This window comes from Galleria mellonella, unplaced genomic scaffold (genome assembly GCF_026898425.1).
Source record: "Galleria mellonella isolate WM207_F2 unplaced genomic scaffold, CSIRO_AGI_GalMel_v1 utg38, whole genome shotgun sequence".
In the NCBI taxonomy this organism is placed as follows: Eukaryota; Metazoa; Arthropoda; class Insecta; order Lepidoptera; family Pyralidae; genus Galleria; species Galleria mellonella.
The window spans coordinates 2,818,442-2,940,337 of NW_026442090.1; the positions used below are offsets into that span (position 1 = coordinate 2,818,442).

The 121,896-nt window shown below is 32.4% G+C and overlaps 5 protein-coding genes across 8 annotated transcripts; 3 read left to right on the top strand and 2 right to left on the bottom strand.

Moving 5' to 3' along the window:
• Window positions 1–24,282: 24,282 nt before the first annotated feature.
• Window positions 24,283–35,452, bottom strand: LOC113522525 (putative beta-carotene-binding protein). The gene is made up of 6 exons (XM_026908231.3): window positions 35,294–35,452; window positions 29,085–29,227; window positions 28,138–28,226; window positions 26,601–26,734; window positions 26,183–26,332; window positions 24,283–25,502 (listed from the first exon to the last, which is right to left on the bottom strand). The coding sequence occupies exons 1-6, from the start codon at window positions 35,358–35,360 to the stop codon at window positions 25,348–25,350; spliced, it is 738 nt and encodes a 245-aa protein (XP_026764032.3). The 5' UTR covers window positions 35,361–35,452; the 3' UTR covers window positions 24,283–25,347.
• Window positions 35,453–45,116: 9,664 nt separating this feature from the next.
• Window positions 45,117–48,806, top strand: LOC113522675 (uncharacterized). Of its 2 annotated transcripts, none has more exons than XM_026908438.3 (3): window positions 45,117–45,273; window positions 46,485–46,768; window positions 46,985–48,806. In XM_026908438.3, the coding sequence occupies exons 1-3, from the start codon at window positions 45,135–45,137 to the stop codon at window positions 48,038–48,040; spliced, it is 1,479 nt and encodes a 492-aa protein (XP_026764239.2). In that variant the 5' UTR covers window positions 45,117–45,134; the 3' UTR covers window positions 48,041–48,806. The 2 variants fall into 2 exon arrangements, with proteins under 2 accessions (XP_026764239.2, XP_026764240.2); XM_026908439.3 differs by having other exon boundaries at window positions 45,119–45,273; window positions 46,506–46,768.
• Window positions 48,807–51,710: 2,904 nt separating this feature from the next.
• Window positions 51,711–70,096, top strand: LOC113522647 (protein takeout). Its single transcript, XM_026908403.3, has 6 exons — window positions 51,711–51,970; window positions 63,779–63,897; window positions 64,577–64,698; window positions 68,200–68,333; window positions 68,774–68,923; window positions 69,762–70,096. The coding sequence occupies exons 1-6, from the start codon at window positions 51,898–51,900 to the stop codon at window positions 69,911–69,913; spliced, it is 750 nt and encodes a 249-aa protein (XP_026764204.2). The 5' UTR covers window positions 51,711–51,897; the 3' UTR covers window positions 69,914–70,096.
• A 3,811-nt stretch (window positions 70,097–73,907) lies between these two features.
• LOC113522960 (uncharacterized) lies at window positions 73,908–84,101 on the top strand. Its single transcript, XM_026908815.3, has 6 exons — window positions 73,908–74,263; window positions 79,619–79,711; window positions 80,888–81,035; window positions 82,044–82,122; window positions 82,599–82,779; window positions 83,491–84,101. The coding sequence occupies exons 1-6, from the start codon at window positions 74,176–74,178 to the stop codon at window positions 83,640–83,642; spliced, it is 741 nt and encodes a 246-aa protein (XP_026764616.2). The 5' UTR covers window positions 73,908–74,175; the 3' UTR covers window positions 83,643–84,101.
• A 3,128-nt stretch (window positions 84,102–87,229) lies between these two features.
• On the bottom strand, window positions 87,230–121,468 carry LOC113523063 (transcription factor E2F2). 3 transcript variants are annotated; one of them, XM_026908929.3, is made up of 10 exons: window positions 121,068–121,468; window positions 120,499–120,704; window positions 104,741–104,904; window positions 103,883–104,079; window positions 101,783–102,054; window positions 98,636–98,741; window positions 98,287–98,398; window positions 97,522–97,712; window positions 96,895–97,002; window positions 87,230–92,021 (listed from the first exon to the last, which is right to left on the bottom strand). In XM_026908929.3, exons 2-10 carry the CDS (start codon window positions 120,700–120,702, stop codon window positions 91,909–91,911), a joined length of 1,467 nt encoding a protein of 488 aa, XP_026764730.1. In that variant the 5' UTR covers window positions 120,703–120,704; window positions 121,068–121,468; the 3' UTR covers window positions 87,230–91,908. The 3 variants fall into 3 exon arrangements, with proteins under 3 accessions (XP_026764730.1, XP_026764731.1, XP_026764732.1); XM_026908930.3 differs by lacking the exons at window positions 120,499–120,704; window positions 121,068–121,468 and adding an exon at window positions 107,946–108,223; XM_026908931.3 differs by lacking the exons at window positions 120,499–120,704; window positions 121,068–121,468 and adding an exon at window positions 107,879–107,962.
• Between the last annotated feature and the right edge of the window lie 428 nt (window positions 121,469–121,896).

The following is a 121,896-nucleotide window of genomic DNA, read 5'->3' on the forward strand; positions in this document are numbered from 1 at the left end:
CGCACAATTTTCCGAACTAACAAAGACGTCAGACGATCCTCTAGATATTACTGACACTAGAAATATCGTTGTTTCAAACAGTTCTTATTCTGGATCGTCATCTAGTGCAGATGCGCATTCTTATCACGAAACTGTACCTACACAAACTGGAAATGAAACCAAAAGTTATGCAACGGCAGAAGCTGTAGCAGAAAGTTTTACCGAAACTAAGAAAGTTACACATGAAGACGATATCATAAGTGGAGCGGCTGTGGTGCCAGATTTATTGTTTTATAATAAAACTTTACCAGGCTATAACGGAATAATGAACATCACGGAAAATGGAGCGTCAGGTGTCTCTTTCACGGAATTGAGGAACATTACTATTGAAGAAGAGAACGTTTCCGGTTCAGTATCAAGCGCACGCGCCTTTGCATTTGACGACGTTGAACCCGATTCAGATAAAAACAAAACGAAAAATGAAACACAAGTGGAAGAAACCGAATCAGCAGTGGTTAACTTTAATGAGACAAGAACGATTACTACTGAAAATGATATTATAATTATGGCAATACCGGATGCCACCGAAACATCTAATGCTACATCCTCTTTTTCGAATAAAACCGGTAACGTGACAGATACTTTGGTGGCCTCTCCGGCAGAGTACATTGTGGAGGTGCGAAAATTAATAACAATAAATGACACCATAAATGAATCGGCTGAAAGTGCGACTGCGCTCTCGTATCGTAACACCGGATTAAATGGAACCGATGTAGATAAAAACGTCACTATATCCGCTGCATCGGATGGCAATGTTACTATAACCATTACTAGAGTCATTGAAGAGGATACATACAGAAAAGTGTCAGCTGACGAGATTGCAAAATATGAAGGCAATTCTTCAAGTATAAATAATACAAAATCTTTTGATCTAGCTGCAGCAGAGACGGTCGGAACTATTATTGCAACTGTTTATCATAATAGCACAAAGGAAACAGTAAGTGGATCCGAAATACTCGCCACTGCTACAACAAACGGCACAAATACCACATCGTATACTACAGTAATGAATACGGAATCGCCAATTATCATAGAAGATATCTCTAGTGAATCTGTTGACATTGTTCCCGAAAATAGAGACGTTAACGCATTAAATAATACAAGCGGGGAAGATTTTATTCCTGAATCTTCTGAATCAGCCAACACAGATACTGGTCCAAGAGGAGAAGATCAAACTCATGAATCAACAAATCCTCTGATGCTTAATAAAAATTCAAATAATGAAACAGAAATAAGTGAAAAAGAAAATCCTAACAGTACAACTACAATAAACAGTGAATTAGGGAATGTAGACGAGCCGTCAACTACCAATCACAAAATATTTACGCCGCTTTCCCTTGACAACGCGGAGTCGTCGAACACTACTATTCCTTCTTTGAATTTATTGAAAATCAATGAACATAATCACTTACAAAACTCATCAAATTCCACCCACAGTATTCCGAATAGTGATTTACAAAAAACAATATTAAACAAAGACATTGATTCATCTAATACAACAATTCCAAGTGATAATGAAAATATTAACAACAAGACAATGTCGCCTGATAAATCTGTCGATACAAATGAATCTACCGTATCTTTTTCATTGAACGCTCCCGATTTACCGTCGAATTCAAATTCTACTTCAAATATTACTAACATTAACACAAATCCAGATATTGAGAACCTAAACCATCAATATAACAAAACTTCAGAGAACATTCCGTCTGAAGAAAATGAAACAATTGTTCCAAAGAACGCCACCGATTCGCAAAATTACACGACTACAGAGACCGCACAATTTTCCGAACTAACAAAGACGTCAGACGATCCTCTAGATATTACTGACACTAGAAATATCGTTGTTTCAAACAGTTCTTATTCTGGATCGTCATCTAGTGCAGATGCGCATTCTTATCACGAAACTGTACCTACACAAACTGGAAATGAAACCAAAAGTTATGCAACGGCAGAAGCTGTAGCAGAAAGTTTTACCGAAACTAAGAAAGTTACACATGAAGACGATATCATAAGTGGAGCGGCTGTGGTGCCAGATTTATTGTTTTATAATAAAACTTTACCAGGCTATAACGGAATAATGAACATCACGGAAAATGGAGCGTCAGGTGTCTCTTTCACGGAATTGAGGAACATTACTATTGAAGAAGAGAACGTTTCCGGTTCAGTATCAAGCGCACGCGCCTTTGCATTTGACGACGTTGAACCCGATTCAGATAAAAACAAAACGAAAAATGAAACACAAGTGGAAGAAACCGAATCAGCAGTGGTTAACTTTAATGAGACAAGAACGATTACTACTGAAAATGATATTATAATTATGGCAATACCGGATGCCGCCGAAACATCTAATGCTACATCCTCTTTTTCGAATAAAACCGGTAACGTGACAGATACTTTGGTGGCCTCTCCGGCAGAGTACATTGTGGAGGTGCGAAAATTAATAACAATAAATGACACCATAAATGAATCGGCTGAAAGTGCGACTGCGCTCTCGTATCGTAACACCGGATTAAATGGAACCGATGTAGATAAAAACGTCACTATATCCGCTGCATCGGATGGCAATGTTACTATAACCATTACTAGAGTCATTGAAGAGGATACATACAGAAAAGTGTCAGCTGACGAGATTGCAAAATATGAAGGCAATTCTTCAAGTATAAATAATACAAAATCTTTTGATCTAGCTGCAGCAGAGACGGTCGGAACTATTATTGCAACTGTTTATCATAATAGCACAAAGGAAACAGTAAGTGGATCCGAAATACTCGCCACTGCTACAACAAACGGCACAAATACCACATCGTATACTACAGTAATGAATACGGAATCACCAATTATCATAGAAGATATCTCTAGTGAATCTGTTGACATTGTTCCCGAAAATAGAGACGTTAACGCATTAAATAATACAAGCGGGGAAGATTTTATTCCTGAATCTTCTGAATCAGCCAACACAGATACTGCTCCAAGAGAAGAAGATCAAATATCTAAATAGACAAACCTTTTACTACTTAATAACAATAGAGAGAGGCTTTGTATAAAAGTTATTTGCTTGAGCAAATGTTTTTGCATAGCTATGTTTCGGTTTAAAGGGTGGAATATGACAGTGAATTTACATGGTACAGAGGAATAACACCTGAGTCCTCAGGAATGGCAACGCATGGGAGGTATCATGGACGAAACAGTTTACTATGTTATGTCCATGGGTTACCACTTTCCATCAGGTGGGCCGTCAGCTTGTTTGCCATTCTAAGTTGTATAAAAAAAATTATTGAACACACAGTTTAATTAAAATGAAGCAATAATACAGTCAAGTTTAGCAATAATGACTGAAAGAATTTAGAAGAGGAAATTGTTTCAAATGATGAAATGTATATAAAATAACTCATATAAAAACTCAGCACCATCTAATTCCATCATCAATTATCTTTTTGTTCTATTCAACGAAATATTGAATACAAGAAATAATACTATTGTTTATAATTTTAATGGTTCTCTTGTCTAAATAGAAATAATTATGTCAATATAACAAGTTATTATTTTCATTCAACAATTAAGATATAACATCAAAACATTTACGTGAAATAAAAAGTGATGTAAATACTCGGGGATGATTCTTACTTGTTCAAGCATATAAACTAACTAACGGCCCGTCTCGGCTTCGCACGGGTAGACATTTTTACATTTTAAAAAGTGGTTATTGTGACATAACGATAATAGTTGGGCATATAGTATTGCGAAGTTTTTTATAGTTATTGATATTTTCTACAATATTGTAGAACATACTTTTGTGTTTGTCACCAATAGTTTCCGCAACGCACGCGACGAAAAATATTTTATAGCATTTTTTTATACCTTGAGTTACGTTACTAAAGTTTTAGTAAGGATACCTAATCTTTTCTAGCAATAAATATAGCCTATGTTACTAAGGGTGAATGTAGCTTTCTAATGGTGAATTAATTATTGAAATCGGTAAAGTTGTTATTAAGTTTATTCATTACAAACATACGCACAAAAATATAAATCTTTCCTCTTTATAATATTAATGTAGATTTAGTTTTTTTAATTTATTATGATTAATACTTATCGTATTCAAAAAAATGAGATTTGAAGTCTCAAATTAATATTTCTAATACCGTTTTGAGATCCGCGTAATTAAAATAATAAAATTACTTGGTATTTACCATTATTTAAATACTAGCAGCATCGCCGGTGTGGTACATTATAATAATAAATCTTTCACTACACTAACACTTTCATTGCTCAGTTAATCAAAATAAAGATGTTTTTTGTCTAAAATTTATTTGTCTTATAATGATGTCAGTGGTATAACTATAGGTACCATCTGAAACCCGTGTTAAATTTATCGTATAAGGCCCTCCCTTATTTAAAAAATCGATATTGTAATTTCATTTTTATATAAAACATCAGTAAATAGGTATGCATACTTACCAACATTAGTAATATGACTATTTTTGTTTTTATTTGAGTATAACTTGTTGAATGCTTGATAATTATTTTTTTATAATATATGTGTTTTCTTGAATTAATACTCTAATTCTTAAATTGATTAAATTCAATTTTATTTTCAAATTGTGCAATAGATGTTAATAGATTCTTCGTGTGCACGGCCACTCGAACCAGGGTCTCCTTCGGACTGGGGACCCATGCCATTTTCCTCACTCAACCACCCTATCGTTACGCAACTAAATAGCGCATTTAAGCTTGGTTATATTGATAAATGGTGCATATTTTCCTCGCGTGTGTGAGTGCCTTCAATGAATAATCCTATTCTTTTTGGGTTAATTGTTTGATGCGAGTGTCAATTAGTGAAAACCTTTAATTGGCTTATTGTCATTATTTTTATGCAAATAAGCCTTGCTTTCCCTATTACAAATACATAAATAAAGTATTACTATACTTATTACACAACATAGGTTGCCTGTACTCCCAATATAAAACGTGTAGTGAAGTAAAACCCTTTATTTAAATGTAACCATTACATTTTCATCTTTTTATAGTTTTAACCTTATAGAGTAAAATTAGAATTGGTTTATGTGAGATTGGAAAATAATCCTTACTTATATTATAGTTCGTTTTTTTGTTACCTCTTGGCGTCGTAACGGCTTAACCGATCACTATAAAGTTTGATATATAGCTACTAAATGGGACGGAGAAATACATAGACTACCATTCTTTTATCACTGTCACTGAACATAATATTTCCTAACTAGCTTAATAAAATAAAAAAAAAAATCAAGTCATTTAAGTACTTTGTAATTAAAATAAAAGTAATACATTATCAAGTACTTAAAGCAAATGTAAAAATTATTTCTCTAATTTATTCATTTCAGTAGGCGTTAATTCAATCACCGAAAGAAAGAATGTCAATGACATATCGATTAATAATGTCACAACGGTTGCAAGTGCTAGTTCTACTTCTATGTGTGAAACAACAAATAGTTTTGAGGAAACTACGAATGTACCACGTGAAGAAGTTATAACTGAAGCGATATCAGTAACAGGTAAGCTGTTTTATAATGAAGCATTGCTAAATTGCAACAGAACGCTTAATATTACAGAAGCTGAATCTACTAGCGAATGTGGACTTATTTCAGACAATAGTTCAATTAGTATCTTAAACACTCATGGGTCTTCAAATGATGTGAACTCGAATAATGAAATTGCCGCTGAAAATTCTATAGTTTATCCTTTGTCAAATAATATAGAAATTTATCCTACAATCAAGTCAAATAAAAACAAAAATGTAACAGATGAGTTGCCAATACTAAAAGCAACAGAAATAATTGAGACTCGTGGAACCGTGATTGAATATGATACAACTGAAGCTATCGCAAATGCAACTACAATTTCAAGTCATAATACTGAATCTAATGAAACTGATATACGAGGTTTGTCCGGAAAGTACGTATAAAAGTTTGTTAAAAATTTTATTTTACAATATCAGGTAAATCAATTTTACAGACATAATGCACTTGTGCCAACGCCGTTTCCACTGTGAGAAGGCTCCTTGAAAGTCCTCTGGTTGTAGGTTTCTCATCGTAGCTTTTTTTATCTCATTTATGTCCCTCAAATGCCGCCCCCGAAGTACAATTTGGTTTTTGGGAACTTTAAGTCACACGGGGCCAAATCCGGCGAATAGGGGGTGTTCGGTCACCGTAATGGAATTTTTATCAAAAATCACGGAACGATCTTGGCGCAAACATTTGAAGTTCGTTTCTTAGAATTTCGTGGACCATGCCCAAATTAAGCTCTTGCCATATATATAACACAGTTGAATTCTTTCCACGTTTTCGTCATGTGTGGAAGGACGTCCTGAACGTGGGTCATCTTGAATGAATCTTTTTAGCCACTTGTACGGTTGGTTCCTTCACAGCAAATAATGTTTGAGACAAAAATATTCTTGCCGACGAGAGAAAACGACGCGCTGCTCTTCAACGGAAGCGGGCTCCATGCCGATAACTTCACAGATGGCGTATCGCACCGCACGGCGGTCATACCAGAACTGAAGCATTGTTAGGGACATAAGGAAGGGGTCCTGCGCTTACCTGGCCTCCCCACTCCTCTTTCTCGCATTCCAGAACACTTTTATACGAACTTTCCGGACAGACCTCGTATATAACAGTAGTGCATTGACTGACATAATTGCTTTAAATATTACAAAAATAACAGAAAAGGATATATTTATAGAGAACACAGCTGATGCCACTGCAGAATATAAAAATAATGTTAAAAACAATACTGACGAAAATAATGTTATTCTATCAAAAACAGAAGATGATATTACAACTATGAACCAGAACAGCACAAAAGAAATTGTAAGTCAACCCACTGATACAACTGCAAACAAGACAGACACGACAACTGCAGAAGCAACTGATACATCATTACCAATTATCAAAATGGATACTTATGGTGAATCAGTTGATAATGGTTCTAGTGGACCCTCTGAGACTGAGTGACAGGGACAAATAATTTAAACAGGTTAAAGTAAATTAATTTTTTCACTTTAGTTTATAGTAACAGAAACAATAGAAATAGGAACAAGGTCTGATAAGATCAGCATACCTAAATATTTTAATAATACCAAATTTACGTTACTTCTATACTACCTTCTACCGTATGAGTAAAGATAGGTACTTAAAATAATAAATATATCATAATAATAGAAAAATAAATTATTTATTGCATTAATACTAGTACCCAGGCAAAGCTTTAATTTTTATTCCTTTTTTTTTAATATAAAATCTTGACTAAATGACTTCCAAAAGCTGTAGGTTCTCAATTCGTCAAACGTATTTTTCATTTTTGCTAATTAATATGCAAACTAATTGCATCATTGCGCAATTACATCGCAAATTCTGAAACTATTAATTTAATTTAATAATTCTTTTTACAATTGAAACACGATTGAAGAAACTATTTTTTACGAGTACGAAGCAAAATCATATACGCATTCTGATCTAAATTCGAACCATATGCCTGATCAAGTTTCTCATTTGCAGCCTCTAATAAACATCCATCCCTTATTCAGCATGGCAATAAAGTTGACCAAACTGATGAAAATTTTTAACTATCGCCTATAGACATTAATGTATTATGGACACCATAGAATGCACTATGATATCTATAGCACCCCTCACAAATTGACATTTCTGTGGATTTACAGTGAGATGTGTATACATAGTATTTAACCTATAATAGTAATAAATTTATTTGCATTAAATAGGATAGGTATCGGTGGTCTTATATTACATAAATCCTCATGCCTATTTAGCCATTACAGTATAGCAAGAAGTATATAATATATAGAATTAATTTCAATTATAGTTTCAGCTAAAGTAAACAATATATTAATATAATATACCTCTATCATCTTCGGTCGCAATTCCTCTACGGAATTCATGATGCATTTATCAACATTAGGGTCATTCCGCTGACAAACTTTGATGTATGGCGCTGAAACAAATAAATTTTAACAATAAATATTTTTTTTTTTAAGAAACACTTTAAAGAATTTCTTAACGTATGTACACAAATTTTAATTGCTAAATAAATTTATTGCATGAATATATAATTTATTTGTAATAAGTCATTTACTGAACGACACGGTTGATTTCTTTTTGTAAATCTGTGCATTAAAGTGATTATATTCCAGATTATAAGTGAGAAAAGGACTTTCTCTCACTTACTCTCAGTTTTTCCTTCCATCTTCTACCACAAGGTTTTTTTTTTTAATGGGTGAAAATGAAATAGTGACCCCGCCTGCGCTATCGGTATACACTGGCGGGGCACCAGTGATGGACGATAGGTGAGGATGAAAGCAGGTCAGTTAGCACATCGTGACAAGTCCACAAGAATTAACCACGATGGTTTCCAGGGGGAACCGCGTGGAGGTCGACCTGATAGGGTATATTGCTAGAAAGGGGGTTGTTAGGCCCCATTACTAACAATCCCTTCCCCCCTCTACCACAAGGTTATCTAGACACTTATATTTCACTGTAATTAATTAATCTTTATTTTTGTATTTTATCTAATAATATATAAATATATAAATCAAATAAATAAGGGTCATCTTCTATAATTTGTATAAAATTCATTTTAAATTGTTTAAGATATAACAATTTTATTGAATTCCACTAACAAATCCTGCTTTAGCTGTTTGTAACAGGTCCCGTAACGTAGGTTACATCATCCGTTCATAACAACATGCCGATATATGAGTTAACTGCTCATGCCTGGACGGTACCACAATATTTGCTAATTTTCGTTTGCTTGTTTTATTAAGCACTATACATATTATTTATACTATACACATAAACTACTTACATATATACATATATATATAAGTATATTTATATGTATATCCTTATATACATATATACTATACACACACTTATCTTACCTAATATCTAACAGTGAAATGTATCTATAAGTTAATAATATATTTTTATAAATAGATAAATCTGTATTTTTAAGTGACTTTCAAATGAAAGAGGTATTTTTAGTGGCTACATTTCACGATTTTGCCACCAATTTTGACCGATATTGACAATTATTATTGCAAAATTAATATTTAACAAATAAATTTGAACCTACCACACACTATCAAGACGCTATGGAACGCTCCTAAATTTTTATAGCTTTTTAATCTATTTTCCTAATAAATTAAATTTTAATATTACTAATAGACAATTAATAATAATTAAATAGAAGAGAAAAAATTATAACAATATACCGAAGATATGTCATACTAGATTATGATACAAGTAATACTAGATAACAATGGTACAGACATGTATAAGGATGTAATACATTTTTTGTGATAGTATATACTGACATTGCGTTCGAAACTCTGAAATACGACTGACTTTTTTTATGCAACTTAGAATGGCAAACAAGCTGACGGCCTATCTGATGGAAAGTGCTAACCGTCTCCTATAAACATGATTAGTACCATGGACGTAACAGAGTGTACTGTTTCGCCCATAATACCTCGCATGCGTTGCCATTCCTGAGGACTCAGGTGTTATTCCTCTGTACCCTGTAAATTCACTGCCATATCCCACTTTTCAAACCGAAACACAGCCGGAGCCAGCAGCAGCTTTATGAACGCAATAAAACCCAAAACAATGATTTTTAGATTTTTTGTCTGTTTGTCTGTACGTTTGTGAACGCTAATCTCAGAAACGGCTTAACCGATTTGAATGCGATTTTCACAAATGCGTTGCAGTTTGCTCCACTTAACATTTAGAACTTATTTCAATCGGTTCATAAATTAAAAAGTTACATCAGTATAAAGAATTACGTATAAATTGCTATAAAATAACCGATTAGTTGAATTGGTTGAAACTTTATGTAGGAGTAGGTATGTAATTATCATTTAAGTATATAACACAATATAAGAGCGGATTCATGAAGGGTTCCAATGGGAGTCATATACGGGAACTACAGAATTAGAAGCGGGTAACGGCTAGTCGTTAATAAAATTATAAATAATAGTACTCAAAATAAGATGCATATTTTATGATTCATTTGAGGTTTTTTTTAAGGGGTGATAACGAAATGGTAACCCCACCCGCGCGCTCCACTTTTGGGTGGAAGGGATTGTTAGCAATGGAGTTTGACAGCCCCATTGCTAGCAATATGCTATAATATTAATTATATTAATATATCAGGAAACCATCGTGAACAATTCTCGTTGAATTCGTCACGATGGGCTAACTGACCTGTTTCATCCTCATCTATCACTTACTTTACTACTCGTATTTCATTATCGCTTATAAAAAAAAACCCCAACGCTATCGGTATACACCGGCGGGGCACCAGTGGAGGATGATAGGTGAAGATGAAGCGGATCAGTCAGCACATCGTGATGAATTCAACAAGAACTATTCACGATGGTTTCTAGGGGGAACCACGTGGAGGTCGACCTAATAGGGCATATTGCTAGCAATGGGGCTGTCAAACTCCATTGCTAACAATCCCTTTCTCCCCTATTCATCTGAATTGAAAACTTAACTGCGTCTCTCGCTAGAGATGAATATAATAGGATGATTTCGGAAACTCACATTCCCATACTTTAATAACGTAAACATGACGTAAATCTTTATAGACCTGGGTTACTTCTTGTTATTCAGACTGAAAACTTTTTAATTTTATTTATTTATTTATTTAACTCTTTATTGCATCATAAATAAAAATATACAATGACAAGTGAATAATTCAAGTGAAATACAGTAACATAAATACAGATTGAAATATACACATAAAGGTACAAAAGGCGGTCTTATCGCTAGGGCAATCTCTTACAGACAACCTTTGGTTAAAGGAGAATAATTTTATTTATTGAACTCATAAACTATGCCATACAGCTTTAAAACATGACTAATCGTATTAAGGAAATGTCAGTCCAAGATGGTAGAAGGCATATTTAATAGATGAGGACAACCGGAATGACGATTGGAATAGAATTTAAAGTAAGCTTGTTTGTTTACCATCACTTTTAACTTATTGCTATTTTTTTTTATTTATTTTTTATCCGGAACGACCGACAAGAAAGTTGTCAGCTATCTGTTTTAATTACAACATTTTTAACCATCTTCTAGCCACTTTTCCATAAACAGAAATTATGTTGCTATAGATATATATGTTTATCTATCTATTTGTTTGTCTCCAGCTATTCTAAAAAGGTTGGATAAAATTTTATAACCGATTAGATAAATTTAGCAACCAAGCTTAACTAATTCTGTTTGTGTAGGTATGTTTAAAACCATGACTGTAAATATACTTATTAGAATAGTGTGTTTGACGCCATTTCCGTATACGTTTACGTTCATTATGGAGGAAAATTAAAAGCATCTCCATACAATTCGCATACATTTTGCTCTGCTATTATAACGTGGCGGAAAAGATATATTTTAACGTGCTACAGAACACAGCATCATTTTAATTTCTTTATTTATTTGGAAAAGATAAAAATAATTGCCTATTTAAATTGTTATATACTTCAAAAATTTACTGGTGTTGTACTGCAACCTAAACTTATCAATTCTTTTTTGTGCGATATTGTAAATATTTTATTACATATAAAAAGTGTCATACTATTACAAACATAATACAAAAGAAATGGCCATTGAGGTGCGGCCGTCCTAAAGTGATATGCTTGCATACATTTAGCAATTGATTTTTATTTATATAGACCTCTATGAAATAACCTAGCTTCCCCGCTCTTTTGTCGTTCAAAGTTGTCGTCTCATAATAAAGTCAGGCATTCTCTTCATCCTTGACATGTTCACGAAAGTTCTACCCGTTCATCTAATTACTCAATGACTATAATTTCTAATTTTATGTAACATACAGCAATATTAATATAAATAATTTTGTAACTCAAAACAACCCAGAATACTTACTACATACTCGTACTGTAATGTATGGTTAGCATCTAAAGTCGATAAATATAATATTCATATATTTAAAATACATACAACATTATTAACACCAGAATTGAATGAAATTCAAAAAAGTAGAAAATCAGCTATATATATGCTATGTTAGAGCATATATATGTTATATGATTGTATATCGCTCTCCATGGATCCGTTAGATCACATCATTAACGGTTCCTTTCGATTCGTTTTTGTAAATCTGCATGATGTTCATAATTTTTGATGCTGACCGTACAAATCCTTTAATAAAGTAGTGGCCCCGTGCCAATTTTAAGCTTAATAATATTTGCCTTTTAGGATATCTTTCGGAAAGAACCGACGGCCCCTTAAAAACCGGCACAGCTTACTACACTCATATGTTTATTATAAGTGAACACAGCATCAGCGACTATCGCAATCATTTAGTTCTGCAATACTGGCTCAACGCAATAACTGGCCTGCCATATTGAGTGGTCACAGAAATAAATTGGTTCTATAAGAAAAACATTTCGAATATTGCCGATTAATAATTTCCATTGTAATTATATTTTGTATTGGGAAAACAGAATAGAGATACATTTAATTTAAATAATAAACTTAATTTTAAGAAATTTTGAAAATTTTTAAACTGTTTTAGTACGATTATACAGATTCATTTATCACATTCTACAGCTCAATTCGAAATATCGATTCAGCCGAAAAAAATAGACAAGAAACTTATCTGCTACTCTTTTAAAGCGAACGCAAAATTTTACAAGTTTAATTCTTGTGCAAACACAGTCGACCAAATAGTAAAAAAAACTATAACAAAAAAAAAAGAGTTTCTATATTATAGAGTATATGCATCATCATATCAACCGTTAGCTATCCACTGCTAAAGCAATAACCTACCCCATAGACTGCCATAAACTACCTGCGTCTACTAAGTAAAGAATTGGCAACCAATGGGGAAGATTTCCCATCGGTTATCAGTTCTTCGAGTTATGTGACCAGCACATTGCCACTTCAGCTTGATTATTCTTCGTACTATGTCGGTGACTTTGGTTCTTCTGCGGATATCCTCATTCCGGATATTATCACGCAAAAAAAACTTCGAACATAGGTATCTCTACAGTTCGCTAAGCAACTTAAAACATGCAGACAGCCATGTAGTGCCATGTTTCTAACTACTAAGATCGACTTGCAGATCTTTTCCATTCCAGGAGTTTAAAAACATTTTCCAATGTAGCTGTGAAGGATTTCAGTGATATGACGTCACTCATATACCTTTATGCACTAGGTTGGGTACCATACTCTGGTTCTGTACTCGGCTAAACATTGTAACCTTACTAACATACACTTCAGCACATCGACATACCTATAGTCAGTCTGGCACCACTGGAGGGATTCTAATACCACCCATGTCTTAACCGAATCAAAAGCGGAGCGTCCGTAAGAGATGATAAGTGAGGATGAAAGCAGATTAATTATTCCGTTGTGACAAATTCCACAAGGTTTAACCATGAAGGTTTCCCGCGGAATCACGTCGAACTCGACCTGGTTAGATATATTGCAACCAATAATGCTGTTAGACCCCATTCCCTAACAATCCCTTTCCCTTATCTGTATATTAGTAAGTGTATATTTAATATTTTAAAATTGATTGTAGGAATAAGGAAATGCCATTAAAACATTCTATATTAACGAAAAGTTACGAGATCCCATAATACTCATAATACATAAACTCGAAACAGTATACTCTGTTATGTCCATGGTACTGCTCATGTCTATAGGCGACGGTTACCACTTTCCATCAGGTGGACCGTCAGCTTGTTTGCCATTCTAAGTTGTATAAAAAAAAAAAAATATATATATATATATATATATATATATATATATATATATATATATATATATATATATATATATATATATATATATATTCAGCTGCAGCTAAGCCCGGCATTCTGTTTATCCTTGACCGTCCATCAGACGAACATTACTCGAAAGTTTTATCCATTCAACTGTTTACACAATGATTACCGATCATTATTTATATTACAACGCTGTGCAATTTTATATAAAACTACTGCTTGATCAAGCTGCTTCAAATACGTATCAAGCTGTTTTATCAATTCTCTTGAAATCTATATTTATTTTATTTTTAGATTCAAATTTATAATACATATATTATTGTAGGTTTTATTGCGATATTTTTATTTTAATGTCCATCTAGTCTTCGCTTAAGCAAAAAAATATTATTTTGTATCACTCACAAGTCAAGCACATATATACTATACATATATTTTTATCAAAATGACAGTGCATAAAATAAGCAAATGGCTACAATAAAAAGTTAATAATGATACTTAACAGGTCAAATATAAATATTAAATTACAATGACTTAATTCAAACTTCGATTAAAGATTATATGTAATTGAACAAATATAAACTATAATCGCATTTATCTTAAACCAAAAAGTATAGTTTGTTTCAGCATAACTTAATGATAATGTAAACATGCAAATAACTGACCCCACCATAAGACAGCCTTCTGATATTCAATACAGCGTCGCCAGATTAGGTATATTAATCTTAATTATGGAAAAAAATTCCATTCGTAAAATTTTTGAGAAATAAAATTCTTGAAGAAATATTTGAAAAAACGGATTTAGAGAATTTTGGAACAGTTTTGGTATTTGTAAACTATATAGAGATATTGAAACAAAGAATGCGACTTATTTCATTTTCGTTTTGCTTGTCTTAAGAAGAAGAGGGTAAAATAAGCTAAAAGTATGAATAGAAGGATGACCTTATTTTTTTTTGTTCATAGCACATAGCAAAACGTAGTAAAAAATGATGTAACTGCGATAGGCTAAAAGTCCTGGAAATTGAATTGATTTGGAGAAAAAATATTTCACACTTGGATAAAAATCTAAATTCGCATCTGGCAACCCTGGTCGATTTGATACCAGTCCCATTTAAAATGTGTTTCTGTAATGATGTGCAAAACTTGGTGACTTTTTTAAATTCCATTGAAACATATGTTGTAGGGCTAATTCTAAAGCGCCTTTTCCCTAAACCTATCTCTTATTTTTTTTTTAGATAATTTAATAAAATCACTAATCTATGGACTATCATTAACTAAAATTATAATATTTTAAACTTAAATATATTAGAAAATTTGTTCATATTGACCCTTAAAATAAAGATTTATGCAATAAAATAGTACACAAATTTTGATTTGAATCAAGTACGATTGTTGTCTACAATATTTGCTAAATAAATGCTTACGTCTACAGATCTATTTACAATGAAATGCTTGACTTGCAGTCTCGTTCTTTTACGTGTCTAATTACTTTAATACCTACAGGTTTCTAAATATAAACAATCAGGTAAAAACTAAAGGTCACTATAGATTGCTAAGACTGAAGCGTAAAAGCGTATTTTGAAATTAGAAACGACTGTCATTAAATTAATACCAAGTATTCAGATATCAATATTTCACTGGCTTCATACATAACTATATATAATAGATATCTATATAATAAAAACTTAAATTTATAAACCTTCTGAAAAAGAGTATTTTCAAAAAGTGTACGGTTTTTTTATTTCAAAGTTTACGAAATTCTTATGTTTACAACAATTAACACAATATATACTAGCAGCCTTGCAATTATATATATGTTTATATGTACAAACATTTTAAAAAACTAGTAAGTGGACAGTAATGTTTTGACCCTTTTTATATTTATTACGCGGTTAAGAAGTAAATAAAGTAATTTATTTAAATAAAGATAACATAGTTTTCGTCATATGTATGTGTTTTTTATACTATAATGTTTGCAAACAAGCATACAGCCCGATTGAAGGTAAAGAGTACTTTAGTCTATGGACGCCTGCCGTTACTTATAAAAGCGCACTTATTTTTGTAAAATACCCGCGCTGTATTCCTTGAAGGAAACCTATATAGACTAAATAATATAATTGATATACATAAATATTTTTTAAGATATAACCTGCGTGTTTGCTGGACTGCATCTCTTCTAAAATCGAACTATGCGTGAGAATCTATATATATGACCTCATATAATACAATACATAAATTAATGAAATCCGTTCATTAAAACTAGAGTAAGTATTCATTAATAGTACCGACGGTACTATATAATAATAGATACAAAGACTTTATATTATATAGTACTGTGCATACAGATACAGGCTATTTTTTTTTTTAATATTTATTTATTTTTTATTATCCTCTAAATATTATTCTAGGAAAAAAAAGTTTTATGAGACCATATTAATGAATACTAATATTAGTTTTAAGGAATGAATTTCAATTACCGTACTAGATATAACCTAGATGTTTCTATCCATCCGGACACACATACACTTTTAACAATTATGCAGTAGTAGTAAAAACAAGGGACAGATAGTTACATCAAACCCTATGAACCCAAAAGGACCACTTTTTCCTATCCGGAAAACATAAGCAGTTTTATAAGTTAAATTCTAAAAAACTTATTTTTTTACTAAATTATAGTATTGTTGTGTAATTTTGTTTCACTAAAAATCTACTTCTAATAGTATGCAACTACTACATAAATATAAACCCCATCAATTACAAAAATAATCACTGAAATCAGTGCAGAAATGATGAAGATATACTGCAACATATAAAGCGCGGCAACTACCTACTTGCAAAACCCTCCAAGGGAGAGGCTTATGTTCAGCAATGAACAATTAACGGCTGATATGATGATGATGATATAAAATATAAAACTACATATGAAACCTTTTGAACTCAAATGAGATTTATAAAGTATTAATTAATTTAATAATTCATTGTTGTAAATTATTGATTAATCAATTTGTAATTAATTTATTAATACTTAATCCTTTTATAATTCTACTGTGATTTACCAAATATACATCTTATCTACTAGCTGTATCCTGTGGCTTTGACCATGATCATATCATGGTTTTGAATAGCCTATACGTTCCTCAAGAAATAAGCAAATGCAAAAAGAATTTTTCATATCCTACTCGTATTTCCAGAGTTTACACGTTCCTACAAAGTATTCCATTTTATTATTTAGTATAGATGAGAATCCAAAAGGTACTGAGCATATTTCAAATTACAAATTAATTTATAAACAGACATATTAAAGCCAGCCGGATCCAAAATAAAGACTAAAGCTATCCTATATGCTGATAGTGATGGAGTAAAAATAATATTCCTTTTCATTCCAATCATGTCCTATACGGACAACATATATTTAAATAACTTTCAGAAAGAATAAATTCCTCAATACATTATTTTGTTGATGTTAAATTACGATAAAAAAATTATCCGCCAATTCTGTACTAATTTTGATAATTCTTTTCCGCAATAACTTTGATTGAAGTAGCCGTATCTTGTTTGGTTTAAAATCCTGCTACTTGTTAAGCAAAATCTACTTGTAGACACATGATTTCTCATTGTAAATTTATAATATTTTTAATCTAATGTATCTACGAACCATTTCGTGTGTTTTATCATAATTTAACTCGCGGATTGCACAGCAAAATGATATTCAACCTTCATTTGTTGGGGGAAACTGTACAGTTTCTGAATTCAATTTGCAAGGACCTAATTACAAGACCTATATTCGGAGAAACAACCCTTTTCTTCACACATGATAAACTATTATACCTACTGTATTAAATAGGTTATTCTTTGTACACTTACGTAGGTCGGCGGCCGCGATGCCCAGAGCGTACAGCACCACAACAGTTGTCAACATTTCGATCGGTTACACAACGGAACACGACCGTTTCGTAAAGTTAATGGGTACCGCTGGTGTCGTGGTATCGGCTACCCGAGTCGCGGTGCAGGCCGGTACTGCGCACGCGCATAACAACCACCACCCACCACCGGCGGAACGTAAACCGGTAAAGGACACGTGAATGTCCATCAGCCCTATACTGTTTGGCGAACGATTCGCGTGCGCGCTACTGGATTTGTGTGACAGCGATTAAGATTGCCCAATAGTGGATGTAATTGAAAATGTCGATGGTTGCTCTGAACTTTATTTAAATTTCAAAATGAAATGTTAAGTCCGCGATATTAGTTTATGTTGTTTTTTTTTTATACAACTTAGAATGGCAAACAAGCTGACGGCCCACCTGATGGAAAGTGGTAACCGTCGCCTATAGACATGAGCAGTACCATGGACATAACAGAGTATACTGTTTCGCCCATGATACCCCCCATGCGTTGCCATTCCTGAGGAATGATACGTGAGAATGAAAAGGCAGGTCAGTTAGCCCATCGTGATGATCGTGACACTTGGAATTCAGCACAATGGTTTCCAGGGGGGACCACAAGGAGGTCAACATAATAGGATTTGTTAGCAATGTGAGTGGTAACCTGCATTACTAACAATCGCTCCCCCCCCCCTCCCTGAAGAAGAGGTTTTTTTTTAATTGGTAGAAAATGGAATAGTAACCCCACCTGCGCTAACGGGATACGCTGGCGGGGCACCAGTGAAGGGTGATCGATGAGGATGAAAACAGGCCAGTTAGCCCATCATGATGAATTCATCAGGAATTAACCATGATAGTTTCCAGGGGGAACCGCGAGGAGGTCGACTTGGTTGGGTATATTGCTAGCAATGGGATTCTCAATCTCTATTACTAACAATCCCTTTCCCCCCCCCTGGAAGAGGTTAAGTTAATAGATTCATCGTGATCAATACATAAGGAATTAACAATGACAGTTTTCAGGCGAAAATACTCGAGAGTCATCCTAATATGGTACTCGTCCATTATTGTAGCCATAGAGCTACCATTCCGTAATTTTTAACAATCCATACAGCGCATGGTAAAAAATAAAAGTTTCTTAATGAATACACCAGTATGTAAATCACATAAAAAAATGAGTTTCGGCATTCTGCAATATTGTAAATCCATTGCCATGTATTCAATGTATCCTTTCTACTCGTAACTTCTATTATAAACTCAAAACTAATTCATTTTTTTTTTGCCTGGAAGAGATCGCTATTATTATATGATAGGGCCGCATATTTTTGCCTCTTTATCTTGATTTTATGTAATTAAGTTTATATAACTAATTATTAATTTTGTTTGTGTACATATTGTTAATCTTTATATCATTCTTTGAAGAGTTTTCATTTATTCACTCATTAGCATCCATTTAAGGCAGTAATATGAGACACGGCAAAAGGTCACGAGAAGGCAGCTATCCTGAATTCATTCATACCTACAATTTCTTATTAATGGAATACCGGTAAGCCTAAACCAATAGCGCAAGCAGAGCTATTTTCATCCATAAGGCAACAGACATTCGGTGTCCGGTCTATTGCGATACAGGGACGCGAAGTACTCTATTAGTTTCCGCTTTCCGGGATATTAGCAAGATAGACACGTGATGCAAAATTGCGATGCGTCCGGACATTTTTAATCGATTAACCGTAATTGTTTTGTTTTACTTTGAACTATTGAAACTTCCGAGCGAGTATTGTGAATGCACTACACTTATAATAACATGTTCTATGATCCGTGTACAAGTCCTATAAATAAAAAAAAACTTAAAATGCTAAAACCTTTATTCGAGTATCTTAAATATATTGTTAAACATTTTCTGAAAACCTGTGTCGCGAATTTGCAATACCCAGTCGTAATATATGCTAAGATTGGTCTCTTATTTTGGCCTCTTATTATTTATATATATATATATATATATATATATATATATATATATATATATATATATATATATATATATATATATATATATATATATATATATATATAGACGTGTGTTTGTAATCCCTGTATGGAATGATAAAGAATTCTATTTCCTTTCAAAAGAAACTAATGAGTGTCATTTGACATTAATATCAAAACAAAGTTCACATACATTTAACTTTTAGAGTCAAGGTTAATATATGTAATGCATTATCTAATATATACATATTACAGTTATAAACATGGTTTTACATAATCAGAATTAGCATAAAAAATGCGCTAAAGTATGAAATACCGAATGGGGTAGTCAAATGTAATTTGTCATTTATTGCCGTTGTGAAATGTACCTACCTAAAACAATTTGGCCACATTTCAATAAGCATATATGAATTGGCGGACTCACTACCTTTTTTATGTTAGTAATACTTAAAAAATATTTATTAATTGATGCTTTATTATACCAATTACAAGAATTAATAAATACAGAAAATGGCTTATGCGAAATGATGCAAAAGTGGCCTTACTGCTAAGCAATCTCTTCCAGATCACTTTCAGGTATGAATACCTAGAGAATATTAAGAAAAAATCAAAGGATAAGTGACGCACTATTATATACTAATATGTACATATAAAACCAACATGTTAGTCAAATCGTATGCAGGAAAATCTCCATCAGTAAAATTATGGTTACTCACAGGATGTATATAGAATTAATAATTTAAAATAGCGTTTGACAAGACTCTGATTTTAATAATATAAATAAATAATATAAAATCAATATAGGAGAAAATTTGCCGGGTGATCCTGGCGTAGAGTAGGCCACTTCTTCCTTTCCCGTGAGTGTTGTAAGAGGCGACCAAGGGAACTTAATGTTTTAGGACTAGGTAGCGGCATCCTTTTTTAAACATCACCAAAGGCCTGGCTGTAGTTACCAATCCGTCTGCCAAGCGGGACAACTACTAACGAAAACCCCTTATAGGGAGGCCTATATTGATAAATCTCCTTTTAAAATCGTTAAAATATAAACAATTAGGTCCAATCGGAAGTGTAGATAAAAAATAATTTACAAACTAAATAAAAAAGTCGGTTAAGAAAAGAAAAATAATTGTTAAAGAATACAGCACGACACCACTTAAGTGAATTAAATTAATGAGCGATCGTCCCGCTCAATTAATTTGGCATATCGATTTCCTACGGACATAGTTCGAGCGAGTGGCGGTTGCCGGTGGTGAAGCAAGAGCGGTCAAGGCAATCGGCAACTTGACAACTCGCATATTATTGGCAACCCAGAAATAAGATCTAACTGGCGAAGATGGAAACTGCTTTCGCAATCGCCCCGCCCTAGGGCTGGTTTATATGGTGCTGTGGGTTTGTGATTTATCTAAAAAAATTTCGTATTAAAAAAAAAATCATAACTAAACGAATGAATGATATATGAATAAATAAATAAATATCAACTAAACAAAAGTAATGTAAATTAATAATACTACTTGTATATTATTTCTTCTAAAATTTTACAAAACCCATCCAACTCTTGTCTATTCTAGAATTACACTAAAGACAGAAGTTTAATAAAAACGTATAGATCATCTCATTAGTAGAAGCAAATTATCACATTTTAGTACATATGTAATTTTAAATAAATTAATATTTCTATGACATTTCAAAGGAATATAGTAAAAAGCGAGATGAAAAAGGGATATTTGGAAGGAATATAAAATCAGTCTGTTACAGTCAGTTCCAACGTCTGAATTTTTATTAGGTAAATGTCTATCATTTCTTGTTTTTTTTTTCTACAACTTAGAATGGCAAACAAGCTGATGGCCCATCTGATGGAAAGTAGTAACCGTCGCCTATAGACATGAGTAGTACCATGAACATAACAGAGTATACTGTTTCGCCCATGATACGCCCCATGCGTTGCCATTCCTGAGGATTCAGGTGTTATTCCTCTATACCCAGTAAATTCACGCCATATCCCACCCTTCAAACCGAAACACAGCCATGCAAACACAACTGCATCACGGTTGAAACACGAATGAGACAGAGGTACCCAAGCAATCGACTTTTGTACAACACAATTTAAATTATAATTAATTTAGTATTAAGTAATTTATTATTAAACGTAGATAGATAGATAGATACTCTTTATTGTTTCCTCCAAAAGATTACAATAGTAAACTTATTCTACAAATTAATATTTATTAAAGTACGTGGGTATTTTTTCAATTATATGGTACCAGTTTGTAGCACTACCGTAACCCATGCACAATATCAATCCACTCTTTACTGCCTACCATTTACATTCATTTAATCGAGCCTTCAATAGTAATTATGCAAATACATAATAATGCACACACAATATACGTGTTATATTATTACCACAAACATTATATGAGTGTCTATATATACAATAAAATAGCAGTGGGTATTTTTTTGTAAAAGTATTTACAAAAAAATACCTTTATATATATATTATTATAATAGATTATTTTAATATTTCTCTCTAAAAGAAAACAGTATAAAATTACTATGCCACCATAATTGTTTCCATAGATAATAAAAAATATAATTAAAGATTATGTCTAACAAAAAAAATACATATAGATATGTGACAAAATAAGTTATTTCAATCTTAAAACTAAACTACTGAACCGATTTTGATAAAATTTCTATTTGATCAATCTGTAAGTATATTCTTTTAGATAAAAAAAATTCAATCGATTTACAACCGACGGAGTTATGAAGCATAAAAAAAATACAATCAAATTGAGAACCTACTTCTTTTTGAAGTCCGTTGGAAATGGGAGCATTCCATTGCAACAAAAAATTATCAAAATTGGCACGGATATGGTATAAGTTATACACATAAAAATACCTTCGAATTAAGAACAACAATATTTGTAAAATTGCTGGGAAATTACAGACAGAAAACACTGACCTATATAAATAACTAAAGATTCACCCTGGCTTCGAACAAGTTTAATTGTCTACTTAAATTAAAAAAAAAAGTTAATTAGAGTGCATAAAACATATAGATTATCTGTAAAATAAATGTAAATGATAATTTAATCCGTATCAATCCATTGCTTGCGTTAAAAGAAATAAGCGGTGAAACAAACTCACACAGCCACTAATATGTTTGTGTATATTAAAATAAAATGAAATCATTTACTAAAGTACTAAAATAAAAAAAAATAGTATAATATAAATCCAATAGGAATGTAGGTATTTATAACTTCCAAACGAAGCGCTGTTTAGAAACATCTTACATGCGTACTCGAGACTGTTTTTATAACGGACTCTGAGAATTGTCAATATCCATACAAACAACGTCACGAGTAGATGCTAGTTTTAAATAATTATAACTATACATGCAGTTATTACTGGTAAACTGTAGAGTCAATTTGCGTACAACTTGCACATTTAATTTTGCCTTGAAAATGTTTATGCAGTACACTAGCTAGTCTATGTGATCGATCAATAATATTAATATGGCAAAGCACAGTACAGCATAGTCTCATGCAATTCCGTGAGAAAAAAAATTGTGAAAATACAGCTGAAATGTGGCCATAAATCAGAGATCTAACTGAATTCTTCCTAATATTATAAGTATATCTATTGGCGACTGGCCAATGCAAACTCTTTAAACATTATTATACTTTTTTATATACATTTATTTTTAGAATGTTCTTATTATTTGTAATTTCAATTTTATATTTTTTGACATATATCATATTGTTCTGTTCTGTTCCTTGCTTGCTGTTTAATACATTTATTTCGCTACTAAATTCCGTGTCTACATCATTTCATCACCTCATCACAGTCCACCGCTCCTTAATAATACCTAAAAGTGAATTTTGTTTGTTTCTTACCTCTTGGCGTCTTAACGGATCCACTAATGGTCATTGAATTTAATGAGTATACATGCAGTTTGGGGTGCAGAAGAACATAGGTTACAACTTATCGCGGTCACGCGGACAAAGTCGCATAAAAAGCTAGTATTTAACACTTTTAAGATAATCTATCAATTACGAGACAATTCCGAGAATTTTTTACAAAAATATTGTAAACTTTGAACTCGCGATGCCCAAATTAATCAAAATGGCACATAATTTGAAAAAGATAAAAACATTCAGGTCATCGGCCAGGTTTTTCTTTGTAAAATAAAGAACAAGTTTAAAATCTAGCGACAAAAATACAAAAGAGAGAGAGAGAGAGATTTACCATCTAATTTTGTGACGCTTAAAATGTGGTTGCTCCTGAAATATTTTTAAAGGCAAACCCAACACGCTGCTATTTGTTGATTTATCTACATTGAATGTACATGTAACGAAAACATTTTGTTATAATCATAACAATGTAATTTTTTTCTTCTTTCATACACTTTTTCTTTTACCTATGTAAACAACTATAAGATCAAGCCCAAATTTATTCACGTCGTACAATCTGTGATACAAATATATACATACATAATATAATAAGATTGTAATATCTACAATGGAAAAATAATAAAATAAGGAAAAGATTTACTATGAAATCAGTACACATTAAAAAAAAAAAAACTTATTTATTTACAATATTGATTACAAATGAGTAATGAGGTAAAATATATTTTTGTTTATTAATGGATAATCAATATCACACACGTATTTAAAAAAAAATCCTTTGCATCTTTTTAAAGTTACTGCTTGAGATTTATAAATTTAATAATTACCAAACACAGATAAAGAATATTATCAACCCTATCTATGCCTTATGGTTAGTAAAACATTACATTTTTTTTTTCACAATTATAAATTGTGTATAGAACACACTACGAACTTATTGTATAACGAAGTGTAGCAACGTATGTAATGCCTATCAATTTTCAAAAATAAGTCAACAATTTATCAATATACTTGAATACTTATTTGAAAAGTGATCTTATACTCACTTTTTAAGAAAATCTGTCGGTAATATTGAAAATTATTTGTTATAAAATAGATATATCAGACGTTGCCACATTTCACTATAAAACAAAATATTAACGTCAAAAACATTAAGTGCTAAATAAAAACATTAACAATAATCACAGCTGAGTTCTGCATCTGAGTACATACTGTAATACTGTAATTTGAGATTAATATATGGATATTAAGTAAATGAACTAAATTATAGAATTTAGAGTCATTTTTCCATAGACTTAAAACTAAAACGTATCAATATAGTCTCAAAAGAAATATTCATATAAAAAAAGAAATTCTAATTGCAGTACTTTATAAATTTTCAAGTCATATTTATACTCAGAAAAAGAGTTGTATAACTTACGTATATGTATATGTTTCATTTTATACAGTTTGAGTTCATTTTAAATAAAATCATGTGAAAATTACAAAAAAATCCTACATTGAATTTATAGATATTAAAACGTCTGTGTATTAAAATCAAACTCAAAACTGTATTATATGTTCCATGTCTACAAGTGATGGTTACCACTTTCCATCAGGCGGTCCGTCAGCTTGTTTGTCATTCTATTTTGCTTAAAAGTACTTATATATGCATTACGTAACAAAAAATTTATATTATTTACTTTACGTTTTTTTTTTCAACAAATAATTTTTGATCAAATATTTTAAATTAAGGTTTAGGCAAGACTTCGTCGTAAGCAATACCATCTACCACTTTATTGGATATCTCTAGTAGTAAATCAGAGACCGTTTTCTCGATAGTAGGCTTGAGTACTTTTATGAAATCGCCTCGGTTCTGGTTAAGGGCTGCATTAGTGGCATCTCCTGGAAATTCAATATATCAAAAAATTAGTAATAGAAATAATATTAATTACGACCTGCTTCAAAATAATATATCCCAGGTAGCAAAGTGACGTCTGCGAATCAAATAAGAAGTCCATTTTAAATTATTTTAGAGTCAGTGACTTAAATCGACGTTAACGTGATGAATAATTGCTACCTGATATATAGTAATCAGTTTTATACTCGTTGTTTTACAAATAAGAAAAGTATTATATAAGTTTAATTATAATTTAATTAACAATCAACCGTTTTAACGAGAGATATGCTTTTAAAAAGGACTGTATATTTTTAACGAAATAATAAGACGGTCGCTGCTTGTGGTAGAGAAAAATGCAATAACGCAATCATGACATTGTCAGACATCGAATTGGCCAACAATTGTAAATATTTTAACTCTTTACTTCAGCTACTAGCTATAGGCATACTGTAGCTGTTTTCTTGTAAATCTGTTGTGTTCTATGTATTTGGTTTATCAATATATTAAATTTTATTCAAATCCAATACAAATTCAAAATGATTGAGTAAAAACTTTCATGTTTTTAATATTATTATAATTAATAGAATAATATGAGTAGGATTTAGAAATTTTAATAAAACGTCAATCTGTTTCTGCAGAGGTAATCAGAGGTTCCATAAATAAGGTATAACTTGATATAACATACCTAAAGCTTGGTCCCCGTTGAAAAGTCCATCTACTCTGATAGAATAATCCTTTATATTGATGTTATCGTCCAATTTGGTGAACCTTAAATACTCGACACCGTTTTGTTCGTAGATTTCAGTGAATATAACAACATCCGCATCACATTTCACTGAAATATTAAAACAAATGATAAGAAAAAAGTGAGGAAGTGGGAATAATACTAAAATAATTTGTTTTAATAACATTATTATTGTATTTCGTCGTCATTATTTCAATTGTCAAAATAAGTATCTGTAGAGTGGCCGGGTGGACGATGTCCACCTCAGAATAATTTGGTATCCATTCCAGGATCCAGGGGTACAACTTTCAGCTATACGCAAAAACATGCCTGAGAATTAATATCAGATGATAATCGATTTTATGTAGTCCATTCTTACCGGCTTCAATCTTAAGATTTCCTTCGCCACGGAGCGGCAATCCCAAAATTTGGGCGTCTATCTTATAAGCGCCATCTATGTGCAGTTTCGGAACACGTAGACGGACCTTTATTGTCAAAGTATCCAGATCCACGCTGAAATTATACACAATAAATATAATAATAATTGAATTAAAAATAGGTAAGTAATTATATTTCTTTTTTTTATTTTTACTAAGATTTCTTTTAAGATAATTTCGCGGCTGGCATTTAGCCACAACAATCAGTGTTTTACTATTTTAAAGGCAAAGCAATAGCGCACAATGAAGAGATAAATTTTTACTTTTTTTATGTATTTTCCTATTTTTGTACATGTATTCTTTTATCTCTTTTTATTGTGTATGCCTAACTATGTCTGTTATTATTTGTGTGCTGTAAGTAAAGCAATTAAATTATATATCTATCTAATTTAAATACTTTTTGTTATATAACAATATATTAGGGTCGTTTCTGACGGCCATTCTTTAAACTTATCCCCAAAATTAATATTTCAGTTTGATATCACAGCCAAATCTTTTTTCTAAGAACTAAGGTTATAAATGCAGAATTTTGTATAGATGCATGGATGTTTGTTTCTCTTTCAAGCAAAAAGTATTGAATAGATTTGAATTCAATTTGGCACACGGATAAGTTATATCCTTACTTAGCACATTTAATATTTTATGTACACAGACAAATTTGCGGAAAGTAGTTAGTATGAACAAAATTTAAGTCAAAATTATTATAAACTTAGATTATGATGATTCATAAAATAATACTTTCGCAAAAATCTGGAACCAATATATTATTTTAGGGATAAGTTTAAAGAATGGTGTCGCAGATTGACCCCACTGGCGAACTAGTAGACAACATGAAATGCCTTGATTCCTTAAAGTTTACACAGAAGTTTCTTAATTATTTTAGTGAATAACTCTGCCTATTCTGATAGTATATGTCGGCAAGCGCTACCCCTTTCTGGTATGACGATAAAATCAAGTCGGCCTATCGTATTGAATTCAACAAAAATGATCTAAGATGATGGTTACTAAGAGAGACCGTTGTTGTTAAGGTGAACAAATATTGCTATAAATTTTTGACACATTTCATTTACAATAATAACTTATTTATACTATTTTATTATTATATTTTAATTGTTACATAATCAAACATTTTAGCTCTATCTATTGACTAATAAAATGAAACATGTTTCGATTGGTATTGCTTCATTATTTATCCACGTCACGTAAGCATCAGCTGTACATAACTTAGAGGTCTTTATTTACTACACTACGTTTTACACAGATGGCGTTACGTATCAATACTACTTCATCATCATTTGCCTAAATCGTCTAGCAACTGGATTTACATGACTGCATTTCAGTTTTAATAATAACTGAGATATGGCACTACAGAAATATAACATCTGGATCGTCAGGCATGGCAACGTATGAGAGCCGCGTTGTAGAGGACTTACAGTTAATTTCATTTTTTATCCTAAATAAAAAGAAATAGTGGCTTACCTTAAACTTTTAATCGTGAAATTGCCTACACCAGTTACTCTTAGATCCTTGCCCGCTACATTTACAGGGTTATTCCCGGGTGCTTTCAGCTGAAATTTAAACGGTGACCAATATTACCTACTACAAATCTAGACTTCGAAATTCCACACTTTTTACACAACTGTCCAAAAACACATCACATTAGTTAAAAAAAAGTAGAGGTCATGTTTGCAAGAAAAATCCTCTTTTTATATGTTTTATTTTTTTATACAACTTAGAATAGCAAACAAGCTAACGGCCCATCTGATGGAAAGTGGTAACCGTTGCCTATAGAAATGAGCAGTACCATAGACATAACAGAGTATATTGTTTCGCCCATGATACCCCCCATGCGTTACCATTCCTGAGGACTCAGGTGTTATTCCTCTGTACCCAGTAAATTCACGCCATATCCCACCCTTCAAACCGAAACACAGCCATTCAAATAACTGCTTTACGGTTGAAACACAAATGGGACAGAGGTACCCAAGCAATCAACTTTTGTACAAAGTCTCCCTCTGGTGTTTAAATCTAATAAAGTCTCTAAATGCGGTTACTAAGATTCTCACAGTAAATTTGCATAAATCAACTTAATATCCACTGACACATATACAAAGTCGTTAGTTATTTCATTTAAATATAAATACTAATTCATATTTTAAAATTTTGCAAAAAAAAAGCAGCTACAATCATGATAAAATTTATACATATAGAAGTAACACCAAGGAATATATACTATTAATTGAAAGAAGAATTATCAAAACTAATTTAAAACTAACGAATATCGCATAACATAAACGCAAAATAATAAGAACATAAAATTTTTAAAATAAATTACTTCTCTTGTAACTTTATACCTTTTAAACAGCGGTTATTTAAAATTCTTTAGATGAGTAAATTTGAAAACATGACGAAAATATAATACACACCTCGGGTATGTAGAAAGGATCTATGCCCGGCACTTCAAGCTCAGGCAAGCCGGCAGCCAACCTTGGCCTCAGCGCTTCGATGGAGTGACGCACGCAATCATCTATTGTACTCTGGTCTCGCTTGCATATTGGAATGTAGCTGGCTGAAACAACATGAATATTTTAATGTAGATTCAATTTTTAATGATTTGAAAACAGAATAGCGGCCCAACCTGTGTTCGAGAGAGGTTAGAGTAAACTAAAGTCAAGTCATCAGGCCCGTTGTGATAATTTTATCAAAAATTAACCACAATGGTTTCTAGGTAAGTCTGCATCGAAGTCGATCTGATAAGGTATATCGCTAGCAATTTAAGTATAAGATATATTACTAATAATCCCTCCCTCTCTATAGTTTTAATTAAGAGCATCTTCATTCCTTAATGTATAACATCGAAATTAGCCGTCAATTAAAAAAAATTAAAGACATTTTAATATTTCAGAATCATTATTATAAATTTATCTGACTGAGAACTAGAATATTAATAATGCAATAGGACTACTTCTAGACTCGTCATTTTGATTTTGATGAAAGAAAAAAATATTCAAAAACTGCAAATGCAAGATAATATGAAATAGATGTAATTTTTTCTGGTAAATTTACATAAATTTGTTCTATAATTAACATTTAAATATTTCTAAAATATAAAAAGTTATACATATTTTATTCATATTTGTAAAAAATCATTTATAATCTTCGTGTATATTGAAATATCCGTACAATATAATGTTATTCTTGTAATCTAAACTAATATATAATATAAAGACCTTGTACATCTTTCATATAATAATTTCGAATATGCTATTTTTAGATTTCCTTAAGATCTAAAAATTTATAAACTTTAGCTGCTTTTTTAATACAGTATTTACTTTGAGCGTTTTTAATAAAATTACTAGTTTTAAAATCAATGGTGTTGTCATTAAATTATTTATATTTACCAACTCAAAAACAAATTCTATCTGTCATATGCTAACCATCATCATCCTATTAGCCGTTTACTATCCATTGCTGAACATAACCCTCCCCCATAAAGGGGGTTTTACCAGTAATTACCACACTTGGTAGACGAGTTGGCAACCGCAGTTAGGCCTTCGGTGAAACTTTAAGAAAGACGTTACTGCTTCTCCTGCGATCATTAAACCATTAATATACTAATAAAATAAGAAAATGTAAAAATCATAATTTAAAATTAAATATGTAAGATTATTGGCACTAGGTGGAAATTTAAAACGCAAAGCCGTTCAAGTATGCATTATAATACTTTCCGGCAAATTAAAAATATATTTATAAAAATATCAATGTATAAAAATCTATTAATATTATAACAAAACTTTATTTATAGTCATAAAATTGATATAATTTCTTTAAAAAGCCATTATACTTGCCACGATATGCTAATAGGTAGCAATAAATATCATTAATCTCAACTAGTTTTTAGCACAAATATATGTAGGTACCAACGTCCACGTGCGTTCTACATTACAGATTCAAATATCGAATCTACTAAATTTATATATTATTCATGGCGAATTAACGTGACAATTCAATCTAAATGGCGGTTAATATTCTATTTTGTCCGAGGCGGCAAATTATGTAGATCAAGTTCTGGTTATAAGTATATTACACGATTTCAATTTGAAAATATTATTCCTTTCCTGTGCAAAATTTATTATTAAAATTAAACCAGTTCACTGTGCTCCTTGAAATATAGATGAACGCAATTAAAACGAATAAGGCACACGTTAATGACTAATTAATAATATAATTTTTTTTATATGTAATGTACATAATTACTGGAAACTTTAAATGGAAGTTTGTATAGAGACCTCCTCCCACTTGTATTTACGCGGTCTAGCAACTATGCTTGCATGTTTTTTTTTATGGATGAAAATGGAATGATAACCTCACCAGCGCTATCGGTATACGCTGGCGGGACACCAGTGAGAGGTGATAGCTGAGGATGAAAGCAGGTCATTTAGCCCATTATGAAGAATTCCACGAGAATTAACCACGATGGTTTCCAGGGGAACTGCGTGGAGATCGACCTGGTAGGGTACATTGCTATTAGACCCCATTACTAACAATCCCTTTCCCCCCTATGCTTGCATGTTTGTGTGTCGAATTAATAGGTGGAATATGAGAACATATAGAGAGAAGTATATACAACAAAAAATTCCCTAATGAAAACACAGCCATATTATAGTGACTCAGTAGTCGAAATAATTTTAATATTCTCATTCTCATCGCGTCGTCATTCGGTCTGTCAATGTCATATCTAAAAATATTCATTTAAATATAGTTAAAGCGCATAATTAATTAGCTATAAAATATTCTTGACGTATTAATTTTGCTGTTTTATTTATCTATGTAAATAGACTAAATCCATACATAAATTAATATGAGTAGTCTTCATAAGAGCAATAGAAGATTTCTGTTCATCTGTATGTTTGTTCCGGCATCGCATAAAAACTACTGCATCAAATTAAATAAAGGTTTCACTTAAAATATAGTGTATATTTTAACTTAATGAAATATTTCTTTTGTTTCTCGTTTGACAAATCACTTGTGAATAACTCTTGCAATTAATGTAAGAGCACAATTTTTTATTGCATAAAACTTTAATGGGTCTATTTCCCAACTCTACTGACAAGCTGTGTAGTCCCTGCATAGAATAGGCCACCCCTTCCTTTCCCATGGGTGTCGTAAGTCGATAAGGGATGGCGAGGGACGGGCTGCAGCGTCCCTCTTCATCTCCAAAGCCTAACTGCAGATACCAATCCGCCTGCCAAGCGTGGCAACTACTGGCAAAACCCCCCGTAATGATGAATACTGATAAGCTGTCTATTTCTTAATCTATATATAAAAATTCAATTGCCGAAGGTATGTAAACTCAACACTTCAGATTGGCTGCACCTATAGGCTTATTTTTTTATGTATTTGTAATTATCAGGACAATGAAAAATTAACGGAAAATTTGATTTATTTCCTTCATTAGTAAATACGCATGGAGCCGGTGCGGACCGCTTATAATTAATAAATATACACGTAATTGCAACGTTTTGTGAATATATATTATATTCTCTTCATTTGTATAAAGCTGTATCACTTAAAATTTTAAGATATGTTTAGTTGGATCGGGTACGAGACGTGAAGATAATTTTGACTAATTTTTTTCTTGTTTAAACATAAATATGATATAAATACTTACATAAAGATAATATAGTTGTGATTAAATAGAAGCAAGTATTAAATAAATAAACTTATAGTAACTGCTTTGAATTATTAGTCTAACTGAACTAAATTTACTAGGAAAAGACAGATAACATTTTTATGTATTTCAATTCATTAATAATAAAAAAAAGTCAGTTTCAAATGCACTTATATTGTTAATTCGCAGTAAAAATGTTATTATTTTCTAGTTTATTTTTGTTATGGTTTTGTTAATGAAATTATGCAGTAGTTAAATACAGATCACGTCGTTTCCGTGTTAAAACAATTGTTTTGAGTGTAGCAACGACCAAGTTTAATGTCTTCCTAGTTTAATATAATCAGAGATAAACTAACGTGACAAAAAACTTGTACTTAACTAGTAAAGTTAAAAAAAGTATACACTTATTAAAAACCGTATAGGAGGCAACAGTAAGCCAGTAACCCTCATTCAGATTTATTTGGTTTTGTTTATAAAATGTGCTGATTCTTGTTATTATATATTATTATTTATATTATATTAATTGTAAATAAAATTGCCGTCTGTTGACTTGAAGTATTGTATGTATTTTTTGTTCTATTTCAATTGTTTTTAACATATTGTTTTTTATAAAAAACTACAATTGTCAAAGTATAATATATAAAAAGGTTAATTTTGAACAGGTTTATTGACGATGTTTAAACATAATTATCATATTATCTCCGGAAAGCGAGTTGGAAATGTAATTAAACCACGACGCTAATTACTAGAGCAAGAAATTTTAAATTTTGAATAAAGACTGTAAAATAATAGTTTATAATATTTCTTTTTATTATTTTTTAAATGATACTTGTTAATTGCTTCAAAGCTGTATGTAAAACTAAATGTATTATACCACAAAATATTCATTTCATATAAATATATAAAGATCCTTATGAACATATGTATATTAGAAATCCGCGTGGAAAAAAGGAGGCATCAAATAAAGCAAAGCTCATAAAAACCAATATTTATATAATTTGGTATTCCTTTTTGTTTATTCTCTATCCTTTTTGTATCTTTTTTCTTCTTAATATATAAAAACCCCGTACTGCGATATTCGTTCTCCGAAACCGTTCAACCAATTTCAATCAAATTTTAGTATATATCTATAATTTGCTCCAAGTTAAGAGATACGATAATTTTTATCTCAATAAGAAAAAAAATATGTAGTATATTATCGTTGAGACCAAAATATCATTTATTGAATCAGCCAATAACAATACGTATATATACGATTATTACGACATTGTAGCCTTCATGAAAAAAGCATATTCCTTCCTAAAAGGCCGGTAACGCATCTGCAATTTATCTGATGCTGCCGGAGCCAATGCTCGTTTGCCCCCTATAAATTGCCCCCATAAAAAAAATATATTATATATAAAAAAATATATTATATATTATAGGTAAACTTAGCACTTAAACAGTAAGTACTAAGTCCAAATATATATTACGTGTACGTTTATTTTTATTTTTTCTTACAGTCAACTTAGAATAACAACAATAAAAATTAAAATAATAAACAAAATAAAACGCAAAATATAGATTTTTTTAAATACGACAAAATAAAAAGAAATACGTAGATTCCGTGCTGGTAAAAGCGTAGTATGATAATTTCTGTTATTATCAATAATTTTCTTGATCGGCAACCTTAAAGCCTTGATGTGATTATTATGAAACAATTAACTAATACTGTCTCAACCCTTTGCATAATGAAAATAATAACCGATTGTGCAATAAAGACGTCCATCAAGTAACGATGATTGAGCACGGCAACTCACTACAATAGTAATCATATGACGCGAACCATGAATTGTAAACAATTGCACCTATTACCACAAACGCAGGTAGAGAATTAATATATGTAATTTTAAACGATTGTTTCATGTTGTGCTAGCATATTCGAATGGATTTGAAATCCATTTATTCTGAAACTAGCGGCTCGTCCCGGCTTCTTACAAATGCAATATAATTAGGATATACGTATTGTTTGTAAGAATCTTCTGTAAAAATGTCTAAACGATAATAAAATCCATTGCGTGGTTTTGAAGATATGATCTGAGAAACAGACAGACGCGTATAGCGACTTTATTGTATATTATATAAAAAAATAATAGCTATATAACTATGTAGTTACGCGATTATACTTATTGTCTGAAATAAATTATTATTCAAAAAATAAAAAAATATAATAAAATTATTTCTAAGAACTGATCTTCGTCCTACTATAGTTTATATAGCACTTAAAACCGTGGAGGTTTTTAGAATTAAAAATTTTTATTATTTAAATTTAAAATTATTCCGTAAAAACGACCTCAATCGTAACACAATTAATATAGAACCAATAGAGAAGTAAATTATATCGATATTACCTTAAAACATTTTCAAAATTAGCAAAATAATTGTGTACCATATAATATACTTACAAGAAAACACTTGCAAATTTAATACCCCCTCTTTCTGAATTTGTTCAATATATCAATTACAAGTAAGTGTATAATCTATACTACTGATTAGAAGGAGGAAATATTTGATTTTTTTTTTTGTGTATTTGTTTGTTTGTAAACTCAAAAACTATACAACTGATTTAAAAAAATTCCGTCACCTATACAAGACTACATTATCAGCGAGTAACATAGGATATATATTATTTAAAAAAAAATTAAAGACCTCTACTAACTACTAAAATTGCGATAATGTATACCAAAATATCAAAGATGTATGTATTAACACTAATATAAAATACAATTTCTTTCTGTACACCTCTGTAAAGTCGAGGTGAAAGCTAGTGATACATAAATTTATTTAAAGAACTGCTTAAATTAATTTAATTGTAGAAGATTGAAGTTTTTATTAGTAAATATAACCATCGATTATTATTAATTATTAATTATATATAATATTAATTTATTTAAATTTATTGTTACAATTAAAAAAACCACTCACGTATTTGTTTTAAATGAACACTAGTAAAACAATAAACGGCAAATACATAAACTGCAAACCAATACATTTTTGTTCCGTAGAAATAAGTGCTTTACAACTTAAGGAAACCGCCTACGACAATATTCTATGCGCCACTAATCCATGTTTCTATCAATGAATACTATTATATACCTGTGCTACATAAGAATCTTGTTATCAACAAAACGAAGTTCAAGGTTAATCTTGTAATAACAACTATGTAATATTATTGATACATCATTATATAAAAGAAACATTCGATTTTTAATTTTTTTTTTAGGTTTAAATTTTTGTGCTCGTGGAATTTAAAAAAAATGATATTATGACTAAAAATTATAAATGGAATTTAAAAAAGAAAGTATAACAGGAATTTTTTGAAAAAAATATAAATCATACAATGAAGCGATGAAATAAATGCAAAGAAGAAAGTCGGCTTTTTTTTCTCGCAATAATCCATTTACATCCTTAAAAATAACTATATACTTTCTCATCAATTATCTTATAAATTTTTACCGTTTTTTGTACACTTATATCCTCGACAGTTGTAAACAGATTTTTGTATTACTTATTGTAAATTAAATGGGATCATCTAGTTTTAATTTCGTACTAATTTTGTCAAGGTCCTATGCAAATTATCTTATAGCTATTGCAATAATTAATCTGGATCTAAGAGTTACGCATTACGCTACCAGCCTATTTTTATAACATTGTATTTACTCTTTCTCACTCTATCATCCAGAGATATACATCTCTTTTTCCCCTTGAAGACGACTAATAAAATAAACAATGAAACGACATGTAAAAACGTGAATCAGTACGTGAAGTGTGTTTGCCAAATAACAAATATCCTGCTTCTTATGTATTCCGAAGGTTCTATACTTTTTGCAAAATCTTTACATTAAAGTAAATTAACCTTGTTGAAAAAAAATGTAGGTGTATTTTTTATCTCCATTAACACATCCGTAAATATATAAATTGAATGCAAATAAAGGAATGAAGATTCGATTTCTCATATAAACAAATGCACTGTATATGCAATGGGTTTCCACGAGATAGAGCGCCGACTTCGATTGTTTTGCATGATGTCAGTGGATGCAAGTGGATCAAGACCATTCATCAATGTATAATTAACAGATAAAACGAACATAAATGAAATTAAACAAAATAATGTTACGACAAATAGGTAAAGATTTTTTTTAATAGGTGTCGCATAATCACAACATTTGCCTGGTCCTTTAATTAAAATACCCTGTATTATTAGGAACAAGACTGGTAATATCTGAAGGCACAGAGTGCCCAGATCAGAATCAGTTTAGATAAATTCATTACATAAATCGGCCCGTTCGAGCCCGGGACCTCATTTATACAAAACCACTTGCCCACTACTGAGCTACAAAAGTCGTTAAAATTTAAATCATACTTCTATTTAGTCGACATGAATTTGCAGAATTTTTTCAACTCAAACCAAGCTTTATTTATTACTTCATTATCCATTTATTATAGGATAAGCAAACTGAAAAGACAATGAACTGGTTACATAGCTTGTAGAATTGTCACATAGGACGACGACCCCTTTCTCCCTTACTAGATGGAGTGACGACCTCAAATTTATTGCAGGGAGTCAGTCAATGCAGGTAGTTCAGAACCGTTCCTTATGGCAGTCTAATGTGAAGGCCCATCAGCAGTGATTGAGATGATGTTATTATAAATTGTCCCAAAATCGTTAAGTGTTACCCTTAAGTGCTACCACACTTATTATAAATTAGTAAGCCAACCCGGTTTCGCCTAGGTAGATAGAATTTTCCAAAATAATATATAGCCTTGCTGATAATGTAATTTTCTATAAGTGAAAGAATTTTTAAAATCGGTTGTGTAGTTTTTGAATTTATTCATTACAAACAATCAAACCTAATCTCTTTGCAATATTATTATTAGTATAGATATAAAATGAGTAAAATTATTAACTCTTGACGTCTTAACCACTCAACCAATCATTATTAAATTACATATACGTACCTACAGTCTGTTTTAAACTTAATGAAAATGTAAACAAAGGAATAAATTATAAAGGAATAACAATGTATTTAGTATTTATATAAACCTACGTGTTTTCTGAATGCTAATAGAACATGTTTTCTGTAATTCTGAATTTTTATAATAATAAATAAAAAAATTAACCCGACAGGACCATCAAAGTCTGCCGCAGTCCAATAGTAATAAAAATAAAATAAAATTGATTTAAAGTTATGGCTTGTTACTAATTTCATTAAGAGAGTGTTTCTATAATACTCGTAATTTCAACAAAACTTATGTAGTTACATTTAAACAGACTTCAGTATTTAGAATAGAGTAATTCATCAGATTTATCCCGGTCAACATATCCCTGTATCTCAGTAATGCTCACTGATTTACTATTGTAATATTCACGCATATTTTCAAAAGAAATCAGGGCCTACCACGAAATGATATCCCGAAATTTCGTACTCAATTTCGTGTTTTCATTCATACCTAAATCGGCCCAGTAAATGGAGTTTAACATTTCGTTCGTCATAAATCCTACCATAAAAGTCCAAAAAAAAATTTTTTAATGTTTTTAAACGGTCAAGTATTATGTAATTTTAACATCAAATTTGTGTTTCGTTCGACTCCGAAATTTCAGAAAACATTTCATAGTAGGCCCTCAGGTTTTCGACTGGACTTCCTTTTTTTGTTACAACAAATTTTGCACAAATTTTGATTTCGTTATATAAGAAACACTAAAAAGGTCAGCATTAAAATTCCATCAACAACGAAAAAATCCAAAGTATAATTATATAAATACTAATATTTACCTGTGACTTCGTCCACGTGAATTTTATATATTTATAACTCGAGATAGATATTAAAATTATTGATACTAGCTGTATCCTGCGACTTTGCCTGCGTGATTCAATACATACAGTATCTTGTGTTCTAAGTTAGGATATAACCAGTCAGTGTACAAAATTTTATATAAATTCGTCCAATAGTTTTTGGATGAAAAAGTAACAAAAATCTATCCATCCATACATCCATCCTTTCAAACTTCGCATTCATAATATTAAATGAGGATAATTATTTCATTTGGAGGTATCATATTGAAACGCAAAATAAACTTTCACAATATTACACATATTAAACTATTCTTAAAATATTACTATTGTTATGGTTTTTTTTCCTATTTTTTTATTTAAATTGGTCAATAGTAAAACCAAAGCATTCAAACCAAACGTCCAAAAATAATATTACTATATAACGTCAAACGATGTGTCATAAAAATATAAATACATGAATATAACTAACATTAGTAGTATCATAAAAAAATATAGAAGCTGTTCGAATGTTTAAATATAGTTGATGTAAAAACTATATAATTAACATACATATATTGCGGTTTTTACACAAAAAAAATCATCTCATCTAATTTTAGGATGTTTTCCTCGACCATTGCGTCATTAAGCGTGGAAACTTTTGATCTTTAACCCATTGATGTATGTATACAAAAAATACCAGATTCACATTCCCACACGAAAGTTAGAATTAAAGCTGTCCCTGATGATAATTATAAGAAATAAGTAGTTTATAGTTGGACAAAACCTGTGTAGAGTCGAATACTTACCGTAAATAAGAAACTGCGTATCTCGACGTTATATTTTTATAATATTTCTGAAACTTTTGAATTTTCACAATCGTCACTGGCTGGTTAGATATTAATGCATAATTTAGTCAAATGCGTTCAATTTTCAATCGAATTCTTAGTTATAAAAGTTGGAGTTATAAGTTGTGAGAATTTGAACCGATTTGGAAAATTCTGTTTTTTATCTAAAAAGATATATTTCCAGGTTGGTCCCATTGAAATTCTATCAAAATCGATTCAGTGGTTTAGATTTTAAATCAATATAACTGGTCTTGCCACAGTCGATGTCTGTTTTTTTTTTATTGTACTCTATTTAATAATTAGTGCTGTTTTTTAGTCTCTGATTGTACGTCTTGGGTTTTTTTATTTATCAATAATCTACTCACGTTTGTATACAACAGTAATATTATGCAGTTGTATACATACCTCTCTGATAAAAAAAAAATATGTGTTTCAGCACAATAAACAGACATTCAGTCTAGTCATTTTAATTGAAAATCCCAATTATGATGTGAATTTTTTTTTAACTATTATATTTTATTGCCTTTACGTATAAATAGATACTATTTGGTTGATACTGATATTAGGTAGGTACCTATGAGAAATTCATAAAAGAGCTTCTCAAATTCTCAAAAACAAAACGTGATTTTTTTTAAGATAAAGTATAGAATAAAAAAAAGCGTTACTCGACAGTTGGTACTTACTTTAATATTATAACAATGATGACACGAACACTTCATACAGAAACGATACTAGAGAAAAATGTATATAGTTAACACATTTATTATAATATCAATATTTATGTAAATTTATTTTACACATACTATCAATATAGTTATTAATACATGTACATTTTATTTATATATTTGCAACAGTAAAAAATATCTACTTAGAAGATTAAATACATTATTAGCAGTAGTTCAATTTCTCTTAGTAGATTACTATTACTACATATTAATATATTTTTTAAATAGTATAAAGTATTAATAATATTAATAATATTACTAGAGACTTTTGTATACCCTCGGATGGACTGTCGACTTGTATCCGATAGATACTATAAAAAAACTTAGACAAAACCTTGATTACTATTTTTATAAACGTAAACTTCTTACGTAAGACGAAAAATGATTATTGGTAATAATATTAGAAGTATTATTAAAATATTGAAAACAGATTCGAATGATTATTTCACTAAATGCGATAATATACAGTATCAAAGAAATTTTAGTGTGATTAAAAAATACTATTAGAATAGTTTAATAGTTTTTGCTAAGCATAGTGATATCTATACGGCTCCGATATTTATATATTGGATTCCTCTGAACATTATTGGCAGAAGATTAGCCTTCTAGACAAAGTATAAACGAATCTATTAATAGAATCGCTTTGATCAGCGCTGATATGTGAAAGAAAAAGAGAGCGTACGTTGCTATCTCACCATAGACATCTCATGGATTCGCTAGCAACAATGATTTTATCAATAGGTTTGTTTCTTCTTTGTCTAGAGGGGCAGGTTCTTTATTTTGATATTAGCTTTATATTGGATAATCGATATTTAATTTATACGTTATTGCGCCAAAATACGTGACTCAAAATATCTACAAAATTGACTGCAATAATAGTTATCAAATTCGATTCACAATTGTACACATAAACAAAATCAAATTAATTGCCAATATCCTCTGTTTGGAAATCATTTCAAAATTGGCGATTTTATAGCAAATTTTATTAAATTACCTATTTAACTAAAGACGAATTATATTTTACATAGATTTTTGTATTTTACACTGCATAGAGACAAGGTTAATGTAAATATAGGCTATTTATTACATTATCAGTGATCTTAGTATTGACTATTGACCTACATACCTAATTCATAAAATAGATTGATGGATTATAATGTATGACAGTCCATTATATTCTTATAACGATATAATATAGCTGCTGAAGCTGAATCCACAAACATTGGTTTAGCTCTTACTGTGAGCTACTAGATACATTTGTTCTTATCGTGATAAAAAATATCCTTTCCTGAAGTTGATGCAAAACATTTACAAAATCAGCTCAGCAATATTGGAGATTAGCGTAAATAAACATCGTGACCGAGGATTTTTATATAGAGATTCAATAAGATACACAACTCAAAAATTGATTATTATTATATAATTTATAGGAATATCTGTACCTGAACATTGTCCACTGTTCACACCAGTGATGGGCAAAGTACGGCCCGCGGGCCAACTCTGGCCCTAGAATGTATTTAATCTGACCCGCTGAAGGTCTATCGACATGGATAGTGTATGGCCCGATATAATTACGTTTTGACAGTCGAGAAGTATAAAGTAGATTCTACTTAGTAGAATAATAGATGCAAAATGCTGAAATGATTTTATAATATAATGATTAAAAGTGTATTTTTTCTATAATTCTGGTCCGCCTCTAGAATTCCTTAAACTTTACGTCCACACCATAGTAGTTTTAGTAATGTACAAAATTAAAATAGTAATTTTAAAAATAAGAATGGTACCACAGAATCGACCCCAATGTTTTGGCAGGAAAGGGATTGTTAATAATAGAGTCAATACCCCCATTGCTAGTAATATACCCTATTAAGTCGACCTCCACGCGATTTCCCCTGAAAACCATTGTGATTAAGTCGTATTGAATTAGTCACAAGGCGCCAACAGATCTGCTTTCATCTTCACCTATCAACTGTCACCGGTGTCCCGCCAGAGTATATCGATAGCGCAGGCCGAGTTACCTTGCCATTTTCACCCATAAAAACACCTATAAAAAAAATTAAATGTCTTTGTATTATTTAAATTTCAAACACGAAATTATTAAATTACTTAAAACTTTTCGTTAATGTCATTAAAGGAACAGGACCTGATGATATATCATATTTAATTCATTCATTCCTTATTTATGAAAAATTGTATGATAGTGTTGAGTAAGCCTCTAACCACTATAGCAGTATCATGGTATTATTTAAACAGGGCGATATATGGGCAGTGTCCCTCTTAAAACATCTCCAAAGCCTAACTGCAGTTGCCAATTCGCCTGTAAAGCGTGGCTACTACTGACAAAATCCCGAAGAGGGTGGATTATGTTCAACAGTTGATAGTTAAATGCTAATATGATGATGATGATGATGATGATAATGAAAATTTAAACAGTTATTGTCATCGTACGGTTTCCGTGACTTGTTTAAATTTCGAAAATAGTGTTCAGTACCAAAATAGTGCTCAGTACCAAAATAGTGCTCAGTACCAAAATAGTGCTCAGTACCAAAATAGTGCTCAGTACCAAAATAGTGCTCAGTACCAAAATAGTGCTCAGTACCAAAATAAATCAATTAGTTATACTTAAATGTCAGGCAGTGCAACTGACATTTGTATCTAAAGATCTGTAAGCACTATTTTATAATATTACTAGCAACTTTGAAGGTCTCGTCTATTATTAGTGCAGATTCACTTCATTTAGTATATATATAAATCGATTTACATGATCAATCGATCTTCTCATAATAAATATATAATGACATAGTAATGATATGATTCATGTTGATTTTTCTAAAGCAGTTGACGAGGCCAAGACACTTATCTAGGTCATCTAGGCAGGCATTCTAGGGTCACGTCTCTTTTTACTTCTATCTTACTTGTCAAATTGTTCACCGATCATAAATATTTATGGCTATGATTTAGTCTTGTTTAAATTTAGACCTATAGGGTATAACTCAGGGTCCTGTTTTGTACATTTCATTTACCAATGATCTTCTGCAAACTTTAATGTATAAACATTTAGCCTTTGATGATGATTTAAACCAGGAGTTCCCAAACTTATTTTGTCTACTGTCCACTTTGAGAATAAATTCTTTTTTAGCGCCCCCATTTTTTCACCTAGTTAAAAACCACTACTACTTCAAGATCAACAAATCACCCCCCAATTCTCTACATAACGCCCCCATTTTTTTCTGGGTCTCTTACCGCCTCCTTTAGGCCTGCAGGGCCCACAAGGGGCGTTATCGCCCACTTTGGGAAAGGCTGATTTAAACATATTAGGTATATATTATAAATTGCCGTCTAGATCATAGTTTCTTAAATTTATTTTGCCCACCGCCACCAATATATTTTTTTGACAGTCCTTCATCATCTTAACTTTACTTATCTACTCTCTAGGTTACTCACTGTCCCCCTGAAAATCTTAAACGCCCACAAGCCACATTGAGAATCTATGGTCTAGACTGAGATACTACAATAAGATATTATTCACATACATCAATGCTACTCGTATATATGTATGTAAATAATAATATGAACTTGAATACCTTTTGCTAAGATTAAAATTCTTATTAAATTCTTTTAAAATGTAGAGGAGAGTACTTAGAACAACCATAAATAAAATCTTTTGTTTTAACTTATTCATAATATCTTAACTTTCAATGTACTCTATTATTTGTATAATAAAATTTTAATTAGACGATATTTGTAGATGGAATATGTTTAAGAAAATCTTATATAAGAGGTTATTTAACAAGAGCAATAAAAGTCAAAATAATATCTTTTACAATTTTATGTGTCTATCTGTATGTTTGTCCGGTACGCAAAAACTACTGCACCAAATTAGAAAAGGTTTTACTGCAGCATTCCTGTAGGTGCAATTTAAAAACTGGTGTATGCATACAACATCGATAAGTGGACTATTTTATTGATTTCCCTACTTCTGATTTCCACATATACGAAGTAGGTGACAAAAATTTAGTCGTATATAAAAAAAAAGTGCTTCAATCGTTGTGACTTTTTAAAGCTTATCTTTTTATTATGAATAGCGACATCTGTACTTTATTACATACAATTATATATTACTTATTAAACACATGACATAACATAATTGTATAATCTACTTTTACAACAGATGGCGCTAAAAATTTTGTAAACTTTCAAATTGTTTGAATTAATATTCTAAAAAGCTTTCGTCAATAAATTTACTTACCTTATAAATATACCTTAATATATATAATTTTTTTATGGGTGATAATGGAATGGTAACCCCGCCGCCACCCGCGCTAACGGTATACACCGGCGAGGCACCAATGAAGGATGATAGGTGAGGATGAAGCAGGTCAGTTAGCCCACCGTGACGAATTCAACAAGAATTATTCACGATGGTTTCCAGGAGGAACCACTTGGAGGTCGACCTAATAAGGGATATTGCTAGCAATGGGGCTGTCAAACTCCATTGCTAACAATCCCTTTCCCCTCTAATATATATATTAGGTATATACCTACCTAAATGTTCAAACAATCCTATATATACCTAATATAGATTTATTAAAACTTAATAGTCCACATTGGTGTAACAAATAGCACGTCCACATCTTACTTATACAGTAGGAAATAAACATTCTTATCTCCTCATATTCTTATAGGGATGAATCTTAAATGTAAATACGCTGTTTCTCTAGGATATATTTAATTTTAAAATATAATATTTCAAGCTAAACGCGCACGTTTAATCGTGCCTTTCGTTTGTGTTAATGCATGTAATTTTTAATAGATACCTACATGTATTGTGCGCATAACGAATAAATATTTGGATTAAAGTTCATCTCGGCTATAACTGCATGCTGAATTAGACAGTAGATAGGGTAAAAAAATTGCTCTCCATTCGTGGTAAAATTATTACTTTTTTTTTATTAAAACCAGTTACAAAAGATTAAGTATCCAAAATATGAAAATTGCGTTTTTTTTTTAAATATAACAATTCGGACCTTACCAGACTATGCTCAAATATTTCTAGCGCCTGTAATCTGCACTATGCGAATAAATACGTGATAAATATTGACATTCCTTAGGTATATCAAATTTACTACCTACGGCTTTTGTCAAGGAAGGAATCTTTTTTATCATTAGGTATTTTTTTATTTTAATTTTTCCGTTATTTCTTTTTATTTATAGGTACATATATATATTTATTTAAAGAGTACTAATTCAAAACGAAGTACACATAACAATATTGTAGTGAATGAGTAATTATCTAATGTCTAGTCAATATGCAAAACAAACATATAGATAAGTAATGAACACTGTGACGTATTGTATCGTCCCCTCGATACCCTTTGCTCTCTTATCGCACAGCATATACCTACATAGAATAACATTCGTCATGTCACATCCTATTCTCATTTATTGCATTGCCTCCGCCACGACTGTGGGGCACAATAAGCAGTTTCATTTCGACAGGATGCATATGCACACTGTATTGTTATGTGCTCTAATTTTTGTGATACCCGGGCAAGGTCAAGGTTAGTCTTAAGTTTATTTACTGTAATATTATTGTGTACAATTTATCTGTGAGATTATTTTTAAAAACGAGTGGCCAGTGTTATCGTTGTTCAGTTATTCCTTTGTGCACGTGCTTGTAAAAGTACCATCTTATATTGACACCATTGTGATTATTAAAAATGTGATCGTATTGCAAAAACAAAAGGTGATCTTAATAAGTATATGGAGTTGGAGATTCTAGGGATATTCGTTTACTGTCGCATATTCACATACACTATTCATTGTCCATTGAAGTAATTATTTACTATAAGTATAGTGACCTTTTGGATCATTTAGTACTGTGTTATATCGATAAAGATAAAAATGTATGTAAGGTATTAAATAAAAAAATAGATATATGTCGAATTCTAGGCATTGTTCTAATTTTTTATGAACTACCTCACGTAAAACAACACCTAATTTACAATAATTTATCGACAGTTCTTCACGCTGTGATAATTCGTAGTAAACTAAAAATTTCCAAAAATTCGATTTACCTAGAAATGAGTCACCTAAGTCAATTGTATTGTAAGTTATATTTTCTTTCCCGTCTACAGTCGACTGGTAGAAAATGTTATCGGTGTAAGACCGCCTTTTATACTAAGTCTATTCTAATTTAATATATTAAAAATATTGTGTTGTTTTACTGTAACTTATTGTAACATAGTTTAATAAATCAAAACTCCCCATTGAATATTAAATAACCTAATCTCACACAAAAATATACTATATAAATTAATAAAGAAAATATACTAACTAATAAATACTGTAATAATATACTGAAGTACGTTAAATTATTTTAAATAAAAAAACGGATATAATAAAAACAACTGCCTAATACCTGTATTAAAAATGCAAGAGTACCTACTACAATAGTGCTTGTTCAACCACAGATAATATAATACTATGTTCAACTATCCTGGATAGTTGTGAAATTAAAATCATAAGTATCCTTTTAAGGGGATTTTCTTACAATAAAATCAGACCGGAGCGGGGTCGATAAACGCCAAAAAATGTGGAGCCTCCCATACCAACACGTCGATTTATTGTTGTTTTTGAATCACGAAATTTCTGTCCTATTATGTTCAAACACATATTTCACGCGTAGATTCTTAGTACTACGTGCGGCTAATGACTTTGTTTTTATCCTTTATATATTTAAAAGAAGGACAGAAAAAATAATGTTAAACAGATTTTACAACACGATTTCCAGATGACTCCGAACAGACCACAGTGCACCCGAGGCTTGCCGAGGGAGAGAAAAAGATGAGCGACAGTATCTTGGAGATCCTGGAGCACTTCAAACAACCAGATCCCGTGGGCCTGCCAGGTGCTGAAGTTCCCGACCCATATTCTGTTCCTGATATGAAGCAGTCCCTCGCTTTTGGCACAGTGCTCTATTTTAAAAACACTGCGGTTTACGGTATCAGTAAATTCCGCATTGTGTATATAAATGCAGAGATTTCAGCCATGGAAGTACGTATATGAAATTTTATTTATACCACTGATATATAACATTTACTGAATTTTTATAAAGAAATCCACCACATCATCTGTAAACAAAAAAAAATATTACAACAAAAGTTTATAACGATATATTTTATTAAAATAAATTATATTCCATTTTACGTTACATACAAGCATTTTTATATAAAAAATTTAATCCTTAAATAATTTTGTACTGTGTTTCAGGTCCAAGCAATAATGACAATAGACAAGTTACAAGCACGTGGCAACTATACACTGTCGACGTGGGTAAACAGAGCCCAGGGACCGTTTACAGTAGACGTATCTGGACTCAAAATACATGCAAAGGCGAACCTCGGTGTTGAGAGAGATGGTAAACTGAGAGCTCAGAATATGAACATAGATATTGGTTTCACCAACATCGCTGTCAACTTCCAAAATCTAGGCGTACTAGGCAGTATATTCCAAGGGTTTATTAACTCTGTTGGACCTTTCGTGTTCGACTCTATTAAACCATATATCCTTAAAGAAGCATACACAAAAATGAGGGTAGAGATCAATTCAAAATTAGATGAAGTAGCTGGAGACATGCAATTTCCTAATTCTATTTCTCCATTAGATATGATAATAGCTGATGCTCGAAAAAAAGTGCAAGAAATGGAAATGGATCCTTACAAAGTTAAAGATTACAACACAACTATGAGTATATTTTCTGTTTCATTAACTCGTACTTGGGTAATAGGAATATCTTCCTTCGAACGAGTTGGAAATATCACTCTAAGAATAGAAAACAATACAGCTATCGCCGATTTTGAAATCGGTACTCAGAAACTTGAAGGTATGACTCAATGGGAAATTACAGCAGTAGGAGAAGTCATGTCTAGAGCAGGAACAGCTTCGTTTTCTGTCGAATATATCAGTGCAAGAATTATTTTAGCACAACCACTTGATACAAGAAATCGACCTCAAATTAGAGATTTGGATCTAGAAATTGGTAATATACAAGTTCGCTGCGATGGTGCTGGAACTTTGGATTACATTATAGAAGCTGTAGTTAATATTCTACCAAATTTACTGAGATATCAAATAATGGATGCAATTGAAGGTCCGCTTCAAGATAAAATACAAGAAGAATTAAACAAAATTAACGTAGAAGAGACAATAAAACAAGAACTACATAAAGTAGACGAAATGCAAGAGCAAGGATTTAAACTCTCTAATCTAAAAGCAAACGATATTCAGGAAACACCATACGATGAAGATGACTTCTTCAATTTTTGAAATATTTACGTCGCGTATACAACTTTACATTCAACATTCTGAATAGTGCAACGGGTGAGATAGAAAGAGAAGTTTTATGTTACAATCTATCTATTCGAAAATTAATTAATTATCTAATTAAAATTCAGAATATACCTATTGTTCATTCAGCACACAGTTTTCTATTTATGTTATATTTTAACTTAACATTATTAATGGAAAACCTAGAAGAATAAGTCAATGTTTTTTATTTTAAAATTTTTTTATAATCATAAATTGATATTCAAAATGACAATCAAGCATGATTTGCTTTAAATTTTTGTACAAAGTTAGTTATTGTATTTGAAAAACTAAAAGAATCAACACTAGAATTCATATATATGTGCATATATCATGTAGAAAGTCTAATTGTTGTATAATATTATTACCTATTCTGTCACCTAGGAGTCATTTTTCAGTTTACATTACTGTTTTGGTTTAAAGGTTTTCAATCAAAATAACTCAATACAGAAAAATAATGCCTTAATGTTAGAAGAGCCAAGGGCATCAAAACATATTCTGTAATTCCCATTCCAAATTGGATAAGAAATGGTATAAAAACCAATTACATGAGGTAAATCATGTTAATCTTTCTCAGTAGTATCAAAAAATCATGAAACGCGCAATTATGAACTATTTATTTGTTTTCTTAGTGCGTTAAATACATACAAATATGAATTAATATTATTTGTAAATATGTAACTAGATCAAATAGGTTAATGTTACAATAAATACTATGTAGTACTTACACACATCTTTATCATTATTTACTATAAAAATTTACAAAACCCTATCAAATTATTTAAATTATTATATATATATATATATATATATATATATATATATATATATATATATATATATATATATATATATATAGAGAGAGAGAGAGAGAGAAAACAAAGAGAGAATGAAAGGAAGGCATGAGTAAATAAATTTAAAATCTCTCGTACGTAAGGAAAGGGTTTTTACCAAATCTCCCCAAGAGGAGGAGTTCAACTTTAAGAAAAAAACCTTATATCTATCCATAATCCGCTTATAGTCTGTATGCTAAATATATATGTCTGTAAAAAATAAATATATCTATTATTAAATCTGTTATCTTTCTTTCACGAATGCATAACTTATAAATCACTGCAACATATAAATTTGAATTTCAGAATGATTATGTAATATATAATATATTTACCACGACTTCAAGCCGGTATAACAAAAACACAAAACTGGTAAGTACTTATACATACGAGTACATACTAAGTATCTAATTACGTTTACTATATTTAAAATACACGTAATAAAACATACTTATGCCTATTGACCTATCAATCCCATCAGATATTACAATCATTAACCCAAAATTACATTTTGACCAATGTTCTTTATAAGCGATTGATTTTGTCGGCCAATCATCATTAAAACTCACCTGCATTCGAACCGGTAGCTTAACGGTGCTTGTATGACGTAGTATTAAATGTATTGATAAATATTAAGATGAGTATTGACCGAGAGCGTGTTCATATAATGTTATAGTAAACTATTACTATAACATTAAGTCTAGCATCATCCGAATTACTAAATTCGGATGATGCTAGACTTACGTTACATTACCTGGTAATCATTTTTAATAATAACACTAGCTGTACTTTGCGGTTTCGCCTGTGGTAGTATCATGATGTAGAATAGCTTGTAACTTTCCTCAAAACATTAGATTTCAAATACAAAAGTAATTTTTCGAATCCTACTGGTAGATCCAGACTTTGTACAAAAGTCGATTGCTTGGGCACCTCTGTCCCATTCGTGTTTCTACCGTGAAGCAGTTGTGTTTGCATGGCTGTGTTTCGGTTTGAAGGGTGGGATATGGCGTGAATTAACTTGGTTAAAAAGGAATAACACCTGAGTCCTCAGGAATGGCAACGCATGGGGGGTATCATGGGCGAAACAGTATTCTCTGTTATGTCCATGGTACTGCTCGTGTCTATAGGCGACGGTTACCACTTTCCATCAGGTGGGCCGTCAGCTTGTTTGCCATTCTAAGTTGTATAAAAAAAAAGATCCAAAGATTGGCGCATTCAAAGAAACAAATAAACTCTTCTTTTTTATTATGTCAGTATTGATGTTAAAAAGGTGCATAGGAGCATTCGTATCTGCATCATCTTCCTGTCCTTATTCCAATTATTTAGGGTCGGAGTAATATGTTCTTATTCATATTTGGCGTGAATTTACTGAGTACAGAGGAATAACGCCTGAGTCCTCAGGAATGGCAACGCATGGGGGGTATCACGGGCGAAACAGTATACTCTGTTATATCCATGGTACTGCTCATGTCTATAGGCGACGGATACCACTTTCCGTCAGCTTGTTTGCCATTCTAAGTTTTTTTTATATCACAGGGGTAAAAGAGCATGTGTTTTAAATGACTGTATGGCTGCTGACTTTTTAAAAAGGTATATGTTTTTTTTTTTAAAGATTACAATGTCGTATTGATTCAGAAATACCGTTGCTGAAAGTTGATACTAAAGCGTGGCAATGCATGAAAAAGGTAAGGCGGGTTGTACGATAATAAAAATCAGCAGCAGTACAGATATGTAATTATTTAATATCTTTCGTCTTAACGTATGAAATTATGTACAAAACCATTCCTTATTGTGATGATTTCTCCCAGTGAATACTCAACTTTACATTAGTTAGCAACCTTTTCTCATCGGTTTCTTTCTCTTTATAAAATGTGGAACACCTATTAATACATTTATACCTATTTAACATTACGTAACGTAAGATAAAATTAATTTTACTATTATGTCCACGTACATATAATAAAATTGTTAATATATGAATAAACATCGTCTAGTTACAACTTACGAAACGGATATTTAAGAAAAAAATATTTGCTAAAAAGCGGTAGAAGTCAAAATAATATTTTTTTATATTTTTAGTTACGGTATCAGCACAAACTCCTGCATCAAATAGGATGCCATTTTCCCTGATATAATCGTCAAAGTTGACCTGGTGTATGTTTCATATTAATACACCATCTAGAAATTCGAATCAAAATCAACCCGTTAGAAGTCGCGAGCAAAAACTAGATTCCTATATAAGACATAGAAAATTACAGTAAAAAACACAGAAATTAAATTTTATTGTAATAATTAATAACTTTCTAGCTCTCTAATACTTAAAGAATCTCTCTTTAAAAATAAAGTATTTTTAGTCCTACCCTTAATTTAAATTAAGGCTTCTCAAAAAAACAGACACTAAATCTGATAAAACTAACACCAGTGTATTTAAAATTAATATTATTATATTAACTTTATCAATATCCAATAGAGGGGTATCCTGTCAATTGCAAAAAGAAAAATCAAAATCAATTCTAAATGAGGGCAGATATCACAAAATAAACGCACAAGAACATAATTTTTTTTTTTAGTAATGGCGAAAATGCTATTTCCGGCTTACCTGTTAAATAATAATAAATTTTACTCACTTTCTCTTATTTTATTTTACTTTTATCCAACAACTATATAGTTTGTGTAAATTTCAGTAATGATTTATTCTACAGGATCATTAGTAAAGCTATTGAACAAAAGAGCATTTGATATAAAACCATAAATATAAATAATTTTTGCGGTCAACGCTTTATGTAGAAAGGAGTGGGCTCACCGAAGAGACTGCAGTGAAACATTGCTTGAGCTGTAGCAGTACGCGCTGCACGTTAGCCTGTTTAAAGAAAAAAAATATCTTTGGTCATAAAAAAAAATAAAAAGGCGCGAAACGTGTCTCATTTATTTTTTCTTTTTATTTTTAAATATTGTTTTTCTAAATAGTTCTATGCTTATACAATAATGGAGAAATTTCAAATACAAATGTTATTGGTGATCTTCGCGGCTGTGATCGCGCAAAGTACATCGAACACAAGTAAGTGACAACATTCAGAAGAAAGTAGAAATGTGTGTTTTTGTGTGTCACTTATTAAAGTTAATGCAATACGTTTAAAATATAAATAAATATGTCTTGTTATATTTTAAGTAGGTGATAGAAAGAAATTATCATTTTATTCTATTGTTATCATATTGTCTACTATTTGCTGAAGTTTTGTGAAGTACCTACATTTTAAATTAATTTTATTTATTTGGCACTTGCTCCAATTATGGCACCTATTTAATTAATATCGTATCGATCTGAATTATTATTATATGGTATTAAATTAACAAATAAACTATCATTGTCATTATAAGTAAGTACATAGAAGTACCTACCTTGGTAAGGTACTTAAGTAGGAACCGCTAGTTAATATTTTATTCTATTTTTGATATTTCTAATTAAAAAAACTATATATTAACAGTTTATCACATTATAATTTACTGATTTTTTTTTTGTTATAACTAATACAATAAAAATAATACTAGTGACTTATAACACTGAAATCTTATGTTTATATTAAATAAACAGAAAAACTCTTGTATCACTATTCATGCCTGAAAAGGGCAAAATCGGTCTATAATAAAACGATAACCAGACTTTGTGGTATAATGAAAGGATCATTATCTATAAATTAATATTTTTTAATAATTTTAAATTTAAGGTACCCTACTTAAAGTATGGGCAGTAAAAATTAAAATATTTATATTTAAAGAATCATCTAAATCGGTTCACGATTAAAAACATTTCGAAACAATTGAATAAATGAGAAATCCTGCTTTATAAAGTTAATATATGCTGGAAAAGCAAAATGTGTCTTAAATCTCAATTGCAATTAATGCTCATGTCACTTTATCAATTTTACAAAAAATAAAAAAAAAAAGATACGAAATGGCAAAATATGTAATAATAAATAAATCTATGACACGGTAAGCCACTTAATATAACGTTATTATATTTGACATGTTTTATATGATATGTTAATGATAAATATGTATCATATTTCTCCAATTACCTACTACTGCGATATTAGGTACAGTCACTAAAAAATAAAAATTTCGATTTAAAACATTCATTACTCATAAAATTTAATTTAATTATTTTTTTAATTGCATTAATTTTATGATAGTTACCAATTATAAAGCACTATTATACCTACTTATACAACAATTAGTCCATTACCTTAAGGTTGTCTTGAAAAGATTGCTCTCAGCAATAAGACCGCCTTACTGTACTTATACAATTGTATCGTTGTGTTTGTAAATTGTCTTGTTTATTTCCTATATTGTATAATGCAAATAAACTATACTCATTCATTCATTCATTCAAAAGATAATATTAATATACGTATAATCTATACATATATAATGATATTATAGTAGTCAAGTGCCAGCGACGCGGTCTGATTCAGTTGATCGATTTCATCCTCATATTTTTAATACAAGTTCAATGCTACATCCAACGGAATCGCTCTATACCTACCTAGAAACGCATTAAAAGTAAAGTTATCGAGACTTTAGATTTTTTTATGGCTCGAATAAAACCATCAAGTTACCATCTTTCTTCTTTTGTAAAGAAATGCATGCGTTGCTTGTTTCTAGCGCTTTAATATCGTGTTATGGGGGAGAAGGGATCGTTAGTAATGCGGGCTTCCAGTCCCATTGCTAGCAATATATCCTGTCAGGTCGACCTCCACGCGGTTCCCCCTGGAAACCATCGTTAACAATTCTTGTTGAATTCGTCACGATGGGCTGACTGACCTGCTTTTTTCATTATTCAACCCCGCCTGCGTTAACGGGATACGCTGGCGGAGCACCAGTGAAGGGTGATTGATGAGAATGAAAACAGGCCAGTTAGCCCATCATGATGAATTCATCAGGAATTAACCATGATAGTTTCCAGGGGGAACCGCGAGGAGGTCGACCTGGTTGGGTGTATTACTAGCAATGGGATTCTTAGTCTCCATTGCTAACAATCCCTTTCTCCCCCTTAGCTACGGGTTTGACCCTCACTTAATACAAACATACATGATTTTCTATTGTCTGTGTATTTCTTCATATTACATGTCATCGTCATCATCATATCAGCCATTATCTGTCCACTGCTGAACGTAGGCCTTCCCTATAGTCTGTCATAAGGAACGGTCCTCAACCACCTGCATCCATTGACTCCCTGCAATGCATTTGAGATCGTCACGCCATCTATTGGGAGGTCGTTCTACCGTCCTGCCCGTACGATCGTACGGAGTCGCCACTCCAAGGACTTTTTCTTCCCCATCGGTTCTCGATTGCCATTTCAGCTTGCTTATCCTTCTATGACGGTCACGTTGGTTATTCTGCGGATATCCTTATTTGAGATTTTATCATGCAATTCTTTCTACTCTAAGCATAGAGCTCTCCATGGCTCACTGAGGAACTTTTACATACGGACAACGGTGTAGGACCGTTTTTAAGTAGATATTAATTTTATTTCGTAGAAGTATTTTTTCGAATGTTTTCGTTACTTAAGATTTTTCCATTAAATTTTTAAGTACTTACCAAATGGATTACAAAATCTATTTTAAAAAAAATCAAACAGTTAACAAAGAAATTAAGAATACAATTAAAATTGTTCGAATACTAAATACACATACTCCTATCTTATTTAACGACACAATTTAATCGCTTAATAAATACCTATTACTGCTGAATTTAACTATCGATCCTTATTACATCATATGCAATTTTTTTTTTTAATAACTCGAGGACGGTTAACGTGAAAGTCCACTTTCACTCATATTGTTTAATTTTTCTTTACTTTCTTCCTTACCGTTGTTCAATACGAGCTTAATATTTAATAAATTATTGATATTATATAACTACAAGCTTTGAACCGCGACATCGTCCGCGTGACCGTGGCGTATTGGGATATGTTTACTGACCAGAATAAAAGGCAGCCTATATCCTTCTCCATCCCATGTAGTATTTGCATATAAACTTTCATATCGATTGGTTAAGCCGTTAAGGCGCTATTAGGTAACAAACCCACTTTCACATTAATAATGTTAATAACAATACCTAACCAAAATATGAATATCTATACTTGAAAAACATTTGTCTTAACCCATTATCAAAGTACAGCTAAAACTCCTGAATCTAGAAAACTGAAATTTGTAACATAGGTTTATTTTATAATGTAAGAAAGGATTTTTGGTAAATTATAATGGGGTTTTGGTCATTATAATGGGGAAACACAACAGGAGCGGGGGGACTATTCATCAGGAATTAACATGATAGTTTCCAGTATCGACCTGGTTGGGTGTATACTCAATTGCCACGCGTGCAAAGCCACATGCAAGAACTATAGTAATATAAGAATGGAATGAAGATAAGAATGGATAAGAATAGGTACTTGCTCTACTTCAATTGGAAATAGTTTAGACTTGAATAACAAATTTAGAGCTCGGATTCAAAATATGTTTATGTGTAAATAAAATACATAAAAACATTCGTATTCTTTGGCGATAACTATATTAGTTGATAGGACCCATTCCATTTTCTAGTATCTAGAAATTATTTGTTCAAAACAATACATTCAACTTATTCAATCGATTGATGTGTTATATTCTTTTCTTTTTCTATCCAACGGGTCGCTGTAACTATAAATCTTCTTAATTGTTCTGTATATTTGTGTGCAATCTTCTGCACTTGTCCTTACTACTGTTATACTTCTAGCTTATTCGTGCTTTAATAAGCACGAACTAGAAATATAACATGACATCCTCTAAGAAAGGATTTTTGGTAAATTATAATGGGGTTTTGGTCATTATAATGGGGAAACACAACACCACGCGTGCAAAGCCACATGCAAGAGCTATAGTAAGATAAGAATGGAATAGTTTAGACTTGAATAACAAATTTATTAATTTGTTCAAAACAATACATTCAACTTTAAGCACGATCTTCTGCACTAGAAATATAACATGACGTATTAACGTCCACTTCAAATAATAGTATCAGTACCGGATTTTAGAATATCTTATTTTTTTTTTATGAACGAAAAAAATCTTCGCGCAAAACAGAAATTATACGAACTATGATTGTCTAATATTTGAAGTACACTTAATAGTGAAAAAAAAAATGAAAAGTGCGAATGGACCAACAACTATAAAATTTTCAACCTTTGAAACTACGAGTATTATTAAGAAATTAAGAATAGGATTATGAAACTAGTATTTTATAATTTCATAATTCATTCATAACCTACTTATTTGAAATTTTAATGCTTTATTGTTTTGCGTAAACATAGTTTTGAGATAGAGATTACAATCATACATAATATTATCATCATTATAACAACCTCATATACATATAAAACACAGGTCTCGGGAAAATATTAGGCAATAGTTTGTTTCAATAGAATTTAATGAAAATGTAAGCAAGTTTTATTTAAATTATTACAGCAACTTTATAAATGAAATTAACGATAATTCCAAACATTCAAAGAAATAATGACACGATGACATTTAAGCAAAATAATTTAGATAATAGAACCTGGAAATATTGATTAAAGACCCCTCATATATTTTTTTTTCTTAAATATCCCTCATGTACAAACATAGTCTATTAACGATTTTATTATATTAATAATATGAATATATATGTAGACTTTTTAACCCAAAATTTTTACTTTTCCGTGTGATTTTTTTAATATTTTCTTTTATACAAACCTTCACTTGCGCTTGCATATATAGTCTGCAAATGCTATTTATTTATATAGATTTTCCTTCCCTTGTAATACACCATACTTTGTTGCCCTTTTTTTTAACTAGGGTAAAAATCTTCCAAAGAGACCCATCCGCCGGCGGAACGACGAATGGGGATTGGGGGTACTGGGGGATTTTTACCCACTAAAAACACCCCGATATTCCTCACGGCGCCTACCCGCCGGTGAGTGAGACTCGCGACTAGCAATCTTCCTAGTCACCGGCATACTTTGTTGCCCTAGAGCTTAAAAAAAATGGTAACACGTTCTTTACCTCATTACCACACGGCCGACTATGAGTAGATCTAAGGTATGTCCATAGGTCTTTGAATACCAATAATAGAATCCGTTACATCGTATGAGAATGCATAATCCTTTGATCCTACTTAATGTTATAAATGTGAAAGTTTGGATATTTATTACTCCATCGAGCTTTAACGACTGATCGGATTTGAATGAAATTTACTACGCATATAAAATATATCCTAGATTAACATAAATTGTATTAATATATAGAATGTATTGTATTTGTATTGATTTATTTCAATGGTGTTAATCTAGATTTTCGGGTTGTATACAGTTCCTACATCTATTAGGATACAGTTAGTCCTTACTAATACTAATAATTTAAAACTATCGTTTGTTTATTGTCATTTTATTCAATCATGATGAAATTAGATACCGTGGATGGACGAAGAACAGAACTGACTTTTTACGCGACCGCCCAAATAAGGAGTGTAATATTTTCAAGCTCATATGTATATGTAAGTTTCTTTATTCCTCCATAACTTCTAAATAAGTGAATAAAAATCCTTGCATCGTTCGAGTAACACTGACTATAATTTATTTTAAAATAGTTTTTATTCTAATTCATAAAAATATCACGGTCACGAGGCCAAATTAAAAACCGGTCGAGTTTATTAACCAATTTAAATATAGAACTGAGCACGAAAAAATCTAATTAATAATAATATATAAAATGTACACGTCGATCGTACATACCTGCAGCAGTAATTACATAAACAGTCAGCTGCAAAAGAGGAAAGTAGAAACGTACCTACGCGTTGGGTAACTTGGGATAAGTAGCGGCACACCAACGGTGCGAGTGTCCGAGACAGAACTGTTACAGCATTCATTAATTTCTATGTAACTTCCTTTTTGCCGTTTGACGATATGAACATGCATATATAACTAGCGTAAATAATAAAATCATGGCTACAACGTGAAAACGAGAGAAATGGATGTAATTGAACAAAAATGCTAAGCATCGCTTCATTAAAAACAGGAAAAAGGGATCTTTCTACCTGTTTTCGGTTATAGAGATATTTACTGGCATTTGTTATATTTTTGGAGTAAAACAACTCGACTGGTTTCCCATAAACTTTGTAAATATGTATACATTGTATTTATTTATCTTCACGCTAAACCCTATACGGGATGAAAAGTAAAGTAAGTGAATAAAGTCAAAGACTTATATTTATAAATGGTCTAGGTACAATTTCAAATGTTCCAAGTGATCAAATTATTTACAGAGAAAGTTTGTGACTCCAAGCATTGATGAACGCTTACAATCTAGCAAAAATCATATGGAACCTCAGTAGCCTTACACTTGAAACGTTTCTACGTAACACTCACATACTATCTGACAGCATAATATGATATCGTCAATTAAAATCCCATAAAGATTTATCTATATAAAGTAAGTTCCCCATGTGTTCCCATCCCTTCTTAGTGTACATATTCTAAGAAGAGATGGCCCGTAATTCCAAAGGAAACGAAAGAATAAATTACGTCAACAAAGTCGTTGTTTATATATCTATACATAATATATAAACGATAAACAAATATCAGTAATTTTTTTTATTAATATTTTATATTACGTAAACACACAATAGGTGACTAAATAATAAATTATGACTTACCGTCTCTACAAAAATACAATGTCGTGAAAGTTTATACTAATGTGCTTACTGAGACCGGTTATAGCTAATCGTTGTACAATCATACAACTCTCCTAGATCAACACATTTACCTACTTTGTTTTGACATTCAACCGACTGATATTACTGGTATTCATAATGAAACAAAAATACAAGTGTTACGATTCATTATCTTTCGCATTAACTCCCATGCGGGGTAGATTAAGAGAACCGAAAACTTAGGCCCTTGCATGCATCTTTTACTTTGTTCACTTTCATAACTTCTCTCTCGCTTGAATACCGGTTTCAATGCTCTTGACTCCTAACTATACAGCACACATTCTAACTATAGGTTAATCTAAATCATCCCTGGTATATATATCATTCCATAGTTGATCATTTTTAGGAACATCTTTTGGTATACATCGCTCTATCTATATCTTAATTCATTTTACAGATAGCTTTGTAATTTACTTAGTTATAATTACACGTAAACGCTAAAACATACTCTGAGGTAATTGAAAAATTTAAAACTAAAATCGGATGTCCCAATTATAGACAATCAACGCTATGCCTACATTATCGATACCAAATAGTCAGTAGAGCCAAATCACGTATATTATCTACACGCGACTGTGTCACTATTAGGTCTACTTATTTTAATTGAGGACGGGGTCGCAAGTTCCTCGATTATGTCTAATTACCATATAGGTATTAATATCAACCTTATACGGTCCACTAGTGGGACAAGGTTTACTCTAAACTTGGAGAACGTATGAACATCTTTATTCAAATGAACCTTTTTAATCAAAGTTCAATTATATTTTTTGCGCTGAGACCAAAAGTCAATATTTATATGCAACTAGGAATGGCAATCAAGCAGACGATCCATCTGATGGAATACGGTATCTGTCAATTATAGACTTAAATAGCATTATGACATTACAGCTTACACTATGACGCTCATGGTAAATCTGATGTAATTTGACTTAAGATTTTGTTTCAAATGAATGAAAATGGAATGATAACTATGGGAATAATCCCTTGGACTGACAAGGTACCAGTAGAGATGATATGTAGCTGAAACGAAAACAGTTGACGCAGCATGTGACATTTACCAGAAATTAATCACAATGATCTAACAGATAATCGAGTATATTAGTAACACTAAGGCCATTATTCTCTTTACTAACAATCCCTTTCTCTCTCTGTCTTAGACAGTTTATATAAGCATTATTCTATTGGGAGTCTCCAATTAAAAAAATCTCAGATAATTTACATTTAGATACAATAGTATCACCAATTTAAAAGATCTTCTATATAAGCCTACTTAAATAAAGTTTGATTTGATTTGACTTGGAGCTTTTGAACCTCATTTGTTTAATTCAAAAGTAACCCTCTAAATAGAGTTCCAGCAAGAAATGGGAGATTTTTTTTAATGAATGATAATGGAATGGTAACCCTCGCCTGCGCTATCGGTATACATTGACGACCTAATAGAGTATATTACTAGCAATGGGATTACTAATTCTCATTACTACCAATCCCGTCTCTATCCGGAAAGAGATTATGGTGTATAAAAACCCCACTACAAGTACCTATCAGATTGACCTCAATGCAGTTCCCCTTGGAAACCACCATAGTTAGTAATTGTTGAATTCGTCACGAAAGGCCTACTGACCTGCTTCATCCTCACCTATCATCTCTCATTGGTGCCTCGCCAGTGTATACTGACAGCGCAGGCAAAGTTACTATTTAATATTCACCCATTAAAAAAAAATTGAGATTCAATCAATCGACTAGTAGCAAATTAACTGTAGTTAGAAGACGGACAACAAACGGTTTCGCGAGATAGATCGAGGTTCGCAGACAAGGTCCCGCGGTCATCGACCTCATCACCTGCTGCACATAGGTAATAGTTTTTTAAACCGGTTTTACTGAACTATATCAAGTCGTATTTAACATGTACGTATATAGAGCAATAGTAAATCCTATGACCTGCCCTAACTTAACGAGTTTATTGTTTTTTGTATACTACCTTCATATTCATTTCTGCTACTTCCATAAAGCAAATCTTTTTATCAGTATTTTTATATGAGCTTATATTGCGCGATAATTTCGTTATTTCTGAACCGATTTTGATAATTCTTTTTGTAATTACTTTATTGATTACATTAATACATCATAATTTACGTGTTTATAAAGAAGGAATTACAAAAATACATTTCTTTCGTTGCATCAATGTATCACTTACTTTTCTAGTAGATAGTATGGTCGACTGGGAGAAAGTGTCATTGACTGTAACATCCGCTTTAATGCAACAGTCATACTTTTGCATTGCAGTTTTGAATAAATATCGACTTCGACATATATGGAAAAAATAATACTTATATTCTTATTAGCCGACTTCAAAAAGGAAAAGTTGTCGGTTCTACTTTATTTTGATATATCCCCCAATTTGAACTAATTTAATTTAAATTTCACCTTTGCATTTTGCACATTTTATTGGTCAATAAAATGTGTATAAATAAATAATTTGAATAATTAATTTTCAATCAATAGAGTTTACCAATTTTGTTAAATGCGTGTTTTGTTAGTTTAAAATTAAAAGAAAAGAACTGCCATTAAATTAAAAGAAAAATTAGGTATGAAAATTTTTCTTTAGTTATAACGAAGTCTCAAATTCCGCTTTACTTATGTCAGTACAAATGTCAGAAGGTATATGTTATATGTATATGAAGGTATTTATTATTATTTTCTATTATATTTTCTTCTGTCACATGAATCGATTACTTAATTTTTTGGGTACTTTAGTACCAGTTTAATTTTATCTCTTATCACGATAATCAGCTCAGTAGGTGGGGTCACATTAGAAAGTAATATGTTTGGTTCGTATAATAACATAAGTTGTTTCATATAATACCATGTTCTAAAAATAGTATACCATTATTCAATCGCCTTAGTTTTCATACAAATGTTTATTTTCATGAACGTCGCATACAGATAGATACGTTTTTCAGTTTATCAATAAATGATATATAAGCACCAACTCAAGATAAACTTAGAAATGTTAATTCCTACTTTTGCCTGGCTGAAAATCCAACATATAAAATCCCATCTACGTAAAACAACATGCATACTGTACACAGTATTATTTTAACTGTGCTACTGCGCTAATAATTACGTTAAGAATTATTTATATTATATATATTTAATAAGTATATGTTTCAAACCTAAAGTTAATCCTATTAATATTATAAATGCGAAAGTTTGTAACTATGGATGGGTGGATATTTATTATTCTTTCGCGCAAAACTAATGAACTAATTTGAATGAAATTTAGTACACAGGTTATATCCTAACTACTACTAGCAGATAATTCATATATTGGCTGCGGGTGAATCCACAGGATACAGCTAATCTTGCATATAATGATAGGAACTACTTGACGGTAATAAAACGAAATTAAAACAAATATCCTTACGACTGCAGTCTCTTATGCGTTATATTTATCGACTGAGACCGTTATGTGTGAACACTCAAGAAAAAGCCCACATTTCGCCTAACCAGAGAGTCGACTCTAGATTGACATACAAATTAGGTATAGACCAGATTATGACTTACGAATTTTGGAGCTATACCTAAATATGGACAATAACGCTACCAGTCTAGAATACTAAATAAAAGATCTCATCATTATTTCAGTACTTAATGTCCACTGCTGGAATAAAAGATAATACTCCGGAAATAGTATCATATTGGCCAGCAACCATAAGCTTCCACTTTCAACTATTGTTTCACGCGTACAAAAATAAGCTATATCACACGATCTATTATAAACTCAAGGACCATTCCGTACCATTGTTTCAATAATGTGCACATTGTCTTCACTATCTAAAGTGTCAATGTCGCTGTGACAGTGATGACCGTTATGTAGACACAACTTGCATACTAATATTGGTTCCGTAGGCGTGCCGATGAAAGCTGTTAATTTTGGTAAAGATGTGTCAGCTGCTTGGTTATTTATAGCCGGTAGATTATGACTAGTTTTGTCGTGTTTTGGTATTATATTGCACTTATTTTTTTTTTTTGCAATCTCATATTCGTAACTATATAAATTTTTAAATGTGAAAGTTTGGGTTTTTTAATATAGCACGACATTGTGACCGAAAATAGGTAAAATATGGTCCAGGAATGCGAACAACTGAAAAAAGAATTAGAATATTGTCTTAAAAACAAAAGCGAATCTTCTCTCTATATAACTCTTGACAGATGTATGTTACTGGGTTTGTTTGATTTAGGAGATTTTGAATAACTAAACCACTATATTTATTCCAGATTACTAGTATAGTATTATATTATCTGTGTCTAGATATAAAGAGATTGCCAACCCGCTAAGCATGACAACAACTGGTAAAATTCTCTTTATGGATAAGGCTTATGTTTAATAGTGGACAGTTGACGGCTGAAATAATGGTTTATTCGCGACTAACGGCCCGTCCCGGCATCGCACGGGTGGACATTTTTAACATTTCCCTTCACTGCTCTGCTCCTATTGATAGCGTTATGAAAAGTATACTAAAACCTGCCCAGGAGTATGAAGAATAATTGTAACAAGTTTCGTTAAAATCCGCCGAGTAATTTTTGTTTCTATAACTAACATACAGACAGATAGACAAAAATTTTACTGATTGCATTTTTAGCATCAGTATCAATTATATGATAGTTATTTTAGAAATATATTTCATGTACAGAATTGACCTCTCTACAGATTTATTATAAGTATAGATAACGGGAACGAAGCACATGAATACGGCAATGGACCCACGACTCCGCAATCTAAATTTAGATCCTTTCAAACCTTTAAATAAAATAAATATTAAAACAGCTACAATCCCAGTTGGGGTAGACAGAGGCATTTGTTGTAATACCATTGTGGTGTACCTAAAACTTGACATGCCCACTTTTCGCCGAGCGTATTCCAAACTAATCTATCTACAGACCATCTAAATGTTCATTCGTATTTTATCCGGAAAAGTCATTGATTTTTTTGTGAAACAAAATATAACGTTTGAGTAATAGAATAGTTATAACTATTACTGGTTCCTATTTCAAATATTCAATTTATGTTTTCCATTTGCAGATATGTTCGGTGGCAGGTGTTCCCGGAGAGACCCTAACGTGGACGCGTGTCTTTTGCGCAGCTTCAACAGCCTCATGGAATACATGAAGGGAGGAGCACCCGAGCTCGATATCGAAGAGGTAATATTTAATCCTAGTGTACTGGGTGAAATCAGAATCATAACATAACTCAACAAACTTTATTGGCCACAAAACGCATGTATACATAGAATCATCATCGTCAAATCAGCCAAATGCCAATGTGTTGGCAACCGCAGTTAGGATTTGGTGACGTTTTAAGAAGGACGCTACTGCCCATCTCTCGACCATTAAGTTCCCATAGTCGCCTCTTACGACACCCACGAAAAAAAAGGGGTGGCCAATTTTATGCCGGGACTATACGGCGTTATATGTAATACATAGAATATTGATGCATAATGTGCAAATAAATTTTTTCCCCTAAAAAAAACATAGATCAATAAACAATAAATCAAATTAGTTATAAAAAAATAAATCAATCATATTAATTTCGTAGCAAGACACGCCGTGTCAGTTTACTACAAAAAATGTTTTGTTACCCCTTTTTTATACATATAACGGCCCAAATGAGAGGCTGAGTGGGAAATGTGAGTCCAATTTACATTGCATTAAGTACCCTTTTTTATTTAAATTTTCAACCAACTTCAAAAAGAAGGAGTTTCCCAATTCAGTTATATTTTTTTTTTATAATAAACGTAATAAAACACTATTGTGAGATTATTCAAAATTAATTCTATCATGATCGTAATCGCCATATTTTCAAATCACTTTTTTTTTACAGTCTGAACCAATAGTAATTGATGAGTTATCGATTGCACTGGGCAACGGACCTGATGGTTACCGCGCCACCTTCAAGGACATCCACGCCACTGGTGCCACCAACATGACCATCACTAATGTGAGGTACGAGGTTTAGTTACAATCTTGTCTTCCCCCTTTCACACCGATATATTTAAACATATGTGCGCATTTAGAGTAACATAAAATATAACGATATAGAATTCAGAAGGTAGCCCCTTGCTTGCAAAATACTCTGTCAGCTAATTTATTAACAATGGGGCTTGCATTCCACCCGAAAACCATCATGATTAATTATTGATGAATTCATGATGAAATGAATTGAATCGTTGTGATGATCCAACTTACCTGCAGGCTTAGACAAGTGATAATCGCTACCAAACTATTTCATATCTACAATCGCTATCACTCTAACGATGTCTAAAATAAAATGGTAGAATGAATTTATTTCATAGGTACCCCGCCAGTGTATACCAATAGCGAAGGTAGTACCATACAATTTTTATCCCATAAAAAACCAACCATAAAACTCAACTTCTAGGTATCCCACAACAAGCAAACAAAGTCATCAAGTTATTTAGGTATTACTTAAAATAACTAATTTTATCGTATGGGTCTGAGGATATCCTATATAGCTGAAGTTTTAATTAATGAGTTTCAGTAATCAGAGATCACAACAAATACTACGTAAATTGATTTAAATAAGCTGAATTAGATATCCATGCACAGACAAAATTACCTAAAAAGTTTTAAGTTTTCTTCAAATTCCATTAGTAATTAATTCCTGTGTAATAATGTTTAATATTATTCATTACCTTTTAAAAAGAAGTGCGCAAAATTCCCACGGCCAAGGAATATTACTGATTTTCACACAATTGAAAAACTGATATTCCCTAGTAGATTCTAAAATTATTAAATAGAAATTATGTGAACTAGCAACTAATAAACCCATTATTCATTATAAAAGATGACGAGAAGGAAACTTTAAGAATACAAAGTACTTATTGTTCAGCCTAAACGACGTAAAGTCAATACCCTTTCACTCCCATTGAAATTGACAAGTCATCGATTGGAATTTAATAACATTTTTATTATATTTTGATGCCGTTAGATTCCGTAGCACACGTGATAAGATAAGTAATTCTTTGTGGTTATAATATATTCATTGCACGTCGCAATGAACAAGTACAATGACACACTCTTTTGTATATGCCGACTAACAGCTTTGTAATTTTACGACCAGGGTCATACTTACAAAAGTAGCAAGCACTCATATTTTTATGAGTAACTCGTCACATATGATATGCATGCCTACAAGAATAATAAAGAAAAAAAATTTGTTTATTATTAATCAACTTCAAAGAAAAAAGGAGATTCTAAATTCGGTTATATTTTATGTTTGTTAGTTCAGAATTCTATCATTTATAAACCGATTTTAATTTTTTTTTTTTTATTTCAGAGGAATTAATTTAATTCTTTCAAATTTAGCTCATAGAAATTCGTCAAAATAGATTTTATAGTTCGTTTTTTTTAAAATAACTAATGGTTTTTCACGATTTAAGCCGATGTGTTTTTATGGGACAAAATTTATTACATGATAGTGCTATCAAACATTACAGCTTTTCCTAATGAATAATTATTTTCACATAATGTATACATAGAATTGATTTTATATTACTTACGACAAATAATTACTTTTACCTATTTACCTTATTCTTTGCAGGTTACTTGTAAGAAAACTATCATATGTTTAAACTCGTTTTTTATTAATATAATTTTCATCTCAATTTTTCTGTATCTCCTTTTCGCGTTCATACAATAAAGTACAAATAACATAAATAAAAAAAAATAAGTCTCTTGCCATTCTATGAGTCACATCATTGGTACAAAGAGATAAGTGAGTCCCATTGTGAATATTTATTGAACATTTCCAAGTGCAAATATGAGGAGGGAATATTTAGCGTCATATTCTTGGAAGTATTTATATGATCGATGTTAAAACCACAAAATTTCCATTTTGTTCTTTGTGAAGTTGAAATATATATTTAATTGTAAAAATATAAATAGAAAAAACATTTTATATTTTCTTTAAAATAACTTAGTTTAGCTGTAGTTGACGTAATTATGTACTTGCAAATACAAATAGCAGATTGGAAAAGCCGTTCAGAATAAATCTACGTGATATTGTAAATGTAATAATAATTTAAATTGTAAGAGATCTTTTGTCTATTAAAAAAATTAACAATTTACAATTCGTACCTAATGTCTTGTATTTAAATGCTTATAATAGGCTTTATAGCCAACATGATTATATATATATATATATATATATATATATATATATATATATATATATATATATATATATATATATATATATATACTGATATATTTTGTTTCATCATCATAGCTAAAAAAACTCAAGGTTATTGTTTTCACACACTTTCGAATTAGCACTGTTTTAATTTTTTTATTGATATATTTTGTTTCGTAAGGATTTCATACAAATGAATGAAATTTGTTGCTAAAAAATTATTACAACAAGGTGATATGGTAATATTACAAAAGTTGGTTTCACACACTTTATCATTACTGATATATAACAGTCATTACAAAGTTATTACAAAATAAATCTTTATAATAAAATTAATTCTATATTTAGCTATATTGATATGAATCAGATAATTTATATCTAACTATATATAATTATTATTTTCTTATTTGCTACACTTAGGTGAGTTTTACATTTGATTAATTGTTAGCATGTCATATAACAAACCAGAACGTCTAAAACTATAGCGTTTTATTAATATGTATTAATATCTGACATTGATAAATCTTTTAATTGGATTCCGACTAGCAAAAGCAGTACCACCTTTACTATTAAAAATGAATTTTGAATATAGAACACCTTATGTTAATAAACGTATAGTTAATCCTTTTCGGTAAATAATTTATGTCAGTAAAAATGTTATTTTAGGATATTTTTAATAACGTATATTTAGGTATAATGTACAGAAGTAAAGCGTGTATCGCAAAGACTAAATTGATTCAATTGACCAATTTGTCAATGGCTATAAACTTATTTGGCATAAGTAAATAAAAACAAGACTGTTTACAAGCTAGATTACTATTATGGTTTTGACATTTGACAAACACTTGATAATTCTGAATCTGGGTGTTCTGAGTTCTCTTCTATTTCCTCATAAGGCAGGGTATCCTAGTTTGAGGAGATTTTTTTTAAATTGTTTTTATGCAACTTAGAATGGCAAACAAGCTAACAGCCCACCTGGTGAAAAGTGATAACCGTCGTCTATAGACATGAGCAGTACCATGAATATGCCATAGTATACTATTTCGCCTATGATAGGCTGCCATTCCTGAGGACTCAGGTGTTATTCCTCTATCAATGTTTGTAAATTCACTGCCATATCCCACCCTTTATACCGAAACACAGCCATACAAACATAACTGCTTCACGGTAGAAACATGAATGGCACAGATGTGCACAAGCAAACGACTTTTGTGCAATGTCTCCCTCTGGATTAGACGATTGGTGTGATTATGTAGCACTTATATATTTATTGCTTTCCTACTCCATCTCAGATCAGATTTGGAGACACACCAGTTCCAAATGACGCTGTTCGGGCCCCACATCAGTGCTCGTGCCCGCTACCGTTCCTCTGGCGTGCTGCTGTTGGTGAGGGCTTCTGGTGGCGGTGACTACTGGGGCGAATACGGTCAGTTCTAGAACACCAACTGTCTTCAAATATAATTTAACCAGTGTATTTGACTCAACTACAAAGACAGTGAAACTACATTTTATGAAATACTTACTTTTACCCGCATAAATGTAAAAGTAAGTTAATTTTTTGTTACCTCTTGACGCTTTTAACACTCAACTAATGGCCATGAAATTTGGCATACTTATAATATTAAGAATGGAAGACAAGCTACTTTCTGTCACGACCAATCAATATACCCCAACCATGCCACTAAAAAATAATGAAAAAATTAAGTAATCTATATATATCCACGCAAAAGACACGCCTCGGGTTAACGGATGCATTTCAATATGAACAATTTTGACAAAAAAATAATTTCCCGAGCCGTTTTTACTAATAAACCATTTTATTTTTTTTATTAAATACCTACAATGTGTTAATGGTACGCTCACCAGATGGCGTGAAAGCGAAGGTGTACTTCCGCGGAGCGCCGTACACGCGCGGAGGCCGTACCTACCTGCAGCTGCGACAGCTAAAGCTTGACTTCTCTGTTAGAGACATACAGATGGGCGTCGAGAACCTACAGAATAGTAACTCTGTTCTACGTAAGTATATTGAATATTAATCTTTTCCCAAAATTGTATTTTTAACCACATATACAAAAATAAGCGAGTGTCCGTCCATGTTTCTGTATATATATATATATATATATATATATATATATATATATATATATATATATATATATATATATATATATATATATATATATATAACGTCGTTGACGTATTCTCTCATGCCTGACATTTCTGGTACAACAGGCGTCTACAGTAATTGTTTAACATCGAATGAATCACATATATTTTATTTGTCATGAATCTGACTTTTCTGGTATAATAGGCTTCTACAGTCATTGTTTAATATCTTATGAATCACATTAATTTTATTTGTCAGCTTTGTTCTATAAAAATAACTAAAAAATCTTCTTTTTAAAGTTATACGTGGTAATAACCGCCTGAAGACATTACAGCGCCATGAACATAGAAAATGTAATACTGCACTATAAATATCACACAATACAATGCCAGTGATACCATACGTGATGTTTCTGAGGATTATGGTCTTATACCTGCCTCCGAAATTCACTGCCACAACCCGGTCTTAAAACTAAAATAGTCATGTAGCATGACCAAATTTTTCACAATTTTTTGCAAAAAAAATTCTTATTGGTTGAAATTTTATAGTAATAAAATTCATTGAAAAATGTTTGTAGAAAATAACACTAATGGTATCAAAATTAAACAAAATAATTCACATCAACTAATTAGTGATGTGGGCTTCCACAAAATAATACCTAATTCAATAAAAAAAAATATACAATCGAACATAGAACCTCCTCTTTTGTTCAGTTGAAGAGTGCTCATAACGTTTTTTTATCTACAGAGGCAGCATTAAACCTGTTCATCAACACCAACGCACAAGAACTGCTGAAAGAGATGAAGCCGGAACTGAAGAGAGATCTAGCCGACAAAATGTCACGGTTCTTAGAAAGGATCCTAGAGAAAGTACCTTACGACGATTGGATCGTGGACTAACTTGACAATCTCTAATTTTGAGCTCTAAGTATATTGGTGCTAGTGATATTATAGAAATATACTTTTATAGTATTGTAATCGATGATTAAAACACAAAATGTTGATGACAGATTAGTGTTTGATCTATTGTTCAAATATCTAATTATATTTCGAAACAGTAAGAGCATATGATTAAGTTTGCATTGTTTGCAAAAGAACGATCCGAGATATTAGGTAATTTTTGTGTACTCGCGTACTAGTTTGGACGATCGGAATGTTCTATTTACAAGTAGCACGCACACAGTCAACATACGACCTAGTAGCTTGCGTTAGAGCGAGACAAGAACATTAACTATAATTTAATGACGAAGTTCTTATGGGGAAGCATCAAGCAACTTGAACAAAATCATAGACAATTAAACTTTTTAACTGACATCCTTAAAACCTACATGACTAAGGAAGTTTTTAACTATTAACTTTCTCATTTGTCTCTTGACTTAATTTTTTTTTATAATATTATAAGTAGAATTGAAGTACCATTTGAGTACAAACAATCGTTTTTGAAGCAATTCTTTACACTTTTCTAGATAAAACATAATCATTAATAATTTAAACCCAGTGATATTAAATATATTAGAAGAAATGAGAATTGATCGTTTGCTGAAACTTTTTTAATTTTCTGAGATAGGTATTTATTTAGATAATATTTTTTGGTCTAAACTGTATTATGTAGCTCATAGTATTTAGATTAAGTATTAATTTAATAACAAATTGTAAAATTAAATTAAAATATAATAAATATATTTTTTTTTTTTATTATTAACTAACACCCCGAACAGTTCATATAAAAACATCATAATATATGGCTGTACTACTACCTAAACATATTCATACTGTTTAGGTACCTATATACAAAAAATAGAACAAAATAATAATTTATTTGCATAAATATTGTTGAAAGGGCAATATATTCTGTTTTTAACTGACCATATTTAGATCAACGAAGGAATGAAGTCACCTCGGGAGAGAAGCAGAGTTTAGTCATGCTGTCCGGAGCATAGATTTAGGATTTTAATATGGAAAAGTCAAAATATGTTCATCCAAATAGAATGTTTTTAATGTTACAATGGCAGTGCTGCAATGATTTTAATTCGATTTATACAATAAGTAGTGGCAGTAATGGGTCAGGTCATGTTTTGTCAGTTAATTAGAACTGGAAACTATTTCAATATATTCCAGCACTTCGAGTAGCCTTATTTTTTTGTGATTAATGGATTCATGATTAGCAGAGTTCTATTTAGATTTTATCTGACCTGGGTAATATAGGTGAGTGGTAAAATTATTTTCGTTGTGTATATATAAACCACTTTTTTTATATATAAATATTTTTTTCTTTTGTCCTGGAATCCTATCTACCTATTCTGTTCATAAATGTAGATAAAAGTAGACGTCGCAAATACCTCGATTTTAGATTTAAGAACTAAACTTGTGTTCAGTACTAATCTACTTGCCTAGGGGGGAAGGGATTGTTAGTAATGCGGACTACCAACTCCAGGACTAGTAATAAACCCTGCCAAGTCGATCTCCACGTAGTCTCCCCTAAACAGTTTCGTGCTGAATCAGGCTAACAGACCTGCCTTTTCATTCTCACCCATCATTCCTCACTGGTATCTCGCCAGCGTATATTGATAGCGCAGACGGGTTTACCATTCCATTATCATCCATTAAAAAAAAAATCTACTTGCCTTGATGTTACAAAAGTTTTTTTTAATGTTGCTTGACATATAATGCATTTGCCAAAGACAAATGTTACAATTATTTATTGATAGCAAACCCCCTTTCGCCTATTTGACCTTTATTACTTTTTCCCATTTCCCAAGAAATTTATTTTGAAGCTCGAATAATTGTGTGGCATACTCGTTAGGAACTACTTGTAAAATCTTACTTCAGACGCGCAAGAAGTCAGCGCAATCTTTTCTTTACACTGCAACCGAAATGCGTATAAGAGCTATTCACAAAATGATGTTACTCCATTACTCAACCTACTGCCACGATGCCATTTCGTTATGTAATATGCCTCGAAATAGAATCAATGGCGCTGATGCTTAAGATTACATTTCGTCATACATTCAAGATACATTGAAGGCTAACACATGCAATGGACCGAGTTAATGATTAATAGCAATGTACAAAAACTGCACATAAATGGAAAAGAATTACAAATACATTATATCCATAATCAATATCCATATTTTTTTAATACTTAAAATGGCAACAAGCTGACAGCTTACGGAAAAGTGGCAACCTTTTCCTGTAGACATGAACAACATTATGGGCATCACAGATATTTTTAGTTTATGTTTTTATTGCATAAATATTGAAATACAAGATACGAGGATTTGAATCCCACCGATGCGCTCAGCTGGTTACGAGACGCGATGTATTGAAAGCTCAATCGCTAATGACTATCGAGAGTAATATTTACAACAACAAATTCCTTACATGCCCAAAGTGCATGCGCTCCTTTATAATCAAGCTGAGCTATGCGAGTTATATTAGAACCCAGGCACGGCGAAAGAGTCATTGAAGCGGTTACCATAGCCAGAATTGTCAGAACAGATTCATTTAAATATTAAGCATACGGATGTTCTAACGGCAAGACGGCATAAAGAAACATCAAACGAAAAATATATGTCCGAAAAGCTTACTGATCCGTTAAAAGAAGAAAGTTACACGAAAGGCGAATTTTTAACAAGTGACATAGAACAGAGCACACTTAGGCATAGTGTAGCGATAAAAGAAGTAAGTTTGACATTTACAAGACAGTATATGCAAATGTTGCAGAGGCGCTAATTTAGCGTCATGACCAAGTTTCTTCGCATTTGTAACATACACCTACATTTTTTATTATTATATCATTGATTCTAATACAATTTTACATAATTATATACATTCATTTGTATTATCATAATTTCAACATAACATACCAGATAGATGTCATACGGTTGCAAAAATAATGATTGTGTCATAAAAAATACGTGTTACACCTAAGTAGTATTTATTATTTTGCCTATGATTATATGAATTGCATACTCACCTATTACAATTTCATGTTTCAGAATACAGAAGCGTTACGATAGACCTTATGAGTGAGGTACTTCTCATGCGTTACCATTCTTAAGGAAATCTTCGATCGACTTCACACTGTATTCTGTAATATTTATAGTATTTGAGTCTGTAGTATAGGCGATACACTTGCTCCTGATTATCAGTTCAGAATCTTTGTTATATTAAAAAAAAAATCTTTTTTCTTGCATTGCCTGTCCTTCGGGCTGTATCAGTCACTTTCGCTTTTAACAGACACCCTTATTCCGGATTCTATTCCGGTTTAAAAGTTTTCGAAACTGTTTCGAATATTTTAATTGAAAATCATCAATTTGATTCTTCGAAAACTTTAAAAAAACTTTGTTATCACTAAGAGCTTCCGATATGCCGATGCTGATGCATCTCACATCACAGATACTTAAGCAATTTTATATAAAAAACTCAAGATACACAATTACACATGAAAAATAATATTTATTCAGCCCAATTAATTGTGAAATATGCTGAAACATTCTTATAAAGTAAAAATATATTGTTTATACATTCAGAAGACTTTCATATTTTCAATAAATTATTATAGCTCTACTTTCTTACTTTATCTAACTTACTTTATCCAAACTTTTGTATGGAAATATGAATATAAATATAATTTTATTAGTATAATATATTTACTATATGAATATACCTAGTACACATCTTTGTCACACAAAATTACAGTCACATATTTTAATAAAAACTAACGTTACATTTATTGGAAAGGATAAATTTGAATCTCATCTAAGCAAAGTTTAGATCTATGGCAAATAAGTATTTCGTAATAATTTGGTAGGGATATGCGCTTTCGCAGACATTTGCCGGTCCGCAGAAAGACCGACGACCACAGTCTATCATATGAATTTACTAGTCCCATTCAGTTTATAAGCTAATAATATTTATATCTTACTTTTATCACTACAACTTTATTAGTTTCTATTCATCTTACACAAAATAAGTAAAGCGTAAACCATACAGTGAGATAGTATTTTTTATTCTATTTCAGTTCAGTAAGATCCATTTTTAAAAGCATTACAGTAAACCGCCGGTCATTATTTGTTGTTACTATCCTGCGGGGTGTTTTTTGACAGTTTTGTTTGTAAATATTTTACTTTCAATTTTGTTTATGAACATCGATTTGAACGATGCGAGAATTAAATATTATTCAAGTATGTGCCATAGTGATGTGCTGTTTACATTTGTCGGAAACACAGAATGAAGTTTCGGAAATAAGTGAGTATTCCTAATTTCCATTTTAGTATTATACATTTTTTTATTTATATATATTTCTCTTAACATATTCCATATATACCAAAAATATCAAATTTGTATTACAAAATATATAACTAATAATTTAAATCTACTAGCTGACCTGGCAAACGTTTTGCCTCCAAATTTTTGTCGTATTTCGACCTATGTTACTTTATTGAAAAGGTGCAGTTTCAATAGTAAAATCCTTCCCTCAAAAGATGCTAAAGATTTTAACTTCACCCTGTATAAAAATCTCGTAAATATCCCGCATTTTTTTTATTTGTTCTTCTCCATGCTTAATACTATCTTTCATGGCAACGCCAAGAGTTTAAAAGCTAACAAACAAACAAACTCATTTTCACATTTAATAATTATTAAAGTTTCAAGTTTTAAGCTGATTAAAGTAATTATCATTAATAACTAAAATTAATAAACGCACTTATATTAAATCTATTATATCTATAACCGATTTTAAAAATTCATTCATCTACATAGCTATATTACCATCGAGACATATAGGTTACATATTATTTGTGATTTAAATTCTATCTACCCATGTGAAACTGAACCAAATCGCTGATTATTTATAAAATAATTACATTTCTATTACTTTAAATAAATATCTAACTACTTATAATATCTTAAATTAGACTAGTAGGTAATTAACATTAGACTACAAACAGACAATGTAGTCTCCGTGACCTGGTTCGATTACCGGCCACTTGAATATAATTTGTTATATAATGAAGTTTAGCTAAATATGACATTGTGTAATAATTGGTATATACATATAATTTATGGACTTAATAATATCTAATATTCTATCTCAACCTCATTGCTGAAATATCGTAATGATATCAGTAAAGTACGAACCAATTTTTTTAAATAAGGACGCTATCTTCATAAAAAAAATCTATGATGCTATTTATTTACTAATGAAATAGTACAAACAATTATATATATAACATATATATATATATGTGTGTGTGTGTGTGTGTGTGTGTGTGTGTGTGTGTATGTGTGTGTATAAAAAAATGTTAATTGAGTGACCTATATATCAACGCACAGCCGAAACTGCTGAATTTAGAATCTTGAAACTTTGTAAAAAGATTCTTTATACATATATAGCGTTGGCGAACAATAAGAAAGGTATTGTAAAAGTTGGTAATTATATAAATCTAATAAAATATTTATACTAAATATCCCACAAACTTTAACTATATATTATATAAAGAAACCAACTTATGTAAATTGGCTCAAATTTGGATGTTCTATGTCGTACCGCCCATATACGAGTATTATATTTACTGCTTGATTCCTCATAACACAGATTGAGAATCAAGTGACTATTACGATTGTGTATTGTGTAGCACTTAAAAATCATCACTGAAACTTCTTCGTCTGTAAATTAACTTTTATTTTTTATTTTTAGAATGAATTATGATTTTATTTAATATTCAAACAATCGCAAAAATTCCATTACATCGTAGGTATCTTACTAATATTTACTAGTAAAATTGTAATTAGACGATGTCTTTATATGAAACATATTTAAGAAAAATTGATATAAGAGATCTTAATAAGGGCAATAAAGAAAAACAATGTTTTCTTGAAATTTTGTCCATCTATGTGTTTGTTCCGGGAGCACCAAATTGGATGTAATTGGTTGTTTTTCACAGTTGTAATTGTTTTTAATGATTCGTTTTCACAGTTGTTTTCCTAAGTCTAACTTACCAGAGGGAGACTTTGTAGAAAAGTCGATTGCTTGGGTAACTTTGTCCCATTAGTGTTTCTACCATGAAGCAGTTGTGTTTGCATGGCTGTGTTTCGGTTTGAAGGGTGGGATATGGCGTGAATTTACTGGGTATGGAGGAATAACACCTGAGCCCTCAGGAATGGCAACGCAAGGGGGTATCATGGGCGAAACAGTATACTCTGTTATGTCCATGATACTGCTCATGTCTATAGGCGACGGTTACCAGTTTCCATCAGGTGGGCCGTCAGCTTGTTTGCCATTCTAAGTTGTATAAAAAAAACTATAACCCCGTCTAAAAGTGCCCTTTTTCATCTTTTTCCCTACTTTTTAAATCTAGTTTATAAAACGGACAGAAAGCTACGAGTAGTTGATAATAAACTTCTTGATATGTCCACATATTTTGATTATTCAAAATGTCAAGTTTTTCGCAATATCTAGTGTAATGGTTGTGCAAATAGTCTGAGACATCTCGCATTGTTTACCTGACGAAAACGAAATGGATGTGACAACACACACATCAGTACACTCGACTGATGATGCTTAAAATACTACCTGAAGTTCACTTGTGTTTTTATTATCAAGCAGCTATACTTGTATGACTACTTCTGTATCAAGAGTTGTATATAGCAGTGAGATTACACTTCAGTACTTCAGAAATAGTAAACAAAAATTTGTACAAGTCTATCAGAGGGAGATTTTGTACAAAAGTCGTTTGCTTGGGCACCTCTGTCTTATTCGTGTATCTATCGTGAAGCAGTTGTGTTTGCATAGGTGTGTTTCAGTCGAAGAATAGCATATTGGGTGGCAGTGAACTTACAGGGTACAGAGAAATAACATCTGAGTCTTCAGGAATGGCAACGCGTAGAGAATATCATGGGCGAAACAGTATACCCTGTTATATCCATGGTATTGCTCATGTCTATAGGCGACGGTTGCCACTCTCCATCTAAGTTTTTGACATTGTAAGTTGCATAAAAAAACCAATATGTATATTGTAATATGTGAATATTGTAATATTCGTGTTGTCATTCTTATCTTGTCGACAATTTCCGATGACGATTACCATATTTTCCATCGTCGGTAGGGGCTGTCCACAAGGCGGTGTACTGTCACCACTATTGTGGAATATAGTCGTAAATGAGCTCATAATAGAGCTTAACGATAACAGCCTCTACACGGTAGGTTATGCGGATGATATAGCTGTACTTTTAACAGGAAGCTTCGAAGGTACTCTGTGTGATCGCATGAGAGTAGCTTTTGAAATAATTGAGAGATGGTGCGCACAGCATGAACTCTCGGTTAATCCTACAAAAACAGAATTAATCATGTTCACAAATAGAAGAGTTACATGTCCTTACAGACTACCAAAACTCTTCAATACGGAACTGAAACTTAAGGAAGAAGTCAAGTACCTTGGCATAATACTAGACAGTAAATTGCTTTGGAATAAACATCTTGACTACAAACTTAACAAAAGCACAATTGCATTCTACCAGTGCAAAAAGATGCTAGGAAACAAATGGGGTCTTTCGCCAAAAATAACTCTATGGCTGTACAGAGCTGTAATCAGGCCAATGTTGGTCTATGGTGCACTGGTTTGGTGGCCGAGGACAAAACTATCGACCACCGCCGCCAAACTGAAAAGCTTTCAGAGACTGTTTTGCTCTTCTGTCAGCGGCTGCATGAAAACAGCTCCTACAACAGCAATAGAGTTGGCCCTCAACATAACACCCCTAGACCTGCACATACAGCAGGAAGCGGCGTTAGCCGCTATCCGACTAATGCATCTGGATCTATGGGGTAAAAATCACTACAGTCCCCACACTTCTATTCTGAACCAGGCAATCGAATATGAACCTTTGATTGCGGCTCCGTGTGACAGGACTCATAATCATTATATATTTAACAAAAAATACCAAATACAAATTCAAGAAGAGGAAAAGGACCAATCCGGTGTACATGAATTACGCATATACACCGATGGCTCCAAAACCGAGAACGGTTCAGGAGCCGGAGTCTTTTCCTTAGACCTGAATATAAACGTGCACATACCGCTTGGCGAACACAGCTCAATATTCCAATGCGAATGTGTTGCAATAACCGAGGCTGCTGCAGCTGTACATAAGCTAGGAATAAATGGTTTTAGCATTAGATTCTTATCTGACAGCGCAGCAGTACTAAAAGCATTACGAAACAACAAGACAAACATTTTTATGACTAGCTTTTTTAACTTTATAAATTTTAACAAATTGATAATTGAATGCCACCATTCACTGGATAGGATATCTTCCAATAACCGAGTTATCCTCCAATGGATAAGAGGGCACAGTGGATCTTATGGTAACGATGCCGCAGACGAACTGGCTAGAAGAGGCTCAGGAACGAGGGTGGTAGGCCCGTATCCACTTCTTCCTCTTCCGTTCTCGCAATTTCGAATGTGGATTCGTCAAAGATCCGCTGACATACAAAACCAAAGATGGATACAGGCTACTGATTGCAGACAATCAAAATTGGCCGTACCTACGTTGAATCAACGACTATCAAAACGTTTATTACATCTAGATAGAAAAAACCTCAAAATAATGATAGGGACAATAACGGGTCATTGTCCATTAAACAAACATTTATACACAATAGGAGCCACAGACAGCCCTCTATGTCGAGGCTGTTTCGACGCTGAAGAAACGGCTGCTCACGTAATCCTGGAATGTGAGGCTGTGGCCCATCAACGTTTAGAAATCCTCGGAACGGTGAGGTCGCTCCGTGAAGCCTGTGAAGAACCCAGGAAGCTTCTGCGCTTCTGGGCGGAGCTAGGTTGGCTGTACTAGCCACGACTCACACGCACAACGGCCCAAATGGGAGGCTAAGTGCGGAAAACAGAGTCTTTCTTACATTACATTACATTACATTACCATATTTTCCAATAGATGTGTTGTCAGTTTGTTTGTCACTTCATTTATTTCATAGACTATATAAAAGGTTTTAACAACATGCATGTTGAGAGTTTGTTAAGCTTGTTAAGCGTTTGTTAAGAGCGTTGGAACGCTCTTATTGGTCTAGTGATAAATTCGTTTACCATTTTTTTAGGATCCAATCCTAAGGCACCTAAGGGGAAAGGGATTGTTAGTAATGAACACTGAGAATCCCATTGCTAACAATATACCCAATCAGGTCGACCTCCTCCCGGTTCCCCCTGGAAAATATTATAGTTAATTCCTGATGAATTCATCATGATAGGCTAACTGGCCTGTTTTTATTCTCATCGATCACCCTTCACTGGTGTTCTGCCAGCGTATCCCGTTACCGCAGGCGGGGTTACAATTCCATTTTCATTCACCAAAAAAAAAATCCTAAGGCACCCTGCGCAGCACAAAGTATTTTTACTAAAAGGGCGCTATAGGAGCAACTCTTATGCACTCATTCTTTATATAAACTTTGGTCAATCGTATATTTGTCATTGGAAGGCGACTATAGAAAAAAATGACAATTCATTTTTCACGACATACTTAAGTTATTCACTACTAAACATAAATCCTATAGGACATTCGTGGTTATTCATATTAACATTTTTTTTTTTTCAGAAAGAATATTCTCCGCATGCAGGAAAAAGTCGCCTGATTTTGATACTTGCATGAAACGAGCCTTCAATAAATTACGACCGTATTTCAAAGTAGGTAAGTTTAAATAATGTATGAATATTGCATAAAAAGTGAATTTAATAAAAAAGTACATTTATGTCCAAATTATTTTATTATATAACATTTTAGTTCACTAGGAAAAACACGCTTTAAATAAACCAATTACAAGTACTGAACAAATTTTAAATATTCTTATAAATGTTTTCGGTAAACTTCGGTAAAATTAAAGCTCTTAAGAACTCAACTACTGTATACAGTTTTTAAATCGAGAACCTATATGCATTATCTATCAACCGACTGCAAAAAAAAGGAGGTCCTCAATGCAATTGTATTTTAAATTGTTATCTTATAAATTCATCAGTTAAGTATAAACCGATTTCGAAAACCTTTGAGTCGGGTACGGATCATAAATATTACTTTGACTAATTATTAATGTAATTTATTTTTTGATTAAAAAAATATATTTCATTGTTTGATTATGTATATTTATTTTATAATGTTTTTTTTTTTTTTTATACAACTTAGAATGGCAAACAAGCTGACGGACCACCTGATGGAAAGTGGTAACCGTCGCCTATAGACATGAGCAGTACCATGGACATAACAGAGTATACTGTTTCGCTCATGATACCCCCATGCGTTGCCATTCCTGAGGACTCAGGTGTTATTCCTCTGTACCCAGTAAATTCACGCCATATCCCATCCTTCAAACCGAAACACAGCCATGCAAACACAACTGCTTCGCGGTTATAATGTTTATTTAAATATTTATATGTGTCATATAAAAACTCAGATTTTAAATTAGGCTTATGTTAAAATATTCAAAATAATAATAAAAAAATATGGAAAATTATTTTTTAATTTGAATCGATGTACATACTTACAGATTGGTTCCATAGAAATTTTAATAAAATCGTTTCAGTAATTTAGTTCTTAAACCAAAATAACTGGTTTTACCTTACGACAGTATAATTATACAGTATAAGTAGAATTATAATTAACGTCAGTTTTTTTTTTAAACACATCAATAAAATTTTGCCAATTCTAATATTTATAAAATTTTACCTACACCATCATATCATAATCATACCTACGATATATTTAAAAAACATTGCCATTCTTATTTTGTCGGTAATAATAAAATGAAAAATCGTATTGTTTAGTACTATGTACGTATGTGTAGTATATACATACGTTGACGTTTGCGTACAGGCATACCGGAGCTGGGTGTTGCGCCATTTGACCCACACTTCGCTAGGGAAGTGAAGCGGTCGCGGAACATAGCCGGTATTGGGTTCACGATCACTCTGAGAGATGTTTACGAAGAAGGTTGGACGCAATCTCTAGTCACCAAATACAAGTAAGCGTCTAATTTATACTAATAATGTATTTGGATTATTTTATACAACAACAATGTGCAATTTATTATAAAACCATAAGAATTAATAAATCCTTATTCAAAAATTTAAAAAAATTACTGTATAATTTTCCGTCAAATCCATTGTATGATTTATAAAAAATAAGCAGAAAAACAAACAGATAAATCCTCACGTACATAATTAATGGAGATTCAATTTTAGAATTCGATAGCCCTCTTCTTGAGATTATCCCCCTATATTATCTATTCATATCTACAGACAACAACTAGATATTACTTGTCATGAAATATGGTATTATAAATTAGTTTGCCATATTACATGTATTGTCTTGTTTCTTCTCTATATTATATATGTAATGCAAATAATATATATCGTTATATATATATATATAACGATCGTGGTTAATTCTTGATGAATTCGTGACCAAGAGCCAACTGACCTGCTTTCATCCTCACATATCATTCCTCACTGATGTTCTCCCAACATATACCGATAACACAGGCCGAGTTACCGTTCCATTATCATTTATTAAAAAAACCGTGTGTGTATAACTAGCTTTTACCCGCAACTTTATACGCGTGAATTTTGAATTAATGAAATACTTGTAAATCATTTCCAGATGGTATAAGAATATTAAACATGACCATACCAGATTTTATATATACAGATATATAATTTATCCGTGTGGTCCTGACCTAGAATAGGCCACCCCATCCTATCCCGTGGTTGTCGTAAGAAGCGACTAAAGCAGGGCGGTGGATGGACAGCAGCGTCCCTCTTAAAACATCACCAAAACCTAACTGAGGTTGCCAAACCATATCCAATTTGGAGCAGTAGTTTTTACGTGATGTTGCAATATTGTCTTGGCTTCTAAAGCTCGGATTAAAACCCCCACAATAATTTTTCTTAATTATTTCAAATTACAAACACTATCTAATTACAAATTTTATTATATTAATAAGAAGTAAAATATCATCTTTACGTTACAGGACAGACTGGAATAACGGGCGGATTATTTATTCTCAATATTTTCCTGTAAAAACACTACATGGCGATTATGACTTTCAAGTAAGTGCACAAGATAGTTTGTCGTATATTCTGAAAATTTTTATTTTTACAAATCCAATGCTATTTTTCCTTAACGCGATAGGATGTTTAAAACCTAATATTACACGGGTATATTGCCAAGTCTCATACTCTATCCTTATATAAATTCCTTTCTTTAACTTTCTTTAATACCTGACAACACAAATATTCTAGTATTTCCTTATTCTTATAGCTAAAGTATCCATTTAAAATTATAATTTTAGTAAATGTTGGGAATCAACAATATTTTAAATAATTAAATATACATACAAATTTAATATGTACGTTATTTTACACTAAAAATAATGTAGAACATTGTCATTATAAGTCCAAAATAAGGTATTTTTATAACATACGATATTTATATGATCACAAATAACTGTTATAAATGCACCATTGTAACATATAATTTAAGACTAGTGTACAATATTTATAACAAACAAATGTTCAAATTTCAGGGAGAAATGTTAGGTTTGAATGTATTCCGTTCGGGCCATTGGAACCTCACCCTTCGAGATTATTCTCAGAGCACGCGCATTAAACGTAACTACGGCGACCTGGACGTTCATGTGGAAGTAGACCATATAGGTGGCATGGAGTTGCACGTCGGAAATATATTGAAAGGAAATGGTATATTAGGTATGTTATTTCAAAAATTTTAATTTAACTTCGTGCGGTTTCCTGTTTTTAATAAAAATTGTCTACATGCGTCCCTCCGTCCCGCCTACTAATTCTGATATCAATCGACTGGGGGCAAGGGATTGTTAGTAATGGGATCTAATCGCCCCATTGCTAGCAATATACCCTGTCAGGTCGACCTCTACGCGGTTCTCTCTGGAAACCATTGCGAATAAGTCTTATTGAATTCGTCACAATAAGCCAATTGACCTGATTTCATCCTCACCTATCATCTCTCATTAGTACCCCGCTAGTGTATACTAATATCGCAGACAGGGGTTACCATACCATTTTCACCAAAAGATATCAATAAATTTGCTGAATGCTTATACTGCCATTTAACTGTCCCAGTTAGATTTGTTCAACAAACATTTTCTTGAGTGTACCGCTCTTGTCCCATATATACGATGGAGAACCTATTTGTGTTTGTCTTTTCATTTAACTGACTACATTAACACGATAATAGACTTGTGAGTAATATCAAATAAATGATTGCAATATTTTAAAACTAATTGCTTTTGTCTTCACACAAGTATACAAATTTTTCACTCTTGTGTGCAGTTTTTCAAACATTTTCTTTTATACGCACCTTGTTGTTAACGATAAAAAGTTGTCAATACAATGCTGTATACATTCCGCAGGTAATAGCAGAGTTCTTTATTTTAATTCCAGAGTCAATACTGGATCGTATTATCAATGCTGCGTGGAAACCAGGATTTGCGATACTCAGACCTCTGATCAACGACTTCGTAAGCACCGCTTTCACGGACATCTGGAGCAAATCCTTCAAGAATTTCACAATAAGCGAATTCATCAAAGACTGATTTTATATGACAAATACATAGTTCAGTAAATACTATATTTGTTAAAGATATAGTATTTATATTTATTTCGTGTTACTTCTGTTACACTGGATTTATAAATAAAAAAAATCTATATTTATTTATTTAAATAAATAAATAAATATTTGATTTTCAGTTAGTGATGATCGTGTCAGGGTGACCCGAGTATTGGCTCAAGTACCTAATTAATACTCAAGGGGAGGAAAAGGAAATGTTAGTAATGGAGACTAGTGGCCCCATTGCTATCAATATACTCTGTCAAGTCGACCTCTACGCGGTTCTCCCTGGAAACCATCGTGATTATTCTTATAAATTCGTCACGATGAACCAACAGGCCTGCTTCACCTCTACTTATTATCCCTCACTGATACCGCGCATACTTACATACCGATAGGGGAGGCGTTATTATGTTGTTAATATGTCATAAAAAATGTACTCAACTATTCAATATACAGAACTCGAATATATTTAGTATTTCAATATTGATATCGAGAACTTAAAACACTACTCTTGTATTTATCATAAGGTTTTCTTTTCCTGTTTTAGCATTTTATCTTTTCCTTAATTACCTTAAGGTAAAAAAAATACTTTTTTACTAAACATTTATTACTTTTATAAAAGTAAACTTCAGAAATGATTTTAAAATATTTCTAGTCTTCAGATTCGAGTCAAGATTCAATTTTTAACGAGTACCAAAATATTAGAAATCCAAAAAAGATAGATTGACGCGTCACTAGTTCCACGAGTTGCCATATAAGTTTCATTCGACGCAAAAATATAGACCTTATTCTTGTTTATGTTATCTGCATTATCAAAGTAGTATTTTAGCAAAAAGAAACCTGAATGAGTCTCTAAAAATATGATTAATTTTGACAAATTCAATGAGGTAAAAAATCTGCTTACAGCATCTCTAAAAAAATACCACTCTGGACTTAAAACGTTAATCTACATTGTGGATTAAATTCTTTTTGCTAAAATTCGTCCAATGGGAAGGATAAATCAAAAACATTGTTATATTACATATCTCAATATTATATTTAAAAAATATAACCTAACTATATATATGACTTTATATTTAAATTCAATCAACAAATAACTCGCTCGTTCATCAAAACTGGAATTATCAACCTCAGTCTTCCAACACAAATGAATACTAACCAAACAGACTTCACACCAACAACAAAATGGCGTCAATATGTCGCCAATCCAACTTTCACACGCTCCATAAATATATTATAACATTGCACCTTCAATTTCCATTTTAAATCAGAAAATTACACAAAAACATACTGTCAAAAAGTCTCGATTTCATTTTAGCACTACTTGCCTGTTTTACGATCGTAACGTATAAAATGTATGGATACAACCCGTTCATTGACATGTTTGCATTAAATACTTACGCGCAAGGAACATTCGCGCACTATACAACGAAATATAAGTACATAAATTACAATGACAATCATAATAGGACAAAATCAACGAGTCTATGAGATACCCCGCTTGTCGTAACACTGAAGAGAAATTATATAACACAAGAATAACGTGGTACCTCGTAATTGAAGCTAACAAGACAAGCATACTCACCGTTGTTTAACAATTTTTCCATTTTTATGTAAGCAAGAGAAAACGTATTTTACGTATTTGTTAATCTTGGATTAACGAGTACTGAACTATTACGATTTATATTCAGATATAGTAATGGAATTATTTTTGTAGGTATTCCTGACTATATCATAAAGTTGATGATTCGAGGTGCAAGTAATAAACTATCATTATTAACATTCTTTACAATTACGAGGTATCACATACAAACTGATGTGTTATTAGTTATTACCAGCTCTTGGAGAATTAACAATATTGTCAGCACTACATTAGGACCCTGTGCACCGTCGAACCGACGCGACTACATCTGTATGGACTAACTCGTTGTAATTTCTTAGACAATACTGGCGGCTAAAACATCATAAGCATATGTTATGGTTATCAAATATTTGGATTCATCGATTGGCTCTTGAAACTCTCGATTTTCGAACTTGACTCGGACGTTGTAATTGTCAAAATTACTTTGGAATTGTATATTGAATACCAATTGTAAAGTACGTGTCTCTAAAACTAAAATGTAAATATTCTGTCAAAAGAAATAAGAATCTAAACTTTAATTTTAATTAAAATCGACGTTCCAAGAACCTTATTTACAATTGCAATAGTCGACTTTTCGAGGTATTACAAATTATTATTTATTACAATTGAGTTCGTTAACTCCAGCAAAATATTTAAGAACACTCCTCCACATGCAATTATCATTTATAAAAATTACTGGTTATTTTATATTAGATTTTGTTATGTATTATTTTAGACAGTCCATTTGAATTTTAGAGATATAAAACCAAAGCCTTTTTAAAAAATTATAACAGATGCATTGGCACCCGAATTAAACCAAAGATATAATTACAATTTACCAAGTAACAGACAACCAATTCTTAAATTCTCTAAATTTATCTCTAAAACTATATAATTTTAGAAATAATTTTAGCGATAGACAGAATCGATTAGTACACTTAATGTCGTAGATTTATAGATTTTAAAAAGACTAAAGTTTACACGATTCAATCGATCGATCGTTCTAATATAGACAATCAATTTACGCGCCGTTACCATTTTATCAAACAAAGTACCGATCGATGTTAACAATGGAAGTAGCGTAAAAACCCTTAAACTAAATTACGAGAAAACTCTTGTTTAATTTGTACTTGCTTTTCTCGTATGTTTGGCCCCAGATTTTGTGTTACAAACAATTTAATTAGAGATTATAAATAAAAATAACAAATCGCCTTCACAAAAATAAATTTTAAAAGATTTTCGAGACGATCAGTAACCTATGTTTGATTACGGGTTATCTCGTACAATGCGCTTGAATAAATTTAATTCTGTCAATTGCAGTTGTTGCTAGAAGCGAATTTTGTTCATATTAAGTTGTGCATTTACAATAACAAACAAGTGCAAAAATTCCCCGACGATTGTACATTTGTATAAGAATAGATTACATATTTCCGTCTTATCTTATGCAATGAATTATGAGTTTCATGTACAACATATCACTAACCCACCGGACTATCTAGTGTTTATGAGATCTTAGCATAAAATTGACTGAGTAAAAAAAATTTAAGGTGGTAATTTTAAAGGGAACCGTATAAAAAAATCTCGTGCAAACTACATATGACACTTTTTCGTGCAGGTAAAATCTAATTTACCAAAGAGGTACTCCCAACATTAAAAGCAGACTATCGATTTCCAAACTATTTTGATGGGCCATGAGGGAAAAGTCTAATTATTTCATCTATTCTTAGTGACTATTAAAAAAAGTACACAAAATACCAAAATGTAACATACATTTCAATATTTTCTGACTTACGTACATATGTGTTAACTATTTTTGCTTGAAAATGCAACACATATACATATGTATTTTTAACAGATCAATTTTAGTAACCAGTTTCTTTCATTTTTCACTTTCACTTCTTCGAGTGGAACCATAGAAAATGGATATTGTAATCATGGAATATTTTATAAAAAAAATCATAAAACGGAAATACACGTTTATATTCCTTATTGTAAATACCCGATAAAACATAATTCGCTTTTTAGCATTACATAAATAGAAAGACATTAATAAATCCTTATGAAACACAAACAATCAATATTTTATGACAGACGCTGCAACTAAAATCTTATTTATAAATTAATTTAATATACATACATATTTATTTCATTGAATGGTTTCAATTGAGAATAAATGATAAATAACATTTCCCTGAGTGTAAGACATTGGTGTCACAAAACAAATCTAATGTAACGCGACATACATGGGTAATGAAAAGATAATTTAATACTTCTGGGACGGCGAGTCATAGTCGCGACTTAATCAAGTGCAACAGTAACTAAGCAAGGATCCCATAAATTGTTTTACCTGATAGCTCTTCTCACTATGATTTCTATACGATATTGTGCAACTATGTATACATTTTATTTCTATTGATCATATAGATTTTATAATTTGAAATAGGATTTACAAGAATAAAGACAAAATGTACACGGTAGTTGCACCATTGAAAGATTCTCGATTCAACATTACGACCACAAATCATGGAATCCGATTAAAAATAAACAGGAAGCAACCCATATTCGTGGCGTTAAATTTATCGACTATTATTGCAACCGGTGCCGCCCGCACGCTACCCGACACGCCGCGCCAGCCACACCCACATCCAAATATGTCTAACACTAAAATTATTTGATATGCACTTATTAATAAGTTTATACATGGATTTGTGCTGTACACTAGACGATGCGGAGGGAACGGAGCGCGCGAACGAGCGAAATGGACATGAGGTAATTTATATGCGGTATCACAGTCACTCTAAAGTACAGTTCGCGTATACTGTTTTTGAATTGACTTTTTTAATCCTGGAAACACAACATATAGAGACTATCCGATATGTTATTCGCCTTAAAAACCTCATAGCGACAATAAAATAATATTGATACGCTATCTTATTATATAAAATATCAATGTTACACATTGGCTGTTTTTATTTACAAATGATTTAATTTATCAACGAGTTACATCCGTAGAGTTACACTTGTAGAGCCACTGTAACACACGCTCCTGTTTTTGTACTTAATTATTTAAATCATACAAATATACAATGCGTTCGCATCGAATCCGTTCGGTCCGCGCTATTTACAAGACTACTAAACGAAACCATATCATAACTAAATGTCAAAATTCAGATATCAACTAAATATTTGGCAAATTACACTTTATTACACGGAACAGGACGATTGCAAACAATAGGCCAACGGCACGAATGACAATAGAACACTAGAGCTAGCTTTACAATAAAATCGAAGGCCGCTAAGATATCACCGTTCATTATATAGTAATATGTACAGAGCGGACGCGGGCGCCGCGGCATTTGAGCGAGTGTATGTACAGAGCGGCCGCGACCCCCACCGCGACCGCCGCTACACGTCACAATTGCAACACATCCTACATTCCAACTCGGAACATTCCCTTAGCAACGTCATGTCAATAGGTGATCATCTCATAATATTGTTCATTTATTAAAAATTCATTTTTTATATTATCTCTTGTCGCAATAATTTGTTGATTGATTATCAGCCGCCATAAAGAAATAGCGATTAAATTCATCGATAAACACGTTTTCGTCAGTGTACGTATGAAAAAGAACAAGATGCCAGACATTATTGTCTCGATTCATCTCATGCAGATAATTGTGTCAACATATCTATCGCTATATTTGTAAATCACTTGTCTAGGGGTGCCGACTCTACTCAAGCGAAAGAATCCATTTTTAACCAGTACACTGCCTTACACATCTAATAGAAAAAGAAAGTATATCCGGCGTCTCATTCTTTCTTATGTATGTGATAGCATAATATTTAAAAACAGATAATTTTGCCACTTATCTGGAACCGTTGATTACTTTTATCGTTCATTTAAACATTACTTCAGCGAATGTTCCGAGTTTTAAGTTAGACTATGTTGATACGCCTCCATTGACGTACGAGGAACATTTTAAGCGTTTTGGAATTAAGACAACGCGATCTCAATACAAAAATTTGAGGTACATAACACATTGTCGGCGTTATAGTCCATTTCATGTCGCCATGTATTTTCATTAAATGATTTATTCAATGTTCAATATTAAAAATAAGCACCTATTCTCACTGTACACAGTCAAGTGCTACGATATAGTAAAATTAATTTCCCCAAGTCAGTTTATAAAAGAATCACTCGATATCTATGGTAGGGGTAGCCATTTATGTATGTTTTGTATCGAAACCGATTGGTGAGAATGGTTACATTTGAAATTCTTAAATTTCAATGATAGTATTAGTCTTTCGTTAACATGCTACGTTTATGCCCTGTGTTTAATAACAAATGTAATTGTTAAACCAGTACAGTTTGTACTGCTTTAATTTAATGTCGACTATAAAAGGTTTTGCGATAGATCGAAATTGAATTATTGGACACCCCTACTTTACGGGTTCTACATACAAACTTTTACCAATTAGGCGATTGTCAACGGCTTTCAGCGATCGTCTAATTCGAAACGGTATTGTATTTAACAATCATGTATCAGATTTGAGCATTAAATAAATATATAAACGCTTATAATTTATAACAAAGGTAACATTTCAATCAACGCCACTTTTCTGATTATTTCATAACAATAAAATGTGCGAGTGATCCAACACTACTATAATTCGTTAAAAATAAAAGTACTATCTTGATTATTTTGCGGCATTGTTGATTAAATGTAGTTAGCCAGCGATTCCTAAGCGATTCTGCGAATCAGGGGCATTAATAAATAATAATGCTTTTGAGCAATTTCGCGAGACTGAGGTTCGATTTAGAAATCGAAGAACATGCATATAATTTCTACCTTCAAGTTTATATATTAATAAAATAAAATTTATTTAAATATCTTTTATCATTTGAAGCTTGTTCTAAGTTCCATATAATTCAGCAAGCTATGGATAGGGATAAAATATTGAGAATATCACTGTGTGACAGTCTCAAATAGTTTTTTTTTTTTTTTTTATTATTATTATAGCACGACATATCGTCGTAGTCGTAAAATATTGACGGTTCCTTATATGTAATATCCGTCAGATCCGTCAGTATTCTATGACTATGACGATATGACTACTCCATCATGAACAAACATAGAGGCATGGTCCATGAATACAATCAACTAAAAAGATAATGTTCTATTCCGGCTCACTAAGTGCTTTTTACGCTACGATTGAATGGTCCGAGGTTATAGAACGAAAGAAACATGACACCGGAAAGACCATTGTACATTGTTACGGTACGGTTCACACAAGAACAGTAAAAATTTTTTTTGTACACAAGTACGGGCAGTCTACCGTGTATGAATGCAGCCGCTGTCCCATCTTCATGTGGAAAAGGGAAGATAGAATAAGTGAAAGAAATTCTTCTAAGCATTCCCCATGGAAAAGACATTAAAAGATACTGAGGTAATCTGCATCTCTACCTAATTTTAGAGCTTCTAGTTTTCTCACCTCAGCATTTTCATTTTCTCTATAAAACGCCGAGAACATGTAGAAGGTACTAAGGGGAACCATTCCAGAGCTGCGAGCAGTGTTTCATACACATTACTGGTGTTTCATATAGCAGATTTAAGATCTTCTCGAGCAATTTAGACAGCACTGAGGTTACAGCAATGGGACGATTATTTAACAGACCTGATCAGTTCCTGGTTCCTTTTTTTTAGAAAGCGGTTACACATTGGCTATTTTCCAAGATATCGGCACTGATCCAGAGGCGTAACTTAGGTGAAACAAGAATGTTAAGACGAGAGACAACTCGGACGCACAATGCCTAAGTACTATCGCTGAAATAGCGTCCAGTCCACTAGCCTTCTATAACTTGCTAGCTTGGGCATAATTTACCCAGAATGTAGCAAGAAGGGTGATGCCTTTCTCTTTTGTCGAATCAAGAGTTCACAGCGAAAATATTGGAAAGAAAATTTGACCTTCTTCTCTTCACCGAGGTGAGCAAGAAACCCATCAGGTAATCAAACACCAGAAACTGTTTTGAGCAGATTTGGCAAGACGCCAATAGCCATGTAAAAAATCCAAAAACTGACTAAGATAGTCTAAAGGTTTCAGTAAACTTAAATGTGCCAGCTACGTAGCTTAATGAACTGACGATGGATGGGAAAGAAAGGTTCTCGAACTGATTGGTGTTTCGGTCCCCTAAAATAAAAATAATTTGAGTCCATAGCCTTTAAAATTTAGGAACCGCTGGCTAGTCCACACTATATGCTAATATTTAAATCGATTGCCAATTTATAAACACTCGATATAAACACCAGTTTTAAGTTAGTTTTGCGATATAACAAAAATCAAATAGCGCTTATCTGTTTACATCAAGAAATAAATTAGCACTTCTGAACAACTGACAAACGAAACTATTTATAGATAATATACGCTACGGCACGTATAAAAAAGAACAAGACAGCATATATTACGCGTCGTTCTTTCGCATGGGTGTGATTGCGTAAATATATACACAGATCCGTTTGCCACCCATCTAGAGGTCCAGGTAACGTATCTAATATGAAAAAATAAATATTTTCTGTTGCAACATATACGATAAGGGAACTGGACCGGTTTTGCGATGTGTTGCGTTGCTCTATATCAGGTCGAAGAGATCCGTGAGCCCTTCGGTGTGGTCGAGACAGAAGCCATAGTCGGTCGCGGACATTGGCGGCTCTAGCGCTAGGAATGGCTCCAACTCCAGTGGTTCTGAAAAGTCATACAATACCATATTTGTAACAGATTCTTAACTTATTTAAAAAAAAAGAACAAACATACGACAGTCTAATTGCTAGCCAGTTCCCAACAGGAATATTGAATTATTGATAAAAAAAATTATGTGCACAAGTGAAATAAATGTACTTTATGACCAAAATATTTCTTAAAAAATCTATCCGTATATGGGTTGACCTTGCTAATAGCAGAAACAAAATCAGCTAGCTAGTATTACACGTTTTTATTATTAGAATAGTACATCATAATACGATCACACGCCAACCGCGCCTTTAGCGGAATAAGACCAACGTATAATCTTGTCTCACTACAGCGCATATTGTAGGCCACACGTTGGCAGCGTTTGCGCTTCTGTTAAGGAACATAAGACGTAGTTCCATTCGCTCTAATAAGATTACTGGTGTATTTAAAAAATATATATAATACACCTAGTACACTTATACCTAGTTTAAGCCCTTCATTGTAAATAATAATAACTGGTTCAACTGTAAAAAAATACATATGAAATAAAAAAGAAAAAAAAATGGAATAATAAATGGTTCCCTGTTAAACAATTTATTGATACATCCTAAAAAATTTTAATATTTTATATGAACCAATACCTACTTGGAGGCCAATACTTGAGATAATTACAAAGACATAAAAAAAAACATTGTCAGTATTTACAACATACATTTGTTTACTAAAATTTTTTTCATAAAAATAATTACAAAAAAGTTAACCCCTTATTCGTAAAAAATATTAAACGATGAGTATTTATTAAAAGCAATTGCTTCTAATGGCAACAGCAGCATTACCAGATTAGGTTATACTAAACAGATTAAGTAAAAAAAATTAAGTTCGCAAAATTTTGGAAAAATGAAAATGTTGGAGAATTTTTTGGAAAAACGTGAAATGGGGATAGACAAAGATGGGTATATTTATGGCAGCTTTGAAAGTTGTACAAATCATATAATAATAATAATAATAAAAATATATAGTAAAACAAAAGACGGAATAAGAGAAAGTCGATAAAAATATAAAACAAAGGCGCGTTTTATTTTCGTTGATGATTTTGTGATTTAGTGCAAAACATAGTGAAAATTGATTTGTGATTGGGTAAAAATAATGAAAATCATATAGATTTGAAAAAAAATATTTTACATTTGGATAAAATTAAAAAAAAAATCATATCTGGAAACCCTTGCGCAACACTCAGAAACGAAATTTAATACTGTATTATGACAATGGTCATATAACATTATTTGTTGATTTAAATTAGCATTTTAACCATCAATACTCATCGTAATAAACCTGTTTTACCTTTTAGAGAGCTTTCACTTTAATTTGAAAGAAAATTGAGATTTATTAAAGGTTTTACATTTTAAAATACGAGGCATAACGTAAACGTAAATGTACACGCAGTACGGATTTCACGTAATTATCTCGTACTATACTGGTTGAAATCAAAATTGCTAAGGTCATTCTAAAGAAGAATTCAACAAGTGTAACTAAATATTTATGAATCGAAAAGAGACAAAAAAAATCACTCCCATATTAACTTGACAGATTGTGGTGCCATTTTAGTATTCCCATAATCAGTTCCAATTCGCGGGCTTAAAATTTTTGTCTTTATTTATTCCATGTTTCTTTGAAAAAACGTTCAATATCACTTGTGAAAAATCCTTTAAAAAGATGCCAACAATTTCGATTACAGCCTGTATATTCACCATGTCTACGCTATGACTCGTGTACGAACTAAGGGGGTTAACTTCCAATTCCCAATAGGTGTTAACACAAACGAGTCATAAATAGCTCGCAGTAGGTGCCAGTTAGTGCGGACGTTAGACATGAGGGCGTTACGGACGATGGTGGCGTTACGTGGATTAGTAGATGAGTTAGTGTGCCGCCGTGAGCTGAATCCCATGGTGCTACACGGGGATACTGGAGCCGCACGGGATGCAGCTCGCGGACAACACGCGCCCCGCCTCACCCCACCCCACCTCACCAACACACACACACACACATACATACATACATACACACACACACAGGCACACACACATACCAAGTGTATTTACATGATCCAACACCTACATTATGTGTAAAGTAGTACTAGATGCAAATTGAAATTGTGACTTAAAATAGTCAACCAAATTTAATTAATTTGAAATAATATTACTTTTATTGAGAAATTTTCGTAAACTTCCATTCCATTCGCAAGAAGCAGTACCTTTAATGTATTCACAAAAGTATATATAGCGATAACATTTTTCAAGTCGTAAGATTTATATTTATTATGTTTTGCAAATATTTGCCATCTAGTGCACCTTTCCACTTAATTCCCCTACAAATTAATTACACATTTATGTTACTTGAAATATTATACATTACAGAAATGATTCAAAACCAGACACAGTTCCAAAACCAAATGACAAATTCAAATTACAAGAATTTACAAATGCGAGTCATGTAACCTGCAAATCGAAAGATTCGTTGCATATAAATATAATATAAACATACTGATGCAACACTCTTTACTAATTTTAGTGATATTTCAAAAAGGAAGAATAAGTCTTTCTCTAGAAATATCGCCTAAATATAATATTTAGGCATGGGATGTACTTCACAATAATACTCTGTAAACTTTGCACTATGTAGCAAATTACTTTCATCTATTCGAAAAACTATTACTGACTCTTAATTTTTTTTTTTTTTATGCAACTTAGAATGGAAAACAAGCTGATGGCCCACCTGATAGAAAGTGGTAACCGTCGCCTATAGACATGAGCAGTACCATGGACGTAATAGAGTATACTGTTTCACCCATGATACCCCACATGTGTTGCCATTCCTGAGGACTCAGGTGTGTGGCAGGGAACTATGCTTTTTTCTTCGAAAGATCCACAAAATTCACAGAAGGTTCAAATGTGTATAATTCAAGTGTTACTTTATCTAATAAAAATGCTAATACTATTTTACATAAATATATTAATGAGTTTAATCTAGAACCTTCATTTTTTCTTATAGAGGGAATAAAATTTTCCGTGGTTTCTCTGTCACAAAATGTTCAATCTGAGAACTAAATTCAAAAAACTGCCTCCCAAGAAAATTATTCTATTGTTTCCTTGAAACTTTAATACAATCTACTTTAAATACATAATTTCATTTTACATTCTCTGAAACAGTTATGAGATTTGTCGAGTGCAATTACAGAATATTTTCATAAAATAAACCCAGTTAACAACAAAACAACTGAAGTTATCTTCATGTGTTGAAATTAATTCATACTGTTATACAAATTTATAGAACCATTTCACCAAAATTGTAAAGGATGTTGAAAGCAAATCTTCGTTTTCAAATTAAAGCACACAAAACAATGACAAAGTTAGTTAACAAGCCGAATATGGGATGACAATGGAAGCATGCAGATGCAGCGACAATAGGCGCTTTGACACCAAAAACACAAATGAAAAAATTGTATATTTCAAAATATTCACAAAATAAACAATGAAGTAGTAAGTACACAAGGAAAAACATGATACCTAGTAGTCTATGTACTATAGATAATAGTTTTTATTATAACGCAATGACATGTCACGCGAATCAATATAAAGGAAAAGACAAGATTTTTTGGAATCACAATCATGTTTATTTATAGGGCCCCCGAAATAGTGATCGCGTCTAACCATTCTAATCATACATGGGTTAATTTGAAAATAGAGTTTGTCAATCATTCACAACATTTAATTTATACCAATATATAACTGCAGATATTGTACATGTTTCAAGCGATGTCTAGAAATTCTTTTTATTTATATATATAAAGGTTCACACTGTGCTGTGCTGTTTGATATGCCTTCAAATTGCCATCACACATTTTCATCAAACAAATATATCTGTTTTTTTTTTTTTAATTTAGCTTATATTTTTAACAATAATAACAAACTGTTAAAATCGAAAACTATGTGTTAAATGATTGTGTTATCAGGGTGTCTATAAAAGATTGGTTTTAGCAATAATGTCACATTTTGTATCTTTTGTAATTGAACATTCTGTAAAATATATTCTATGGTTATTTCTCCTATGCGTAATAAAGGATTTGTTATTATTACCCAATTTTACTATCGTTTTATTGTCTTACTTTTGAATGAGCAAAACCGAAAAAAAAAAATTATTTATGCCAAGTATATAAGAAACAAAAAGTAAAGTTTGAATCAAACTATTTCGGGGCCAATTAGCTGTATTTAATAATAGAACTCTAAAAGTACCATACTAGTATTAAACAAAGTACAATCACTATTTATGAATTCGTTACTACGGGGTGCATGGAGTTGCCGGTAGGACGTTGGTCGCGCCGTATAGCTAGAACTCTGACTGTGATGTGACTAAAACACAAGTCACAGCCGGAGTTCTAGCCACAAAACGCGAATATCTTCTGCAGCAATTGGAGCTAGCTGAAATTATTTATTTTAGCATCCGACGTCAAGTATACAATACATCCAATTATTACTATCAAAAATTAATAACAAAAACACATTTTCAATCAATACAATTTACATTAAATTACATTTCAACTTCATAACAGACAGTTATTTTTTTTTTCTCTGTTTATTTAGTATCTTATGCCATAAATGATAACAACATTTTACCTTAATTCTACTCTGTACATAACATAGGATTAGCTAATAAACTATATTATCTGCATATATCTTACACCAAATCTTACATCATTTGCATAGAATTGGCTTTAAACAAGGTATTATAAAATATTTAAATTTGTTATTATAAATCAAAACCAACACCCTGTGAGTAGTGTACTGTCTATAATATTCAAATACGAGGTGTGATGGAAAAAACAAATCAGTACCTGACTCCTGGTCCTCAGTCTGTAGTTGGAAGCGACCGCCGCCCATAATTGGCGCGAAATCATCGCTCTCCGCTATCAGCGCGTTACGAAGCCTACCCCGCACTGAACCTGATATTGAAAATTATAATCATTTGAAAATTATTTATATAGACTCTTAAAAATTGTGTGTTTCTGCAGTCACATAGCTCTGTTTGGATGGCTATTTCAGTTTGTAGGGCGGGATATAGCAGTGAAATTACAGGGAGGTATAACATGGTAGTCCACAGGAATAACACCACGTGAGGACTAGTAATATTTACACAGTATATTTTATAGTATGGTGTGATATGAAAGGAAGTCTAACAATCTATTTTTGAAGCTCTCGACATCAGAGGGAGAGACAAATAGTGATAGTAAGTAGTGTCACTAACCATTAGATGAGACATCAGCTCATTTGCCATTTGAAGTTGCATACAAATGTATCAGTAATTTAAAAATTGTTTGCTAGCAAAACATTCAATCTTTCACTAATTCCATGCAATCCAAATTGCATGGAATTAGTGACTTGCTTCTAGCGATAAATTGTCACATTGTCTAGGGGATAAGCAATTCGAAAGTACTAATATAAAATAAATGCAGTATACTGACTGTCAGGCGTAGAGAGTGCAGAGAGAGTAGACATCGAGGAGGGCGGCGAAGGATCCAGAACGCGTGCCAGCGTCGGGTCAGCATTACGCCACCCGCTCAACCCGCCCCGCGACCCTGAACCCGGCCCCGGCCCAGAACTTGGCCCTGAGCCCGGTTCACTTGAGGTCCCCGGTTCACGCTTCACCGGCGTGCTGTAACATTATTACGTACATTTATCGTTTCAAACTCAAATAACTTCACACGTTTGTTACACGATGCTAACAATTTATAACTCAGGACTGATAATCTACTTCATAAGACCTAGTATTGTTTATTTCACAACCATAATTTAGAAAAAAAAAAATGAAGAGCGAGACAACCTTCTGCAGAGTACAAGCATAGTTTATTGCTTGGGCCAGACATCAATTTCTGTTAGAATTCAAATATTATAAACAGATTTTTATTAATACTACAAAAACAAGTGATATTTGTACAATACAAATACAAATTATACTGTCTGATTATTTTCTTTATCAACATTTATAATTCTTTCAATTGCATTCAATAAAAAGGCTTCATAACTTATACAAACATTATCAAGTGTCTCACATGTGATCACAGTAACAAAACTATTAGATTATGATTCCTCTGATGCCTACAATTACTTATTAATAATATCATAATGATAATAAATTAACAAATGCAATTTACATTCTTAACTGTTTCCCATAGTTACACATTCCTTATCATAGACAAAGCTAGCAAAATAAAAAAACTAATACTTACGTATAATCCGCAGCGATAGAACTTGAACTGCAGGGTTGCAGCTGAGCTATGAGCGGAGCGAGCAGCGCCTTATTATCTTCTAAGAGTGGATATGGAGGCAGCAACTCTGAGGCTGGAAAGCACAAAAACAGCATTCGTTTAAAAAAATTGCAGAAACTAGATAAAAAAAAAAAGGAGCACGAGGTGATCTTGCATGGTAAAGTAGCAAATGGCATTCGTGAAACTTTGACATAAATATATTGCATACAATCTACCTTAATTTAGGTGTAACATTGGGGATTACATCTAGTTAGTTTACATTACTATGTAACATTAATCATACTATCATAATAATAACAGTCATACTAACAGGGAGGAGGCGACGGCGGCCGTTCCTTCGGACAGAGGAAGACTTCGATTTCACCAGACATTGATTTCAGGTAGAACATATATCCATTTTCGTCTGGATGAGGTACCTGAAAATTAAGCAAAACATAAGTAAATTTCAATGTAATTATTAATTTTTACATTTGATATAATTATTCGCCGGCTAAAGGTAGTCTTCAAGAAGCAGCATGTCCAACCACAGATAAATTAACTAATGATGCAAAAATACAGTACTCTTTCAAATTTTTTGCTCATTTATATTTGAGGGAATATATAAACATATTGTTTTGAAAGAACTCAGTAACTTTTACCGAGTTTCGTTTTCTTGCAACAAAAGTGAAATCTTGATACTTTTTCGAAATAATATTTATTTAAAATAATTAATAAGACTCATATAAAATATTTTTAAATTTCATATTATAGCATTGTATCCATGTTATAAACTATACTTAGCTACTGAGGATTAATACTGAACATAGATTAAATATAGTGCCTGCAGTCTATTGAATCAATGAAATGTATTATTACATGAAAGAAAATGACAGCTGTCACTATTTATTAATACGTATGAATTTGTATTGAATAAATTGAAATAAAGGTATTTAATAAGTTATTTAGTTTACTACTAGGATTTCAAAACTAATCACAAAATCCCCACAAGAACTACAGACTTAGAAGACCGACACATTATGCTCTGTTATGTCCATAGTACTGTTCAAGTCTATAGGTGACGATTACAACTTTCCAACACATGGGCCATCAACGACTTTGCTATTCTAAGTTACATAAAAAAAAAACCAGTAAAATAAAGATGTTGGTTTCAGCGTGAGTCTACAAAAAATTAAGACTAACATAATTTAAGAAAAAATAACAATAGGCAATAATGAAATAAAATATGTAGTCAAATACACTTATCTTAAACAAATAATTTCGATTAAATACAATACAATCAAAAAATTTACACAAGAATTGACAAAACTATACTGATCTTTCAAAGAAATAATTAAAGATAAAAACATAAAGAGGACCATAAAAGGCAAACTATACATATGCATACCTCCGATCTGACTTACGAAAGAATTTGAAACGGAATTATGAACTTGCGAATGTGCCATAGAAAAGAATTATAATAGGAGAAAGAAAAATAGACAAGATAAACAATAGACAACAAAAACACACAATGTAACCGTAAAAATTAAACAGCTGTAATGGCGATGGGCTGGATACACAATGCGCGGTAACAAAAAATGGGAAAATAAAATTATGCAAATAGCTTGAAGCCTGTGGACTATTATCACCCAAGATAAAAAAAAGTCTGAGAAAGGTTAGAGAAAGGCCTTTGCTAATAAACAAAGAAATGACAAGTAAGAACTATTGGTCATATTATAATGCTGTAATTTAAACGTAAATGTAACGATTTGAATAAAGACTAATAATAATTAAGATTCCATTGTTTTGCCTAGTCACAATTGTATTACACTACGTTCGTCTATAGGGAGTCGCTACTTAAGAATCTTTCGTCCCAATTGTATGTATTATAAACGTGAAAATTAGTTTATTTATTTGTTTATTAATATTTGTCACTTCTAACGATCTAATCAATCACATCAATGGGAAAATTGTTAGTTGATATATTGCAAATATGTGGTTATAAATCAATGACATTAGCATTAGATTCTTTTCAGACAGCACGACGGTACTATAGGCACTGAAAACAAAACAAATAAGAAATTAATAATCGAATGCAACCTAACATAAATAATTAAACCACTAGTAAAATATCTTGCGACAATTAAGTTATCCTCCATTATATAAGAGGGGCACAGTGAATTTTATCGTAACGATGCCACAGATGATCTAGCTAGAAGAGATTCTGGAATGAAAATGGCAGGCCCGTATCCACTTCTTCCTCTTCCGTTATCGTAATTTCGAGTATGAATTCGTTTAAGATACACTGACATACAAATCCAAAAATTGACACAAACTACTGATTGTAAACAAAACTGGCCGTCGCGCCGTTGAATCGTTGACGTTGAAACGAAAAAAGTCTATTATTTCCAGACAGGACAAAACTTTAAAACAATAAAAGGGATAATAACAGGCCATTGCCCCTTAAGTAAACACTTATACACAATAGGGGCCACAGACGGGCGACAGACAGACCTATATGCCGTTTTTACGCCAGAGAAACGGCTGCTCATATAATCCTGGAATGTGTAGCTGCGACCCCTCAACATTCACAAATCCTCGGAACAGTGAGGTCGCTTCGTAAGGCTTGTGAAGATACCAGAAAGCTTCTAGGCGAAGGTTTGTTGGCAGTATAAGCCACGACTCACACGTACAACGGTCCAAATGAGAGGCTTAGTGCGGAAATAGGTTTCCAATATACATTAAATTTTGTATTGCTAGCATCTATAAAACAACTGGGATTAATTCTTATCATCACGTACTGGTAGCCCACCGGCATATATTGTTGATATATGCTGGTGGAGTTACCATTAAATTTTCATCAAAATTCGATTTTCGTAAAAAATAACACCACCAGAGCTGATGGGGGTTTTTAGTTTCTACTCATGTAGACATACTGCTCCAGAAAATTTTTTCCTTAACAATTGACAATTCTTGAAATATATTATGACCGACTTACTTCAGTTTGTTTACTAATTACACTATCATATCAGCCGTTAACTGTCCGCTGCTAAACATAGGCCTCCCCTTGAAGAGGATTTACCAGTAATCGCCACTCTTGGCAGGCGGGTTGCCAACCGCAGTTTTTTAATGGATAATAATGGAATGGTAACCCCGCCTGCGCTATCGGTTATACACTGGTGGGGCACCAGTGAAAGATGATAGGTGAGGATGAAAAGGCGTCAGTTAGCCCGTGACGAATTCAACAATAAATTAGTCACGATGGTTCCCTTGGAAACCATCGTGACTAATTTACGTGGAGGTGACTAAGTTACGTACGAACGTGGGGGTAGACCTGAGAGAATATATTGCTAGCAATGGGGCTATTAGACCTCATTACTAACAATCGCTTTCCCCCCGGCAACCGCAGTAAAGCTTTGGTAACGTTTTCCTCGACCGTTAAATTACACGCTGAAGAGAAAATGACTAATGCGAGACTAACTCTGAGTATGGTGTCGGGCGGCGCCTTGATGGGTATGACGGTCTGGTTCTTGAAGTCCTTGATGGAGCGCAGGTCCGCGTAGGTGATGTAGGCGAGCCCGTCGTGCTCGGCGGACAGCGCGTGCAGCGCGGACTCGGCCAGCGCCACCGCCCGCGACACGCGCGCCTCCCGCGCCGCCAGCGCGCGCACCGCCGCCCGCAGCTTGCGTGCTCGCACCTCGTCCGCTTGCACGCCCACCGAGCCCACGTCCGTGCCGCTACTGCTGCCCACCCCTAATGTCATAATCTACCGTCAATCTATTAATTATACAATCATTTAACCTCGCCGACTATTAACGCAGCCAAAAATACTGTTTTTTTTTTTTTATACAACTTAGAAAGGCAAACAAACTGACGGTCCACCTGAAGGAAAGTGGTAACCGTCGCCTAAAGACATAAGCAGTACCATGGAGATAACAGAGTATACTGTTTCGCCCATGATATCCCCCATGCGTTGCCATTCCTGAGGACTCAGGTGTTATTCCTCTGTACCCAGTAATTTCACGCCATATCCCACCCTTCAAACCGAAACACAGCTATGCAAACACAACTGCTTCACGGTTGAATCACGAATGGGACAGAGGTACCCAAGCAATCGACTTTTGTACAAAGTCTCCCTCTGGTAACTGTATCTAGAAAGTTGAATTTAAAACAGAGTTTTATTTAATAACGTAAGCATCCGTTAAGAAAGGATTTTTTTAATATTTCAACTTAAACGAAAAACACGATACCACGTGTACAAAACTATAGGGAATTAGGTAATCCAATTTAAATTGCGAAACTAATTTTAAACAGTTTCACGTGTAACTAATATTGTATTGCATGCATTAGTTTCACGAAACCAAAACAATTCCATGCTTTGTATCATCTATATAACGTTTTTTTTTTATACTACTTAGAATGGCTATCAAGCTGACGGTCCACCTGATGAAAAGTGGTAACCGTCGCCTATAGACATGAGCAAAACCATGGACATAACAGAGTATACTGTTTCGCCTATGATACCCCCCATGCGTTGCCATTCCTGAGGACTCAGGTGTTATACCTCTGTACCCAGTAAATTTACGCCATATCCCACTCTTCAAACCGAAACAGCTATGTAAACACAACTGCTTCACAGTAGAAACACGAATGGGACAGAGGCAGAAGCAATCGACTTTTGTACAGTCACATACGTGTATAGTATCATTAACCATGCAGACACAGCTGTTTCACGGTTGAAACACGAATGGGACAGAGGTAACCAAGCAATCGACTTTTGTACAAAGTCTCCTTCTTGTAGTTGAAGTTGCAACATCGTTATATAGATGATACAAATTGCATTTATATTGTAATTTTTTTTTTTGCAATTAGCTTAAATACCTTTCGGAAAATAAATTTAAATTCAGATTTCTGATTAATTCAGGCGATCTACACTACTTTTAACAATCGAATCAAATTACACCAAAACGTACAGAGCCACCTTTTAGAGAAGTGGCAAGCGAATTCGTCGATGGAATCGACATCGATAGCGAGTCCATGAGTTGGACTGAGACATCCGACGTTGCTATCTCATTCGGTCTCACGGACTCGCTAGCGTTATCGATTCCATCAATGAAATCGCTTGCCACTTGTATCATTATCATTATTTCAGCCATTATCCGTTCACTGCTGGATATCAGCCTCCCTAGAAACCTCCTAAGAACGGTCCTGCGCCACCTGCACCCACCGACTCCCTGCAATGCATTTCAGGTCGTCACTCCATCTAGTAGGGGGTCGTCCTACACTGCGTTTACCCGTACGCGGTCGCCACTTGTATAATGGGCCTGAATGACATACGCTAACTTAGAACTTTAACGACGATAAATGAAAAGGAAATTCTGTTAGCGGTTCACGCAACAAGGACTGCACTTTTAGTAATTCTTTTTTTAAATAGTCCTAAATATTTCCATTAGAAAGCTATGAGATTTTTTTTAATGTAGGAGGTACAGTTCATTCATCATTGTTATAATGAACGCGTACTTCAGATTACGAAACAAAGACAATCAATGTTGTAATTTGATATCATATCAGTATAACTCACCATATTTCCACTGTATATTATTTTTCGATCTCTTTTCTAATATGCCTATACCCTCTAATACATTAGTTATGTCGTATATACGACGTTTTTGGACCGACAACTGTTCCGCCGCTATGTTCAAGTCGAGCACGCCGTTGGGTGACGATTTTAGTAAGGCGACGAACTTTTTCGTGAGTAAACCTAATGATGTGTCAAATCTGTAACAAAACATAGTATCAATAAATATATATAATATGTATACGTACTCATGTTATATAGACTTTTATTCAATCCTTCCAATGGTCAAATCTCAGATATGTATGTCTTATTATCGACTTATTTTATAAAAAATTACATGAATATATATATCTATGCATTACTTTTCATTATACAATAAATTTTAGTTAATTGTCATTTATATTGTAAAAAATATCAATTTCAGTAAAATTTCAGAATGATACTTTCATATTTGGCTACTTCTCAAGATACGAAGTGTATTACATTTCCAAAGTCCCTTTCCCTATACCAGCAACCTCATCAACTATGCACCATATGTAAAAAATGCAAAATGGGAGTTTCAATATTATTAATAAAGAAGGAGAATGTACTAAAGACATTATTATAGATGACTAATCTTTAGAATAGAAAACTACCTTATGGTAATTTAAAAACAAAACTTCTATCTTAACCATTATGGTACCAATATAACAAACCCTTTTGATAAAAAAAAAACAAGATTTCACAACTGGCAAACCTATCACGTAACATACAGACTAAAAATCAGTCGAAATTACATTGTTCTTTTTCAAGAACGCCAAATCGCAAGCGAAATACTTATGTGGATTAAATCATGGAATTACCTTGGACAAATCAATGTACCTGGAACGTTCGGTGTACTTTTTCATAGAACTGGACGGTCGGCTGTACGGCGTGAGCACTTTGACGCGTTTCTGCTTGGGCGTCTTGAAATCAGCCTTCATGGGCACCACGTGCCCTTGGCTGCCTGAACTACTCTCGCTCAGGTTCAGTCTTCTTTTCACCGCCTGTGTACAATGAGTCATAGTAAATTTGGTGGGCGTTTATGAACTTAGCCCTATAAGAGTTTCACACGGGTAGGAAGGTCTCGATTTTGTTAAATAAAATACAGTCTATTATTATACAGCTTTCTATAAATAAAATAATTGTTAAGCAAATTTTGAATTTATCCATTACAAACAAAAAAATCTTTTTTTGCGTTTTATAATATTAATTTAGAAAATGGAACCACTATGCGAATGAGTGGGCCCATCGTAACAAACTCTGCAAAAATTAATCACACTTGTTTCCGTGGAGAGAGCGTGAACATTAAAATTATGAGGTTTTTTTTTTATACCACTGAGGTGGCAAACAAGCATACGGCCCACCTGATGGTAAGCGGTTACCGTAGCCTATGAACGCCTGCAATACCAGAGGTATTACGCGCGCGTTGCCGACCCTGAAGAAACCTCTTTACCCCCTTTTGAAGAACCCCATGCTGTAGTCTCTCGGGAAAACCTCGGCAGGGAGCTCATTCCATAACCTGAGTGTTCGTGGGAGAAAGCATCTCTGAAACCGCGTTGTACGCGACCATTTAGGCTGTAAGGTATGAGGGTGAACTCCCTGTCGATGGCGAGCTGTACGATGATAGAAAGTGGCCGTAGGCATCATATTGAATAATTCCTCTGAGCACAATCCGTTGTATATGATACTATGCTACATTCCCAATTTAGTCATCAATTCCCAAGGTATATGATACTAGCAATGAAACACCACTAAACCCCTAATAACTGGAAATCCCTTTTATTTCTATTGAATCATTGCCCAGTCAACCTAGATCACTGTACCAAAGGGCCACCAGATCCCACTAATTTTATGATTTGCGCCCATTGCTTTTTTACTAATGATTCAATATAATAATTGCCTAGTAACTTCTTCGTATCTATAAATTTACTAATGTAATATTTTGGAGGAAACAATAGAGTAACTATCAACTAATAAATAATGATCAGCCACTTATCAACAAATACATACAGTAATCTATGGTTAATGTTTAAGTGTCTTAATTAATAATAAATAATGTAAAACTGTTATCACAATATGTTTGTTGGCAATGAAAACAACCTGCTCTAGCATTCCATCAATGCCCATGTATTCATCCCATCACATCAGTCGCTGCGCCCTTATTCATAAAAACTAAAACTTACTAAAAACCTATATTTTCTATTAAACTATTTTCTCACTTTCTTTCAAATTGAGAATGTAGCATAAAAGAAAGAGACAAAACAGTTTAATAGCTAAAATAAGTTTAAAGAGACCTTTGACATTTTTATGAATAAAAGCCTTAGTCTTTAAAATGAGGAATCTTGGGTTATAAGAACCCAGGCAACGAACATATTTAGAGCACCCAAGAGGCATATAAACACCTATTATATACCCCATACGTATAAAGCGGGGCCACATTCAAGCAAATCAAGCTGTCCGTTGTCAAAATCCTGAACTTTTACTTACTAGTTTATCAGAGAAGGAATAATGCTTCGCTTAGATAAGATTAACTCTCGAGTATTATAGATAACAAGCAGTTTTGGCTACTTCGCGATTTTAAATCGCAATATGTATGATTGATTTAAATACGTCCAGCCGTTAAAGCGTTTTCGCTAATAAACGTTCAATCATATAAATACTCAAACTCTTACATTAATAGGATAGGAACTAATAATTACAAGACATCTATGAGTACACAGTCTGAACTTTAGACGCCGACGCGCTATGTAAGCTGGTCCTTCTAAACAAGTGGCGTCCGGCATCTTGTTCTTTCTCATGCGTGCACACACGCTTACAAAATGCCGGACATTGCCGTCTCGTTCTATACCACACACGCAGTAGCGATAACGCAACTATCGATATATTTGGTTCACTTTTCCAGAGAGGAAGGTCACTTGCCAATAATATTCTCCAAGAAAAACAATATTTTTTTTTATACAACTTAGAATGGCAAACTAGCTGACGGGCCACCCGATGGAAAATGGTAACCGTCGCCTATAGACATGAACAGTAACATGGACATATAAGAGCATACTGGAAAATATATTTTACGACAAATATTCATATATGAATAAATGAACATTAAATATATTGATTATTAAATTATCTAAAACAACAAAATTTTCTAGTAGAAAGCAAAGGAATCCAATTGATCTTATTAAGACAAAAAATTCAGCTGACAACCATTTATACCCTTAAAAAACATCTACCTGCTATAGGGTAGGTCAAATGGCCAGTAAGTACTCGTATACCTGATACGTATTCAATTTTAAACTATTCAGGCCTACATTCAATTGTCCTTCTCACTCTCACATCGAGAAAGCGATATGACACTGGGTTGAAGGTTGGTTATAGATAACAAACCAATTTTTCCAAAAATAAAACCAATTAGAAAAGAATTGGTTTTAAATGAATTCAATCAATTTGATATATTAATAGTATATACCCATTGACAATGTTAAAAATAGTGATATTTGCTTTATGACATATTACGTCGTTTTGCAATAACATCAGGTATATATATAATCCCATGTTAAGTACTCTTTTATCTAGTATTAAATTACAAACATAGGAAACAAAATGGAAATTGAACCCATAATTACTCGTATTATAAACACTAAATCAAAAATATATATCTGCAACTTTGTACTTCATATTTTGCTTATCATTGTAAAATCAGTCTAAAGAATGCATGCAAGAAAATTACGTTTAGAACATTTTAAAAGAACTTCAATAAATACATAACACCCACCGGTAACGCACATTTGATGCGGAGTCGTTTATAAAGCCAAGTGAATGTTAAACAATTCATTACAGATTAATATCAACGAATACATATTTTTGAGGTTAATTTTACGTACTGACATATACATTTCAAAACATTATCTCCACAAAATATATTACACAATTACTCAAATTAAATTCTCTTAAAAAATTACGAATTTTTTTCATACTCACCAAGCAATACACATAAAGTACCACTTGTAAATATAACTAAAATAATAGAGAAAAAAAACACACACACCCCCATGATCCAAGTACACGGAACACAACTGTAGTTGACGAATGTTAATTATCAGTTTCACATCAAATTTTTAGTAAATATGTCAATGGATACACTGGCGGTGACATTATAATAATTCCAACATTATTATTACCCACTGTTCTTTGACAAAATTTGACACTCAGACTTGACACAAAGTAAGTCATAACTAATCTCCTCTATCAATTGAGATAGCACTGTGCAACTCATTTTTACTCAACACACTTCATTACTTTGAATCGTTGTTCTAATTATAACGATACATTGACCTCGAATTATCAACTAAAACTGCGAGATCGCACTATTTTTTTTGTAGAAAAACAATTTTTATTTGACACTATTTAAAATTAAAGTGCAGAGAGTAAGATGCACGAAGCATTTTCAATAAGCCGATGCAACAAATTCAATTTCGACATCCAGCGCGGGGCCAAAGCCCCCAAAAGGAAGTGTGTGGGGAGGGTACCGTACCAACAATACATGACATAAATTAGAATCAACACAAAAGCCGCCGAGCTCTCGGAAGGGACCTCTAGCGAAAGAATGGCAATTTCTTATCTCAAAGTTTGTGCTATTATTAATAGTGAACTCGGCACTATTGTTAATCTGGCGAGCCGTGGGTCCCGCGCCTTTTTGTGCGCATGTGTAAACCCGTACGGCATCTAAATCAGAGCAGATGTGCCTTTAAAGTTTGACATCTAAGTAGATAAAACGTATACGTTATCCCTTGCGTTAACTACTTACATTATTAACATAATCAATTTAGCCCTTCGTGGGACGCGGGCAATAATTTGCAACCGACGCCGACGGCGAGCACGTAGGGAAGTTTATTCAATAGACTTTTTCTATTTACTTTATCATATGTACATATAATTAACCACTGTTGTTACAATAAGCCTGATAATTTCACCAAATGGGGTACTTATTATTAAACGTGCGCCCATTACAAGACTACGCGAATAGGACAATGACTTTGTGCAATAAAAATGTAGAAGCAGGAAACATGTACCTGGCCACATGACCCATGGTGGTTGAGACACATGGCGATGGGTGAATGCCACTCGACGTTTGACAAACTGCTAACATATGGGAACCAACTACATACACTTGCCTCCAGTTATTTTTAGTATGTACTACAACAACCAAAACAAAAAGCATAAGGTTCTGCCTCCAGCTGACATGTCTGAAAAGACATTCAGAGTTTCTGACCTAAAAATCCCGTGTGGGACCATGACAATAAAACTTTGTTATAAAATAAAACTAATTATGAAAGTCTTATTTTAGGTATATTTTCTAATTTAGAAAATGGTGGTGGGTACTACTACGAGGGCAGTTTAGACAAGTTTGAAACACTCCCATCGTGCCAAATTCCTTGTTAAAATATATATACATACATATTACTTCTATACTGTCCCCGTGGATCTACGTAATTACACACTAGCTAGATACGTAAATACTGGATAGTCGTGTGCGTTTAAATTTCTACAACCAAATAATAAAGCTATTTGTATTTATTTCAGAAGAATAACTGCGTTTGTTGAAAAACACACAAGACTGCCTGAATTCTTAATAACATTATTTGTAAATAGAACTTGTCTGTACTGTAAATTTCAGCAGGTACATTAAATTAGAAGTTTTCATTGAAACTGGAGATTTAAAGATTGGAACCCCGAAAAACCGGATACCGGATGCAGTTCCGGCTTCACTAACGGTTTACCAGATCCGGTGATGCCAATTTTTGACAAAATAATCGTGTTGTTGCATAAGTATGTACTTTAAATGCGTGACGAGTATGTATGCCTGCGAATCGTACGATTCTGAACCTCCCCCAAAATACTTAGTTTAAGACCAAATATTTATTTATGAGATAAAATTACTCATTAGATTTTAAAAATTCTATCGCCTATAGAAAACTACATTATCAGCGAATAAGCATAATATCATTTCCAAAAATTCTATCTATCTATGCGAAGCGGGACCGGGTTCCTTGTATGTTTATATTTTTATAAACTACCTATGTAATACACTCACTTAATTATATAATATATAATAAACGAAACGAAAAAGGGAAAATTATCCTGATTTGACCAATTCGGCCAGGCAGCCGAATACGGTCAGAATTACGTCAATCCGGCAGAATTCGGCCGGATCCGGTATGGTATAGATTGAAAATTACATTGGATTGCAATCTCTAATTTAAATCAATGCAATTAGCAAAAAATAAATTCAAAATAACATTTATAGTTCGGAAATATTATTGATATGAGATTTTCCTTTTTTTTTCCAGAGAACAAACCAAAATAACAAACCGACAACTTAACAATGGTTTCCAACTTATATATTTTTCAAAGATTAGGTTACTTACTAAATGGTGGAAAACTAAAATCATGAGTAATAAACTCAAACAGGAATTTTAAATATGAATAATATCATAATAGCCAGTAACAATGCAAATTCGCCCTAAGATTTCACCCAAAAATAGTATTTAAAAGGTTTGTGCATAGACGAAACTCCCTAACAACAACCGAAACTTGCAAACGTCCCTCGTTTAGTAAAACAGTTATGGAACAATGGGGATAGAAAAGTGTATGCTTATGTTACACACATTCCCCTCTCGCATATTCTAATGCGAATGAGACGGATTCATTCATAATTTATGTGCGCGACAGAGACAGTAAAACATGAGTAACTCCAGCGAAACCACGAGTAGCCTAAACTGGGTGACAGTACAACTGTTATGGGCAAACGAGCTTGAAATCGTCCCTAATAACGAATATGAGCGCCATTAAAAAACTCAGTACTGACTAAACAAACTGTACGCTACGGCCAACAGAGCCAATGTGGTTACGCCCCCTTTTTTTCAGAATACAATATTTGGAATGGATCGATTAATTTTTAAATGATGATTTTAGACCTCTGCTGCTTCACCCATATTCTGAATAACTCTTAAACCTATTAACAAGCAAGTTCACTTCCTAGGACAATGAAAACTATATCTATAGTTAACTAGATAAACCAACAAAATTTTAACAGGACGTACCGGATCTATACATTCTTACCGGCATAAAATTAAACCTATCTTTTAAGTTGGAAGAAACAGTAAACATTTACAGAGTTTCTTTAGAATCGGTGTTGTTATTTATAAAATTAGCGTGATCGAACATTATGGCACTAGATTTTTATATATTAAGACTAAGATATTGTAGTAGAATATCGTCAATTCAATATCTCCTTGCCTTGCGCCAGTTTCATCTCAAGTCAAACCGATAAACGTCAAACGAAAAGGTGTATCGCGTCGCGAAGTTAACTTCCGGCGTCGGTTACATTTGCCTACATTTAGGGAGCGCGCGATGAGGCAATCGTATTAACGCATGTTATTATTGCGTGGCTACGTAATTTATGTTGTTGTAATATTATTTGTCCTAAAAATAATAATCACTAGAAGAAATAGACATTCTGAATGTTTTTTATATACAATAACTAACAGTCAACCTGCTGAAAAATGATAGCCGCTGCTTAAAAACGAGCAAAATGTACATTTTGCTCTGCAAATAAAAACAAACAAACAAATAACCTATTTAAAAAAATTATTATAGCAGTGTCCCTCGGGATGATGATTGTAATGATACCGCCTTTAAAAATTATGGGGGATTAAAGCTATATACATACATGAACTCTGAAAACATTACACTCCTTTTTTGGGCCACCGTATAATAAACATGCAACACACCATGGAGTTTCACCGTGTGGTTCCGGCATAGAATAGGCCACCCCTTTCTTTCCCGTGAGTAAGAGGCGACTAAGGAAACATAATAGTCGAGGGATAGGCAGCAGTGTCGCTCTTAAAACATCTCCAAAACCTAATTGCAGTTGCCAATACACCTGCCAATTGTAGCTACTACTGGTAAAACCCTCCAAAGGGAGGATTATGTTCAGCAGTGGACAGTTAAAGGCTGGTATGATGATGACACCATGGACCTCACAAAATGTAGTAGCGTTTAATCAAAGGCACACCTCATTGTATATAGGCACAATCTCATTGTTAATGATGTCTCAAATAATTATATGCCCTAGTAACTACAAAACAAAGTACTTTAACAACAAATTTGCCACCAGAATAACGTTAATAGTACAGGTTTCACCAAAATAAAAGGAATGTGATCGACATATAGTTCAATTTGTTGCAGCAGATTACAAAAATAAATATATTCTAATCTTGAACAGGACAAATTCGTAAACTATTGGTAAAAACACAAGTCGAGAATAGACAATCATTACAGTAAAAACGTTGAAAGGTCAAGTCATTAAATATTTTAGTGATGATATGAAGGTTACACTACAGAACATTTTTAGTATCTTTATGTTATTAGAAATGACAAATAAACTGACGGTTATCAAATGGAAAGTAGTACCTCGTCTTTAGACAATAACAATATCTATATATATATTTTTTATATAACTTAGAATGGCAAACAAGCTAACGGTCCACCTGATGGAAAGTGGTAACCGTCGCCTATAGACATGAACAGTACCATGAACATAACAGAGTATACTGTTTCGCCCATGATACCCTCCATGCGTTGCCATTCCTGAGGACTCAGATGTTATTCCTCTGTACCCTGTAAATTCACGCCATATCCCACCCTTCAAACGTATAGACTTCACAGAAAAAATACACTTTGACGTCAGTGTACAACACTTAATGCGTTGCCGTTCTGGAATGTACTATGCTGTTATGATTTAATTTAATTGCAATATCCAAAAACAAATGGTCAAACAGTCACACAGTCATGCAAGCAAAACTGCTTATGCACTTATGGAAATAATTTTAAACCATCACCTTGTGTCTCCCTGTGTTATCTCTCTGTGGGATGCATAATCTTAACTGCTATATTTATAGAAAGAAAAACAAAACAAACAACAATATAGGATGACTTGAGGGACAATTGAACGACTCTTGGGACTTATTAATACTCAATACTTCGGAGAAGTGGTGCATAAATAACCAAACATTTTGAAAATCACACTAGACGGAATATCAAGCCCAACACCGGGCGACTAGAGATCGGCTAACGTTGCGCGAGTTTATTACAAATACGACTACTAATTATTCAACTGAGCAATTCATTGAAATTATTCATAACTATATATCTAAAAATCATTCCACTACTAATTGTATTTATTCTCTATACTGCTTCTACTAATCGCCAAAATCATTCATTAGTAATTGTTCATGCACGAGTTGGTACGAAAATATCCGAGTCGAGCCGATCACTTGAAAGATTTTTTTAATTTGGTAATAGCTTATAATGTTGCATAATTAGTACATTTAATAAAAAAAAAATTCAACTTTTGGTACTCATCAGGTTTAAAAAGAATAGGGAATGAATTTAATTGAACAGTAAAGTAGATTAAATACTATTTATCAAAGATGTTAGAAGTAACCACCGTTTTTTTTGTCGTCGTCGTAGTACAGGGGTTGTTTTCATTAATAATCGTTTAGTTCGAATTAGCAAAATTATTCCCTTAAAAAAATTAGTACATTACATTACAAAATTAGAAATTATTAATTATTCAAATAAAGAATCATTCGGATTTGCGCACCGTTAGGGCCAGATCTCATCACAAATACTATGCAGAGCCCAAATACATACAATATACTCACGATCCTCAGCAGGAAAGGAACTGTATAGTTGAAGGCTCTACGATTGTCCGAGCATCAAGTTGACCTTTGGAATAGTTATGATACGAATATCGTAGATACATGCTAACGTTATTGAAAGTTAAACAGAAAGCAAAATTAGACAAGCGAGGAAATTGAAACACATCAAATTCAAAGAAAGAACTGCGCAGAGTATTATTGAATAGTGGTAATTGCCCTATAATATAGATTGCAGAGCACACCTACAAAGTTCATGCTTCTTTTTCAGTGGTTAAAAGTTTGTGTACTAAATATTTGTTTTTCGTGAAAAAAAAAAAAAACTTATCTCCTACTCTATCACTCAGATTTCAGGTGGTTCAATCCAAACGTAACAACTGACATTCTGCCCCATGTAGAGATTCAATAAGAACATAATGTCTCTTTTTAATCAAGTATTTGTAAAAATAACGGAAATAAATAGCAATACAAGGAAAAGAAAATACGAAATACAACTTTATATTAAGCCGCATAGCCAGACTGGTAATAACATACAATTAGTAAAGTGTTACAGGCATTTCACCATAAGATGAGAACATATTTATTGTTACCACTACCCAACAAGTTTACCATTCCAAGGCATATACAAAATTGAATTAATTTGAACTACCACGCATACAAAATTTGTTGTACTCGTGCAGCTAGTCCTAATATAAAAGTTTTTAAACATATTTAGATATATGTTACTCAATCACAATAATAAACTGGTAAAACTTACTCTTGAACCTAACATCGATGTCAATCCAATCTAACACCAATTACAATTTTGTACTACGCTCTTGAAATAACAATTAGGAATTAAGTTAAAACTGTGATCAGTTTGCATTGACAAGTTACACTAATATGCATCTGCCAGAACAGTGTGGAACTACTATGTCTCTAGTATTCGAAAGTGTGAAACGTTTCAATTCCAATATCAATCTATTTAAATTTATTTCAAGAGTAACCGATTTAATTACATTTTTGTGTTTTAAAATTTAATACACCACAGATACAGCACTAGATTAACTGCTAAGATACTTTCATTCTGATTTACATCGGGGAATGGCGCGTGTTAAAGCTTAAATAAAATGGACAATTTTAAAATCTGTACTTCAAAAGGACACCCCATTTTGACGATGACCTAATTTTTTTTTCCAGTAATCCCTCATACAAAACCCGTCACCCCTAAATCCCTTGGCGTACACATCACTTGAACGAACAAGTAGCAATAGCAGTACTAAACCCATAAATATATCATTTGACTTTTAAAATCTATATGGGCCTGGCATGGAAATAGATAAAACTCATGTCAAATGCCACGATGACGATGCCAAATTTTAATGAATCTCCATATTGCGACGTAGTGCCTACAATGAGGGGAAAGGGATTGTTAGTAATGGAGACTTAGAATCCCATTGCTAACAATATACCTAACCAGGTCGAACTCCACGCGGTTCTCCTGGAAACTATCATGGTTAATTCCTGATGAATTCATCATGATGAGCTAACTGGTCTGTTTTCATTTTCACCGATCACCTTTCACTGATGCCCCGCCAGCATATATCTTTAGCACAGGCGGGGTTACCATTCCATTTTCACCTAGCAAAAAAAGTGCCTACAATGTGCCATCATCACCCTTCATCCCCGAGATATCGTAAGAGGAAACTAAAGAAATAAAGCACAATCGAGTTTTTCATCTCGATGAAGGAAACCCTATATAACTTCAGTTACCAAGATGCGGAGGGGAAAGGGATTGTTAGTAATGGAGACTAAGAATCCCACTGCTAGCAATATACCCAAACAGGTCGACCTCTTCGCGGTTCGCTCTGAAAACTGTCATGATTGATTCCTGATGAATTCATCATGATGGGCTAACTGGCCTATTTTCATCCTCATCGATCACCCTTCACTGGTGCCCCGCCAGCGTATCCCGTTAGCGCAAGCGGTACCATACCATTTTCATTCAATAAAAAAAAAGTTACCAAAATGCCTAAGCAGCTTGGCTTAGGATAGTCTCAAATATTGAGATGGGGACAATAAGTGAGATTTGTATCAGGTTACCCCTTTCCATCAGGTGTGTTTCGTTAGCTTGTTTGCCATTGAACTTACGTAAGAAAAATAGTTTTTTTTATATATATATATATATATATATATATATATATATATATATATATATATATATATATATATATATATATATATATATATATATATATATATATATATATATATATGTGTGTGTGTGTGTGTTGTATGTATGTATATATATATTTTTTTTTCTAATATTAATTTTAATGTTCTGTTATAAATAAAAAAGAGACTTAGATACCTCTTGGCAACTCATCCGATCGTCATGAAATTTAGTAAACACGACGGAGGTGTTTAGCATTTTAATCTATATTATGATTTTGTAGTCACTTGCAAATTTTATAAATATGTGAGTATGATACATCTATTCCAGTCGCGTGTATAAATAAATAAAAGCATTTTATAATAACAATGTAAATAAATACAAGTATTGTAATTAATATCATATAAATTTAATTAACATGTTTACCGAAAGATGAAACCCAGAACCCGACACGGTGGGTGCACTACTTGGTTAGATAATCATCAATGTTTTGTATTTATTCCTCTACTTATTAATTTCCAATGTGAAAGTTTATAAATGTTTGGATATCTATTCCCCAATTATAACCTAATTACTGATTGCATTTTAATGAAATCTGGTATATAAATGCACCCACTCAATCCTAAATTAAACAAGGTACGTATATCCTCATTTACTCAAGAATAACCGCAGGTTGCAAGTAGATTACTGTATGATCACTTCTTGACTTTCTCTCAAACTTCCATCACAAACACCACGATTCTCTTATGATGCTTTCCGCAAATATGACAGAAATGTGACCAACCGTTCGAAAATTGCACTGCGTTCGCTACAAACACACATTTGAATGTATACACGTCATCTGTTTATGTAACAGTGACAAACAACCATGGATCACGATGTTTCTGTATTTTGTGTCTGGGGCGTGGCTCAAGATAGGATAACCCGTGCTAAAATAAACCAGAAAATGAACATTTGTGGACACAAACCAGAACATCCAAACCCGAATTAATCGGAAATCAAATACGCAACCTCAGGCAATGCAACATGTCTAAAACTATGTCACAGAGATAATCATCAGGTATTATAATAGAGAAAAATACAGATTAATATAAATATTAGAGCAAGCATGTGATGATGACATTCGTAGGACAGACAAGTCGTAAGAAAGGAAGAGATGTGATGTAGACTACAAGCCTCCCGCTCCAGGCCATTCCTCTGGGTGACATTTGGGCGGGTGGTCGTGTAAGTCGCATTGTGACATATTATTGTTTATTATTTCCTACACCCACCTACCATACCAGGAAGACAGCATAAATATTGGCGAAATTTTGCCCCAAACTTAATACTTCAAATTATTACAAGCGGGCGGTCTCTAGTATAATTGTTAAGCCGTATAGGGGGAAAAGGATTGTTAGTAATGGGGTAAACTGCCCCATTACTAGCAATATACACTATTAGGTCAACCTTCACGCGGTTCCTTCTGGCAAATATTGTGATTAATAATTGTTGAATTAGGACTTGCTTCATCCTCGCCTATCATCCCTCACGGGTACCCCGGCGGTGTATTATCATAACGCAGGCATCGCTAAATCGCTTTGTATGTGGCGCCCTCTAAGTCAACAGTTTCTAATTCACCTTTCGTTGTATATGAATGTCACTGTTACAAGTTTATCAGACGGCGGCCTTACATGCACTTCAAGCTCGAAACACATATTTCTATAAATTAATACAACATGTTTTTATTAATTTATAGAAATATGTGTTAATTTCTTCACAGTGAAATAACTACTATATTTTTCAGGAGAAACCACATTTAAATTGCAAGCAATAGGACCACAAATCCTCATTAATGGGGGAAAGGGATTGTTAGTATTGGGGTCTAATTATTATTATTATATACCCTTCTCAGGTAGACTTCCGCATGGTTCCGCCTGGAAACCATCATGGTTAATTTCTAATAAATTTGTCACGATAGGCTAATTGGACTATCTTCAGCCTCGCCTATATTCATTCACTGCTGCCCCTCCAGTACCCCAATAGCGCAGGAAGGTTTAATATTTCATTATCACCCTATAAAAATGTTACTAAATATCCTTCCATCCCGTAGACTAAATTTGCCTGTACGAGGACGCCACTCAAGAACCTACTAATCTTCGCTGCTGCCATATTAAGTTACAAGAATGTAATAAAAAAGCCCAGTACGTGAACAAACTCAACTCCAATGATATTTATGGTCACATAATATCATACTGTTCTGTCTTGGCTATTATTATCCTACCTACTGCTGAATATACCTACTAAACAAATAGAAAAGCCATAAAATTGGGTAATGGTGTCGATATGTTATCTATACTAATATAAAGAGAAAAGATTGTTTATTTGTAATGAATAAACTCAAAACTACTAAATCGATTTAAAAAAAAATCCCAACTATAGAAAACTACATTAACAAAAAGTAACATAGGCAACATTATTTTCGAAAATTCTATCTACTCGTGCTAAGCCGGGCCGGATCCCTAGCTACATCATAAAACTACCGACTAAAATTCTCTATTACTTAAGTGCAAATTGCTCACAACAGTTGTACCATAATATACAAATATTACACATTTTTTATCAACTACTTATAAAAAGTGGATTTTCTAATCTCTCCATGCATATATTTTGTCAGTTGCTATTTTCTCAAAGTCCACTAGATCAACTTTTATAATTATTTTACAAATTCTTCTTAGAAGAGTTTTATTTTTTCATATGTGTAGATATCAATGCTAATTGTACTGTGAATTTATTTATGTACTCACAAAATGAAATTAATAAATCACAAAATCCATCTAAATCAATTTAGTTAGTTATGAATGATTGTGTAATAAATGACTAAATGTTTAATCTACATATTTGTATGATTTACAATTCATATTTACAAGAATTAAAAAGTAAAAACATTTGTTCTTTTTAGCACAAGAACAAATTTATAAACCCTAAACTTCAATCAAGTCTGTAGTTAATTGCTTAAACACTACTCACACATTTTTAACCTCAACGAAAAGAAAACCGGCTAAATTAAACTAACAATAAATATAATTAAAAGAATATAAATAAGTAAATTAAAAAAACAAATCGGTTTTGGGCTTTCCCATATATGACCCAATATTTTTTCCATATGTTTGTTAAACTTTAGTATACAGTGCAGAAACACATCACTCATATACATACTATATGTATATAAAAATTCAATTGAAATTAAAATATAAATTTAGAATAAAATTAGAAATAATATCATTATAATAAAAACATAGTAAATATTGACAAAAAATATTAGCACTAGGCACTTTATCCTTATCCTCTGAAAAATGATATTATCTTAGTTGAAAATAAAACTCAAGTTTACGTATTAGGATTGCCATACTATATATAATATATAAAAAAAATAAACAAAAAAATTACATAACCTCCACACAGTTTGCATACAAAATCCTTACCTCTTACTGCCTCTACTGTTCAACCAATATTAATGAAATTTAGCAATCAGCATACACATCGTTTTGGGATTGAGATTAACACAGACTACTTAAACAATCAAAATATAACCCTGTCATGCAGACAAACATGTGAGTAAAAACTAGTCAAAAATTAAATTAAATGGGTAATACATCATTATACTTTAATAATATTTTGAATGAAATCAGACCAAAAAAAAAAACAATACAAAATATAGCATACCAAATTTCTGTGTTTATATTTCCCTTAGGTTGACTGAGAGTACTTTACTAAGCTTTATCTAAATAATTAAAAATGTGTTGCATTATATTATCTCATGTTAATATTAAATTAGAAATAGTAAAATCTAAACATTGCCTCACAAATTCATATTCAGTAATTATAATGCATTTTTTTATTAAATCCAAGTGTTATTGTGCCCCACTGCCCACAAGACATCCAGATTATACTGTTATAACACCCTGGTAATGTCTTAGAAAAGGACAAAAGTGGTAGATATATCTATTACTAAATTTTTAAAGTTTCATCAAGTGCTACGAATCAACAGTATAAACATAACAAAATAGTAAATTGAGGAGCATATATTCAAATATAACTATTATGCATGCCATCACCAACCTTACTTGATGACATACTGTCATTCATAGACCCTACCTTAAAACAAACCCACCTTTCCTAATAGAGACACAGGTCGATATAAGATCGATTTTTGTGATCACATTACTGTAATGTGCAATAAAATAATACCATTCCAGTGAGCAACACTTGATAGATATTATACAAATTATATTCTAATATGAAACATTTCCTATTTTCACTATTGGTTAAGACAGAAAACTACAGATTAGCAGACTAAACATGTAAATACAATTTGAAACAGTTCAATGCGAATCAATTAGAAATTTACCACCCAAAATTGTACCATATTTTACAAGAGAAAATTAACATTAATTTGTCACTAAAACATCCAGTTTAATATAAATTATCACACTTACATTAAATTACAACATTAGAGTACACACCTAAGCTGTTTACATAAGCCACATGTGAAGTAATAATTTCACTAAAACTCTTATTGGCAATTCCCTTATAGCTCACCTTTAAGGAAATTTAACATATGATATTAAAAATATTGATCTAAAAATATCAATAATATAATTGCATAGCTTACTGTGGAACACCTAAAATCCTACAACTCACACTATATACTTTTCAGTTACACCTAAAGATATAGTGAAATATCGTACCTCTGATGTCTTAGGCGGTGTCGAGGGCGCCTCCCGTATGATCTGGTGCTGAGGTGTAGCGCCATAACCATGATCTAGCAGGTGGTAACTGATGGGCTGACTCGGGCTATCGTCTAATAGCGTCGTCTTTGATGGAGACACCCCAGCTCGTACCACCACCTCGGCCTCTCCCTCCGCCGGCCCTCGCTTCACCCCCCTCGGCATCGCTGTTAATCAACACGAATATAACACAAAAATACATTTAACATCTAATATTTCCATAACTAGTAGTCGTAATCATCACAATTTAATTAGTAAAGAGGTTAGGGGCGCCGCGCGCGCGGATATCACAGGTAAGAAGCCTCCAAACCGAAGCGGGTCGATAACAAATTTATTGAACTCTATATAATTTAAAAGGTCTCTAATGATGCCTGCATTTATCCACTTTCGCTTACGTCACTTTTTTCAACGACATTTCCCCAAAAATATCGACAATCTAGCGGTAATTCATTGGCATAACCGCATCATACACTATGGAGTTTGAACAAGAATTATAAACCAATTATCCAATATGAAATCATAATACTTACGAAAGGTGTAAGCGAACGATATAAGAATTTATAACCATAAAACCACATTAATGTTTTCAACGCAAACGCTACATTATCAAGTACTCAAAATAAAATGTCCGCCGCTTTGTTGGTCCTGACTTCCCGAGTGAACTCGTGGACATCAAGACGCTCAATAAATTTTAGTTATAATTCACTGTCTATAATCTAGACATTTTCAACTAATCACTGACTACTTCACTATTATAGAAAACAATTTATAAGTCCTAGTGCACATTTTATATTAAATTATTGATAAAAATGCGGAGCAATGGAACGGCGACAGGAAGCTTTTCAGAACATCTGGCTTGCAAGCGACGTAGCAGTGGCGCGAACTACGTGCGCAAGCGCGAAGCGACCTAGCAAGCAACCCCTAGCGGACGCCGCTATCCAAATCCGCCCCTCGCCCAAGAAGCCATAAAAAATATAACGAATTTTTGAAATTTCGTTGAACGACCGGTTTGAGAAGAAACTTGGCGTCAACGCCTCTCTGCGCAAATGCGCGTAATGTTTTCATGTTTACTTAAATACTATTAATATGATTTAAATTTTTATTACAATAAGATTAAATTAGATATTTCCCCTAATTTATGACCATTATAATAAGCACGTATATAATCGTATATGGATTTAATTGTAATTATTATTATTCAATTTATTGCTCTTGAAACTTGAGTAGGTATCGTGCCTTGTGTTTGAGCGCAATCTTCTACGCCAACATTAGATAACACCTAGTACTTCTTCGTATAATGAAGAATAGCTACCTACCTAGGTATCACCACTTATATCCCCAGGACGTAGACTTTATAGC

What these genes read in the sequence shown, in the direction of transcription:
- LOC113522525 (XM_026908231.3), bottom strand. Translation starts at nt 35,360, where the DNA reads ATGTATTGGTTTGCAGTTTATGTATTTGCCGTTTATTGTTTTACTAGT. An exon ending in TGTTCATTTAAAACAAATAC is followed by an intron (nt 29,228 to 35,293) that starts GTGAGTGGTTTT and finishes ATGTTGTTTCAG; the next exon opens with CCAGCTACATTCCAATATGC. An exon ending in AAATCTTAAGATTGAAGCCG is followed by an intron (nt 26,333 to 26,600) that starts GTAAGAATGGAC and finishes TTAATATTTCAG; the next exon opens with TGAAATGTGATGCGGATGTT.
- LOC113522675 (XM_026908438.3), top strand. Translation starts at nt 45,135, where the DNA reads ATGTCACATCCTATTCTCATTTATTGCATTGCCTCCGCCACGACTGTG. An exon ending in GATACCCGGGCAAGGTCAAG is followed by an intron (nt 45,274 to 46,484) that starts GTTAGTCTTAAG and finishes AATGTTAAACAG; the next exon opens with ATTTTACAACACGATTTCCA. An exon ending in CAGAGATTTCAGCCATGGAA is followed by an intron (nt 46,769 to 46,984) that starts GTACGTATATGA and finishes ACTGTGTTTCAG; the next exon opens with GTCCAAGCAATAATGACAAT.
- LOC113522647 (XM_026908403.3), top strand. Translation starts at nt 51,898, where the DNA reads ATGGAGAAATTTCAAATACAAATGTTATTGGTGATCTTCGCGGCTGTG. An exon ending in CCGAGCTCGATATCGAAGAG is followed by an intron (nt 63,898 to 64,576) that starts GTAATATTTAAT and finishes TTTTTTTTACAG; the next exon opens with TCTGAACCAATAGTAATTGA. An exon ending in ATGACCATCACTAATGTGAG is followed by an intron (nt 64,699 to 68,199) that starts GTACGAGGTTTA and finishes ACTCCATCTCAG; the next exon opens with ATCAGATTTGGAGACACACC.
- LOC113522960 (XM_026908815.3), top strand. Translation starts at nt 74,176, where the DNA reads ATGCGAGAATTAAATATTATTCAAGTATGTGCCATAGTGATGTGCTGT. An exon ending in GAATGAAGTTTCGGAAATAA is followed by an intron (nt 74,264 to 79,618) that starts GTGAGTATTCCT and finishes TTTTTTTTTCAG; the next exon opens with AAAGAATATTCTCCGCATGC. An exon ending in GAAAGGAAATGGTATATTAG is followed by an intron (nt 82,780 to 83,490) that starts GTATGTTATTTC and finishes TTTTAATTCCAG; the next exon opens with AGTCAATACTGGATCGTATT.
- LOC113523063 (XM_026908929.3), bottom strand. Translation starts at nt 120,702, where the DNA reads ATGCCGAGGGGGGTGAAGCGAGGGCCGGCGGAGGGAGAGGCCGAGGTG. An exon ending in GCCGCCGTCGCCTCCTCCCT is followed by an intron (nt 98,399 to 98,635) that starts GTTAGTATGACT and finishes TGTGCTTTCCAG; the next exon opens with CCTCAGAGTTGCTGCCTCCA. An exon ending in TGCACTCTCTACGCCTGACA is followed by an intron (nt 97,003 to 97,521) that starts GTCAGTATACTG and finishes TTTCAATATCAG; the next exon opens with GTTCAGTGCGGGGTAGGCTT.